The sequence below is a fragment of the Rhamphochromis sp. 'chilingali' genome, assembly GCF_963969265.1.
Source record: "Rhamphochromis sp. 'chilingali' genome assembly, chromosome: 12".
In the NCBI taxonomy this organism is placed as follows: Eukaryota; Metazoa; Chordata; class Actinopteri; order Cichliformes; family Cichlidae; genus Rhamphochromis; species Rhamphochromis sp. 'chilingali'.
In genome coordinates, this window is record NC_137939.1 from 4,050,114 (window position 1) to 4,188,576 (window position 138,463).

The 138,463-nt window shown below is 40.1% G+C and overlaps 8 protein-coding genes across 11 annotated transcripts; 4 read left to right on the forward strand and 4 right to left on the reverse strand.

Annotated features, from left to right (window-relative positions):
- Positions 1-7,791: 7,791 nt before the first annotated feature.
- On the forward strand, positions 7,792-8,843 carry LOC308406591 (uncharacterized protein; the record flags this gene model as incomplete). The annotated part of the gene is made up of 5 exons (XM_080897671.1): positions 7,792-7,807; positions 7,997-8,123; positions 8,231-8,349; positions 8,480-8,526; positions 8,647-8,843. 5 exons carry the CDS (start codon positions 7,792-7,794, stop codon positions 8,803-8,805), a joined length of 468 nt encoding a protein of 155 aa, XP_080753797.1. The 3' UTR covers positions 8,806-8,843.
- Positions 8,844-9,619: 776 nt separating this feature from the next.
- Positions 9,620-12,332, reverse strand: LOC308407463 (pepsin A-like; the record flags this gene model as incomplete). Its single annotated transcript, XM_080899113.1, has 9 exons — positions 9,620-9,757; positions 9,854-9,952; positions 10,151-10,295; positions 10,428-10,544; positions 10,737-10,933; positions 11,038-11,156; positions 11,672-11,789; positions 11,926-12,067; positions 12,274-12,332. 9 exons carry the CDS (start codon positions 12,330-12,332, stop codon positions 9,620-9,622), a joined length of 1,134 nt encoding a protein of 377 aa, XP_080755239.1.
- A 1,553-nt stretch (positions 12,333-13,885) lies between these two features.
- On the reverse strand, positions 13,886-17,344 carry prok1 (prokineticin 1). 2 transcript variants are annotated; one of them, XM_080898916.1, is made up of 4 exons: positions 16,696-17,344; positions 15,583-16,026; positions 14,733-14,858; positions 13,886-14,357 (listed from the first exon to the last, which is right to left on the reverse strand). In XM_080898916.1, exons 2-4 carry the CDS (start codon positions 15,658-15,660, stop codon positions 14,238-14,240), a joined length of 324 nt encoding a protein of 107 aa, XP_080755042.1. In that variant the 5' UTR covers positions 15,661-16,026; positions 16,696-17,344; the 3' UTR covers positions 13,886-14,237. The 2 variants fall into 2 exon arrangements, with proteins under 2 accessions (XP_080755042.1, XP_080755041.1); XM_080898915.1 differs by having other exon boundaries at positions 15,583-17,344.
- A 6,122-nt stretch (positions 17,345-23,466) lies between these two features.
- Positions 23,467-28,962, forward strand: lamtor5 (late endosomal/lysosomal adaptor, MAPK and MTOR activator 5). Its single transcript, XM_080900058.1, has 4 exons — positions 23,467-23,624; positions 23,719-23,780; positions 26,993-27,110; positions 28,590-28,962. Exons 1-4 carry the CDS (start codon positions 23,590-23,592, stop codon positions 28,648-28,650), a joined length of 276 nt encoding a protein of 91 aa, XP_080756184.1. The 5' UTR covers positions 23,467-23,589; the 3' UTR covers positions 28,651-28,962.
- Positions 28,963-29,186: 224 nt separating this feature from the next.
- On the forward strand, positions 29,187-64,481 carry slc16a4 (solute carrier family 16 member 4). 3 transcript variants are annotated; one of them, XM_080898801.1, is made up of 12 exons: positions 29,187-29,699; positions 30,061-30,138; positions 33,145-33,194; positions 35,973-36,110; positions 44,362-44,494; positions 44,631-44,763; positions 44,947-45,090; positions 45,257-45,418; positions 45,517-46,167; positions 52,793-53,004; positions 55,470-55,563; positions 56,915-64,481. In XM_080898801.1, exons 5-12 carry the CDS (start codon positions 44,378-44,380, stop codon positions 57,121-57,123), a joined length of 1,722 nt encoding a protein of 573 aa, XP_080754927.1. In that variant the 5' UTR covers positions 29,187-29,699; positions 30,061-30,138; positions 33,145-33,194; positions 35,973-36,110; positions 44,362-44,377; the 3' UTR covers positions 57,124-64,481. The 3 variants fall into 3 exon arrangements, with proteins under 3 accessions (XP_080754927.1, XP_080754925.1, XP_080754926.1); XM_080898799.1 differs by lacking the exon at positions 33,145-33,194; XM_080898800.1 differs by lacking the exons at positions 29,187-29,699; positions 30,061-30,138; positions 33,145-33,194 and adding an exon at positions 35,572-35,705.
- A 136-nt stretch (positions 64,482-64,617) lies between these two features.
- rbm15 (RNA binding motif protein 15) lies at positions 64,618-68,666 on the reverse strand. Its single transcript, XM_080898798.1, has one exon. The coding sequence runs from the start codon at positions 68,456-68,458 to the stop codon at positions 65,888-65,890; it is 2,571 nt and encodes an 856-aa protein (XP_080754924.1). The 5' UTR covers positions 68,459-68,666; the 3' UTR covers positions 64,618-65,887.
- Positions 68,667-71,140: 2,474 nt separating this feature from the next.
- alx3 (ALX homeobox 3) lies at positions 71,141-78,994 on the reverse strand. Its single transcript, XM_080899761.1, is given in 6 exon segments — positions 71,141-72,028; positions 72,181-72,306; positions 72,453-72,727; positions 76,126-76,441; positions 78,291-78,324; positions 78,326-78,994. Coding segments are annotated over 6 exon segments (1,167 nt in total). The 5' UTR covers positions 78,391-78,994; the 3' UTR covers positions 71,141-71,677.
- A 22,833-nt stretch (positions 78,995-101,827) lies between these two features.
- Positions 101,828-125,517, forward strand: slc6a17 (solute carrier family 6 member 17). Its single transcript, XM_080897861.1, has 12 exons — positions 101,828-101,964; positions 105,734-106,140; positions 112,722-112,879; positions 114,655-114,781; positions 116,356-116,537; positions 117,318-117,428; positions 118,614-118,855; positions 118,949-119,141; positions 120,349-120,541; positions 120,619-120,778; positions 120,931-121,093; positions 121,253-125,517. Exons 2-12 carry the CDS (start codon positions 105,840-105,842, stop codon positions 121,613-121,615), a joined length of 2,193 nt encoding a protein of 730 aa, XP_080753987.1. The 5' UTR covers positions 101,828-101,964; positions 105,734-105,839; the 3' UTR covers positions 121,616-125,517.
- The last annotated feature ends 12,946 nt before the right edge of the window (positions 125,518-138,463 follow it).

A 138,463-nucleotide genomic window follows, 5' to 3' on the forward strand; every position in this document is an offset into this window, starting at 1 on the left:
CAAAACTGATTGAATTGGAGATCTCAGAAAAGGTCGACTCAGCTGTGACTCTACTCTTGAACAACCCGGATTTACGGTCAGATCCTGCCGTTTATGTCAGTGGAAAAATGACAACCACAAAAAACCTTCGACGCATGGTCTCTCACGCAGCCTCGTGTTTGGAAAAATGTGCAGGTAAGCTAAGCAGCCAGTGCATGTCAAAGGGCGGCGCAGCTAGTTCCCCTAGCCCGTCTAATTCAGAGAGTACTGAATCAAAGATCTCTGAGAAGGCAATGGTTGTTGAGGAGGTGAGCAGCGCTCTCACCAAATGGAGCACAGACACAGGAATCACAGAGGACAATAAGGATGAAAATGACATGACGCCTGTAGAGATAAAAGAAAGTGAAACTGGAGAGATGGCGGAAAGTCGTTCCAGCACCACAGGTGAAGTGATCGTGGCTGATGTTGTCAGTGCAATACTTGACACTCTGAAGTATTCGAATGCCGAAGATGACACAGAAATAGAGAAGTGCACAGATGCTGAGACAGCTGAAAGTCTCCAGCGTCCCAGCACGCCAGCAGAAATAGCTGCAGCTGACATTGTAATCACAATAATTGATAATCTGCAGTCTTTTGATGGTGAAGATGTCACATCTAGTGAGAAATGTGACTCACGCGAATCTGCTTTTAATGTGCAGTTAAATATCCAAAAGGTGAAAAACTTTTTCACGTCATGCATCCCATCCAGAAAAAGCAATGACCAAAAGCTGCACAAAGACCACTTCTGCGCTTTTGCCAAAAAGCAGTTTTACAAAATGATCAGAGAGATAAAACACCTGGTGAAGAAAAACAAAAGGTTCTTCATCTGTCTCCACGAACCGGTCAAGTCTCTTGATGATCAGAGAGCAGATTGTATGGACAGCTACAGTTCTTTTTGTAGCTATGTAAACACACCAGTGATGGATAGCATGTTTAAGAGTTCTTCCCCAGTTGATTATAACACCATCAAACCTGTTCTTGAACAAATGTTTAATAAATTAAACGGGCCAGAACATTTGAACCGTATCTGGAACCCCCTGGAAAAGATAAAGGAAATTGAGATGTTTTCCAGGGAGTTGACAGATAAAGTGTATGACCATCTCCAGTCAACTGAAAGATATGTACTCCCTGTGATGCTATCAGGAAAATGTCTTTCAGACTCTGTCATCTCTAGGTCTGCAGAGCCAACAGATGAGTTACCCTTTTCGCCCGAGGTCCTCTATGTGACTGTAGAAGACTCAGTGCAAAAGTTTTTGCAAAACACTCTTCTGTGGTTAGAGAATGATGCTTTGGATCAAACTGTTCAAAGTGACAAGATTTCTGGTGCCGTGGGAGACATCCAGGATGTGATTTTAAGAGCACTGACTCCAACAGAGCAAAAAGAAAATGACAGACTGTCTGAACCAGAGTCACGTCCAGATTGTCCTCCCAAAAATGAAACAGTCTCCTGCGTGAGTGTACTAGAGCAGGGCCCACCCCCAGAAAACAGCCCTGAGCCTGAACCAATCACTGAAGCTGGGCTTACAGAAGCTCAAAGTCAGCCATCAACCTCTGAAAACTTACAGGAGGAGTCTGAGAAAATTGTCAGAGACTTCAGTAACTGTCTGTTAGATGAGCTCCTGGAGAAATGTCTTTTCGACACAAACTATCTGAATATAGAAAATTACGAAGCGATCACCAGGCGTCTTACAGATCTGCTTCTAGATAAGGTCAGAATCCCAGGATATCTGAGTGCTCTTAAAAATAACAAACGGCGGATGCTAAAGAAAATGAGTAAGGCCCTTATAAAGGAGCTTGACTCTGCAGATCAGTTTGTACATTCGGCTCTTACACCAGATGATTACACTTTTGATGAACTTTTTCTGGATCTCCTGGACATGATTATTGAGGTTGTACTCAATCCCCCACTGAAGTCTAAAATTACAAGGTTCTTTCGAGCAGTGGGAAAAGCTTTAATGAAGCCGTTTAGGAGCTGCTGTAGGGGCAGCAGCGATGACTAAAAGACCAGCTGCACCCCCCCCCCCCCCCCCCCCCCCCCACACACACACACACACTACAATGCTTCTTTAAAGATCTCGAAGCATTTAATAATTTATTCAAAAACAATGTAATTGGCCAACAGAAGTATATTTCATCTTGTCTCCCTATATTGTCTCTCCATCACCCCCAACCAGTCGCAGCAGATGGCCGCCCCCTCTTGAGCCTGGTTCTGCTGGAGGTTTCTTCCTGTTAAAAGGGAGTTTTTTCTCCCCACTGTCGCCTAGTGCTTGCTCAAAGGGGATCTTTTGATTGTTGGGTATTTTCCTGCTAATACTGTAGGGTTTTCACCTTACATTATAAAGCACCTTGAGGAGACTCTTGTTTTGCTGCGATGCTATATAATCTTAGATTTAACTGAATTTTAAAATCATCCATTATAGCATCAAAGTAAAACAAAATGAAATTTTAAGAAAATTGATTTACCATCAAATAAAAATCCTAATCTCAAACATATTCTGATTTTTCTTGTGTTTTATTGTGTTGTCAAGTATGAAAAAACAATGTTGCATTTGTGCACTCTGGTCATGAGTACTGGTATTGTATTAGAGCAGAATTTAGAGTAGAATTTGATAAAGGTGGTTTGGGTATGAGATGAACACAATTCATGAAACTATTAAATGTTGTTATTATAGACACTAAGTGAATATCTGTGGTAAGTTTAACAGTTTTCAGGGTTTTAGGCACATTTCTGCACATAGATTGGTCCAGAATGGAAAGTCTAAAGCAAAAAGCCTGAGTGAGGTGGACATTTTCATCATGGTCTCCAAGGCCTCCTTTGCGACTTGCCATTTTCTGTCCCTCTCCTCCTTGTTGCGGTTTCCTGGGTCCTCACCCTCCAAACTCCATGGACCTTTCAATTAATCTTTAGGAAATGAAAAATAATAGCAATTAAACAAAAAACACTTGGGAGGTTTAATGTGTTTATTTTAATTTGTTTTTCACCTGTTGTACATGTAGTGGAAAATGATTCTTTGCACAAACTGACAATGCTGAAAAAGCCTGGAGGTTGTGTTCTTTTGCAGGAAAAAATTAATGCTTTCTGAATTAGGGTCATGATCAACTTGTAATGCTTTTTAAATCTTGCTTGAGTCAATACCTACTAGACTGCAGCACTCTAAACCTTCATTTGTGTAATTTAAAGTACCACATGGGTTGACACACTGAATCAAAACATTGATTTGAGGAGAAATGTACAGCTTTCACACACATACAATTCCACCTGACATAACTCTCACGTTATTTAATTTTTTTAAATCGCCTTTTAAAGTATTAACCTAAAACAACAAAAGGAACGGGAGGCAAATGTATATGCAATGAAGTGTCAATTCCATGTGCACGTAGCAGAAATACAGCTGGCCTGTAAACCTGGACCTGCATTTTAGCTGAGCCATATGTTCCAGTAACAGTTGAGGTCTTTCTTGAATGCAAGGTACATTTGGGGTGGTATGCACGCACAAATTAACTGATCCGCTGTACAAAAACCACTAAAAGATCCCGCCACATATCATTTTGGGGTGCAATAAGACACCACATGCACGTCTTTGTACCAGATCTCTTGATTCTACAAATGCTATGTGATCTGCTCTGTGATCTTTGAGAGTGACATCATAATGAAATGGCTGCAACCCTGCTTCTTAAACAAACTGACATAATGTGCTTTAAGTGACACAAATAGTAATACTGGGAAAATGTTGGTAGCTGTGATCATATGCTTGTCCATACCTGCTGTGAAAACATCCATTCTACACTCATCATAATGTGAGTACGCAGGGGGCTTCTTTCGTTCTAAATTGTTTAGTTAGTAGGGAAGTTACGTCTGTGTCGAGGCCTTTGTCGTTCTTCAGAATGTCATTTAACCAAGTACAACCGAAGCCCCCTTTCTCTTAAACAACGTTACTCCCTCGTTATGTCATTCAAGCTTTTGAAAACACATTACAGAATTCCAGGCAGTGTTTTATGTGATCTGGGTCTGAGGTGATTCCGAGGAGAATGCAAGCACATTATGGAGCCACTAAAAATGTTAAAATTATCAGCATTTTGTGAGCATGTGACATCTTCGCAAAACAATCGTAGAGTGGATGGGTTGTTTCATAAACACACACACACACACACACACACACACACACACACACACACACACACACACACACACACACACACACACACACTGGACCTCATACTCATACGGGTATTCTGCAATTGATACATGATTAACGTTCACATACTCACTGATATATCACAGCAGGGCTGTTGTAGAGTGAATGACCAGCAGATGTCAGTATTTCCAAATGAGCTGTTGAATGGGGCTTTGTGTGATCTGTGTTTTGGCGAAGCAATTGGCCGGACAGATTCGACATATTCACAGGGTTTTATCACAGCATCACTAGTACTGTAGTTAGTGTAATGACACCCGATTACAGAAAAAGCAATGTGAATGAATGTGAAACACATAGTCACATCAGACTACAGCAAAACAAATGCAAAAACAAAACAAAACAAAAGATCACGTGAATGTTTCCACGATGAAAAGAAGAAAAGCTTGTTCAGTGATCACTCGGGAGATCCGGGAGTGCTTTACTACTATTGTTTAGTTCATAACAGATTTGGTAAATCAAACTTTGTTACATTTTTTCTCTCTAGGAGTTTATTCATCTCATATACCTGTTTTTAAGAAACTCTCATGTAGCTTTGGGTTTATGTCCAGGCTCAGTGGGTTTTATAAAAGATCCTTTTCTTGTATTTAAAGTGATTTCATGTTTGTATGCCAGCTTTACTCACAGGAGTGTTCCAAGATTAATTTATCAAACCAACAAATTGTGCAAAAAATTGTATAAATAGTTTTGTGTATTAGAATGAATACAAATCATACTGATACAATGCTTAAAACATTTATTAGACCAGCAGTCATTAATAACAGGAAAGCACAAATATTGTTTTTAAATCTGGCAAAAACTTGTTAAAAACTAAAAGTCAAAGCCATGGAACTGAATTCATCTTTTTATACCCATATTTTGGCCTGCACACCGGACCAGTCTGAGAATTCAGAAATTAATCAGACATAACATTCAATCATTAAAACAATTTTTTTCCAAAGCAAAATAAATAACTTCCTTAATATTTTTTCCTTTTTTTGTCAAATAGTAAATGTGAAAATTTGTACATTGTATGAGGAGCTTATGGATGCCAGTAGATGAAATAGATACTGTACACTTTTTTTTTGCTGTGAATAAAATCTTGATAGAGTTTCTACCAAATCTGAAAATGTCCACAGTGTGTCAGAGAATAGAACTGAACTGAGATGTTTTGTTTAAAGTAAAAGAAGGAAAAGCATCATCCTCTTTCCTTGTAAACGTGCAGCTCAAGACCAAATAAGGCTGCAGCATTGTCCCCTGTAGTGATAGCACTAATCTAATGCATTTGAAAAAGAATCATAATATGACAAGATTTAGCATCTCTTTTTTCTAATTCATAAAGAGGTTAATGGTTGTGTGTCTCTGTCATGGTTAATCTATACCATAAATGAACTGCTCTGAAATTCATTTGTAACTGCACCAAGACCACTGTCTCAAAAAGCCCCTTTTACATTAGTAATTAATCAGATCGACTCGCCACAGTTTGCCACAGTTTTCAGGGTTTTCCATTATGTCACAGTACCTGGTACTTGGTACTAAATGGTGCCTGCTTGGCCGGGCTTCGAAGAGATCTGAGCAGGTACTAAAATGTGATGAAGTCAGACTGCATGCCACCAACTGATATGTGTATATATATATATGTATATGTATGTGTATATACACATACATATGTATATATAGCTTGGGAGTCATTTGCAGTGACTCCCAAGCTAGGCTAGTGGCTCCAGCAGATCCTGGGAACAACATCAGAGATCTCTGTCCAGAAGAGCGCAGTCCTAGGAACAGCTAAGATCCCCTCAAGCTCCCAGGCCTCTGGTAAAGGACCCGAGCTTGAAGGATTGACCGCCCGCAGGGGCGAGCGGGGAATAATATATGTATATATATACTTCAGTTAATAGAAGTTGCCTCCGATGTGGTTTCCTTCTTGGAGTTACTGTTGCTTTCTTTTCACCTTGAAGCAGTCTGGCCTTCTTCCTCTGACCTTTGATATCAGCAACACATTTTCTTCTGAAGAACCTCCGTTTACTGGATATTTTCTCTTACAGATGACTGTGTGGGAAATGCCAGTGGATCAGTGCTTTCTGAAATACTGAAACCAAAACCAACAACCACGCCACATTCAAAGTAAATGCTTGGTTTAAACTTAAGCAAGTATCCTTAAATTTTGACTGTACCATCCAAATGTCTCAGCAGAAATATGTTTTCTCAATACTCTGTTTTCCAGCTTTGGTAAATATTTGTTTTAATGTGCAATATTTTTGGCTCATGTGCAATTATTTTGGTCCCAGTCTGTTTCAATGTTTCCTACACATACACCATGTATATAGTTCCACTCACATATGTATACATATACACTGTTTTTTATTTTATTATATTTATTTAATTATTTATTTATTTATTTATTTTCCGCCTTCGTTGTATATTGGTTTCTCTTCTTCTTACTTTACCTTTGTGGTCCAGCTACCCAAGAAAATGCACAATGAGAATAAAAAGCTCTAAGTAAGTCTAATGACCTCACAAAGTCACTGGCAGGCATAGTTGTAGTTTATGACAGTATAACTTGTTAATGGAAATCACAGTATATGGTAAAATCTTTTAATAGTATTGGAGGCTGAATCACTCACACACACACACACACACACACACACACACACACACACACACACACACACACACACACACACACACACACACACACACACACACGATGTAATAAACACAAATGTTGCATCAGAAGTGAACTAGTTCGGTTAATCTCCTTGTGTCTTTGTCTGTGCAGTAAAATAAAATAAAGCTACCAGCATATGTTTCATGTAGTTGGTTTTATTTTATTATTGTAACCATATAAAAAAGCAATAGTACATTTTGTGTTTTGCAAGATTTTAGTCATGCAACTTAATGAGCTGCTAAAGCGATCACATTCTTGTGTAAATGCAAAACTATGAGACAAATGTTCGCTGTTGGATATGAGGTGAAAGCATTTTCATATTTCTTTTCCAGTGATATTGACTCTCCATTGTCCATTTCCATTTGTGTCCATTTCCAATATGCAGACACATAACACAGTCAAAAAAAGAATCAGCCACAGAACTGTTGTGCCACAGACGTGTCCAGCAACAGTTCCCAAAGCCTCGTGAGGAGCACGTCTTTGACAACTTCCTCTTCTTTCCTCTTTAGGAGGAGCCTTCAATCCTGCAGCAAGAATTCAAAACTAAAACTGTCCCAAAGTGCTGAGAATTAGCGAGCATCACAATGAAGATGAAGTTTTCCATTGTTTTTATTCTTTTAATAGGTATGAAAAAAAAAGGCTATTCCACTTTTTCCAGTATTTGAGAAGTTGTATTGACAGCTGTTTGTTTTCCAGATATCTGTCATCTAAAAGGCCAGGAGAGGATTAAAGAGTTCGAGCACATTTTCCTGAGACTCTCCTTTCCTTCATTTTACAACAGTTACAACAAGGCTTGCTGTAAACTGTATCCGGGAGGCTGCTACAGGCTGATGGACAGTTCAGGATATACCTGTGAACTTTTGAAAGGAAGAGTGACCAAAATAGAAAATGATGGCTGGATTGAATTTAGAATAGCAAATGTGCAATTTGTAGATGGAGGCTTTTACAGGTGTGTCGTGCTGGGAGCCCCAAATCACATCTACAGGGACTATTATGTAGAAGTGTCTGGTGAGTATTCTTATAAAACTTTTGACAGGATGCTCTAAATGCATTTCATGCAACAGTTGTTACTGTCATTGTTTATTAGCTGTATTTAAGCATGATTTTTATTTGACTTTGTTATATCTGAAATTTGCAGAAGTTTCAGATCACTTCAGCCATTCACAGCCTCCAATCACAGGGACCACCAAAGCCCCCGGCACATCCACAGCACTCCCAGAGTCCACTAGACCTGCTTTAGCAGAGGACCACGGTGACAGCAACAGGTGGTCACTCTGCACATTGCTCGTTTTTGTTGTTGCTCACTGGTCAAATTGTTCCTGTGTCTGAAACATGAATAGTTTTTTCATTTTTGTGCTCTGCTCCTCTTCAGAGTCTCCTGGAGTTTTAGTTTGCCGCTGGCTGTCATTGTGGCAATTACAGTGATGATGTTCATCAGTTCAGTGATTGGTGTTGTTTGCTGCAGAGTCAGGAGAAAATCCAAACTGCTAGGTAAGCAGTTCCCTGAAAACTGCTGTCGCAGAGCTCAGACTGTCTGCCAAAGTTTATGATAAAATATATTCTTTTTTTTCCTCTTATAGAATGGGTAAATGATGTGAAGTTCTGTTGTTTTTCTTTGTAGACAAATATGGACAAACTCACCGTGACTCACTGAACCAAGAAGCTTCGGTACGTGCTAAACAGGGAACAAGCAGTCGCTGTGACTCACTATCATGTTAAATTGGAGACATGTTTATACTTTAAACTTCCTCTAAAATACTGTCTCTTGGCAAAATGTGTCTCTACTAGGAAACGAGCAGCGTAGTTTACACAATGGTGGACTTCAGGGCTCTGCAGAAGCCCGAAGAAGTGTATGCAAATGTGAGGATGCACAACGCACCAACAGGAGCTGCCGACGAAGAGCATGCTGGGATGGTGGAATACTCCATACTGGCAATCCAACCGTGAATTTGAGTTACAGATTTTAATGTCTGATCCACTTTAATTCTTTTGTCAGTGTTTTGTTGGAAAGTTTTTATGTATATGTCAGTTAACTGCTTAAATACTAAAAGATGTTTAATGATCAAGCAGAGACTGATCACTTCTACTTTGTTTTGATTATTTTGTATCCCAAACCTTGAATGGACTGTAAAATCTGAAATCTGATGATGTTTATAATAATGAGCTATTAATGGAGAAATGTTGACAGCATAAGAAATGAAATTAAAACAGTTAACTCTGTCTCTGCAGTAAATGTGTGCTTTGTCTGTGTTTGAGACTTCCCCATTCTCATGTTCACAGGTTGAGATAGCAGCAGAGTTGTGAAATCATGTCATCAGGTTATCATCTGTTCTATCAATGTTTGTCCTTATCAGCTTCTTCGATGTCAGTGGCAACCTGCCCTTTTTTCTTCTGAGAGCAGTTGGGTCATTTTTTTCTTAGCCTGTTGTCCTTACCATAAAAAAGTGAAAACTTTCAGATCCTTTGTAAAAGGTCGAGTGTATAAAAGAACACACTGGACTGATTCTTGTTCCTGTGACATTTCAGCACAACACAGAAACACTTTATTCTACTGATGTGCGATAATAGTAGATAGCCATGCAAGTCCAGTCGACACAGATACACACACACACAGAGAAATGCTATGCGTTGCTATAATCTGTTTAATGTAAAGGCAGCTACAACATGTTCACATGCACGTTTTCCACAAACTCCTGTTTGCATAAACTCTCCCATTCCATTAAAATACATGCTTGGAGTATTTATGAGATTACTGATGTCATTAAGCTGACTTGGCCAGACCAATGTTCTGGGACTGGGCATTAAAGACGGCATAGTATTCCCGGATGAAAACATCTCCCAAGATCCAGAGCTGCATGGTGCCACCCTGACCAAAGCCAGTCATACAACCAGAGGAGCTCTGTGGACAGGGGAGAAAGAAAAGATATATTTCTTCAAATCTTCATTATTGTATTGTATTATTTGGTGCTGTGGTTGGCAGGATGGTCTTACTGACCTGAGAAACATAGGCAGATGCAGGGACTGTGAAGGCGTTTCCATTGAGAGTGAAGGTGACATCGGGCATGCTCGGGATGTTCTGGCAGTTCACTATAGCCTGTCAGCAGAACAAAGTCAGAGGCCATGAGGCAGAAGAAAATCTGTTTATTGGTATTTTACAGTTTTCCAACTGAAGCAGCTATCCGAATCCCACTTAATTATTTTTATTTCAAAGTTCTGACGTCAGGGTCTTAAATGTCTGTTTACTCTGGGTTCAGAAAAAGGGGAAAATTTGTGTCACGATGGTATGACTCACATCTCCTGACTGGTCGGTTGAGGCTCCAACCCAGCTATTCAGATTGTTGATGTCAGTGGTTGGACCAACAATCTGGGAGGTGCCAGTGTCGATGATGGCCTGGCACCCGCCAGAGCAGGCTACAGTCTGCCCGTTGATGGTAACACTGTGAAGTGGAAAGTTGAATTACAGTCAAGCCAAGAAGTTTTATAACCTTGTGATTTTTTGTGTCTGATATGAAGCTGTAAGCAAAGATGTTGGCTATGAAGAAAACAGCTTTTGGATGACTTATTGGCACCTGTCCATGTTGATCTGCCAGTAGGTGGCAGAAGACAGGGGGATCCAGGTGATTGTTCCAGTGTAGTGGGTGCTGTCAGTACCACCAAAGACCACCTCGCTGCCCTGTTCACTATTGCTAAGATATTACACACACACACACACACACACACACACACACACACACACACACACACACACACACACACACACACACACACACACACAGAGAGAGAGAGAGAGAATCATATCATAAATTCACAAAATATACTCAAAAAGAAAAACCCAATAAAGATTTTCCAGCCAACTGAATTCCATTTCATTTCAGTACCCGCTCAGGTAGACTGAGAAAATGGGCTCTGACACCAGCCCCTGAGTGATCATGTTGTTAAAAACTGGTACAACATTGTCAGAGGCGATGCTCTGGAAGGCCAGTCCTAAGATCCCATCAGCCTGCATGTAAGTCATGAAAGAAGCCTCTGTCTCACTCAATCCAAACACCTGCTTGGCCACAGAGATGCCGCCCACCTGGACATGCAAAACAGCTGTCACTCACAGTTCAGCAAACCACAAAGAGATGCCCATCTGAAGTCTAAATAGACTAAGTTTTTTGTTCCACGGGTTTTGGTTACCTCAACAGTGTCGCTGCCCAGTAACCCAGTCATGCTGCCAGTCCCGTACTGGATGGACAGAGACTGGTCACCCCACTGGAAGGTGGATGACTGTGATGGGTTGAATTGATTGTGGTTCTCTGCAGAGGAATGCATTTTTAAGTTTTGCAATTTTATACAACTTGGATGTCTAGCATTTCAGTGATGGCAATGAGTGTTGTTCTGCTGGTAAAGTTACAACTAGAACAAGCTAGAAAGAATGTGCTACCAAAGTAAACCAATTCATTATGTGGAGAATCAGAGTTGCAAGTGCAAATACTGCAGAAATCTCAAGTCACTGTGATAATCAAACTGTGCTGCTCTGTTATTATTGCTAAATGACTTCTACTAATGCTCGAAGGATTCCAGTGTTGCTAGCGGTCAAGTTCATCTAGGCTTGTATATTGATTTCGCCTCACGAGTTAAGAGCATATTTTCTGCTGGAAAAAAGTTACATTATGGATAAAATTCATGAATGAAAAAGAGCCTAAAATGAAAAAGGGATATTTTTGAACAGTATCTAATAACAGAAGTACACATTTCTGTATGTTCCAACCATACTGGCCAGGTTGTACCATGTTGTCTGAGCTTCGGCAGTCATCATAGAGGCACTCACCACAGGCTGAACTGTTGCAATACACTGAAGGGACCCACAAGTTGGAGGAGCCAGTGTCAAAAATGACAGAGAAGGACTGAGGAGGGGTTCCAATGGAGATCGTACCATAGTAGGACAACTAGAGGGACAGATAAAGAAGGAACAAGTACACAGATGCAGATTCAGATTTAAAAAGACAATTTTGAAAAAGTAAAGCAAGGTATGTTTTCAACGACATGAACAAAATCTAAAGCTTTTTACTAATCTGGGCTTACGTCAGCGTCATTGGTCATGGACTCGGTGCCACTGCTGTAGAACTTGGCTGCTGGGTTGTATGGGTGACTCTTCCTGTACTCCTCCCACAACCCTTTCTCTTTGAGGGTTTGCCTGGCAGATTTTCCCTTAATCAGGGGCATCCTACATGTAGCAATGTGAGCAGAAAGTCATGCAATGAGCAAGGCAGGCCTGAACTTTACAGCTGGAGAAATGTCTGTGCGATATTCAGGTGAGCAGGAGGACCTTTAGATCTCCTCATAGGAACACGGAGAGTTTCACAATTTTTTATGTATTTAATGTCAAATACATAAAACAAATAAAGAAACAACCAATCAAGTCAGACTTACTTATGGAGACATTCAGCGAAAGCCACGAGGGCAGCCAAAACGACCAGCCACTTCATCATGTTGCTGTCTCTACAGGTAGACTCAGATGAGTGAACGTCCAGTTGCTGAGGCCAGCCCTTATATACAACTAATCAAGGTTGTTTTTCCGAAATGCCCTTTCCTATAAGCTGATATGAAAGATGGTGATAAGAAGCATATGATTTAGAAAACAGACTCTTATCTGGGGACAAATATCCCATTAAGCTTGTGAACACTGAAAGTGTTCAGGAAGATTGTAAAAAAAATGTTTTGTATGAACTTAAAAGTTGCAACTCTAAAAGTCAAACTTGTATTTACAGGGTATCTACTGAAAATGACAACTAACTTCCAAAGGATTGACTTTATTATTCGTCACATCATTTAAATACACTGTAAGTGCTAAACAGGTACACCAATGTGTTGGTGTGCAGTTCAGGAGATATGATGTCCAGACCTTCTACTTAATACCAGTATGCAAACTTTCCTCAAGGTTTCCAAAGATGTGAGCTTGAATTACTTGGAAAGGTTTATCTGATAACAATAAAACAAAGGTAGGACAAGCAAAGATGTAATCATGTGAAAGTGTGAGCCGTAAATTACAGAAACTTGTTTCCACCACTGTATTTATTTGCTTATTTTGCCATCCATAAGTCAAAATTTCTCATTATTATCTCAAAGTTTTGACTTAATAAACTGAAATTAGGGTTAGGTTTAAGATTTAGACAAACACTTTTTCTCAATTTTCATAAGTTCACTGAAAAACAATAGCTGTTTTTCTGTACTACGCTGCAGTAACATTTAACAAATTGGTAGCATAAAGTATTCACACCCAATAGAAGTAGCAATTATAGTACTCCAATCAAAACATACTCAATTACAGTTAGCAAAATGTAATCCTACATTAAACAAATGATGTAAGTGGCTAGTCTTTGAATTTATTCTGGTTTATTATTATTTGCTGTGCATTTATGTATAAGTGGTGTTTTATGCTGTAGCTAAGGCTGCAGCTCTTTATATACTGTAACGGTGAGCTGTATTTGATGAGCATTATAAATGTTTTCTATGTGGTAACTCGACCTAAAAAGTAAGTAGTTACTGCAGATGTCAAATAAATATAAGTACAAAGGACAATATTTTACACAGATGCAGTGGAGTATAAATATAAAGACCAAGTAGAGTAAGTAAAGGACAGCACAAGTACCTCACAGCTGCAGGGTAATACTCCCAGTTCATAACATCTCTGGTGATCTATACTACTTTTTCCCTTAATGTTTTCCTGTTATTAATTTTTTATTAGTTAAAGCTTTTGAAGTCCACGTGTCAGGTCATGATTTCACACTGGACACGGTACATTTCAATTTAAGACAGAAGAAACAAAGAACTACTAACGATTTAACATGAGGGAATTTCACCTTGACTCACGTATGCACTAATCAAATATATTATACAAGGTCAGTTTGCGTGTGAAAGTATTTGCACTAAGATTCTGTTTATGACCGTTATCACACCGTGATTAAAACCAGTTGACATTTCCATTCCATACTGAACATAATGTTTTATGCAACAATATTAACTGAGCCCTCTATAAAACACAACTTTATGTATATGTTTATTGACAGTAATACTCGAACACGTCTCATGATAAATTAATATAAAATGAGCATGAAAGAAACAGCAGATGTGCTAAAGGTTCACAAATAACTCTCGGGGTAACATTTGGCTTGTTAAATTAAAGCTGTCTCATGTTTATTGTAGATCTTGTTGGTTACACTTCCCTGTTTCTTTTTATGTGCTTGTTGTGTGCATCAGTAGAACCTATACATTTTAGTGCATAGAGTACACAAATGAAGAATAAAGTCACTGAAGAAGATTTTGATCCGCAGGCCGTTCAGATTTCCACTCTGTTTGCTGTTGTGCTTGCATCATTCTGGGTGTTCTCTCGTCCGTTAAAAGTCCATGTTTTTGAAGTCCTCAGTACACCTGTACTTGCTGTCAGCATACCTGGTGCACACCAAGTGGGGGAGACAGGGGCAGGTGTGATGTTGCCTTTTCCCTGGATAGGGTACCTGGAAGCGTGAAAAAGGGGAAAGGGAATGTAGCTTTGGGGTAATCTGACAGCTTAAATCCTTTATGAGCTGACAACTGGAACTGCAGGCCCTAAAGCTTCTCTTAATCGGTCTGAGTTTCAGAGATGGATGTGGTGTTAGTAGAAGTAATCGTCGCCTGTTCCAGATAATCAAAGAGATATATGGCTCAGATCTGCTGAGTAGAATCAATACCCCCTGCACTTATCAGCAGCTTTTCTAAGGCTTCAGCCAGCTTGACAGCAATCAGAATTTCTTAAAACAGGAAAGAAGGATAAACGTGTGTGTGTGCCTATGTGCGCGTATGTGTGTGTAACACTGGAAGATTATTATAACTGACATCACATTTATCCCCACCTTGTGGCTAAAGGGGTGGCACTCATCCCCTTCCACACCTCTTGGGACACACATCCTCAGACCCCTCAGCCATAGACTGACAGCACAGCAAAGGCCAAAACCACACTGCACATCTCTCTCACAAGCCTGCAAGAAAGATAGAAGGACAAGGTGGCAGAGGTCTAGACAAAAAGTAATAAAAGCAATTCTATTGTTGCCAGTAAATCAGTTTCATCTTCATATATGGTAATAGATATAGAGTTTATCTTTTCATATATATAACTTTTACTTATTGTAATAGAGATACCCTCCCATGTTTGGCGAGTGAAATCCATTTGATTTATTCCCTGTCCTCTCCCTAACCCATTTACAAATGAATAGCATTCAGGGGGCTGAGATAATTTCCTCTGATTTTTCCAGTTAACTTCAAGCGGGGGAGGATATGATCTGTCATTAGTCATTTGTAATGAAATTTAACAATATTATCCAGAGAAGTGATGTGTTCAGTTTTCATCCACACACAAAAATGTAAGTTAAAATAATTTAAAATAAAACTAAAAATTTATATATATATATATATATATATATATATATATAAAAGGATTTTGTGATGATGAAAATATAATGATAGAAACAGACATTTTAAATATTTTTCTTGATTTTTTAAAAAATTATTTGAATATACTAGTGCCCCATTCCACTTGGAATGGGGCACTGAACTGAAGCAACAGTTACAGTTATGATAGACACAATGTAAAATGCACTTTCAATATGACAACACACAGATTGATGAGTTGATTAAAATATTGCTTTAGTCTGATAAATCAAAAACCTTAACATTGAGTTGCTCCATTAGAAATTTCCATCTTACCCCTGTGATAACAGCTCCTCTGCACCAGCTCCCAACAGACAACAGGAGGAAGGACAGCAGCACCTCCCTGAAACCCATGACAGCAACAAGAGAACTAGACTCTCTCAGCACCCCCAGCACCACACAACAACTGTGAACTGTCTCTGTGGCACGTCAAGCTGGTTCCCCGACTCTTCAGCCACTCCTCAACGTTTACTCAACTCCTTAGAGAAGGCAGCCTCCCTTTCTCCTTCTCTTTATCCACCTGTGACCCCCCCACCCAACACTCTCCCCTCCCTCTCTTCTTTCCTCCCTCCTCATGCCAGAAAAATCCCCCTTACACCCCTTCTGCCTGTCCACTCAGAAGCTCTGTCATCTCACCTATCCAGATGATGGCTTACGAAGACTCACTTTAGGGTTCGACTACATCGTCTCTGGACCGGAGCTGTAAGAGTTTCCACCAAGCTAGCAAAAACAAAAGAACCAATTCAGGAGTTGACAAACTAAAATAAATCTGACATGTCTGTGGAAGAAAGGGCACAAGTCCTGAGCTATTTGTCAATCAGAAGTGATCAAGACAAAACAAATAAAAATCAAAGCCATCTAATGAGTTTACTGACATTACCACATTACTGACTTGTGGGTTGGTCTTCTGGTAAAACAGAAACAAGAACGCAATATTTCTTATTTATCACATTACTGTATGGCAGGGGTAGGCAACCTTTCTGATGACGAGTGCCATTTAAAATTTCCTCAGAAGTCAGTGTGCCATATGATTGCATTAGCAATAAATTTAATAACGCTCTATATGAACAGTTACGCACTATATAGAACCACTTTATAGAATTATATTTGTTCGCAGATGTTGGCAGCTATCAGTGAATAGTTATCAGCTATTTTGAAACAAAAAAAGACTTTTTATCCATGACAGCAAATGAACTGTACAACAGAAAATGCAAATGCTATTTATGGTCTCCTCACAACAATGATAAGAACAATAAACTGGGCCAATATGGCATGTCTGTTAATACAGGGAAAATGTGATCTCTGGTCTCCCACTCAGAGACACAGGTCTCCGAGTGTCCAGCATTCAGACGGCTGCCTGAGGACTCATGTGAGAGAAAATCCGCTCACACAGATATGTAGAGTCAAATACTGTCAATAAGGCCTCTGCAATGTTCTGAAGACAGTTAAACTTGTCAGGTAGTGATGTCCAGCAGGTGAAAATGCAGCTCCATGAACACGCACAGCTGTGGATTCCAGCTGCTTCGATGTTGCATTAACTGGCATTAACTCAGCCAGTTAATGTGAGACAAATCCAGCTGCTCATTAAAGATTTCTGGTTTGATCAGAAAAAAAAAATTGGTCCATACACCTGAAAGTCCCAAAAACGCCTTGTGTCTCAAGCCTACGGATGTATCCGTGTATTTCCGTGGTGCTGATGCTGTGCTGAGCGGACAGCTCCTGAAGCTTTTGAAATGTCGGAATATGGAAAGCTAACAACGACCCTCTCACCAGTAGGCTAAGTTGGGGTTGTTAGCTAAGATTAGGGTTGCCAACCGTCCCTTAAAAAACGGAATCGTCCCGTATTTAGAAACAAAAGTACACGTCCCGTATTGAGCTAATAAGGGACGCACTTTGTCCCGTAATACAGTGAGAATCAAAAGTAGTCTATAAATGTTAATGGAATTAACGCTTTGTTTGAAAACATAATTCCCAGCCCCTCTCCTGCTTTGTGACCAATGAGCTGACAGCACACTTATGACAATTCGAGTATGACAATTCAGATTATCTCATTGGTCGAGGAAAGGTCGCTTGCGGAGAAAATACCGGAAGACAACAGATGACCACAACAACAAGCATGGCCAACAGGGAAACAAACGCCGACACTGCGGTGCACGTCTCGGATGACAGTACACCTAAAGCTGGGCAGACACTGCGATTTTTTTCAGTCACGTTATTCAGCTCCTGCTCAAACTGCACGATTGACTCGCAGGGATTAGAAGTTTGCAGGTCACGATGCAGGGTCTCACACTATACGGCCCGATGCTCTGATGCGACCTGAGTGCTCACACTGTGCCAACATAACATGAAGGTTATAACAGAAAATCTGTCGCTCGCTCTCTCTGTCTTTCACTCACACAGACACACCACCATCAACTTTGCTAAATTGCTAATGAAAAACATGATCAGGCAGCTGTGATTGAGCAGCAGTGTAAATCCAACTATTTTCACGGTTGTTGTGGTCGTGATAATTTTGTGATGCCACATCGAAAAGGCTCGGATGAGCTTTCCAAAGTTCTACAAGTGCCTCCATCACTTGTGTCCAGATCACACGCTGCACAGCCGTGCTGCGCCGTCTTTTTCACCGATGTTTACGTGTTTGCGCATGAGCAGTGTGAGCGGCTGTGGTGACACCCTCACGAGCGATTGATGATCGGGAGCTGGTCGTGAGGTGTTAATCGCTTCTCGTTACCCCACGTATACTACACGATGCACGATGAAGGCCAAAATCGGGCCGATCACCAAATCGGTCGCACGACTCAAAAATCGGCTCAAAATGGGCCAAAAATCGCACAGTGTAAGCCCAGCATTAGAGCAGCAATGTTTGTTCCCCTCAGAGAAAGAAAAGAAAAAAGGCTGCAAAAGTACAGGGAGGACTGGGAAAAGGAAAACACCTGGCTGGGAAAGTGCACGATAACACCTATAAAGCGCACTGCACTGTGTGCCGGCGCACTTTTTCCATAGGCATGCTTCTAGTGGTGGGCACAAGAAGAACATGAGGGGCGTGAAAGCTCGGGGAACCCTTAACCAATTTTTTGTCCACCAGGCCACGGCAGAAGCAGATATGGTATGTAAACACTGGTTTGTTGTTTAAACCCTCTGGTTAAGGTTAATATGGGCATGTGCGGTGAATATCAGCGCTATGTGGCCAGAAGTGTGATAATATCATTTATTTTGTGTAATAAACAACTGCAAGGATGGATGATTACAACAAATAGATGAATAATACATAAAAGTAATACATAGATGAATAATGATGATGAGTTAAGGTGCGTAATCATGGGAACAAGCGGGTTTACAAACAGGAGCAGCTGATTAGCATTAGAAAAGCTGAAATAATACCTCAACTGTTACAAGAATATTTTTCGTTCTATTGCTTTCTATTAATTTATATAATTTTAAGTTAAGCAGGACAGAGTTCTTTTAAAGAAAGATTTACTTATATTCTCAAAAGTTAAGCATGACAGGCTTCTGTTTAAGAAAGAGACCTGTTTTACTGTGTTAATGTTGTCATTGTGAGCTAAAAATAAATGGCTAAATGATCATTTGTTTCCCATATGGTCATATCACAAAGAATATACATCTGCTTAAATCAAATTCAAGTCAAATGGTTAAAAAATAATTTCACACACACAAAAAAAGAGCTACCACACTGAGAAGGGTGAAGACAACTGGGTTGCCCGGCCCTGGCCACGAGGTGTCCCTTATTTATTTTTCAGGGAGTTGGCAACCCTAGCTAAGATACCGTCATGAAGAAGCAGCACAACTAATGTGTCTATGAGAGCTAATTTGCGATGTGCACCGCTGACGCGGCCATTTATTTTTTAATGCACCTTCTCATATTAATTCACTGCGTGTCGTGCCCAGGGCTGGACTGGGACAAAAATCGTCCCGGGCATTTTGACTAGAGACCGGCCCACCAGGTATTAAAGCCATTAAGCCTTTAAATGAAAACAAACGCTGTTGTGACAGTGATGTACAGTCTTGTTGGTATATATATGATTTCTATATATTTTACGTCAGATAAAAACTTTGGTTGTAAGATTCAGATAATTATTTAATAACAGACATTTTAAATGAGAATAAGAAAGTATTTCTTTGTGCCCCCCTCTCCCTGTTAATGCCCTACCTGCCCCCCTGGCAAAACTTTGCTAAACCCGCCCCTGCACAGTTACCAGCTGTCAGCTAAGTAAAAAAAGGATCCTGGTGTTATTTGTCTCTCAGAAACAGTTCATAACTTCCCTTCAACTCAGTCATGTCACCTAAAAGTTAAACCTGTGTCTCCATCACAGCCCTGATGATTCAGTAAGGACATCTCCTGGTTTCCTCTTCATGTTTCCCTCTCACCAGATAACCAAACCGACATCCGGCGGTTTCCTCTTTCTGGCACAAAGTGGGCGATAAACAAACAAGAGAGAAAAGCCGATCAGCTGATCATTGATCAGTTTCATAATTGAAGTAGCAACAGGAGAGGGAGGGGCAGAGAATGAGAGGAGAAGAGGCAGCTGTGCAGCGTAAAGACACAGAATAACTCCAGCTTTGTGTCTTTTTCATTGTAGCTGAAGTCCGGGACAAACTGCATCCCTTCTCAGCTCAATACGAAACACGTAATAATTTCTCTGAATACGGACGATTCGTCTTTTTACTGGACAGTTGGCAACTCTACTAGCTGACCTTATGAATAAAATAAAGTTCAACATCAGTAACATCATAGCACCCACCCAGCTGTATAGAAACTCCGTCATGCTAGCTAGTACGCAGTACGAGTTACTGTAACTGATTGTAAAAAGTCAGCACAATGAGAATACTCGTGCCATCAGTTAACCCTTTCGCGTGCCAACTGTGGCACGCGTGCCTAGGGTTGCCGACCCCTGCTGTATGGTGTGTGTCATGATGCTATGTGTTTTAAAGAGGTTTAAATGAATGATTAAAACCTCGCACCACTCCTCACTGAGACGTCGAAGCTACAGTGCCACTAAAGTGATACGAGAATAGGAATAATGAGTCTTAATGTCTCTGAATTATGGTAGTGAGGATCGCAGTGATACATCGACTCTGAGTCAGGTCTCTATTTCAGATCCAGCTCATTTGCAGATTTACTGCAGCTCTAATGTATAGGTCACGAATAACTGGATTTATACCAACCTCTGGTTGTACAAGATTAAAGATTTCCTGTGTGTGTGTGTGTGTGTGTGTGTGTGTGTGTGTGTGTGTGTGTGTGTGTGTGTGTGTGTGTGTGTGTGTGTGTGTGTCAGGTCTCTATTTCAGATCCAGCTCATTTGCAGATTTACTGCAGCTCTAATGTATAGGTCACGAATAACTGGATTTATACCAACCTCTGGTTGTACAAGATTAAAGATTTCCTGTGTGTGTGTGTGTGTGTGTGTGTGTGTGTGTGTGTGTGTGTGTGTGTGTGTGTGTGTGTGTGTGTAGGCCTGTTCTACTATCTTTGGAGGACAAATTTTAATTTGAAATTAGGGAAAAGACTTAGATTTAGGGTTTCATTGAGAATTCAGTAAGGTTAGAGTGACTGGCTTTGCTGTGACGGCTAAGGTTACAGCAATGGGCTTATGGATTTAGTATTTTATTGGCTGTCCTCATGAAGATAGCAGGAGTTACTGTGTGTATGTGATGTGTACGTGATACATGAGCATGCATGTATGGCATAAAAAGCAGGCTGAAAATTGTTCCTTATGCACAGACTTATACTTTTACATGCGTCTGTGAGTACGTGACTGCTTGGACAGTGATGAGCAGCTGGTTGTCAGAGAAAACGGGCAGACTGTGATTTAAGTTGCGAAAAGAGAAATATGAGCGAGAGAAGATGAGAGCCAAAGACAGAAAAAAATTAGAGGGAAGGAGGGAGGGGGAGAGCACCCCTTGGGTTACTCAGCAGGACATTACCCTGCTGCTGCACAGGTGATGGATTCCTCCAATGCAGTGGCCATATAATTACATTCACCCATTTTTGCCCTGTCAGCAGGAGCACTGAAGCCAAGCCATCCTGGGACAGGCAGCAGAAATCATGTGGAGGTGTGCCCAGAGGCCTCACACTAACTTCTAAAGAAATTGCATTAACAAAATCTGCCATCAAGAGGGTACAAGAAACAAGATTTCTGTTTTAAACCCAAAGTATTATTGCTATATTTTACATGCAATAAAAGCCATTGTTACCGTCCTTGTATTTATTATGCTGAGTCATTCTGTTATGTTACATGGATGGTGAAGATTGTGTTTGAAGGGGTGATTTTGCTTCTCAGTACCGAGGAGCACCTTCGACATTGGAGTTGTTTTAGGCAACCTCAGCTTATTTGTGGGTGTCGAGTGACTGCTCCATAGGAATACATTGGGAAGTGAATAATCAATAAATATATTCAGAAGAAAAACTAAACTAATCTGATTTTATATTTATACACCTCTGAGTACCAAAATCAATTTCTAGTGGAGGTGGGTATGAAGAGAGTAACAGATCAATGATGAAATATAGAGGAGCAAGGTTTCATTACATAACCTATCTAGTGTAGACAGTTACTTCAGTGAATGAGGACCTCGGGACACGGAAAACTGTACTGAATATTATACTCATGAATCAAACACTTTTCGCAGAGTGGGGAATATGAAATCTCATCATGATGTAAATGTTACGGTCCTGTGTTTTGTCCACTGTTTGTTTTTTGTTCAGTGTTTGGGTTTTGAATTTTTCCTTTTTATATTTGAGTCTATTTGGGTTTTTGTTTGTTTGTTTATTCATGTTATGCAAAGTTGTTGTTTTGTTTTTTTTAATTTTTTTAGTTCTGGCTACTGTTTAGTTTTCATGGTGTTTTGGATGCCTTTTCAGATGGGTAACAAACCTACTGCTTGTTTTGGATCCATGATCTTTATTTAGCTTCAGTTCCTAGTTTGAGTTATTTCTCATGCGTTAACTTCCTTCTGTGCTTGCCTCTGTTATTCCCTTCATCTTATCTTTCTGTGTCCTCCAGTGTTCCCTTCTCCAGTGTTCCCTTCATTTTTAATATGAGCTTTCCTGTCTCTGTGTTTATTTGTAGCTTTTGGATTGTTTCCTGCTTTAGTGTGATTTATTTCTCTCTGATTTCCTGTTTTTGAATCGTATTTTCTGTCTGTTGAATTGTCTTGATTACTTTCATCTTTGTCATGTTGGTGTTTTGTTCCCTGTGCATGTGCTTTTGTTGTCTTCAGGTCTCCTTGTATTCTTTGTACTTTGTGCTTTTGGACTTATTATCAGCTTTCTATTGACTCCTCTGTGTTGTGTCCTGCATTCTGGCTTCATTGCACACAAAACTGTGACATATACTCACTGGCCACTTCATTAAATATGCAAGTTTGATGACTCTTTATTTAGGCATTGAGATAGTCGAGATGACATTTTGAAATTCAAACTGAGTATCAGAATGGAGAACAAAGGTGAGCTGTTCTGAGTTTTTCAGAAACTGCTGATCTACGGGGATTTTCCTGCACAATTAATTCTCTAGGGTGTAAATATGGAAGTTACAAAAGTGTATTAGCAAATATCGATCTATCTAGTCACAAACTCTGTGCTTTATATGAACGTAAGAACGGCCAATATATTATGAATTAGATAATATGGAAGTTAACCCCATAGAAAACAGAAAAGGCGAATGCAAGCAGGCAATAGATTTTAAACTGGGGAGTGTGAATCATCATTTTAAATGTCAGAAATACATTTGTATTTGTAATTGATTTTTTAAATCCATTTAGTGATGTCTCTTTTAAAAATTGCATTTTTTTCAAAAGGGTTTTGAAAAAATAGTTTTTAAATTTGGCATTAAAAAACGTTTTTTTATTAAGTTTTTATTTGTTAGTTTAATGCCATTTTATTTTAAATATTTATTAAATTAATGGATTTATAGTTCATTTAGAAATATTTATTTATGATCAGTCCTTTTATTTTCGATTGAATTATCAAATAATTATTGACTTTATTAATGCCTGAATGTCCAATAAATGAATGAATGAGGGAATGTATTTTGATGCATCATTCATCATTAAATCGAAAACGAAACGCTTTATTTCAATGCGCATGACTCACTTGGTCCTACAATACTATTGTATATTTCCGCGCTTGGCATATTTTGGTCCTCATATGGACCCTTAGTTCATGTGACAGTCAGCTGACTCTACCCGGAAACGTTGAGGTAGCAGACAACAACAAAAATACAGCTTCATTGAGCAAACTTCGATTTAAGTTATTCCCGATTGATAAGAATGGAGTCGACCCTCGAACAGCATCTCGATGATACGTAAGTTAAAACCACTCTAGCACTGAGTATATGTTTTACGTTTTTGTGACCTTTAAAGCGACTTTCGCTCCTTCTGTGTGTTTGTTTGTGGCAGCATGAAGAATCCAGCAGTGGTTGGTGTGCTCTGCACGGATCAACAAGGACACAACCTGGGCTGTAAGTGAGGAAACCCCAAACTAGTTCACGTTAACTGGCCTTTTACTTGTCAAAGTGCACTGGTGTCACTGCTCAGATGCTCAAAGTTATGGGTTATTTAGCCATAAGTCATTACGCTTTGGATGGGAGAGAGAGTACCGAGTGGTGTTGTTTTCACGAAAACATTAAGTTCTTATTGATCAATACTGGTCTACAAATAAGCATTTAAAGTAATACATAAGACAATATAAAACAGATTCAAGAGCAAAAGAATAATTCAAATAAACAAAGTAAAAACACAAGTATTAATTAAAAAAAATCCACGTTAAGCTCCTTCATAATAAAAAGGTTGTGGGCATTTCTTTGGAAATGTGGGGATTTTTTTTTTACCTGCAATCTGTTAATTGTTGAAGCTCAACGGCCATACTAAAATTTCTACCTAAAGCATTGATCATAATGGGTTAGTGACGTTTGTCACTGCATGAAACAGAAAGACGCACTTACATCATTATGAAGGGAAAAAATATTCAAAAAGAATAGAAGCTTCTCAACTTAAAATTGTAGTAAAACTATATTGTATACTGATCTGAGTATTAGCATTGTACATACTGTATTTGTAGTCAAATGTAATCATTAGTTTTAGAATAATAAGTTCTAAGTTGTTTTTAAACCATCCACTACTAATACATTATTCTAATACAATAATAAAATACAATAATTAAAAAACTTTAACTATGTTGATGGAGAATTAATTTTCATTCTGCATATAAGAATCAGAATCAGAATCAGAATACTTTATTGATCCCTGGGGGAAATTATTTTTTGTTACAGTGCTCCATTTTAAACCAACATTAAGACAAGACAGACAATATGCTAACTAAGAATAGTACAATATATACATATATATACATACATACATACATAAGTCACTTATAAATAAATATTTGGAAAAGAAACGTGTAGTTGTAGCAGCAAACAGTGTGTTAAGTGGATGCGTTGTACAGGGAGATGGCCACAGGCAGGAATGATTTCCTGTGTCGTTCAGTGGTGCTTTTCGGTAATCTCAGTCTCTCACTGAACGAGCTCCTGTGACTGACCAACATGTCATGGAGTGGGTGGGAGGTGTTATCCAACATTGTCTTTATCTTGGACAGCATCCGCCTCTCCGACACCACCTTGAGGGAGTCCAGCTCCATCCCCACAACATTGCTGGCCTTACGGATCAGTTTATTAAGTCTGTTGGCATCTGCGACCCTCAGCCTGCTCCCCCAGCATGCAACAGCATAGAGGATCGCACTGGCCACCACAGACTCATAGAAAATCCTCAGCATTTTCTGGCAGATGTTGAAGGACCTCAGTCGCCTCAAAAAATAGAGACGACTCTGGCCCTTCCTGTAAAGTGCTGTGGTGTTTTTAGCCCAGTCCAGTTTATTGTCAATGTGTACTCCAAGGTATTTATAGTCCTCCACAATGTCAACACTGACCCCCTGGATTGAAACAGGGGTCAAGTGTTTCCTGGTCTTCCTGAAGTCCACGATCAGTTCCTTAGTCTTTGCCACGTTGAGCTGCAGATGATTATGAAAGCTGAAATTTTGGGAATTTGGTGGTCTGCAGGATTCAGGTGTGTGTTAACACACAATGCCACAATCTTCCCATGAGTGGATGTCTCATGGTAAATGTGTTAAATGTTAAACATCATGAACAAGATGGCTGCAGTGTGCTCCACCGAGTCCCGTGAAAACATTCTTTTTTTACATGACTGAGAGTCAGCAGCCTGCTCCTATGCTTGCTCTATCAAGGATTAATAAATGTTTTAGTGATCCCTTGATTAACTTTGATGTAGTTCCTGTAAAAATCATCCAAACATGGGTATAAATGTTACAGATGGTATTTTTCAAATGTACAGTGGTCCCTCGTTTATCATGGGGGTTACGTTCTAAAAATAACACGCGATAGGTTAAATCCGCGAAGTAGCCAACTTCATCTATAATAATTATAAAAATAATCTCCAGTATTATAGAATGAAACCAAAGGCACCCGCGGTCGCCCTTGACGGTGCAAAACGTTTCGTTGACATTGTTGTGTTTGTTGGGGAGAAAACATACAAACATACAGTACAGCACTTCAGAGTCACACTGCTAGCGATTGAAGATTTATGTAAATTTGACAAGCTGAACGATTGATTGACAATGGTCTACAGCCAATCAGGACGCAGAACACAACGCGCTGTAAAAATAAATAAATAAAATAAAAACCATGCAAAATTGCACAAAAAAAATCTGCGAAACAGCAAAGCTGCAAAAGGTGAACCGCGTTATAGCGAGGGACCACTGTAAATGTAAACGTTTTACTAGATTTTCTCTGATACAAAAAATTGCTGCTCTTTAATAACAAATTGTGTGTCGTGTATCTTTCATTCAAAAACATAATTAGCATATTGATAGTGGTATAACTCAGCTGGAAGGGTTATCACTTACACCAGATTATGTGCTGCTTTATCAGCATTTGCGGATTTTATTACATTTGACCAACAGACTTTCATATCATTGAAATACAAGTAGACTCTCTACTCACAGGCTCACTTTTCACTGCGATGGAATGTCCACTGTGTGATAGTTGTGTGTATTTGAAGTATATGCTTCAAAAGAAGTTCATTAAAATATTATGAATAAAATCTTACTGGCCAAACAATTTTGCTGTCTGACTCTCTGACAGCTTTCTGTATTGATTTGACTTCTTCCTACATTTTAGTTCAGTAGATTCACAGCACTCTCATGTCTGCGTAGTAAAGTAGCAGCCACTCAACTTACATACAGACTGTCTGTCCTAACGTAACAAAATCTACAGACAAATCCAACTAATTATCCACATAATGCTGTAAAATGTTCATTTTTGTTCATCTTACAAAAACTGAAGTGCAGAAACAGCAAATTGTGTTTTCCAGGGTTTTCTTGACCAGGTGCAGAAACTTTCTGGATTGTTGCTAAGAGTAGGCCTGGAAACGCAGTGAAGTTAGTGTGCTTGTCCAAAACCGTGGATTTGTTCCTTCAGGTGTAGCCTGGTTTTCCTTATCAACAAAGAAATGTGTTAAAATCAAAAAATGTTGGTTTGGCTCCTCAGCTAGAAGCTAGACAACATGAGTTTGTTAGATGCACGATGACCTTAAAGAGAAATTAATCAACACTGGTTTGAGTGTTTTTTTTTTCTTCTAAAAAAAAGTCTTTTATTTCCAGGCCGCGGGTCCCTGTCTGATGAACATGGCGGTGTTGTGTCCGTTTTGGCCAAACAAGCTGCAGCTCTCACAAAAGACCCAACAGACACTCCAACCGTATGCCTGGAGTCCGAGTCGGGGTGAGCACTGACACGACTTTTGTCTTTTTGGTTTTTGTTTGACTGACTTTCATCTCTCCTTTTTTTCTCCATCTCAGTGAATTCAAGCATTGCACTGATTAATATGCAGGGAGATGAGTACTGTTACGAAATCAGTTTCACCCCAGTTCTTTTTATTCCTCGGGCATCCAGAGACGGCACCGGAACTCAGTAGTCATTTTCACAAAACCTTTATTCATCTTCATTCATCTTCAGTTAAGCATGCATCTTCTAGAAGGGAGGACGTGCAAGGCCGGTGTCCCTCTGCAGATCTTCACTCCTTTGTCTGTGAAACACAGTTTTGTAGAAGCGACTCCATCATAAAACCACCATGGTGTGCTGCAAACTCTGTGTCTGTGTGTGTATGCACGAGCATGTGAGTGCCTGTGTGCCCGCGTACCTGTGTGTCTATGTGAGTGCACGTGAGTGACTGTGCATGTAGGTGTGGGTGCGTCATAACAGTCAAAGCACTGTGTGTGTGTGTGTGTGTATTTGTGTACGTGACTTCCTGCCGGTCATAAAAGTAATCTCCTCACCTAAGCTACACCAAATTCCTCTACACAACAGAGAACACAGAGTTAACATATTACAAACACTGAGACCGCCACCCAGGTCTCACCTGGGGAATTTCCACTCAACATTAACTTCTCTTTGTCTTACTTTCACAGCTCAAGTGGGGGAAAGTCTCCTAGAAATCTACTCCTAAGTTTATGACACACTCAGGCCTTTATTACATCGAGGGCAGTGTTAGTGTCTCTACAATAATTCTACATTTCTGAACTCTAAAGTAGGCTAAACATATCTTCAGTACCTCCAAAAAACATCTGAAAACAGGCCAAAATCAAATGATTAATTTCTCTAACTGATCACAGGCTTGACAAAAAGACTTTATTTTTGCAGCTCTGCTGCCCCCTTCTGGTGTACCATTAACATCAGCTCTCAAAATACTTGTGACCATAAAGGAGAAGTTATTAAAAATAAAATTAAGACTTTAAAGTGATAGGATAGAGACAATGGATGAGCCTGTTTTTTGTTGTTATTGTTTTTTAACTGTTTCCTTTTTAAAGGTGGTTATTTATTTTGTTCTGATTATTTCTAGAGTTTGATCATTTGTAACCACTTGATAAGAACAAATTTGTGGTTTTGTGATGAAATCTAGGAAGTGGTGCTTTCTTTCTGTGCTAGTTTACCTCGTTTACTGAAATTTGTGGTAATGATGATGACAAAAAAATTTTTTTGAGTAATAATCATTGATTGATTGCTCATACTGATCATCAGATTAGCAGTGTACGACTGACAGGTTGAAAAAGATTTATCAGTCAAAGGTGAAAACATGTCATAGAGAAAAACAGAGCATTTCCTGAACTTTGTCACCTTTGACTAATCCCTGTTTGTCAGTACAGTTTTTGTTTATCAGCTCAGAGTTTCTACATTTTTTTTTTATCTTTATTTGTTCTTTAGGAACATTCTGGTGAGGAGTCACGGGACCATCACAGTAGCAGTTCATAAGATTGCATCTTGAAGACAACCGACTCGCTGAGGATTTTTTTTCTCTCTTTTTGTAAAGAAGTGTATGCACATTAAGTTTATTCACGCAATCCAAAAACTGATTTGCTGCTTCTGTATATTCAGACTCCATATTTCAATAAGAAGATGCTTGTTCTTTAAATTGAATGGTAAATGCTGATCTGAAAGTAATACTGTTACTTTGATATCGTTTCCAAAACCAGCTCCGTGCTTTGTTATATCAACGCTCTCTGTTCCTGTGTCTTTTTGATTTCAAGGCTGTCGTACACAGAGTAACAACCCCTAATAAACTTTAACTTGACTTTGAGATTGCCTAATGTGTGTTAAGTATTCATTGTTTTCTCCTTTGCTCAGTCTTACATGGTTGAGCCATTTTCTTGGAAGCTGGATGATATTTGCTGCAGAGGTGAGAACAAACTGGTTTCAGTGTTTGCAATCATTAAACGGAGCTGCTATAAAGCCCCAGTCGTTTTGAGAGTAGGTGCAGGTGGGAACAGGTATCATCTGGGTGCTCTCCTCTCTGTAAGAACTTGCACTGATTTTGTAATATTGCTTGCAGATGGCCTATTTTTAGATATAGTTCCCGCCTATCCTGCTTTCTATAGCACATGGTCTCCTATTCACATACTAGACCGTGTAATGTGAGTAAAGTCTGCCTCGCTCTAAGGTTCTGACCGCAGAGGGAATTTTTTTTTCCTTCCTAGTCTCCGAGCTTTCAGATTGGGGCTCATTGGTGCTACAGTCACGTGGTTCTCCTCCGCGAAGGCTTTGCCCTCTGCAGCTCCTCGGCACAGAGAGCGATGCTGAGGCTGAGATGTGAGATGCAACTTAGAGGGTCCCGCGCATAGAGGCAAAGTTATGGCACGATCATCCCCGGAGAAAAACGTCCCGCAGCAGTCTCTCTGTGCCGAGAAGTCCCTCAATGGTGACGCGCACGTCTTTCATGGGCGCAGAAGCTCTGAGCGAGAAAACCCCAAATTACGCGTCAAAACAAACTAGTTCAAAGCGGGACAGAAGCAAGTCGACGGCAGGGGGAAATCAAAGGTACGAGCAGCTTTTTCTTTAACTGCAAACACGTTTCAACTTACTTATTCCTCAGATGAGTAAACGAAATGTTCGGATTACATTTTAACCGGATTTTTCTTTTATTGGTAAAGATCTATGTTCTCCCACACACAAAGCTCAGACACGGACAGAAATATAACTGTCCAAAAACAGACCGGTATCCTCGTTGACCCATGAAAGTTATTTCGGGGTTAAGAGAGTTTCACCTAGATTGCGTCAGTCCAGGTTCGGGCCTCTTTTTTTGGTCTGGTGGATAAGAGATATAATCTCGTGTCAGTGCCATCCCATGTCTGCCTGAATTTTCACATCTGTTTGAGCGACCCTTCTCTTCACTTCGCAGCGGTGCTGAGTTGAAGTGAGCGGCGCAATGCAACCGGCCTGCGAAGTGAAGATAAGGACTGGCTTGCAGCTACACAAGGTAAGACCACCCTGTTTTTTCCTCACTATAATACGACTGCAAGTCAAAGGCTTGCTCCATAATCTCACTATTCCTGATGTAGAAGCAAGACTGCTGGATGATATGGGTTATTTTGATTGATGGGACCAAAAGTCATAAAGACAGTGTCACCAAGCAATAATAAACGAAGTATAATTAAATTAACTTTTTTGTGAGTTTTAGCAAAGTCGTAGTTTATGTAATCTCCTAGGAGATGTAAACTCCCATTTAATCTCCCAGGAGAAAAAAAAGTTCAGCTATCGATGCATAATCCACACAAAAGTATGTCACTGGCAGTGAACAGGCCTAATTACTAATACTTGTGCTTTGTTAACACTTTATGTTGACTGGAGTACTCCAAATAAAACATGTTATGATGAAGTGGTTGACTTGTTCCTCTGCTGATCACCTGGAGACTATGAATAGGACTTTGCATCTCCGGTCCAGGGGCGATTCCGGTGTGGTTCCAAAGCCCTGTGTGCATATGAAAAGTAGCACAGGTGACCACAACTATGTCCATCACTATTTTTTATTTTCACAGGTTTTTCATACAAGGGCATGCCTTTTACTTTTAAGTGGAATTATAAACAAGCAAGTCTCAGGTCCCAAGCTGCACACGAGGTGATAAATCTATAAGAAGAAACTTAATGCGAGATAATTAATAGGGAACAAGGTTAAAGGTTGATCTAGCATGTTTAAGGGTTTTAAATAATCTGAGTTGTCTTTCTCACTAATGCAGCTATAGAACACTTTTGGACCGGATGACTGTTTTTCACTAACCTAGTACTTTTAGGTCTTCTATAACTAAATATTGTTATTTACTAAGTCTGCATTCACAGAACAGTGTTCTCTTAGTTACTGATGGTGACTGTAGCTAGGATCATTGGAGTGAAAGATCAGATGCCGAGGCTCACTAATCGCAGGTTTGACATTATGCTGTGCGCAAAGATCACTAATTTAATCATTCATTCATTTAATCTTGAGTCTATAACATCATTAATCTAGTAAATACCTCATCCATACCTGAAAAAAACTGAAATAATTCTTGACTTTTTATGTGACCTCCGCCTGGAAAATGCATCTTTTCCAGCCTGAGGAAACACAAATAATGAACAATCAAATCTATGCAGTGCGTGTTGGATAAGCCTGTTAATGACAGAAGGGAAACTGTGAAACTTAAAGTGCAGGACACAGAAAGTCAAATCAGGTATGTTACTTATCAACTAAAAGCAAAACGTCTGCTCTTGCCACACCTCTGTGTGCCACACCTCTGTGTGCCACACCTCTGTGTGCCACACCTCTGTGTGCCACACAGAATCTTGGTCGGATAGGACGCCCATCATAACAGACACATTCACAGGATGTTCTTACTGAGGTTAGCGCTGTGTTCTTGTTACCTATTTTCCATCAAATAGGTTGCAAGCGAAGAAGGCAAACATCTGTGTAAAAGCAATGTATTGATGAGTGCATCTTTCACATTGAATTGGTCAAATGCACTCTATCTTTGCTACAAACAGCATTTCCAGTGAGGGTGCAGTGGACTTTTGACTTTTGGCTTTACAGTGTTGGCCTGTAAAGCTAAAAAGTCCACTGCACCCCACTGCACAAAGCGTCCCTTTCCATTATGAAAATGCTTTCAATCCCCAACGAGAGCATGCTGTTCCCTGCCGAGTTAGAGGGACACGTCTTCCGTCAAATTGAACCCACCTATGCCCTATTCACTCCACCTCTAAAGAACTGCCCCAAAATTCATTGGGTTCTCATTTGCTCATGTCCCCTCTCCCCTTTATCCCCCCCCCCCTCCCCCCCCCCCCCCCCCCACCCCTCCAGTTTCATGAAATTGGATGCAGGGGTGGTTGCATAATGCTGCAAGCAAAGAAATGGCAGCCCAGCTTTTCTCATTGGCTGAAACAACTTTAAATTACCCATTTTTTTGTATGTATGGTTAGTCTACAATGTTACTAAAGCATGTAATGCTGTATTAGTGACACTACAAAGACTGTCATCTATTTTTCTATTGTTGTGATAGTGCAAACAGACCTGCTAGTCTGGATACTGTTTTAGTGACTTCACCTTAAACAAATATGGATATGAACCTGCTGCAAGCCACTTGTGACTGCTTGGAATAGGTTGTGATTCTGCCATGGACATGACAGTTTATAATTACTTTGATAACTGTGTTGTCTTACTGTGAGCATTTTACACTTATAGACCTGGTTTAAAGACTTAATGTATATAATTAGATGCGTTTTTCTTATTATGAACAGGCCCCGAATTAATGTAAGCTTAACGTTAGTCTGATGTATACAGTTATACAGTATCCAACCAGCTACATTTGTTGTGCCTGCCAGCAACTTATTCTTGTCCTGTTTTTTTTCCTTTTACATATAGCTTTTTGTGCATCATAATGAAGACTGTCCTACTTTTTTATATGGATTGGCTGCTGTCTAGAATCACTTAAAACGATACTACAAAGGAAAAGGAATGCGCGTGACTACTTGATGCCACCTAGTAAAATAGCTATTAAAGTTATACTGTATACATTATTGTATGGACCCTCAGTAGTTTTCCTACCTGTTGCTATAGAAGTTGAATAGCCCTGCTGTCAGTCAGCACTGATAACGGATATCTCGATTGTGCCCCTGTTTTCTGTAAACAGGTCCTTAGAGAACTGTACAACCGAAGGTTTGAACATACGTCATGCATACATAGGTTGCATCCTCGTGAGTTTTGGGTAAACCTAATGGAAAAATAATGAAAAAAGATCAATTTCATTAGTCAATGCTAAAATAAATACAGGTTGACCTTTTTTGATCAAGTATCGCTTTTTATTAGGGGCCACAATTAATGGCATTTGGGCAAGGTAATTACCCAGCTAAGGGTGGAAGAAGGCAAAGTCACACAGGTAGGGGACGAGGAGTAGGTGTCAGGCAGGCACCCACTATAATGAGGGGCACAGAGATCACGTGGGCATTTCTTTGTGCACAGAGACACCTGACACAGCAGCTGAGGCCAGCCGTGGCTGGGAATTTGAATCGGTAGGCTCTCAATTTAAAATATTTTTAAAAGCATGGCATTAACATTGAAACTGTAGAACCATTCAATAATTATTTAAGTGCATAACTTTAAATGATAAAAGTGTTAAAAATGTGGTTAAAAAGTGTGTTTGGTGAAGGAACTTTAGAACCTTGGTCAAGAATGAAAAGTTTGGTTAAGTTTTTTGAGAAACAGGTTTTTAGTTTTTTGATGTATTATCAAAACAATTCCTCTCGTCTCTGACAGAAGAGAGGAAAGCGCTCCAGTTCAGCAAGTTTTAAATGAAGGCACTATTAAAGAAGCCAGTTGTTGTTTTTCCCACACTTGATGTGCCTTTAACTGATTAATAAATGGTAGTTTATGTGTAGTTATAAGTAACATACCTCCTCCTTTTAAGACATTTGCCCTTTTTAACATGAATTCTGCGCTAACCTGCTTTTCATTTATACTCCATCCCTCTTTCTAGAGCTGGGCGATAGAACGATAACGATATGTATCGCGATATAACTTTTACTCGATAGAGAAATTAAGCTATCGCGATAGACCTCGCCGCTCTTGTCCTCAAAAAAAAAAAAAAAAAAAAAGGTCAGCCAATCCAAATTAAGTAGCGCAGAGCCGAACCAATCACAGCCGCAGCGTCACGTCGCGTGACTTGTTACGTACAGCACAAGTGCCAAGCCGCACGTGTGTTTGTTTGGGAAGCAGCCAGCGGGTAATGGAGCCAGCGCGTAATGGAGGAAATGAGTGTGCCGACTAGAAAAATCAACCGAGCGTGACCGAAGAGAAAACAGATGATGGTTCCAATGCCGGAGAGATTGTCGAACGGAAGAGCCAAAGAAGGTCCGTAGTGTGAAGGTATTTCGGCTATTTCAAGTCTGACAAAAAACAGAGTAGCGTGCACTGTAAATTGTGCCGAAAGCAAGTCTGGAAATACAATAAACCGGTGCATGCGTCACACTGCGCCACGTTATTGTTTCGGTGAAATTAACTTCTACAATACTGTTAATTCTACTCTCTGCAGTGTTTAAATGCTTACATATACACACAGTTACTGTCCCTCCACACATACGACTCGGTTCTGCTTCTATGCCCCAGCTTTGTTTACGTTTTCCCACCGAGGCTTCTAGACTTCTGATTGGCCAATATTTCTGCACGGTTAGGAATCTAGCGCCACCTGCTGCTTTGGCATGTTCATAGCAGCGTTTTCCTTCATTTCTCCCTTTGTGTGTGGACGGGATTATTTTTTAAAACGAAAACGGAAAATCTCCGTTTTCAAAAATACCCGTGTACGTGTGGACGTAGCCTCAGTCTCTGACTGGAAGCGCTAATTCGTCATTCGGCTTTTGTCAGACTAAAGTAACTGTTAAAACTGTTTGAAAAGCTCAGCTATACAACAAGGAGAGATTGAGAATTTCCTTTTAGTTCTCAGTTTATTTGATATTGACAAAAGTTAGTCAGTTTTGTCTGTTCTTCTGTAAAACAAACTAAGATTTATTTTTAGAATTAATATTTTGTTTCTAAGTGGAATTGACAATTTAGTCTGTTTCGTTTGTTCTATTTTGAAACTTAAACGCTTTAGTGGCTGCCTTTTGTGTAGTTTGCAATATTTGCCTTTATTTATCTGAAAAAGTCTCATGTTCCTTAAGTACATCTACCCTGTTGAACTTATTATGGGAAATAAATATTTAAATAAAAACAAGCTGCTGATTATTTCACATTTTACTTGTGAGCAACGGCACATTTAAATCTTACAAATATAGTTATTTGGCTTATATCGTGATAGATATCGTTATCGCCTGAAATGAAAAAAACATATCGTGATATGAAAAAATCTCATATCGCCCAGCTCTACCTCTTTCATTATGGCCTACATATGGAGCTCAGTGCTACCCAGTTCAATAGAAACATCCTTTGATTTTTTTTTTTAATCAAAATCTTTATTTTTTTAGAGTACTTTTTGGATTCAGTTGATTTTGGATCTTGTGGTCAAATGAAACCCATTTTACAGGCTCTATCTGACAGTAGGAATGCAGCACAGGGAGATCATTTCACCAATTTCAAATCATGGTACTATAAATATTACAGTGATAGAGTATGTTCTCAAACTATCCTGTTTTTCAGACTCCTACCCAATCAAATGTTTTGCCATATGTGAGTAAAGTGTGTTACTATTTTGGAAGTGTGATCTTTGTTTGACCCACTTTTTGTACAATTGCTGCACCGTGAAGCTGATTTTCCTGTATTAGCCCTAAGCCTTTAGACACAGCCCACTTAAGTAAGAAAGTTATTATTCGCTGTTTAGCCTGTAGCTATTCACCACAAACTACACAGAGTTAACTCTAGTCTAGTAAAAACCTGTTAAACAAGATAGGCTACCTGTTTTGTTTTGTTTTTTAAGCACAAACTCCTCTGTAGGTGTTTACACTTCTCTCAAAGTCATAGTTTAGAATTCAACAGCACAGGAACACATGGATAACTTGATTTAGACTTTTTTGTAGCTCGGGATGAGAAAGGTAAGACACTTCTCTGGGTGAAATAGACACATTTATTTATTTATTTTACCTTGTTCTAGATCTATCACTACATCTTGATGGGTCTTCTTTACGACTGATGAACAATAATGCAACTAGTTTGCTTGTATTCTAATGTAATGGATTTCCCTACAGGCTCTGTGGTTTTATTTATCTTTCTTCTTTCTAAATGGTGCCTCATTGACAGGTGCTAAAACATATGCTTCAACACAATGATTTCTTCTGTTTTTATTTCACTTATATTTGTAGGTTATGAAGCTGATCTTGGTGCAGCTGTAGTTCCAAGTGCCCTTCAATCATTCTGAGGGTGGTACTCAGAAACTAGGACTTCTGAGATTTATCTTCACCTACAGTGCCTTCAGGGCTTCTACCTACAAAACATAACAGGTAAGCTCTACTAAAGGAAGATTTTCATCTGAATAAGAAATCGATTTAAACATCTTAAAATGTAATTCGAATTAAATAGTCATTCACAGCAGGTGAAAAGAGAACTGTTACTCTGCAGGATGGTGGAACAATAATGGAATAATAATTATATTCTGTCTCCATTTCAGTTATTATGCATATATAATTAGTGGAGCTTTGATTTTTTTTTCTTTTTTGTATAACGTTGATGCTTTTTGAATATTCTTTTTCTGCAACCTCTGAATATAAGACCTCACTGAAGAGATCTGATATCTGCAAAGGTTTCCTTGATCTCTTTAGTGCCATGTGTTTCTAGAACTAGTGTGTGTGAGTGTGTGTGTGTGTGTGTGTGTGTGGGGGGGGGGGGGGGGCAGTATTGGGGTCACAGAAAATGCTATTAAGAGGATACACAACTTTCTGTTAGAGTCTGACATAATTTCTAGAGACAGACAGTCTTTGAGTTTACTGTGCACAAGTCCAAAAGACAAGAACTTGTATGAGTTGGGAGTTTGAAAACCACGGTGCCTGGTTTTTTTTGGTGCCATCAGAACTTCAGCTCAAGCTGGAAGAAATTTATACTGTTATGCTATAGGAACCTCCTGATTCGAACCCTCCAGCTGCTAAAGTCTCATATTACTCTTAGCACGTGGTTCTAAAACCATGAGCCGGGCCCCATAAGTGGGGTGCAGAGCTACATCAATTGGGACACAAATAACCAGGTGAAAGATTTTGTGGGTGTTATTCTAATGATATTTTTAACACTAATAATTTTTTTTAAGTGTGTTAATGGAGCACTTTTTTTTTTGTTATTTTTTAAAATTTGACACAACATTTTTGGGAAACTCTACCTGAAGCAGAAAACTCAAGCCTCTGTGGGCAAGAACTTCCAACCAGAGCAGAATAAACCTGCATGTATGATTCTAAAATAATGAAACATATCACATTTTAAGATGTGTACTTAATTAATCTGTTTCTCACCTCTCCTTCAAACTGTATTTGGCTTTCCTCGGGTTTGGATCCAGTAGCGGCCAAACCAGGCTGCTTTTATAATCAAGATCCCGAAGTAATGTGCCAACTGCAGTACAAAGGAGGGGCACATTTGGGAAAGTGTTGGGTGATGTGTTGATTTTAAACAGTCTGAGATTATGTTCATTAATATGCTTTTTGTTAAACACTGTTTACCTATTTACAGTTTTCTTTTGGATAACAGATGAAACACAGTTATGAAATATTTCCTGGAGTGAACTTGAGGATACATAGAGACGAGTTTAGCTTCTTGTAAGGGTCAGACAATGGTGTCAAACAGTGGCTGTACTTCAGGGGCCGCCCTGAAATGAAGTTGTTTTTGTCTTTTGTTATATTTAGTTGGCAATTTGTCATATTTAACTTCATAAGTTATTTTCTTTTTTCTCTAGTTTGGGTTGTTTTTCTTAGCCTGAGTTTATCTGCAGGTTTCGACAAACTGACCTGCAGGCTGCACTAGTCCACTTCTGTAAAGGAAAAGGAGAAATAAATAGAAACTTAGAATGCTGAAGAGTTAAAAGACCTTTTATTTTTGCCGTCATTTCTAAGCAAGGTATTAATAGAGAAAAAAATGTCAATACTCAAAATCAAGTGCTGTCTAGATTGCAAATTGGAAATGCAAACTCTTGAATGCGATTGCCTTTTTTGCATTTTCATCTCAAATAAGGTTAGTCCAGTCACCAGTGATTGCCATTGTCCTGTTCACAGTATAAAAAAATTTAGTCCAATTCATAAACCAGAAATATTATCCCACAGATCAGGTTGCCATAGATACTGCATAGTGGAGAAAAGAAACTGTTGAAATGAGTTAATTGAGCACAAAAGGGGGTTAAGTGTCTCCCCTGTACTCCAAAACATTTGTCTTTAGAATCAGGTGAATTAAAGTTGACACATTCTTCCATTAGATCCCTGAAGACCCCATACCTCTTCTCAGAAGTTCATCCTGGTAGTAAAGGAAATAAAGCACGTCATTTTATTTATTCAATTAGCTCTCCCTTCAGAATGAACAAAATGTGTCTCTAGTGAGCACTAAACTGGTCTAATAGGTGTACTGTCATGGTTGGATAATTTGCATAAAGGCCTTTGGATATTTTTAATATTCTATACTTCAGAGTTTGAATTATCTCACTGGTTTAGACCCCTGTTTAGGCTAATTGTAACCAGCTAAACTTAAAGCAGAGTGCTTGAGTGTGTTCAAGACACGGTGACTTAACATTAATGTTGGATCTTTGAATTTTGATTTTATAGCTCCAGTTTGCTCTCAGGTTAGAGAGAGGCTTGCATGCTGAGTTAGCATGAAAACTTTGTTATTGCCTCACAACAACAATAGCTGGCTGATAATAAGTGGGTTTATTTTGAATAGTACAAAGCCAGGCTAGGTGTGTCTGCCTGATTTGACCTTAAAAGGTGCTCTAGGACTCGACTCAGCTGTTACTCTGTGAAAGGTTTCACAAACAAGGTCATGTTATGCAATGTGGAGGTTACATGCAAATATTTATGGTGATTTGCCAGTCAGGAAGCGGGAGACTGTAATTCGGTATATATGAATGTGCTGAATTGTTAGATGGATGTCATAAATACTGGATTTGCCATACTTAAAAAATATAATTGCAATATAATTGCAAGTGTTTCATGGGAAAGTGCACAAGTTTGCTCAGTGTGGATGTCATGTAAAGTCTTGCACTCAGTGGGTGGAGCTGCAAAATATTTGTTCTCATTGTGTTTTGGTGGGCAGTAGTTTCATTGATAGCAGTATGAAGGAAATGTAGGTGCGGAACAGGTTTTGGAGAACATTACACACACAGTAACCTCAATGAAATGCAGTATTAGACCAGATGCACATATGAAGTCTTGCAAAGAGAAGGTTTGCATGAAAGATCTGCGGTAACACAGTGTGAACACCACACTACAAAGTGCTGGACTCCAGTCCCCTGTCGCTCAAACCCTGAAACTCGGCACATTCACAAACATGCGCTCAAGCACTCTCTAAGGACAACTTGTTAACCGCACATAGGGGGAAATACTTTTCTTGCACTACACTGGCCCAATTCATTCCCATTTAATCCGCTCTGTGTGCTCTCTCTCTCTAGTTTGGGCCTGGCTTTTTATACATTTCTAAGTCAGACTGAGTTAGCAATGCTGGCTACAAAAGACTTAGGGTAAACAGGTGGTTAGGACTGCTCTCTGACAGCAAACAGTTTCGAATAACTGCCTTTATGTCAGTAGTAACCGATAGTTATAGACTGCTGTTGTGCCATTTGTTTAAATGCAGCAAAGGTTTAAAGTTGTTGTGATGCTCATATGGTTCAACTGGTTTTGGGTGGTCCTTTGAAGCTGTTGGTTTTTAGTAAACCAAGCGGGGAACAGCTGTGAACACCAAACACAGCTTCACCTACTGTTAACTTTAAAAAAAAAAAAAGTCAAACATGGATTTTGTTCATTAGTTGTTCATAACATTATTAATCTCATATGCTTCTTTACCATATAAACTTGTGTGCTCTGTAGGTTTTATCCAGCAATGCAGTGTTAAATGACAGGTTTACAGATGAGGTCAGACAGAAGTCTACATGGGCTAAGATGTTCAGACACAACATCGTGTTTTGTAGTGAGAGTAGGGAACAGGTGGAAGAGAGTGTTGAGAGGTGGAGGTATGCAATGGAGAGAAGAGGAATGAAGGTCAGTAGAAGCAAAACAGCTGTGTGTGACTGAGAGAGAAGGGTGTAACAGGAAAACTGCAAGGAGTGGGGGTAGTGAGGGTAGATACCTTTAAATACCTGGGTTCAACCATTCAAAACAATAGACAGTTCAGAAGGGAGCACAGGCAGGGTAGAGTGGCTGGAGACGAATATCAAGACTTTTTACAGAAGTGACTAGAATGGACAGGGTAAACATGAGTATGTCAGAGGGACAGCTCAGTTTGGAGACAAAGTTAGAGAAGCAAGGCTGAAATGGTTTGGACATGTGTCGAGCAGAGGTAGCGGATATATCAGTCACAGGATGCTGAAAATGGAGCCTGATTAAAGAAGAGGATCTCAAAGAGGATTGGTGGATACTTGACTCCCACAATAAAAAGTTTGGAAACTTGAAATACGAGTGTTAGGTCCCCTTTGACTCAGCTGCTACATCCATCCATCCGTTTTCTTAAGCCAGTGTAATTTAGGGTTACCCGCTACATGACAAAACTTGATGGAACATCTGTGTCAATACAATATAATTCATATTAGAATTCATCATATTGTAGTTATCATAGAAACATCAGTAACTTGGTTACTCACTAGCAAACGAATCATCTGAACAGCTTTAAAAAAAAAAGTAAGGTTATTGGAGAGTCAGCTGCATGTGCGGTGCCCTATCTGTCTGTAGTCACCACTCAACATCAGCTCTTTACTGCAGTGTGAGAAATGCTCATTAAGAATGTATGGGATGCATCAGGCAACAGTGGCAGTGTTGAGGAGCAATGACTTTGGCTTCCGTCCAGCCGGTGCAGCTGCCTTGTTAGCCTGAGCCAAAACCCATCTGTGGTCAGTATGGAATCACTTTAGAGTTGCATTGTTTAGACTTTAGGATAGCTCTGTTCAAATATTGTCTTTACATTGCACACTGGAATCCTGCTTTCACGTCCTCTTTTTCAGAGCTACGTGAAAGACAGTTCTGCCCTGTGTTAGACTGTCCGGTACCCCTGGCACAGGACAGGCAGTTACAGCTAATACTTTGGTAAACTTGGAGTTTGCCCCGTGGTTTTACAGCTTTGCTCGTTTCTTGAAGTACCGTCTTCTTATACACATATTATCTCTTTCTGCAGAACTTACGATTAATATTTAAAGTCACAATCCTTTATTCTGCAGATACAGCAGAACCGAATGGCTTACTTATTTATTAAACCTTCATCGACAGCGTATATATCTCTGGTCACAAATACGAGGCAATCTTATGTAACTGACTGTCAAACACTGAGTAGGGACGCGTTAGTATTTTATTGGGATAATTTACCATCATGTATTCTGCTGCAATCACAATGGACAGGGGGCTTTATAGTGTAAAACTTGCAACAGTTGCTGAGATATAATAACAGTTATGTTAACGAATGAATATTGATTTATTGTAACACACAGTTATTATAACTTTCTGAAGATAGCGCTTTTCAAGGCACCCAAAGCACTTTACAATGCCACTATTCATTCACTCTCACACACTGGTGAAGGCAGCTACAGTTGTAGCCCTGGGGCAGACTGACAGAAGTGAGGCTGCCATATTGCACCTACTGGCCAACACCAGTAGGCGGGAGGGTAAAGTGTCTTGCCCAAGAACACAACAACCAGGACAGAGAGCCCGGGGATCGAACTGGCGACCTTCCGGTTACAGATCCGCTTCCCAACCCCCTGAGCCACTGTCGCCCCAAGATGAGGTAAATTGTGATTTAACCCTTCAGTAAGATCCTAAATGCATGTCTTTGCCAACTTATGAGGTAGTTGTTTGGCACCTCGCTGCACGTTTCCATTGGCTGTGATGATTCAAAGCTTTTAAAAATGAACACGCCATATGATACATTTGGTGAGGTCTAAAAGGTCTTCGTGTAAAGGATAGCTTTGCCGATTATGGTAAGGACTGCAAAAAATAAAGGAGCTTTTGAACAAACATGTAAAACTTTTCAAAAAATCCAATTTGCTTGAGAATCATGGATTGCTTTGAATCCAGGCTGATCCAAGAGATCACCGCAACTCTTGTTTGAAAATTGGGCATATCGTTCAGAAGTTAGGCGCAAATCCAACTTCAGCCCATTAGTGGTGCTAGAGTGCCCAAGGCCCAGACATGAAACTTTGTAAAAACAATCAAGGGACTGACCCCAGTCAGCTCCAGCTGCTGCCATATTCTTCCATGGCAGAAGAAAAACAGAAGAAACATTTTGGGGGTACCTAAGCGCTTTTATTGTTTGGTTGCTAAATAACATGTGTGGCTGTCAAAGCTATGGGTGGATCTATGGGTGGAGATGGCAACTGTAAAGATATGAAGTTTATCAGTCAAGGAGTGTCTAGAGCGCAGTTTGGAGAGGAAGCTATCACAGTTTCTCCACACCAGTAAAACAACAGTTACAGGTAAAAGAGGATGTTAAGGATAAACCATCACTACGAAAGCTAAAATGCACATCCTTCTGTGTCTTGGATCTCAACACAGATGCTTAACTTTAAACGAGTTTCTAAACTTACAGCTGAGTTTGTTTACTGCTGTCTGCATTGTTGTTGAGATGCATTAATCTGTGCTGCTGTTTGCCCTTGTGTTTTATCGCTGACCCTGGCACAGCCTGCATTCAGCTGCTGACTCAGTTTGTCATTATTCCTTATTGTGAGAAAGTTTTCATTTGGTTTATTTAAACTTAACTCTATCTAGCTGTTACCTTTTCACCTAAAATCACTTTTGCCTTTTTTTGCCTCCATGGATGAATTTTTTTGTCTTGTATTTTCAAATAAGGGTGATTATATATATATATATATGTTTGCTAATACAAGTCAGCGTATTTGAAAACATGTTCCAACAAGGGCCCGAAGTAATTCAAGGTCACATGTTGCCCGTTGGGAGTCAAACTGCAGTGAAGCTGGCTCACAAAAGAGCAAGTCATTTCTGAATCTGTTAACAACAGAGGCATGGGTTCATTTGAAATAAGCCAAAGTCTTACAGCTTAAGTCTTAACTTGTTTAGTTACACATAGACCACATAGACACACACACAATACGTGTGTGTGTCTATGTGTCTATTGTGCTACACGTATTGTGCTACACGTAGCACAATACGTTAAAAATCATTTCATTATTAAACCACTCACTAATCCATTATTATCCTCTTTCACCTCTTCTGGTATCGGCCAGTGAGGACATCACTACTAGTATAAGTTCATTTTATTTTAATGCTGCATTTCTGTTTTACATTTCTACTTAATTACCAGGTTATCATGTGCATCCCTTTGAATTCAAACAGGGAAGAAAAGTCAGTTCTGTTTAAGCTACAAGCCAAAAACGATAGTTTGACAAATGTTTTTTTTAACAAATAACTCTCTCACTGAGCTAACATAGCCAATCCCTCCACATGTTTGTACTCTCTGCTCATATTACCTTTATATTAAATCATTTTTTGCTTTTTAAAGAACTTATTTTAACAGTGCATGCAACAACAAACAAATCCTCCCCAACAAAAAAGCCAAATTGCATTATCTTTCTTCATGTCAATATACGGGCCGCAAGTAGGGGTGATGTGGTCCACAAGTGGCCCCCAGGCCAAGTTTGAGACCCCTGCTTTAGAATGTGTAGTTTAAAATTGTTGAAATGTTGCTTTGTAGCTGTAGGTTTACTTTGCTGCTGGTTTAAGACAACTACTTCTCTTTTAGCTGCCCAACCCAACGAACCATTTTTTATTACATAACAAAGACAAGAAATCATCTACCAGGTACACACAGGACACAGTGTTAGTTCTAACAGGGACTTAGAAGATGCTGCAGTCAATAATCAACACTTACACATTACACATTGGTAGAGACAATATCTCAGCAGTGTTAGCATTATATCCAGTCCAATAGCTGAATAGGGTGCAAAAGAGATGTTACCAGGTCTAGTAGTACTGAGGTCACCCCACTTCACAGCTCAATGAAATGAAAAAGTAATAGAGTATTACTCTTGAATATATCTGTCTGTGTGGGTTCTCTCTGTGTACTCCCGTTTCCTCCCACAGTCCAAAGACATGCAGTTAGTGGGGTTATGTTAAATGGTAATTCTAAATGTGAAATTGCCCATAAGTGTGAATGGTTGTCTGTCTCTCTATGGTAGCCCTGTGACAGACTGGAGACCTGTCCTGGGTGTACCACGCCTCTCGCCCTATGGTACCTGGGATGGGCTCCATCCCTCCCATGATGCTGAATTGGATAAGCAGAAGGAAATGGATGGATGTTTTATGTCAGTATCATATATAATATCAGACTTTACTTTTATTGATTCGAAATGATTTAACGTTTTGGCTTGTGGGTTTCTGTAAAGTTAAATCAAAAAGCAGAAAGTCACAGTTTTATTTCGAACATTGTTGTTCTATTGTTTTATTTTTTCATGTCTGTTTGTCTTTACTTGAAAAAACTCTGAAAGGCTTCTTGGTCTTATGCTGAATATAACTTCTGATATGATATCCTTTTTCTGCAGCTTTGAGGTGATTTATTTTATCTTTCTTCTCCAAGTGAAACCAGGGCCATAATGAACCTGTTCAGGAAGGATGCCATGACCTCGAAGAAGGACAAAGAGAAAGAGATCCAGTATGAGGACCCTCCAGATGGGGGCTGGGGCTGGATGGTCGTGCTACATTGCTTCCTGGTATGCGTACCTCTGTTCTCTATAATCCCCTTTTTGTCCCCACTGAACCATTTATTTATATATAATTAACTGGAAAGTTTCTCTCAGAGAAAATATATCTGTCATTATCTGTATATTCTCATTCGTGTCTGTGCAGGTAAATGTCCTCGTTATGGGCACCCTAAAGAGCTTTGGGATCTTCTTTGTGGCGTTCCAAGATGAGTTTGGTGGCTCAGCAGAAAGTATCAGCTGGATCGGTTCCATCATGTCAAGTCTGCGTCTGTCTGGAGGTTCAAACTAAAAAAAAAATCTTTTCCTTCTATTGCATCACATCTTTATCGTCATTTTCCACAGTTTTATTTTCTTGTGACTTACTGTCTCTCCTTCACAAAATGTATTTAATAGCCTTTTGTGGTCTGTATGTCTGCATTTAGCTTTTTGTCGTTGTGTTTCGTCTCCTCTCACTTCTGTAGCGCCCCTCGCCTCTGTGGCATGTGCCAAGGTGGGAGCCAGAGTGACCTCGATCACCGGTGCAGTGCTGGTTAGCGGAGGCTTCCTGTTGAGTATATTCGCCAACAGCGTGGTATTCCTCTACATCAGCATGGGCGTGATAGTTGGTGAGTTTAACTAATTGCTAAACAGTAAAGTACCTTAATGTTGCTGTTTCCACACGAACTCTAGTAACAAGACGACTTCTGTGTCGTGTTATTAATTCGTAAAACCAACCTGTGTGTCCCCGTGACTGACGCAATGTCAGATAATTACATTGTTTGCTCCTCTCAGGAATGGGGTTTGCACTACTGTATCAGGCCTTCTCAGTGGTCACAGCACTGTACTTCAGAAAAAGGTTAGCAACAGCATATGCTATTGGACGCTCTGGTATGGGTTTGACCTTTGCTCTCGCTCCCTTCACTCAGCTGCTTCTGGACCGGTATGCTTGGCAAGGTAAGAAGGAGAAATTTTGTGCCTAAGTGTAGAAATACAGGCCATGGAGTGATCTAAAAGTGATGTTTTAGATCCTAAACTCTCACTGTCATGTTTAGGAGCCATGTTGATTCTCAGTGGTCTCATGCTGAATCTGGTGGCCTCTGGCATGCTGCTGCGACCCATCAATGTAAAGCCACCTGTTTCAAACCCTACCTCCTCTGCCATCCAAAAGAGTCCTGCTGTTTCTCTCAAGAGCTCCTCAGAGAAGGAGTACTCCAAGAACTGTTTGAATGGGTCCACTCACGTTTCCAATGGCGTCTCCAAATCAGACTGTCTTCAATCCCCTCCTCCCTCTCATAGGGACACCGTGAACGTGGGGGGGCAATGTACTCAGGGACTCCAGGACCAGTCAGTGAACCCTGAACTGACCAGACTGGTCCTGAATGGAGTAAATGGCCATGAGCCCCATCATGACCTGGGTCAGTGTAAACCCACAACTCCAGATTGCTCAGCGGAGCTCAATGGCAGTATGAATGGGTCCACGATTGTTGGATTTTCCTCACATGCAAGCTCGCCAAGTGAGGTGACTGTCACAAAAGCCAAAGTACTGGATTTCTCTTTGCTGAAGGACCCTTTCTTTTGCATATACACTTGGTCTTTGGTCTTCAGTCAGCTTGCCTACTTTATTCCCTATTTCCACCTGTCTGCCCGAGCCAGAACCCTGGACATTGATGCCATGGATGCTTCCTTTATCATCTCTGTCGCAGGTAAGGTTTATGTTGGCTAATAGATTCTCTGTGTTACTCCAAGCGTTTAATGAGCAGTGTGATATGTTGGAAAATAGAACTCTCTTGTTTTTTTTTCATCTGTGCTGTAAATAATTAGCTAGAGCAATACAGCTTATGGCCTTCATGTGGTCTGCAGTCATGGTGAGAAGTTTGGGCAGTGGGACAAATTTTGTTTTTATACACTTTTCTGCTTCCTTTGTTTTTGCTTCCTTACATGTTTCTGTGATGTAGTGATGAACAATTACAAAGATTTGATAAGTTTCAAAAACATTTATTTGAAAATACATTTTTAAAAATATTTTAGCAATAGTATATAATATAAAATTAATATAAAATTAAATTAAATTATTATGAAAACACAATTTAAATAAATACAAGCCATCTAAAGTCATCTATAAAGTTTATCAAAAGCTAAAAATATTATAGGGTTTCTGGGGTCCAAGCCTTTTTAACATCACTGTTGAATTAAAGATACTTGCAGATTACAAGATCACATCTGTAATCTACAGCCAGTGGCCCCCCTTTTTAAAGAAGAGTCATCAATATCAAGCTTGTTTCCAACTTAATGATAAATATTCATGTGTAACTTTTTACCAAAAATGACTGTTTCTAATCCACTTAACTCTTGTGCCAATGAGAGAAACATTTGCAAGCGTCAGTTAATTTGCAACACTGTTGCACTGTTGCATGACTTCTAACTCGTTTAAGCTGGATCAATGTGGAAACTTATTGTCTGGTTGTCTTCTGGAAACAACTGGCAGTATTTCAGGGCGTTCCAGAGTGTAGTTACAATATCTAAGCTACGCTGGCCATGTTTCAAAAGCATTTAAAACAAAACAAATAAAATTGCTGATAGTTTTGAGGTGGCTTTTCGGGAAAGGTTTCCCTTCTGTTGTTATCCACATGGATTTTAACGTACATGTGACCAGTGCCAGCTCAGCTGCTCTGTAGTACTCTGACTACAAAAAGAACTAAGAAAGCTTTGGTTTCCAAAAATGTTGCTATTTGCTTACAGGTTGTGCATGTTCATATGCAGAATCTCTGTATGTAGATTAAAGTAGAAGTGAATTTTTGGCTTGATTCTGCATCACTAGAGTGCTCAGACATCCTTAAGTTTATGACAGTAAGAGTTGAAGTAGTTTCACAGATGTGACAAATTTAGAATTAAACAGCTATGTCTTATAAAAAATAACCTTTAGTAGTGACCTTGAAGTATAAAGATGAAGTTCCAGTTTAGTTTAGTTTTTTCAGACTGAGTCTGAGGAGGGATGCAAAAAAGTGTTCAGTCAACCTCTAGCCATTAATTATTTGTGAGCTGCTCAGACTCTGCAGTCTTATGTAATGGATGTTCTTACATAAAAGCTGAACTTTGGTCTACTGGCCAGGGTGGGTGGGTTCAGCAGTGTGCCACTGATGAGGCCACTCCATATGAACAGAGAACAGCATTAACATTATGCACACCATGCATGTAATTCTGTAGATTTATGAATAACTGAAAAGCTCCATGTGTGGTTGTTTTTAACCACTTTGTTTTATAATCTGTCCACTGATAATCAATAACTGTTACCCGATAGAGACTGTATTAATATTAATGAAAGGCATACTTTAGCTATAAATAATGACACATAGGTACATCTATTATTGATTGGTGTAGTAGTGATAAGGGGTTTGAGAGGAAAAGGGGGTATCAATAAATCAAACTTCTATTATATCACAGCTCTTATGTGATAGCACAACAAAAGTGCATTTGTTTGTTTGAATTAAAGCAAAACTTTTTGTGTACAATTTTTTTATTAGTGTCAAAATCATGCATTTTGTGCGTTCAGAAAAAAAGCCCATCTTTTTGGTTTTAAAATTGCCTGTAGCCAATCTGTGTCAGCATTAGTGGGTGGGAGAAAGGATCTCAGAATTAAATCACAGGACATCTAGAAAATGTGATGCTTGCAGCTTGCAGGCAATCACATTAAATGTAAATTTTCCATCCTTAATCAGTGAGCTGCTGTCACTGATAACCTAATTCGAAGTGTGACTATACTATAACAATAATGCAACAGCAGCATGTAGCCCAATAACAGTCACTCAGCTTTAATGAAATATCAGTGTTGTGTTTTTCCTGGATATTTTAAGTAAAAGTATAAATAATAATTGCTGAGCACATAGTTTAACAATAACTAAAGTGATGTAGCTTTGTGACTCATAAGGAGCTGCATAATATTATCACAGAACATTTTCTATCTAAAAGTTTTTTATCTTGGCTCAAACTTTTTCACCATCTGCTTAAAGCCCTGCTCTTCCACCAGGTAACCACATCTGTAATTTCCATCTACTGTTTGCTCTTCGTGTCATATGGAGTGCAGCTAGCAAGTGGTCCAGTGACACTCACTAGTGCTGAGTGATACTGCAAATTTTGGTATTGATCCAGTATCAAGTAAATACAGGGTCAGTATTGCCAATATCGACACCGATTCTGATACTTTTAACCTATAAAGGCAGCTTATGTATGGGCTAGCAGTTCATAACTTCCCTTCAACTCAGTCATGTCACCTAAAAGGTAAACCTGTTTCTCCATCACCTGTTCAGCTCTGATGATTCAGTAAGGACATCTCCTGGTTTCATCTTCATGTTTCCCTCTCCCCAGATAACCAAACTGACATCATGACCAGCAGCTTTTACAGCTGTGGCTCCAGCAAACATCAGCTGATACTAGAAAGTAATATTAAATCAATTCTAACAACAGCTGATCAAGCTTAAACGTGCTGCTGTTGTTTAGCTCAACATCCGCTGGTTTCCTCTTTCTGGCCCAAAGTGGGCGATAAACAAACACGAGAGAAAAGCCGATCAGCTGATCATTGATCAGTTTCACGATTGAATGAGAGAAGAAGAGACAGTTGCAGCGTAAAGACAGAGAAAAACTCCAGCTTTGTGTCTTTTTCCATCCTAGCTGAAGTCCGGGACAAACTGTGTTCCTTTTCACCTCAATACGAAACGTGTAATATTTTCTCTGAATGCGGGACAATTCAGTTTTTTAGGGGACGGTTGGCAACTCTACTAACTAACCTTGTGAATAAAATAAAGTTCACTATCAGTAACATCATAGCACCCACCCAGCTGTAGAAACTCCGTCATGCTAGCTAGTACACAGTACAAGTTATTGTAACTGACGGTAAAAACTCAGCACAACAGAAATAAACTCCACCTAAACTTGGTTTATATCTGACCCAGATAGACTGCAGGTCATAACTTCTTACCTGAAGTTCAGTTCACCTGACACTCGGACCAGCGGCCGCTTCGGATCTCTGCTCCTCCTGCCTCCCCTCTCCCTCATCCACCTGGCCTCTTGTGGCAGCTCCGCCATAGCCACCACCAAACAACTGAGTTATTTTTACACATCTGCCAGCTTCTGGCCAATCCATCACCTTTCATTGTTTATACTGTTATAAAAAAAAAAAAGTCATCGGCCCATAAAAATGAAAAATCACCATCAGCCCACTGGACAAATGTCCGGTATGCCCGATGGCCAGTTACTATAGTAACGTGGCGTTACTATAGTATTGTTCTCCTCATATAACTTTTAAGTCTTGTCGCAATTTATATGGCGATCATTGTGGACGATATGATGTGGCACAGACCGAGGCAGTATTTGTATGGAACAGCAGCATTTGAACTGGAGTCAGACTCATGCAATTACAGAATATATGAAGATTAACTGTCTGTTGTTTCTTAAAGCTGTAAAGCCAGAGTATAATAGTCTGTGGGTTTACTCAGAAGAGCTTCCAGAAAGCAGCAAGACAGGTTCTTTTTTGTCAGCCACGTTTTTTCTGTCACTTTCTCTGCTCATGTGCTGTAATGGTGGAGAAAGCGAGACAAAGTTAAAGAGATGGGGTGCTGCTCACACCACAAAGCCACCATCCCAATGTCCCGCTGTCCCTCTTTCTCTGACCCAGTGCTTGTCATTGAGGCCCATTAACTTGGCTCGGTTAGAGAGGCCACTATCGTCCGGGTCAGTCTTTTCGTCAACCCTCAGTCACCAGCACTGGAACAAACCGGAGTCGCTAAGCAACAGCTAATGGAGTAAAGTTGTTGGCGTGTTGACAAGTGGGGCTCCCAGTTTTTTGTTGTTGTTGTTTTGTTTGTTTGTTTTTTAATTTTGGAGCCCAGTCCTGAAGTAGCTGATACTTTGCAGAGGAGCTCTGAGGCAGAAGTGTGTGCAGAAGAAGAGACGAGACGAGAAGGAAGCAGTTTCATAGAAACTGGGAAAACCAACATGCCCCTCCCCCCCTCATGATCTGTTAATTCTCAGAGGCATTCACAAATGTCTGTACCTGGTAGTACTACTAACAGAACTGGTCAAAACCAGTGTACCACATGAACTTGGCATAAGGTGCTACTTGGTGAAGCCTAATTTAAATAGCAATGTGCTGAGTTTGAACAAGGACAGCTGCAAAGCTGAATCGACCTGCTGAGGCTAAAACACACAAACAAACTCACAACTTGTCAGTATGCAAGCAGGAGACACTGCAGGATATGTCTTGGATCACAAGAGGAGGACACATAAACAGTGAACAGCTGCCTCATGTCAATTTTCTAACCTCCATGGAGAATGCTGTCATATAAAGAAAGCACAGATGTTCGATGATGAAGCATTTTATAGTCTATTCTTTTACTAATTTACTGTTGTTACTTGACATCTGCATGTTAATGTAGATTAATGTAAGATTTATTCAAATTTGCTATGAAGAGCGACACTGTAAAACATAAAGTGGGAATTTAGACTACGTAAGCTCATATTCAGCAGGATTTTTATATCATGCATTGAAGTTGAGAGTTGCCTACAGCCTGCGGAGTTGTGCTGCAGAGGCTGTGCAAAGGATGGATAATTCTGAATCCGTACCGCACCAGTTTGTTTCATTGATTAATTGCTCAGCACTGCCTGCTTGTAGCTATTCCTGTGACGCTCAATACACCACTGCAGTTTCCACATCACCTATCGCATTCCAGTTGACCTCAGCAGAGCGCAGTCCATATCTGCCCAGTCATCATACCCAAGTAGAGCAAACAATCAGTCAGATGAGAAGAAATGCTTAATAGGTAGTTTGCTTATTGTTGCTGGTGTAATGCAGATGTTAACAGGTCGGTGTGTTGCCACCCACTGTGCCAGTTACACAGTATTCTTGTGTCAAGAGAACAGGAGCAACAGGGAAGTTAGGTTGGATAATAGTGACCTATTTTATTTAGTTCAGTTTCCTTCTCCTCACAGGCTTTCTTTACCCTTTCCTTACACATCATTTATCTGCACAGACACCCTTCACATTGAGAAATGTACTCACAGTTCCTCCTGGCGTTGTTTTCGTTAAGCACATAATAACTGCATCAACCTGTAATCCTAATTCTCAACACCAGAGTTAGCCTCGAACCAAGTTCTAAAGTAGTAGTTGATGGATTTAAATTTGAAATGTGAGATCTCAATTTCATGTTAATCCATCTAGTTGTTGTCAAGGTATTTTACTAAAAACACAACAACCTTATTGTGGGAATAGAAGAAAGATCAGGAGATACAGGGCTGTTCAAAACGTCATTTATTTATCTGAAAAAGTGTTGATAATGACCGATCATTAAATGGCTCAAAGTGTCAGTGTAACAGACTCGAGGATCATCTAGTTCTGCCTGGGCCCCTTCCTTTCGAAAGCTGAGCTTGTAGATGATTTAACACTAAAATGTTTCATAGATGTCGAAACAAACACACTTGAGGAATGCAGTCCAACATGAAGCTGCTTCTTATAGCGTTAATACTGAAATTGCAATGAAATGTTGCATCATTTTTATGCAGCTGTTATGCATGTAAGTAACAGCTAGTGGAATATTTTTCATGTCTTTGTGCACTAGCCTGTATATAAAACTGGTGATCATTTGGTTTGTGGACTGTTACAATCCTGGTTTTTGGTCATGATCTTTTTGGTTTTTTTGTGGGATTTTTTGGCATCTTTGTTTTAAACTGAACATAATCATTTTAGAGAAGAATGTAGAGCTAGGAAGTTCCATCAGCTCACAGTCCTGCAAAACTAGCTAGATTAGTGCTTCACCTTGATATAAAATGAATTGAAAGCTTATTTAATTAGCAAGACAGGAAGTAATGCACTTACAAAAAAACCTTAAAGGTTTTATTAGAACATTGGAAAAAAAAACATTAGTTACCTGAGAAGTGGCCACACCCGTATGTATGCAAGATTTGCATACTAGTTAAATGTGTAAATTGGCTGGAATTTTAATAAGGGTGCCTTGAGACTGAGTTGCTTTTAAAACTATCTTCAGCTGGATCTTTGTGAACCAGAGAAACTTCAATTCAATTCAATTTTATTTATATAGCGCCAAATCACAACAACAGTCGCCTCAAGGCGCGGTGAACTTCTGTGTTACCTTTATTTTACAACCACAACATTCTAAAATGTGAATCGTTTTATTCATCGTAACACTCTCTGCTGTAATGAATTCATCAGTATAAATGCACAGATCAAAAATGGCCCTACACACATTTATATCAAAATTTAAAGTCATATAAATATATATCTTTCTCATCCAGTTGTCTGTCCACCTTTGCCTGTTACAGGTATCACAGAGACCATCGCCCAGTTGGCCTCGGGCTGGGTGACAGACAGGAATCTTTTCCACAAGTACCATTTCCACAAAGCCTACCTGATCCTGTGTGGCTTGGTCAACCTGCTTTCCCCACTGGCAACTTCTTACATGCTGCTGATGGTCTACGCAGTCTTTTTCGCCATCTTCTGTGGTGGCTACATGGCTCTGCTGCTGCCTGTTTTGGTAAGTGGGATGCATGCATCTCTTTGGAAACAAACAACCTCAATTATCTGTTCCCCATGGTTTCAACACTTTATAAGTTTTTTTTGTAAATATATACAGTGTATATAATAAAATGAAATATATAAATACATAATTCAAAATACCATCCCTGGAATAGACGTGTCATTTAATATATGTTTAAGATGAAAAGGTTCAGTTGGTGCATGTGCAAATAATCAATTCTAGTGTCCTTTAGTCAGTGAACAACAGGTCAGTCTGCAAGGCTGTGCAGGTATACCATTTAAACACTAATGTCAGCATGCTGATATGACCACGGTGATAACAGCAATGCTAACAAGTGTATGTTTTTAAGTCTTGAGTATGAACAGAGCAAAATTCTCCAAAATACTCCAAAAACACTTGGAAATGACAGAACCAGAAAACTAAAATGTTAGTCAACCTCGATGAACAAGTCACGAGGTTTAGACAATGTTTCATCCATGCAATAGGATTAAAATTGTTGCTTTGTTACACCATGCAGGAAAAGATTTCTCAGTGTTTTTCTTTTTAAAAGAAAATGCATGAAAACTAATAATGGTGGTTAAATGCTACATATTCAGTGGTATCTTTGGAATGAAACGCAGGGTGCTCTCTTAATGTTGTTTGACTTTTTACCAAACTTGCCGCTATCACCCTCACTATACTGTTAGTCTGTAGTTCATTCACCTTGCAAAGTCAGCAATATCAGATTTGTCTGGCAGTTTAAGGGCCATGTAAAGGTGAACTGGCTTAGTAATTAGATTATATCCCACATGGAAAGAAAAACTTTGAAGCAGGTGGTATGAGATGTTTCCTAACTGCTATTATGGGTGGATCAACACATTAAGTCAGTGGGTATCCAGTGTCTTGTAGATATATCACCCCTCAAAACAAAAGCATGAGGACACACGTTTGACCTCACTTGCCAATGGTATGGTCTCAAAGGTCAGGATATATCTATGGGCTGAAGGGATGACGTCCGATTCGTCTTTTTTTTTTAGAAAATCTGACTGGAAGAACCAACAGACAGTGACAAACAGATAAAACCAGCCTGCTGATGGAAATTACTTATTTTCCAGGCAAAGGTTTTCTAAGAAAGGAAGATCATAGCAGTAATCTGTAATTTATTGATTTATGAACTAAGAGTCTCTCCAACATAAAGTGCTTATGTGAAGAATGCTGTCACTATTAAACTGAGTGGTTTATCAGCGCAGCGGCGGGGACTATACAACAACTAAATGCAGCTAAAGCTTTTTTTTTTTTTTAAGATCAATAATGTTTGAGGAGCAGAATCATGCTGGGTTATTACAGATATAAAGGCACAATGCGGGTTTATCTTTATACATCTACAGTAGAGTGCAAAAGTCTTCAAACAGCATTTATTTCTGTGTCTTGAGCAAGTTTTCCATTCTTTCTGAAGGTCTTTCAAAGTTTTTCGTGGACATTGGCTGTTTTTAACTAATTTTCAGTCCATTTTGATCTTTTTTTTATTTCTTTTAGTAACAAAAAAGAAAACAAAATTATCTACAGCAGATAAACAGTAACTGATAGTCATGTCCTTAAGAAATAAGAAAGAAAAACGGGAAAGACCTGACACACAGCCAGAGAGATGCATCTAGCTCTTCTGTTCACTGAGGCCTCATCAGGAATGATCTCTATGGCATGGTGCCTATCAAGAAGCCATTCTTAAGGAAGTGAAAGAGGGAGGAAAGGCTGAAATATGACTAAATACGCAAGAACTGTACTGAAAATCAATGTCATGAGGTCTTATAGAGTGATCAATCCAAATTTGAAATTTCTGGTGCAGAACATCACCAGTTTGAGGTCAGGAGAGAGGTACAACAGTGAAACATGGTGGAGGCTCTGTCAGCAAAACTTTATCTTGATAGAAAACGATAAAGTCAGAGTTTGGACTCCCAGATCTCAACATTATTAAAGTAGTGTGGGATCATCTTGTCAAATAACAGAACCAAAGGCATCCAAAATCCAAAGAGGAGCTTTGAATATCCTTTAGGAAGCCTGGAGAACTATTCCTGAAGAATACTAAAGAAATTACAAGAAAGCTTATGCAAGCGTATACATAACCTTATGTACTGTATTTGCATTTATGTTTTATGTTTTTTCATATAAAGAAAAGATGGGGGCTCAAGACTTTTGCACAACACTGAAGGTCATGTTTGCTGTACATGGAAATTAGGGACTGCAGAAATAAAAGTGAAGCATTTTTTAAACACATTTAACACATATTCCATTATTTTGAACTGGCTTTTGTATCGTTATCGGGCTAAATTTTTCCAGTTTCTCGCTTTATTTAAAATTGTTGTGCTCTCAAATGTTTGTTGGAAAACCTGTAGTAATGTTCATGGTTTGTAGTGCTGCAGAATGGGCTGTTTAAAATGCAAATAGATGGCAGTGACAAGTGCTTGGTATGTTGTTTTGCCCCGCAGGTAGATCTCGTGGGGTCGGAGAAGCTCAATAACTCCATGGGCTTCTCAATGTTCTTTGTCGGCCTGGGCTGCCTCACAGGGCCTCCTTTGGCAGGTGAGTGATTCACATCTTGGAAAACATTCAAGCATATGTGTGTGTGTGTATGTATGTATATATATATATATATATATATATATATATATATATATATATATATATATATATATATATATATATATATATATATATATATATATATATATATATATATATATATATATATATATATATATATATATATATATATATATATATATATAGTGTATATATATGTATGTATATATATATATATAGTGTATATATATATATATATATATATAGTGTATATATATATATATATATATAGTGTATATATATGTATGTATATATATATATATATAGTGTATATATATGTATATGTGTGTGTGTGTGTGTGTGTGTACATATTTTCCTGGGGCCCTGAATTCCTTGTGGTGCTTCCCAAATGTGTGTCAGCCTGTCTGGGTGTATGCAGTCACTGTGGAGTGTGAAAACTGAAACACAGGAGAAAAACAACCTACAGTCAGAGCTCGCCTGGAGACATCGAGACTAACTGGAATTTCAGTTTAAGGAAATGTATACAAAGGTTACAGGGTCAGATTGCATTCTTCATGTCAAACCCTTAGAATAACAGCGATGTATCCATGGTAGGTTTGAGAGAGCTGCTTTGTAAACGGTATTATTGTTACACTGATTTTGCAGCGTAAGATTGTTGCAGAAGTAACATCTGCCTGTGTGCTCAACTGGCAGGCTGTCTCCTTAAATATACAAAATGCTGAATCATAATACAGATATAGTGCCCTAGATTTTTTTCGTCTTCATATGTGTGAGCTACTTCTAGGAAAAATAAATGTATCTGGTAACATTTGGCCCACATTAAAGTGAGAGGCTTTGAACCCACTCACACTGTGTTGAGCAATCCCCACAGAGGAGCTTATGGATTTCGGGAGTTTTAAACGTGAGTAATGGCCCCCTTTATGGCCGTATGGAAATAACGTGTGGCTCTGTTTACTATCCCTTCTGTTTAAACGTTTGGCAAGCCATGGCCCCTGCCTCGGGCTGTAGGGCATTAAAAAAATGTTTTCAAATATTACAGTCAGGATAAACGCTCAAACTTCAGATGGCTGTGTAATGTGTTTACACCTGCCTTTCTGCTCCGTCTCATCTGCATTCGCATGCTTGTATCAACACGGCTTGTGTAAAGGAAATAAATAGAAATACAGGAATGAAGAAAGTAACAGTTGAGTTGCTTTGTAGTTTATCGTGAAGTCATGACCCTGTTTTTAAAAAGGGAGTGGGGGTGGCCAGAAGAAGAAAACATAATAACTGTATTCACAGATGAACACACAGGCTCTTAACGCATCCTTGTGATCTTTGTGCTTTCTAGGGTTCTTATATGATTACACTCAGACCTACGACTGTTCCTTCTACCTGGCGGGGCTCTGCTATCTACTCTCCTCCCTCTCTCTGTTTATGGAGCCGCTGGCTCAGCGCTGGAAGGCCAAGAGGAAACTGTCCCAGGCCAAAAGAGCAGAAAGCAGCTGTAAGACCAATGGCTGTTTCACCCCTGAGCGCCTGCAGAACGGCGCTGTGTAGGAATTAACTCCAGGGTTCAATCTGGAACCAACGCGCTCACGATGACAGACCTGCCCACTGTTCACCTTGGACTCCAGCTTGAAGTCGGGACCTTGTCCGTTCATTTCAGCGGGAGCATAACGCGGGCTGCACAGCAACACGATGTTTAAGAACTTACAGTAGTCGGGATGTCGATGAGGAAAAAAAATGACTTTTCTGAACCATCAAAGCCAAAATGTTAGTGCTCTTCAAAATACTTTATCCCCCGGTGTTCTGATGAGAGGCACACCGATTCAAAACTGGAGAAAATCCTTGCGTACAACACCTGCCACAATTTATTATACGCACATATGCAAGCATAACTTATTGGGAGAGAAACATAAAACTGCACTGACTGTGCAGAAATGTTTTGTTGCTTATTACACTGCTCGGAAAGAAGCTCTGCAGTTGAACTCGAAATCCTGTCTTCTGTTGAGTTTCCTTTCTTTTCTTTTTTTTTTGTTATGATCCATGGAAGCACGCATCCATGATAAAGTACTTTTCACCTGATGTCTTTGGGAAGCTTTTACCTGTATCTGGTAAACATTACTCACTGATATGCACTTTGGGCCAGCTTGTGATTATGCTGCATGACATTCTCTCAAGATAGCCGAGATACCGAGCTGCCGTATTATTTCAGCCTGCGCCTGTGAAACAATACATAATCTGTAATACAAAGCCAAAAAGCCTGCATTGCTTCTGCAGTTTAACCGAGAAAATGTATCTCTTTGCTAAGTTGATTATTGTAGGCGTGTGGTTTACTGGTGTACTCACTTTGAGACTCGCAGTGGCATTCTTCATTTTTCCAAACACTTTTTTTGTCCGTTGAGTATTTCAGCATCTTTTTATGATGACACAAAATTCAGTCTTGTTGACCTTTTTCTCAGATGTTTGAGCATCATGCTTTCAGGTTTTTTCCCCCCACAGAAATTGTTCTGCTGTGCCTGTCACCTCTGGATTATTTTTTTTTTTACCACATTCATACTTATTTTCAGTTGTGCACAGATGCTAATGGTGGCATTAGCTCAGTTTTTCATACCTTTCATGGCTTTCCTGGAGTCACATGAGAAGTTTTATGCTTTTTAGAGCCCAGGAGTTTTCATGGGTGTGCATTGTGCCGTGGGAGGGTCTTCAGACAGCTTGAGCAGGGCTGCAGGACGTTTGCATGAAACGCAAGCTGCTTGTGGGGCGTTCACTTACCCCAGCTCTTTCACTCTTGTCATGCAAAGTAGCCCTTTTAAAGCTTTTACACATCGGCTCCTTTTAGCAGTAAATGCATCTGCTGAAATGTTTGTCCCTTATTTTTAACTGACATTTAGGCTGCTTTCAGCACTGCAGGCTGACACTTTAACTGATTCTACTCAAATGTCTATTGAACTATTTTAACCGACATTCAGCTGCTGACATTACTCACCTAATACTTTCACACCGTACTCTTCAGCTATCTTTAGTGCCTCAATTTATTTTATTTTTTACCGCTTTAATCACTCACTATTTGCTTATAACTTTCTTATGTAACACTGCAAATTATTATTCAGTTGCTTTCTCCTGTGAAGTAACTTGTTTTACTGGTCAGTAAACTGAGAATTCAGTTGCAACACTTTGAGTTCGCCTAACCTCCTTTCGGTGCTTCAAATACAGTTCAGACTTACTTCATCTTTTTTGATCACATAGGATATTTTAATCTTTTACACAGTGATTACAGCTGCAATCTTCTGAAGTATTTTCTTCAGATTTTTTTAAAAATGTATTAAATTAGAACCTTAGGTAGTTTATAATTATATAAGGAAACAACTTTCTCCTTTTCTAGGTCACTGATGATGACAAACATTCAGATGTCAGTTATCTTTAACTTGTCAGCACACGCTCATGAGCTGTTCTATGCAAATGCACAGAGAGAGAGATTTTCCTTTGGTAAATGCGCACATAAACACGTTTCCTTCTCTGCAACTATCACCAGCTCCCGAAAGCCTGTTGTTCAGTTAAGGTTTCAGTGTTTTCTATGTCGCAGTTAGACTGAGGAGTGATGGAGCCGACGAGCTCCCCTGAACAGCAGCATTTTGTTCTTGTTTTGTTTGTTATTTTGTCATCCTTGTACGTCCTTGTATGTCTCTGACCAACTGTGTTGATAGTGTAATGTTGACCATGTAAATGCACAGTGCCACAAGTGGACTGTTTAAAACTGTTGCCCAGTCTTTAAAGTGCCTGCAGGCAGCCAGTGAATGGCAATGCAACTTCTAATGATATTGTATTTGTACATGGGAGTCTTAAATCTTTTTTTTTTTTTTTTTTTATTGTAGAGAGGGTTTTGTTTTGTTCTTTGTTTTCAGTGGATTCCTTGTTTTTCACCACTGTTTGCCTTACAAGGTAATGTATCTTTTACTAACTTCCTCTGATATCAGCCAAAGATCACATTAGAAAAAACCTTCAACTTGAAGCTTATTGCTGGTTAAAAATGTACGTATTTTAAACCACTATGACCACCCACTATTCAGTTATTTTTAATGTCTTAATTGAATCGTGCGCTTTGTTTTGCTGCCCTCGTGTGGCTGAATGAGGCTTTTGCTCAAAGAATGCTGTCTCAATTAGTACCAAATTATTCCCCCTCAACTCTTTTTCACAATACTGAGCGAGGTTCTTTGTATTGTTTCTATAACAGCAGTCATGCACAAAGGCTCTTTTGGCTCACGAGTTGCATTCACCATCAGTATGCTTTTGTGATTTAGTTCCACTGACTATTTTGTACTATAATGCATCTTTTATGAAAAGTATTTGATGCTTTAAAGGTAGATTTGGGTTAGGGATCATTTTACTTGCTAGTTATCTGGATATGTTAAGAAGCTGTACGCTTAAACAATATCCATGTGCCGTTTGATGACATTTGATTGGATGCTTTTGTTGCAGCAAACACATTATTCGGTAAGGTACTTATTTTAAATTCCTGACTCTCACTCCTGGATTTTTTTTTTAACTGATTGACTTTAGGAGATATGGTTAACCAATCATAGATTTCTGGTTCTAAGCCAGTAGAGTTCATTTTTAAGCGCTGTAACAGTGTGCAGGTCAGCTGTAATAAACTGATGTGTACCTCAGTCTGTTATTGTGTGATTCAGATGACAAACTAACACCAGGCCAAGAAACACAAGTTTTAACAAATAAACTTGTTTTATTGACACATTATCAGGACGTGCTAAATAAGAATTACACTCATTTTCCTAAATACCAGATATTCATCTACAGCTGTCACAGATTTCATGCTACAGCTACTCACAACATACGGGGTACTTACTGCAGATGACACCTGGTGGTGTGTCAAGTATCCTGGGAACAAAGAGCTGTCCAGCTGAACCCTGAGAGGAAAAAAAAAAAATACAAACATGGTTTCACTCATAAAAGGTGCAAAATGATTGCAAACTTTAACACTTTAAAGTGTGTCAGGTGAAAAAAAGAAAAGAAAAAAGTTATATTAGAAACACTTATCAAGAAATAGGAAATCTCACCAGCATAAAATGCTAATATACAAATTGGTGCTTAACACTACAACGAACTACACTGCAGTCAGCATGGATACTACAAGCAAGTATGAATATGTGGTTTTTGTGGCCATAACAGCAAATCAGATCATCTTTTAACAATAATGTATTAACAAGGATATCATATCGTACCTCGGTCTTAGAGATTTATTTCACAGTGTTATACTTCGCTTCAGATTATTTGCAAAAATACTTATGTACAAAAAAGGTGTTTGCAAACATTGATTGCACAAAATCATGTAAGTAGTGACACTATAACCAGAGTCAGTATAGTTGGATGATATGCAGTGCTTAACAGAGTTTTGACTGCACGTGATAAAAAATGAGAAAACAAATATTTTAGAAATCTGTCTAAAAAACGTTTTTTAAAAATTATGTCTTGTTTGTTTTTGTTAACAAACTGAATTCATGTTTTTATGTCCAAATTTGAGAAGTCAGAAATTAATCAAGTATAACATTCAACCACTAAAACTAATTTTTCTTAATCAAAAGTTAAAAAATAACATGTGCTTAATTTTTTGAATTCATGGATAAAAATAACAGGTACATTTTAACTATTAAAATATTTTGTGCATACTGCTGGATTAACCATTACAGAAACATTTAAAAAAATATTATGTTAATTACCAAAACTGTTAATTTAGTTGTGGCATGAACCTTACACTGGGTGGTGGTCTAATAAGCTGCATCGGTTTCAGCAAATAATCTTGGAAATGTGTGAATCTGCAGAATTCCTTCTCTCAAAAAGTTAAAAACTTTATACAGCTGTGATTTAAATAATCTTTCTATTTGTGTAGATTTTTCTATAATTGGGAACATTTAAAAAACAACAACAACAGAAGAAAACATTACCAGCTATGATCTTGCTGCTGACCTGTAAGATACATTAGTGTACAGTGATACCTAATAACACTACTGCACTCTGCTTTCCATTAAACAGTGTCCTATTTGACAGTATCTGAGCTCACTGTTTCCGTTTCTATTTACACAGCCTCAAAAAAACACGCACTGAAGTTCTGACCACAGATTGGACTTTTTATTTTTACTAGCTTCAGCTGCTCTATGTTGGATTTAGAGGATCTGGGACTAGATCTCTGCAATCAATCAATTAATTTTGCTTGTTTTTATTAACTGGAGACTATAATAAATTAAAGGTTTCTGCATGCATAATCATTAATATTATCTATGACAGAAAGTACTCTTAAAAGGAACTACAGTGATTTGAAACAATTTTGGAAGAAGTATTTAACAACAAGTATTATAAAATACAGATTATAATTACTCATTCACTAGTGTCTGCATCTCACTGGTAAAGGTGGGGCTTACATTTAGTTATTTTATATTCCTATACATCAATAAAGTGTTGTTTCACTTGTAATTTAGTCAGAGTAATTAAGATCTGCACAGGAATCTGCAACTACAGGTTACAAATGCAGTCGAGTGAAAAAAAAAAAGGTCTCTAAATCTCGTATGAGCATACTGATACATACTCAAAGCACCTCAAATTTCATACTAAAGGATTTGTTCAATAATGCATTCATTTATCACCAATGCTTAAAACCATCTTTTGCCACACAATAAAAGAATGAGATCCTTATAACTGAATTTATACCAGTAACTTCACAGAGCACAATATTAGTGTTGCCTTTAGTGCCTGACAATCAGTGACATGATTGATCTCTGAAAGAATGATATTGACCTGAAAGCTGCAGAAACAATACCCAGGATTTTGTACGTGATCTAGAGGTGTGGCAGTTGCAGTAGCCTAACAAGCAAATGTTTCCACATAATTTATTAAATTTTAATTTGCAATTGTTGATCATTTGGGACAGTTTATCTTTTTATTTAGCTTAATCTTAAAACTGGCGACGGTCAGCGCAGCACTGTATTCTCATTCTGTCCTACATGCCCTTTGGGATTCATGCCAATTGTCATTAAAGAAAAATAACCCCAGTAATGAAAATCACCGTGCTGCTGTCCATTTGTTATTGGAAAACGTGAGGTGTTGACACTCAATACTCACCACTGCTGCCAAAGCCAACGATACAGACCTGGCAGGCAGCGCTCGGTCACCTTACTCACCATCGTGCTGTCTCTGTACAGCAGTTTTAGTGATAGCAGCTCTGTATGGTGTCAGGTAGATGGTGAGAGAGGAAAGCAGGTGCTCCGTGGTCCTCAAGATGGCAATGTTTCTCTAGTGAAGCAAGGGCTCATCCTCAGCACAGAACACAGCATTTGCTTTCACACTAACATGACTATAACAGGTTGTTGGGGGAAATGGAAGCTTTCTTTCCTCTTTTTTTGTCTACAGCGGTCTTAAACTTATAAAAGGGAATTGTCAAAATAAACAAGTCTCCTAGATGAATTTGGGGAAGTGGTGAGGTGCATCGTAGATTCCTTCCAGCGATGCAAAAAAAGGGTAAAGGATTAGGCCTGCTTGTGTTTCAGCTCCATGCAGCAGCAGCAGACCTCGGGTGACGACTTCAGAAAAGCAAACGAGCTTCCTCACTTGTCTCCTCGGAGAGAGTTCAATCAGAGGAGAACACAAACAATATTCCTAGCTGAGGTTTGGCCCAATCCTCTTCCCTGATACAAACATTTAGTCAAATCAACTCATATAACTGGGCAAAGTGTAATAAAGACAATCAGCCCAGTGGTTCAGCTTGGCCTCTGCAGTGAGAGTGACAGCATGAACTGTAGATGCTATGGAAATTTCAGAGCGGCGTCGCCCACAATCTCCCGAGTGGAGTGTGCGACGGAGGTGATGAGCTTCCCTCGCCTCGTATTCAGACCCAGGAACACTGCACATGAAACCTTTAGAGTAACGACCACAGGAGACAACAGGATACTGGCACGTGCCGCCACTGCAAACTGGACTCTGGCTCCTCGATCCTGATCAGTCATTCGCATGCCAACAGGAACAGTTGAGGACATAAGCAGGAATCGTGAGGGAGGAAGTAATTTAGGCAACTGAGGAGGTCAGAACTGGCCTGCAAGTAAGCAGCAATCCTCACTCGAAATGGGGGTCTCTCTTCACTGGTGCTAAAACTGCAAATCGTCTCCCCTCTCGTGTGCAGAAACAAAATTTCAAGTGACAACTCCTTTTTCGAAACACAATAAGGTACGGGCAGCTCGTTTCTTCAATTCACTTCCATCGAAGAAACATGTTTCCCTTCAAATGAACAATTTATTGATAATCGGTCACATTAAGTGCCCAAATGCACTTGCAGGTATGTGAACAGCTTCGCATGGGCTCTACGGATTTTCCTTCCCCATGACATCAAAGTGTACATTGCTCAATTTTTCCATTTTAAACAGAAGTCATCACAGGTGCAGATGGGCTACACAACTTAAAAGCTGCCTCATCAGTGAGGACTCACAACCACCAGGGTGCCTTCTCTGCAGAGGTTTTCAGCTCTGTGCTCGTCTCCTCAAGAGTCCAAAGCCGCAGTGGGTGTGATGTTCACATATACAACAATTTTCTTTTCTTTTTTTCCCCCCCCACATATAAATGTTTTCAATACATATTAAACCAAATTCAGCAAATTATAGTGCATGGCAGGTTACTACTACATGGCAAAACTACACTGGCAAAACAAAACAGGGTAGGCCTTGGGGAAAAATAAATAAATGTTGGCAAGCGTGAGTGAAATACTGTCAAATTTAGACTGCTAAAATAAAATCAACATTAACTGTTAAGATACCTCTAAAACTATAAAATTGCACAGACCTACTTACTGTACAAATATTAGGTTTGTACTGGCATATTTAATATTATTATTATTGAAGGACCTACTGGTTTTAGGGTAAATAAATGAAGCAGTCTGTCAAATCAACACAAAATCCTCTAAGCTTTTTATCCATTACTATTATACTTTTTCATAGTTCACATTTTCACAACCATTTCTAAAGACAGGGATGCACAAAATAAAATATTTTGTGAAAAAAAAAAAAAAAATGTTAGTAGCTGTTTTTTTGTTTTGTTTTTTAAACTACGCTATGTGTAATGGGCTGTTCCCTTGAAAATAAATTCTGTTAGTATTCAGCATTTCATACAGAGTTGACATGACCATTTAGCTTTACCAGTGGACTCACACTGAGTTCATTGTCTATCTTGCAATTTTGGCGTTCCAATTCAGAGGAGTACAAGACAAATACACCTAAACCCAAACAACAAGCCTGAACATAATCTGTACTTTTGTTCCAAACTGAATTTCTAATGCAATTAAACTGAGCTGTATCTAGGAAAGTTGAATCTGCTGACCTTCACAATGTTTTCCAGTTTTCAAAATCCACAGCGACAGACAAGCATGAGCATCGTAACACTTAAAAGGCATTGCACAACTCTTCCTCAGTGAACCACACTTCATTTGCCTGACTTTTTGTTAAGGATAAAAATAAATGAGAGATGGGACAACGCTGTAATGTGGTGGGTGAGAGAAAAATTGTGCAACATGTTTTGACCTTGAAATGTAACCAGAGATAGTTCACCGACCCTCTAACACAAAAAAAGAAAAGAAAAACAATTCAAATCGCGTTTGTCTCCCTTCATCAAAAAGTGGTAATAGTAGACATATTATTGCACTGTAATTCAAAGCTTTGAAAAAAAAAAATTGTATTTTCTGAAAGCCTGGTGCAAATATCAGGACACAATAACAGCACCTGTTTGTCTAATGCATGACATTATAATAGAAACATGTCTTCTTCTGTTACTGTTAGCGCCCTGTGGAAGGTGAGGTTTCAACACAGAGTTTCTGGTTCGATTTTAAATGGAGCTGTTATTGTGTCCCCTTCTTAAACTTCTAACGCTCCTGCTTTTTCTTTTTTCCTTTTTTCTGTTGCAGACCTGGATGGCTAACATTTTAAATCTGCAAATGAACTACAAAGAAAAATATAGTCTGCATGACTTCTCTGTTCATAAATTAAGCTTACTAAACTTTAACCGCTTTACAGAATTTTGGCTAAATTACTGCAGATTGATGATTGTGACTGACACCTCTGAAAAGTAACTTCAGAAACACACATACTTTTAGCTTTGCAGGGGGGCACTGTTTGTCCTTTAAGTGGTTTACATGGTAACATAACACTCAATAACCATACTAGTGTACTCCATGATGCAGAACACACAGCATGCAATAGTTACTGACATACAGCAGATCCTTTTTTTTTTTTTTTTTTTTTAATTCCATTTGAATTTAGTGTGTTTTGTTTCTTTAAGATGCTCCGCGGACCACAATCATGACTAGATAGTCCTCTTCACTTTTTGCCAGAGCTTTGGCAGAGGAATCCAGGAACTGCTGGGAGAAATCACAGGGAGGGAAAGCATGAAGAACCCCTGTGTTGTCTTTATCTCTGCTTCCTCCCACAGGCAAGCTGATGACTCCAGCCGCTTGTTTTTGGTTGAGGTAGGACACCAGGTTGCGAAGCGGCCGCTGAGTTGAAGCTGCAGGGTCAGATGAAGATGCATCCTCTGTGGTGCCGGGAACCGCCAACAGGATTGCGTAGCCGCCCGGACCTGCCACCTTGATGCGCCGAGACACCTCGTCGAGCTTGGGCTGGTCCAGCCGGAGTCGCTGCGTGATCTTTAGCTCGCTCACTCGCCTTCCTGTAGCGCTGTCGACAAGCAGGTCGCTGGCGACGTTGTGGTCTCCCTCTAACAGGTGCATGTTGGCTGGAAAGTTGCTGTTCTTCAACAATAGCATACCATGCCAGGCCAAACTGAGTTTGGTGCCATCCAGCTTGGATGGCTGGCCTCCCTTTGAGCTGCTCTCAGAACGTTCTCTCTTGGCTGGTCCTTTGCCACCATCGATTGCCTTGCGCTTGCGCTCTCCAACTGCTGAAATAATGTTGCTTGAAAGTCCCTTATCAGACAGACTCTGGCTTTTGGGCCTTCGGTCTGACACGCTTCTTTCAAGGCTGCTGTGGCGTTCTGTCGCAGGAGAGGCTCTCTCGCCCCGCAGGGGGCGTTCTGAGTCACTAAAGCGCCCCCCATCTCTGCTGCTGCCTCCAGGACTGGCATCTGGAGAAGCACGTCTGCGTCTTACTGTCCTCTCAGTGCTGTCAGGGGAGTGGTCTATGTGGCGTCCGTCCTCCAATATGCGCCGCTTTCGAGCAGGCTCTCGCCCCTGCAGCTCTCTTTCCAAAGACCAGGGCTCACGAGTTCGCCTCTCACGGTCCAAATGCTCCAGAGGCTCAAAAGGTGAGGCACGTACTCGCTCGCGAATAGCAGGATTGGGCCAGTCAGTTCCAGGAAACAGCTCTCTCTCCCTGAAGTGAAGCGGCGGTGGAGTTCGTTCCCTGACCCTCAGTGGTTCAGGTGTGGCACGGTGGACAAATGACTCAGCCACCATGTCAAATGGTGGTATTGGGAGAGGCTGCAGGAACTGCTGCTGATAACGATGTTCAGTGTCTGCAAAGTCCACTCTAAGTCTTCTCTCTGGACCTCCCAGTGGGAAGCCTCTCATGTGTGTGCATGCTGCTTGTGCAGCATCTAAACTTTCATACTGAATATAGGCCCAAGTGTCCCCTTTTCTGTAGTCAATGGTCCTTATAGTGCCAAAGCGATCAAACTCTCTTGCCAAGGCAGCTAAGGGAACCCAAGGTCCAAGACCACCCACCCACAGGCGCGTGGTTGGTGTTGCTTTCCCATAGCCTATTTTTATGGGATTGCGGCCCACTATTTTACCAGACATGCTAAGCTTAGCACGATGAGCCATGTCAAGATTCTCAAATTTCAGAAATCCATACGTGCTGGTTTGCCCCCGTGTTGGTCTCTTAATGTCCACTTCTGTTATGACTCCAAACCTGTCAAAGGCCCTCCTGAGGTCTGCTTCTGTGACAGTTATATCCAGATTGCCTAAAAACAACGTCCTGTTAGCTCTTTGGTCATCTTCTGGAGAAATAAAATCCTCTTCTCGGAAAGCTGCCCGTTCTGCAATGAAGGCTGGGCGTGCTCTGGCTTCAAACAGAGCGAACTCCCTATCCCGCTCCAGTTCTCTCGGCAAAGGTGGGGGTGGGGGTGGAGGAAGCCGTCCCAAGGCTAGCTGCTGCAGCCGGTAGTCTCTATATCCCAGCCCGGTGGGCGAGAGGGGTCTCTGCAAATGTCTGTGGCTTTGAGCCGCACCGTACACGTCTCTCTCCACCGGAGACCGACTTCTCCTCCGGTTGATGTAGACCGCCTCGATTTTCAGCGGCCGGTCGTACAGCACCAGCCGTCCCCTGGCGTGCTTAGCCGCTCTGGCGTCCTCCGGCTTCCTAAAATTTACGAAGGCTATCCGCTCGTCGTTGCTACGACCTATCTTGACGCTCACATCGCCAAATTTTTTAAATTCGTGAAAGAGTCCGTCCTCGATGTCCTCGTCGCTAAGCTGAGTGCCGAGGTCGCTGATTTTGAGCGTTTTGTACTCACTCTCTGTGCTGGGTGGCTGCAACCGCGGCTCACCCCGAGAGGTGGTCCTTGGTGAGGCTAAATCCAGCGTCAGGCTCAGGTTGTGGTTTTTGCCCACGGAGCTCGCTGCAGCGGCGGCGGCAGCAGCTGCAGACTGACAACTGTGATTATTTCCAGTCCGGCTGTGACCGTCGAAATCTCGGTCTCTTTTTTCCCCGAGGAGACTCCGTCTTGTCGAGCCGCCGTCGCCTTTGGACGAACTGTTTCCATTATTACTCCCACTGGAAACGGACAGAGCCCCCATTTTCTTGCTGGTCGGATGGCATCCTCCCCTGTCTCGAATATCGTCCAGGGCCCGGGAGCGTTTTTTAATCGGCGACCGCTCTTTACCTTTCATTTCGGCCCACTTGGTGTCGACCGTCGGGACACTTGCTCTTCCTTGGTGCGATTTTTTCTGCAATTTAATGCAGAAATTTACTGAAGTGAAAAACAGGTTTATTCACTGACCCTGCGGCAAAACAACAACAGTCGCCATTTTGTAAAGATTAGCTCGAAGACCCACCCCTTCGTTCTGATTGGTTAGAAAGTGGGTGGGAAGCTTTAAAGCGCACGTCAATCACCCAGCGGCAGGCACTATATTTTTTATATTTTCTTAATAAATTGAGTATAAAATAAAAAAACTAATAAATAAGTTATCGAAATTGTTTGTGTTTGTTTAAATATAAACGTACATTTTACTTTATTTGTATTTTGTATTCCTTTGAAATTTCAGAAAAGCTTTTACCTTATTAAGACACTTGCATTGTCATATTATATTTTTATTTTGTTGAGCTGTATGCTATTCTACTTATTTAAATAAAAGTGGCCTATTTGTTAGGTCTAAATGGTTGCACCTTAAGACTTAAGATAAATCTTATTGCTTATATCACAACGCCAGTTTCTGCTGTCCATTCACTGTTAACTGTAGCATAATACTGTGGGCAGGTTTTGTAAGAATATTATTCATTTCGTTTTTCCCGGGAGGTGAGACTTAATTATGGTGTCGGGGCCAGCAGATAATCCTTTTATCTTCAATTAGATCCAGTACCACAAGATGGCAGTATTGAACAGAAAGTGCAGCAGCCCACTCCCCTTAGCGTTGAGCGGAAAGGGCCTTTCCTGGCAACTATATGAGCAAATCAAGCTGCTGATATTGACTAATATCTGCTACAGTGTAGGCCACATGTAGCAGTAGATATTACAGCCTTTTCATGGAGACGATTAAAACACTTTAGTTTTTAAGTTGAAAGCATCACAACCTACTAATGTCTGCTCTTTAATGTCTCACAGTATTTCCCCATTTTTTACAAGTCATGCTTTGGCTCAAATCAAGCACTGCTGTTTGCACTTCGGCACAAACATTTTATATTCTGAATATTTGATTTTCTCGAATGAACTGCCAAAACATTTTTCCTAGCGATAAAATTTTGGAAGCAGCCTTGACAAACTGCTGAAACCGAGTCAATCACACAGTGCACTACTTTGTTTACCTTAGTGGGATATGTTAAATAAAAGTAGCTTATCTGTTGTGTCTCAATAGCTGCACCTTGAAGCCAAGATCAATCTTGTTGAGATCAAAGCTCAGAGCAGTGGCCAGCAGTCAGCTTTACAGACTTTAATGAGCCTTAAATCATATTTTTTTAGTCAAATAATGAGGCCGAGGGTATACTAGCTTCCAGGCTCTTGTGACAGTCTACAGCTAGCAACCCTGACATACTGAGTGATGATTAGCTCTAGCATTGTGCAGCGATGACTCATCATTTTTCATTTCTTTCTGAAAAACTCATAGAGGCTCTTTGGATCCTGATACATTGATTTAACACAGATCAAAGCCAATGCAACAGCATGATAACTTTAATGAGAGCTTGATGAAAACCTATGGCCCCCTATAGTGAAATGACATCACCGTGTGTTCACTCTGAGACATTTTTGAAGTAGAATAAGCCAAATTATGATCATGAGCCCCTGAGTTAATCTATTACAGCTGTTCTGACTGTTTTAAGGAATAAAAATATCAAAATCAGTAAACCACCAAGCTTCCTCTTTTGTTTACGGGTGGATTTGATTAACCTGCTCACACTGTAAAAATAAATATCAAAATTAAGCTCTGATCCACCATCTGCTATTTCTCTAGCTTTCCTAAACACAGCAATCTCCTCAATCCCTTCTGACAGGTCTTCTTATCTTCTCCTCTTAATCTGGGAATTAATCAGGGGGACTATGTGACTGCAGTGAGAGCTGCCGTCTCCCAGGGACTGGCTGGAATTTGAAGCTGTGGGTGTGGAAAGTGTTTCTGATGGCTTTCTGCATTCTTCTATTGGAACCACATGTTAGTGGCTCTCAGGAAACTCCGGCACAGACTTAGGGGAAGGCAGCTAATCCGCCCCTGCATCGCTGTCAAACCGAAGCAGGCAAAGACAAAGGGGAGCCAATATATTCCCCTGAAAGCCATGCACACTCCCGGGGAGTGAGTTCAGCTTGGCGGGGCTTTGTCCCGCAGTGAAACTCTTTTTCTCAATTCACATCAGTCTCACAGATTGAAATGTTTGCCAGTTTGACATGAATGCACTGGCATTTAGTAATTCACACCATATGGGATGTACCGTGCAATTCAATGTTTCCTTGACAATAACATAAATTGTTTGGGGAGATTTTTCTGAAAACGATTATTAGGACAGCATTCAGGATAATGTGAGTATATTCTGTTCTATTCTGCTTGTACACATGGATGCAGAAGACATTTGACCTTGACCTGGCCTCAGCATACAAAATATGCTGCGAGCCACAGTAATCGATTAAACACCTCACATGGTAGGACATGCATGACAAATACATAACCATCTGTGGTTATCTACTTTATTATCAGTAGTGAAGTGTGGTCACCAGGTTAGTTTTTCCATTATGAACCTGCCACTTTCCCCTGATGCATGGAGTGCAACTTGAAGTGAAGCCTAGCGGGCTGCACATTCACTCTGTACACTTTCCGCACAGCAGAAACCTTTTTTTTCTCCACAGTCTGTAAAGTATTTTTACCTCATAACCACATTGCCAGTTATATTTGCATCGCAAACATGGCTATTATTTTGCAAAAGAGTCATGGCTAAAATAATTATAACTGAGATGGTTTTTGTTCATTTTGAAAAAAGAAAGAAAAAGAAAATCCATCTTCCCCAAAATAGTTTGCTGCTGAATAAGACAGTTAAATTTACATGGAGCCCTTTATTACTCACGCACAACACAACAGACATTAAAAGGGATTAATATGATACATTTTTTACATGCTTAAATAATTCTCCTCTTTGGTCTCAGCACTGTGATACAAAATAAGAACTGGAAACAAGAATGTTTGTATTAATAAGTTGGGTTTTGTGCAAGATTCTCAAGTTGGCCTTATTGTTTGCAAAATGCCTGTTCCAACAGTTCTGAATAGCAACACGTCTCTAAGTTGATTTATATAAATGTTTGGAGGAAATATTCGAGTCAAATCCACAAATGTACATCTGGGATCGTGTATGGGTGACGACTGTAATATGCTGCGGCTCAGTCAGTGCATAATGGGGAGCTGGCATTATTATGGTCATGTTGGCCAGGAGAGAATGCTGCCTGGTTCTTTGGCTTTCATCCTCAGCGCCACCAGGCCTGTTGGCTTGTATTCGGTCTCGGGGCCCTCGATGGAAGGCGACCCGAGGCCTCCTGGGAAGCCGTGGAGAGAATAGAGACTGTTGATGCCTGGATGGTGAGGCGGGTGATGGTGATGGTGCGGGTGGCTGGAGGATGTGGGCATGCCCATGAAGCCCTGCAGATTACTGTGGGGGTGAGGGTACGGACTCATGCAGGATGAGGAGATAGAGTCAGCCCCTAGGACACAGCCTGCACCTGAACCACCGCCTCCTCCTGAAGCTGCCCCCGGCCACAGATTGCTCTGCATCTGGATAGGAAGAGATTTAGAATGATATCAGCAAAAGTTTTAATATTGTTCAGTCCTGTACAGTGAAAACAAAAAGCAATCTCTCAGCAGGTTTTATGATGTTAAGTTTACGACTACAACATGCATGCCATGTGAGAGCTACATTGGCCTACCTGGTATGCGTCATGGCGAGGAAGAAGAGAAATGTCATATGTAGCAGCAAAATGGTTGCGAACCTCCTGGATCTTCCCATAGCGTTCTCGTTTCCTCCATTTGGCTCTGCGATTTTGGAACCAAACCTTTTAAAAATAAAATATATTATAACACAAAATAGTATAACAGTAAATTTCCAGAAGACAACTTTTTGTTAGGGCATCATACTTTCTTCTGATTACATTTAGAAAATAAAAAAGGTGTCAACTGTGATGGAGTTGCCCTGGCATACCTGAACCCGAGCCTCAGTGAGCTCCGTCCGCAGCGCCAGCTGCTCCCGGGCGTACACGTCGGGGTAGTGTGTCTTTTGAAACACTTTCTCCAGCTCCTCCAGTTGAAATGTGCTGAAGGTCGTGCGATTACGTCGCTTCTTGTTTTTGCCAGATAAGTCAATGGAGTCAGCGATAGAATCTCCTTGTAAACCACTGCCTGGCTCTTTGAGCTTGCCACAACAGTCCGTGACAATCCCAGGATAGCCCATGGTTTTTGGAGTGTCTTTGTCCCGAACTGAAGCAAGGCAGGAAAACGCAAAGGAAAAGTTACACATCCACTAAAAAAATATAAAATCATATACAAATTCTAACAGTTTTTTCTAAGTCCATCTGCATCAATATATACACTGAAATTTAATCATTTGAGACTATCATTGCCTGAAGATACAGCTTAAATGACTTTTTATGGAACGCCAAATTTTATTTAGATTTTACAATTGTTTAAGTACAAATCTCTGCAAACATAATGAATGATCTGGTTTGTTTGTCTTGCTGCTGCTCATTTTGGCCTTTATGACCTGTTGGTCAGAAAGAGTTGATTTTGTGTACTTTCCTTTTTCTTTTCACATAGTTTATACAAAGTTGCTGAAAGCTTTTTCAGGCCCTTGTGCAAAGAAATAGAGATGAGCAGTCCTTTTTAAACCAGCACAGCTCACCTGGAAACAGCTTTGGCCCACATGGACACATTTTAAAACCAACACACTGCAGTTAAAATAAACACAAATTGTGTATCACATCAAAAGTTTTGTCTGTGATGTATGTGACTATTTTCTCAGTTTGAGAAAATAGTCCCAAATTATACTAAAAACTGTGAGCCGCCAGAGAAAATGCACAAGCAACACAAATTCAGATTTACTCCGATTAGCCAGACGAGCCATATTTAGGTAGAAAATACTCAAAAAGCTGGCTAAACTTTAACCTGCTGATTAAAATATGCAGAACAAAGGGCATTTTCAGGGTCACCTACACTTGATAGGAACTTGTTGAAATATGTCACAAATATCTGAAGAGAGGAATTAACTGTTATTTATACAGCAGCAATACACAGCAACAGTCCCGCCCAGGCTCTTTACATTGCATGTAGAGAAAGTCTAAGAGAAACACAATTTTTTTTATCTGTTAAAGCACATGATTGTTTTGGACTAATTCTATATATTCTGCCATTTACATTCAGGAGTGAGGGAAAATCTCAAAGCGTTACTTTCCTTCCTGTTAACAGACCATGGAAAGGGCTCCTCCTGCAGTGTTTGGATGTTGTTGTCCAAGTTCATTATGTTTAACCCTGAGCTACGAAACAAAACCACTTTCCATCTTTCAGGAGGCACTCACTCACTCTGGGCAGCTGAAACACTACTTTGCTGTGCTCTTAATTCAATATAGGGCCCAACAGAGAACACTCTTTATTGCAACATTAATTTCCTCAAGTCCATTAGTTCCAACCTTACACCACATGCTGAAAATATACTCAACTGCAGGAAAAAAAAGGGGGCATTGAGCTTTTACCTTGTCAAGCACCCATATCCGCTATGACTATACTCAAGTGTAATTGGAGATCTATATGAAATGCAGGAAAAGGCAAAAAGGAGATAAGTTCAAAATGAAAAGGCAGGAATATCATGCTGCGAGCACGATGAGCTATTGTTTTGCGACTGTGGAAATTTAAATGGCATTGTTCCAGGCATTTTGCTATGGATTTTAATGTTTTAAATTTGTCTTAAATTTGGACAAAATGTTACTCCGAGGTTTTAAAATATTCTGAATTTGTTCAGTTCTGAATAAAGAATATTTATTAGCCGTGATTGGTGTAGTAAGTTATTAAGTTGCACAGTTAAAATATTAAGTTATTATAGCACATGGTATCTGTGGAGTATAAGAAGGTTAAACATGATTGGAAAAAAATGAAGGTATGTGTGGCATATTTCTGAGGAGTAAAATAGGAATAATAAAAGAAATATTAAGCCTGTGCATGCAGTTTATCTAAAAAAAACTCAACTGTGGCAGCTACGCCACAGTCACAAACACAAACAAACAGACGTAAAGAAAATGAGTGTCAACGAAGATGAGTCTAATAAATACAAAAACAACGTGCAATCATTAAAACTGAATTTTTCTCTTTTCACCAAAAGAATTTACATCTTCCCAAATAACAAATGAAAGAAAGAAAAGCAAAAATAAAGGACTGCTTTTGCATTTCAGAATCGTTGGGTTTTTTCTATATAGTATTTTTAAAATTTTAATCTTTTAGTGCCCGACGATAAAGCCACAGATCGGCTAATCACCATAACTGAGTTAAAATCTGACCGTTCTAATTTTTTTCAACTTTTATAGTAGAATATAGCTGATTGCGAAAAACTAGAAAATATTACAAACCAATGTAAAAAAGTTTTGGGGTTTTTTACGTTAAACTTTCCTCTCACTGCAGACGAAACAGGAAGACGCGTCTGCTTTTGAAAGTTTAAAAGAGAAAACGTAAGAACACACACGCGCGCGCACGTGTTCTGCACGTACATGCGCTGGTTTACACACTCGCACCAATAAGCATTAAACTGCAAAATAAATCAAACTACTTAAGTAGTTATGAGTGGAAATCTTGCGCATGTCTGTGTGCGCGCACGAGATAAAGACAGAAAAGGAAAAGGGGAAGCACGCACACCTCATTTTCCTTGAGCAAGAATTAAAATAAAAGTTAATTTCGAAAGAAGCCGGCTGATATTATCGTGTTATCATAAGTAATTGTGCAAAAGAAAATTTAATGAATGTGTTCGCTGTCGTTGGCATTAACTTGAATGAAACTAATGTATATTATTCTGGACACTGATATACCGAGAAGCTTATCGGGGCTGATATCCTCTGCTGCTTTGCAGAATCATCAGCACCAATAAACAAGTGAAAGACCACATAATTTCTTCAGGCTTCAGTTCAACATATACAGCGGTTGCTTTCCTTCCCAAGATGGACATTTGTGGGCGATCGTGTCTGACATTTGTGCAACTCCGTGCTTGCAAAACAAAGTCAGTTCTGTTTTGTGTGACCAAAAAGTCTGCAAAAGAAGGAGAAACTGAAAGCGTGAGCGTCTGCAAAAACACAGAGATACCAAGCTGAGTGCTGGCCTGAAAAGAAGAGTAGTAGTCTAATGACACACCCAACTTGCTGTTAGGCTGACCTTTAACCTCTGTAACTTCACATCAAGGACTGTTAAGTGAAAAAAGAAAACTTGGTGACATTTTTATTGCAACCACACTTTTCTTTGCATAAATGCACTTTTGTTTTATTTTTATTACTATATGAAAAGTACACAAAATGCAGCATACTAAAAATTATTTGTAAAAAGGATCCACTGAATTGAATAACCAGAAAAAAAAGTGTAAAATGATTTCCATATTTGATTTTCCCATTTACTTATTTTTTTCAACCAGTTGCCAAGTGAATGATGGCGAGCATTTTCTTTAGAAAAACCTAAGTTACAAAAAATTTAAAAAGGGGGTGGGGCAAATCAAACGTAAAGTACTTTTAATGATTCTTATTTGATCCAAAGCCCGCTATCAAGCTACTGCACTTTGTTTTAGTTAAAACTGAGATAGTTAAGACGCGGCTAATTCCAGTAAATGTTCACTCAAAAACTCTTTAACTCACCGTCCGTGTTGTTCTCATAAAACGACGGTTTGCCGCTTATTGCCACCCCTTTCTGGTCCTGGTTGATACTGTCCAAGAACTTGCTGTGTTTGGACGGTGAACCGGTCGGGTTCGCTGGAGAAGCGCCGTGCGTAAAGTCCACCACAGCATCACCAAACCTCCCCATTGCGGTCGCGTAGAGATCCCCTCTCAGGCTGAGACGGTGTGGAAGAGAAGGCGGAGGAAGGTGCGATTTCTGGAGCTCATCGCAGGGGAGAAAGGAGCTGGAGCCGCCGTGCTCGAGTCCCGGAGAGTTTGTTGGCGTCCTCCTGCTGGTCTGCGAAGAGAAAGGCAAACAGCTCTCCGTCTCCATCTTACAGGTCCAGCAGGCTGTGTCGACAACAGCAACTGGGTGCCGTTAACGTGGGCGCCCGAGTGAGAGATTTTTTTTCTCCTCTATGTTCATGTCAAGTGGGTGGGATTTAACAGATCAGAAACAAAGACCCGTGAAACCGGGACTGATCGCGCGCTCGCGCACATGTGTGTGTGTGTGTGTGTGTGTGTGTGTGTGTGTGTGTGTGTGTGTGTGTGTGTGTGTGTGTGTGTGCGAGAGACAAACAGACAGACAGAGAGAGAGAGCAAGACAGAGAGAGAGAAAAGGAGCGAGGTAGGGGGAGAGAGAGAACGTTTCTCCACAAGTCTGACATAATCCGCCAAAAATTCAATCACGTGTGGTTTCTGTCCTTCCAATTAAGCATTTAATTTCTGTTTCATATGCTGTTACGATCCTAATCACGAAATCAAGCGAGACAGGAGAGGCAGGCATCAGACGGTGCAGTTTACGCACAGAAAAGTGACAAGATAAAATAATAATAATAATAATAATAATAATAATAATAATAATAATAATAATAACGATAAAAAATGGCGGATACCATAACTCTGCCCGTTAGTGTTTTATTTCATTGAACTTTTTTTTTCATTCTAATATATATGTTATATGCATTAAAATTATATATATTATAATTCTGATCTATATGAAAAACAGGTATGAAGTATTGAATACGTAGCAACGTTATTTTCTTTCTTTATTTATTTTTTTTGTACATCCTATTGATGATACATATACAAACTTGTCCTGTGACCAGAAAAGGTGACATATATATCTTTTTAGATAAAAGAAAACAATAGTATTCGCTGTTTTGTGACTTTTATTTGTGATATTAAAATGACTTTTAACAAATGGGACAAAGCCCTAGTGTTGCTTTTGGTGTCTGCGGTGTCCATTCAAATGAATTCCGACGTCGCTGGGACGATAAAATTGTTATAAATGATCAAATAAGGTAATTACTGATAAAAACATTAAAAGTGGGGGTTTTTCCACTGTGATAACCTTTTTTTGTTTGGTTTTGTTTTGTTTGTTTTCTTTTGATTTCTTTTGTTTTTGCTTTTTTTTAATAGATCATGAAAATTATAAAATTGTGTTCGTTAAAAATACGCTGTCGGTGACAAAAAAATGTTATAAATATATATTAAAGAGTACATATCCTTTCCAGGAGCTCGTTTGTAAAGGACGAGATTTTAGAGGCGGTATGAAATGCTTTTTTTAACCGCAAGAACATTTCTAATCCACTTACAAAATGGGAGTAAGAAAAAAAAACACCTCAATAAGCAGCCATCTCTGAAACAGTAATCGGCCGAAATATCGGTAATTGTTACCGTAGAAGTCAGACAGATTAAATGCAAAATACCAACTTTGTTGCATGTGTGTGTGCATGAGTCTTCAGTGTGTCGTTCTCCTCTAAACTATGAAGCCGAGTTCATGCGGCTGTGCTAAATAATAGTGAAAGAAATAATAAAAACAAAACAATAGTTATGAGGCTCATAACATTTCCCTGCTGATACACAGTTTTAATTATGCCATTTTATTCTTAGATTGTGCGTTTTTTTCTTCTTTTTGTCCTGTTAACTACGTGACATCGGCTTTAATAAGAGTCTTCTACTATAAAACAGCGATATCAAAAATAAGGTCATAAAATTATATTTTGTGCACTAGATCAATGTTTCATTTTTGCCCTTTAGATGAAAACATCCTCAGAAACAGACTCAGCATTAACTGAAAAGGCTTTTTGATTAACACCTTATCTCTGATCTAGACAAACCTCATGTAAACACTGTGCACTTACCAGGTTCTGCCATGGTGCTGTTGGGTTTGGGGACATCTCTCTGGATACCTGAGGCCTCACACGGCTCCAGTGATGGACAAGTGCGTAAACAAGGGTCCATTTGGCCAGAGAGGCCACATGAGCTTCCTACAATTCCAGTTTATGCTCTTCAGTATCAGCGTATCCACCTTTCGGCTGAGTGTGGGGAATTCTCTGCAGAAAGAAATTTGCTCACAAAGTGAGCTACAAAAAAATTAAAGAAATCTGAGAAAACTTGCAATTCTTTCTGTAAAAAGAAATAAAACAAAAAACAAATCCGCCAAATGAATCAATGAGAAATATATTAATAACAATCACTGTCCATTAAGGAGTGAGCAGATGATAAAAAAAAATAACCTCCCTCTTTTACCCATTCTCTCACAAAAAGTGTGTTTCTGGAATAAAACAAAACTTTTTCTGGACTCGAATCTCAAAGACAATGCTGCTTGTATTAAAGAGAAGAGCCCCTTAAAGTTTAAAATGATTAGTGACCTTAGATATAAGGCATAATGACATTTATGAGTAACATGACTTAGATTAACATGTGTGGGTCAGTCGAGTTGTCATGTTAATCACAACCACAGTGCCACCTTTTATCCTCCCACACTCTAAGTGTGTTCCTCCTCATAAATTTAAGCTTAGGTGTAGTTGTCTGGCTGACCACCATTAAAAACCTCTTAACACCGTTAGAGGTGTACAAGTTTTAAGATGTACACATTGCAGCCACGTATATATGCTCCTCAAATCTCATGATAAGCATGCCCTCAGTGGCCCGAGGCAGCAGAGCTCTCTTTCACAGACCCAGCTGAGTAAATGCATTCCAGAAATGTGGGCAAGAGGAAGAAGGACCATGCTATGATCTCTGAGCTGCCCCAGGTTACAGTGTTTATATGAATATTGCATCAAGAGAGCACAAGATGCAGTGGATTGTGTGGGTATGTTAGATTTGTTGAGGAATCAAGGTCTTCTTTAGGTCTATATAGAAATTCATGTGTGCTGTGGCTTGGCTAATCAATCTTGGTGTTGTGGAGGATCCATTCATTCAAGAACTTAAAGCTCCTACTTTTAGACTAAAATAGATGTTGAAATTCCAGCCTTAAACCAAGTACTGTACTTTTCCATTATTAAACGAGCACATTATGTGCAAATCTGAGTAAATCAGACAGATATGTATGTATGTAAGTATGTGTTGGTTAAAAACACTGAAATAGCAGAAAATAGCATCAACTCTCCTGGTATGTGTCATGACCAGTGCCGCTTGCTACTCCCTGCGGTCTTAAACCCTTGTCCTCCAAGTCTGTCCTGGGCATGACCCTGTACAGGAAATCAGTTCAGCCTGTTGGGAGTCCTACAACTCCCCACCACCACCCCAACCTCCTTCCACTGCCTTCCCTGCTCTGGGCACAGACAGATAGGATAAAGGTGACCCTGCACTCTCACTGCACACTGTGCAGCCCTCAAGCTAAAGTCACTTCCACGTCTACAGGGCGACCTGTGAAACCTTACATCCTCTCACTTACACACACACACACACACACACACACACACACACACACACACACACACACACACACACACTTTAATAGTCTGCTGAGTAAAATATTCAGGCTCTAATGCCTTTAAGACGTACATGCAATAATTTATCAGTGCAATATGAAGGTGAATACAGTTTGTCACATGTGACCTAGTCTTTCTCAGTAACCCCCCCCCCCCCCCCCCCCCCCCCGCCCGCCCCCCAACACCCAGACACACACAAACACACCCCATCCCACCCCAAAAGCAAGCAAGAAGATGGAGGGGTTGCTACGATCCACCTGCCACATGGATACCATCACAGACTGCCAGCTAGAATGAAGTACAACTTTGGCTGTCTTTGTCCGGGTATCAGTGCCTGGGGCCTTTCCTCTCACGTTCAGGGTGGCAATTCAACCTGAGGTTTGCATTAGAATAGGAGAAGGATTGCTAATTTAATTAGGCACCATGAATGCACAGAGATGATCCCATATGCAGAGCCGGGGCTCCTCTCAGAGGCCTCCCTCACATCCTCCAGTCAATGTCCAGAAGCTGTAGAGCCAGCTGAGGCTAAGATTGACAGCTGCCGACCTTGGGGTCAGTTGGCTAGAGAGGTGCATTATGGGAAGCTAAAGCTTAAGTTGGTCTGCTGTAGTGGTGCTTGTTTGGGGAGTGGGGGGGTGAAGGAAAATGGGAAGTAGGACTGCTGTCCTCTCTCTGACCTCATACGAGGCGTCATAGTGCACACTGGAACCCAGTGAGTGTTAGCAGCAAAAAGGACCCACAGCCACAACACACAGTAGAAGACCTGTCCACATCAGTGATGAAGGGACACAGACTTACGCAGACAAATAAACTATAAATGTTTTGTTTTTTGTTTTTCTGATGAATTTGATTGCATGAAACAAAACTATTTTCCATAGAACTTTGCAGGAGCATAAATCGCTGAACAGAAACATTTTTCCATACTTCTCCGCTACAAAGATCACCTCATACTAAACTGCTCAGTCAGCCCCCTGATGATTTTCAAACCAGAAGACACCGTGTGACAGTCTGCACTGACAAATAGTGCAATATTTCAGAACTAATTAGAATGGAAATTGGCATTAATATGACTAATATATCAATCAATCAATACATAAATAAACAAAATAAAAAGACTTGTTGCAATATCTGCTCAGTGTAGTTCTCTCTGTGTTTTAGAAATGAGGGATTTTTTGATTAAAATTCAAGGCAGAACTACCATAAAGGTGCATATAGGCCACAGCAATACTAAAGTTTATGAAAATTGTCAGTTCTGTCAGTTTAAAATAAAAATAATCACAATGAGAACTTTTATGTTATACATTTTTAGCTTTTTGGCGCAAATGCACAAAGGAACCAGTCTCTAACAGGCCTAGTTTAACCAAAAATCATTGATGTTATCTGAAACATTTGCAGCTGAAGGGTGCAGTCATACAACAAGCTAAAGGCCCCTTGCAGGCGTTATCTTCAACTCTAACGTCTCAGCACTTTAAAAGGAGCATTTAACATCCTCTCTATCGGCCATGAATGAGGAGGCTCGCTCTGCACAGTAGCGCAGACACAGAAACGCTGTGTGTCCGGCAACATGTCGTTATGAAAGCGCAGTCTGTCGTGATAAAAGCCTCCATGCTCTGAGTGGCTTAATGAAGGACAGACCGGTGCAGCCTCACTCCGCACAATCTCCAGGAATCCGTAAACATACACTTCAGCAAAACCATCTGGATGTATCGGCAAGGCCTCGATACAGCGGACACACGCCAGAGCCAAAAATAAATAATCCCTAAATGCGTTTAAAAGCAGGCTGGGGACTGTTGGCAAAGCGGCTCTGATAGGCGGTGACGCATGCGTAACGGAGACTGAAAAATAGCCTGCAATTTCCCGTAAAACAAATCTGGGTCGTTTGTCAAGTGTCAATTTATGTAGCCGCATATCAATTCTTATTTTTATGATTTAAATGGATACTTTGCTACTCTCAGCTGGTCCATTTCCCCCGAATGAAGTCAAACATAAACTAGCAGACAATCAACGTCGCAGGTTTAAATAAGCATTGGATTAGAAATGGTCAATAAGGCTGTTTCCTTGATGTCGATGGATTTTTTTCTGTAGGAGATTTGCGTCTGATATTTGTTTGCTTTAACCACTGGACAAGTTTTTTTGAGTTAGCATTTTTTTTTTGAGGTAATGGTTTATTTCTGGGGGAAATATATAATATAGGCCCAACATTGGACAAATTGCTCCTAAGCGCTGGCTCTTGAGGTGAGTAGCCCAAATTTGATTGATGCTGGTTTAAATCTACCCACGACCAGAGTCTCGGAATTGAATTAGATGTGGTGACCAGCAATGAACCGCACGGACCGGAGATCATGGGATTTTCATTATCCAGTGCTAGAAAACAGGAACCTCCCCAGGTTCTCCTGTTCTGCAGACACTGCGGGTTTCCGGTGAGATGATTAATAAAAAGGTCCAGATAACCGGTGCTGCTAAGTCTGGAAATGGATAAACAGCACGCAGAAAGCAATGTCAAGTTGGCTCTGACATGAGTTTCAAAAATATGTAGGTCTAAATAAAATAGTTTTTAAAATGCATATGCAAAACCTGACGATGACAAACGGAAGCATAAAGCCGATTGGTTTATCGCCACTTCTGTGACATTGAAATAAAATCGCTGCTTTAATACAGAACTCCAAAATAGATTTTTAGAGACGTTTTTTATATTAATCATTTCTTTGAAGAAGCCATTAAAACGTATTTTCTCACGTGTACGAACGTCTGCTTTAGATATTTAAAAAATATTTATGGTAAGTTGTATTTTTAAAAGAAAATCGGTAAAAGAAAGAAGAAAAAGGTTTATTTTGTTTTCCTTTTTAAAAAACACATTTTCGTTGCGCGATAATGAATTGTAACATAATCAAAGAAATACAATTTATTTCTATTTGTTTATTGAGTTCGATTTTTGTAAAGAAGTAGAATAATATATATGTAAAAAATGCCAAATACATTTCAACGAACGAAATGAGATATTTACCCTGGAGTGACGCTGAAATTTAGTGACATTAATTATGAACTACACGAAAAGAAAATAGAAGTTATACTGCAACCACTTGATGGTCAAGTCTGTGCAGATTAAAACATCGAAAACATATCTTATTATTTATTACATCATTATTATTTTTTAATTTAAATCAATATAACAGATTTGCAGCTCTATTTGACGGAGAACGTCAAATAGCTGTGTTGTTGAGTTAATGTTCCTCGTCTCATCTTCTTCTTCTTTTTCAAGATCGCAGCTTCCATTTTACCGTGTGACAGTCTGTATGATTTGTCTGGCACTGGCACAGATAAACAGACGCACACAGGTCTGTAATCCTGAGGCTCCAGACAGGACCTGCGGGTTTGGCAGCGGCTTCCGTCTCCAACGCATCAAATGAGAAAACTGACGCACAGGAGGTCTCCGGTAGCCCAAAATCTTTCAGCTATATATTCTGGACAAATACTTGTAAAAGCCTCCAGAAGAAGAACACGAATTTTTTTGTTTTGTACTTTTTTTCACGGAGTGTCTCGCAATAAATCAGCCTGTTTGGGGAGTTCAGGGAAGGGAAGGGTTGACAGCTGCAAAAATGATAACCAATTAAACGTGATAATATTTCTCTGTTGCTGTAATAGACTATAATAGCATACTTAAAGAGGTTTTACCAAGCTAGATAGATAGATAGATAGATAGATAGATAGATAGATAGATAGATAGATAGATAGATAGATAGATAGATAGATAGATAGATAGATAGATAGATAGATAGATAGATAGATAGATAGATAGATAGATAGATAGATAGATAGATAGATAGATAGATAGATAGGAAATGTTGCCTGATAATAAACATTCAAGTGAACAATTCAAAGTAATGAAAAATTTAAAAAATTACATTTTTTATCAATTTTTCCATGTAACCTTTTTTTAAATCAATTCATAATAATCAGATTAGAGAGCAGAGATCACTGCCTGATGAAATATATATATTATACTGATGAAATATTGATGAAAATATAGTTCTGATTCAAATCAGAAAACAATCAGTTCCTATATCTGCTGAATTCCAAACCCCCTGCTGCAGCACATCCCTTTGTTCCTGTCCAATCAGATACAGCTGTACAAGCCAAACTCCACAGGGATAGCGGAGGTCAACCTCCCAGCGGATGCTCTGGCCCATCCTGCTACTGGTGCCCCGAGGGCCTGGGCACAGTGCACGACCCCCAAGACAGCCACCCAGACACACCATTCAACCACTGAGTTCATTGAAGCCAACATGGTGGCTCTAGCTTTTTGTGTCAGCTCTGACTCAAACACTTCACATTTGCTTTTATTGTGTGTCAGAAGATGCTGCCGATCAACATACATGACATGCAGTGGACACAGAGATTCACACTTTTACATTTTCCCTTCTCCAACCTGGAAAAGATTACTTAAGAAGGGATCTTTTTCCATCAATGCACAAAGTCATCACTGTGTGACCTGAGCGAAAGGCTTCATGCCGGTGAAAGTGGTCCTGTTTTTTTCTCAACAGATGGCTTCCAGAGAAGGATGAGTCTGTAAATGAAAAGAACTGTGACACATCTGAATCAGACAGTCACAGCTCTGCTGGGGAAGAACAGACCAGCGTGGCAAATTAGACTGAGTGGAGTTCCACCAAAAAGGACATCTGAGAATTCTGCCTGTTTATAAAGAGAAAACGCAAATGACCTTGGGGGCTGAAGTGGCTGGATAGAAAATAAACTGTTTGGAATTACTCTGCACATTGAGGAATAGAAAGCAGCTGCAAAAATCTGAACTTACTCACTTGATTTCTCAGTGATTTGGAAAAGCTTTCAGCGGGCATATTACACTAGCCTCTAGGCTTAAAGTGCAAAAGCATGAATCGTAATGTTTTCAACATGTTCTCCACATTCTTAAAGCATATAAATTGTGCTGCTGGTGTTCCGAGGTATGCTCAAATAGGGTTTTTTTGGCATTGAAATGTAGGGAAACAGCCCTGCTACAGACAAAAAGAAAATAAAACTAGCTGGTTGCAAACTCAGATAAGTTGAGTTACGTGACAATGGAGCAGCAAAGTTTAAGGGGTTTAGGTAATGATAATGAAAGCTGCCGTGGGTGAGTGGTGCTCGAGCAGTCCAGTGAATGACACACTGGAGGCTTCGCTTGCACCAAGTTTCAGAAAATCTAATTTATGGCCACTTCGCAGCAGCTGGATTTGCACTTCCGACCAGGGGATACTATTACCAAACACCACGGAGAAGGCTGATGGATATGCAGAGCGTAGGAGTCTTGGTCTTGTTATTTTGCCTTTTTCTGACACACAAATACACTGTATATTTACAGAGACGTTCACTCAAGCAGATATGTGCTCACAAAAGTGCATGCTTGTCTAAAGGTTATGACACCTCAACATATTGTGTGATCTTGATTTGAATTTTTCCCATTAAATATCCTTGCTCTTACTTTCCCCACTATGTGTAACTAAATTCTCAGTAAGTGGGTGGCACTGAAAAGGAAATAGCACATATTTATATGCAACGTGTCTCACTGAGTAATTTAGAACTAAGTAACCTAGAAAGACTTAGTAACACTTAGATCTGTGTTCTGGGGATACCCTAATGTCTATAAATTGAAGACTGACTTTGAAGTCTGAAACGTACTAAAAACTATCACTGTTTAGTGCTATTTGGTGAAGAATCTGACCTTTTTCCCTTCCTCCATTCATTATTCAGGGGAATTTGACAGTGCTGATTATAGGTATGAGTACTTTTTAGTCCAGTCCATAAAATATTGACTCAATGGTGTATCACAGTAAGGATTTTAAGCCCTGCCATGGAAAGTCTAGTCAGCTGTGACCATAATTTGTTCCCCAAGAACCACCGGTCACTGCCTCTGTGAGAGTGTAATCTTACAATAGACCTTTCTACGTTTGACAGTGTTGTTCTCCAAGAATAATATGTATCACCGGCGCTAAATTTATTATCCGATGTGCTGAGGTTTATAAGTTTGTTGATCAGATAATCCCCAAAAAGACATGTACAGTCATCATTTAGTCTCAAATTTCAAATGTTCAAAACATTTCACTCCTCAAAGCAACAGTTGTTGCAGTTTTGGACTGGTTAATCCTCAGTGTCTTCAGTGGTACTTTTAGTCTGATGGTTTGTTGGTGTAGTGTGGAAAACAAACCCGCTACACTACATATTTGTCAAAGGTCATTTGACGAATGCTAGGCTAGTGGAAATGGCCACTATGCTCTCGGTTTGGAGACCTGACAATGAACTCGGAAAGGTCAACCACCCCCCAGACTGCTTCCCCTCTGGCCTCCAGTCTCCACTATCCAGTCATTGCCTGGGGACCAATCACCCCGGCTGCCCTCTCTGTCTCTCTTTCCCCCTTTTCCTTCTTGTTCGCTATCTGTCTCCCTCACTCTCACTCTTGCAGTCCCTCTTTCTCTCATTTTCTCTCTCTCCAGGCTCTCTTCACTTAGTCCTTTCAAGAGCTCCCTGTGTCACCAGACTGATTAAAACAAACACTGACCCTATTTTGCTATCTAATCCAATTGTGCTCTTTTTCTTCTCACCGGCCCTGGAGCACGCAGAGTATTAGGTGTCCTGGGAGCCACAGGGCCCCCTTCTGTGACTGATCTTAGATTTCAAACACTCAGGAACATCACATATGGTGGGCAAAGAGTAAATAAAGTCTTATTAAAATCAATTTTAGCACTCGTGCAAACAGGATTTTGCGTGTATCTTGAGTACAATTCTTTAATTGTTGTAGTTGGTGAAACTGTGTCTGACTGTATACATTTGCATAGTTAGTTGCAACTGAGGTAAAAGTAATGAGATTCAAGCCTTGGTTTGAGCCCTGCTGGTGAGGTTTGTTGAGAAAAGACTGCTGCTTATTGTTTTATTAATAAGGGCATGTTGGTCTCAGGTCAGGGCTTTACCTTTGACCCTAAGGAAAAGACTACAGAGAACCAGCTTTTGAGAGTCAAACAGGCCACTGTGCTTACTGAAGTCTGTGTGTGTCCACGAGCTTTAACAAACCATTACATTTTTAGGACACTATTAATTCTTATTGCTTTACTTTTAGGACTTCATGTATAAGTTTGCTACTTGTTCTGTCGAGTTCCTCGCTCTTTCACTGTGGTGTCAGAAAATATTTCTTGCACATGAAAGCCATTTGACTTTTTTTTATTTAAATTAACTTTATGCTATCTATAGAGACAGCCTAGGAGTGTTGTTTGTTTTGTTTGGCTAGCTTCAGCGCTATTGTAGATATTAGATATCTCTGTGGATTTTAATCATCATGCTCTGAAACACAAAATGAGTCTTCGCAGTCAGCCTGAGCGTTAAGAGCCACGTCACAGTAAAGTAAAACAGGGTTTATGTGCATGGAAATACTGCAGGATCACGGTAGTCCATCTCACGGAGCAGCATACAGCTTGTGTCTCCAACTGTTGGGAGCCCGCAGCAACATGCTGACACTTGAAAATGGGTGGACTCTCAAGCTTCAATTTCATTACATCAGATCATCATCCACAGTGACATTATTGATACCATCTAGTGGCGATCAACAGTTATGTCAACTATAATTTAATGTCTTTTCATTTCACCATTCATTCTGTGCTTGAGGGCTAACATAAGGTACTGCACTTTACCTTAGTTTAAAATATAAACATTGAACTTTTGAGTTTATTGCATTGATTCAGGAGCTTTACTTAGAGATTACATTACATATTAAGAGGTTACATGGCTTAATGCTTCACAAGGACTCTTTTCTGAAATGTGTTTAGTTTCACTGGTAATACCGTTTTATTACGTTTTCAGATCAGCCCTGTTACTAGTAATGAAGTGATTTTTTTTTTTTTAAATCACTCTACTGTATCTTTATTTTGTGTCTTTAACACATTCGTATCCAGTAAATATGTATAACATAGTTGTGTTAAATGTTAAACACAGAATGTGCCTTTACACTCTTAAGTAACGATGAAATTATATCATCAAAATTCTGCAACTCCAAATTATTTTGCTCTTAAGGTCGGCTCATATATCGAGAGCTGAGAGTGTAACAAGCATGCAGCCAGACAAATGGCCTGTCAAACAGGCACCTTCACTGTATGGAAACCAGCTTTGATTATGGCCAGAAAGTCTTTCGTGGGCTTTGTGAATTATGGCCAATTACCTTTACTCTCTTATAATAATCATTTGTTTTCCCTACTGTCACAAGCAGGACCTTGGAGTTGCTATTACCTAAAGCTTCAGTAGGCGACTACAGGTTGAAATATATGGCCATAATCATTCCCACTAATGGTCGTGCAGCTCAAAGCAAAGGCAGTATTTTTTTTTCTTACAGAACCCAGAACTGTACATCAAACTCAGAGACCAGCAGGATTTTATGGCCAGGTCATTTCTCCCTTTACTCTGTTGTTTATGGTTTTAATGGCAGACTGTTGCCAGCTTTCATGGCTGCAGTGGGTGATTTTAACTCAAAGGCAAAGTGCTGCTGACCCCAAAGTTAAGCATCTTTACAGCAGGAATGACACTCTTGCTTAATCACTTGAATCATTCTGTCAAAGCAGCAGCTTGTGGATATAACAGAGTTATAACCAGCATTCAGCTTGGTAAATGAACTGGTACTTATTTGGTGCCTTTCTACTCAATTTGAGCACTCTAACCTCATTTACCCAATCACACACATTCATACAGTGCTTTTATCTTTATCTAAGCACTTTTATCGAGCATTCACACATGCATCAGGGGCAACATGGGGCTCAGGTTCCTGCTCAAGGATGAAAGGAGGAACTGGAGAATGATCCACTGACCCTCTGATTGGTAGACAAGCTGCTCTACTGCCTGAGCCACATCCACCTTCTTGTTTATTGCTGGTCAAGATGCTAAATAGGGGGAACACTTATCAGTGAGTACTGGTATTCTAATCTATTTCTTCTTTACGATCATATCCATTATGTTATTTAACATTTGCTATTGAGATCACTATTTGTCTTCATTTTATAACAGTGTGCATATGTGTGTGCTTGTGTGTGTGTGTGTCTTCATGTCAAAATGGGCTGCTAGAGACACCTACTGTGGCAGAAAATTACTGCAAATATGGTTTTAATTAATTTGTCAGGTGTTAATATGTGTGTCTGAGACTTTGTCAATTTCATGGTGCAGCAACCATGCAGCATCAGCAGCAACAGTCACAACGATTTTCAGGTCTGTAGTTGAGATCACAATAAACACTGAGTTTCAAGGTAAGAGTGGTCTGACCTGTGAAAACGGAGTGAACGTTAAAGTGAACTCACCCCCACCTTATGAAATTCTCAGCACACCAGCTTTCTTTAAAAAGCATAGATTACGTTTATAGACTCTGTAAAGAAAACTGGTGAGAGAGATATATATCTAAAGACCCCGGAACAACTGCTAAGACACTCATGAATGACAAACGAAGAAAAACAGTTCTGCTGAAGAGACACCTTATAACCAAGCTGAAGCATGCTAAAGTTAAAGAGAAAGATTATGCATACTGGAAGCATGTCCTTTGGTGAGTAAACTAAACTAAAACTCGAGCTCTTTTGCCACAGAAACATTGCTTGTGTTTAGAAAAGGATGGGAGAGGCATACAACAGCGTCCCCACAGTGAAGAACAGCGGTACACTGTAATGTAATGTAATATAAAAGTATTTTACTGTGTATTTTACAGTTTTGTACTATTCTTCTAGAATATTATTAAATTTACATAAATAGACTGTGATTTTACATTTCAAATGTAAATTAACGTAAGATCACTGTAAATGTAACAAAACATAATTTTCTTGTTTGTTAAATGTATTTGTCTGTACATATGCATATTGAGATTGTTAAAATACATTCACAAATGTATCATAATTTCACAAATATTTGTCCATTATTTGAAATTGAACTGTTAAATTCAAATGTAATGCTATGGATGTCAGGGTCCTGGGACTGGGCGACCCAGGATCCCTGAGCAGTTATGAATTATATTATTATTATTATATGTATTTTGGTGTTGCTGCTGCTCTTCTCCATGCTTGTAGATGTGAGTGTGTGTGTGTGTGTGTGTGTGTGTGTGTGTGTGTGTGTGTGTGTGTGTGTGTGTGTGTGTGTCTGCGGGTATGCTTGGAGGATGGAGCTCAGCCACCTGCAGGCCTGAGGGGTGTGGCCCTGCGGAAGGACTGGCCACACCCGAAGTCACACACCTGCTGCTGATCAGGCCTCGTCGGGGGAGCTACTTAGGAGAGAGTTGGAGCTCCCACCGACGCGGGATCATTTCCTTGAGACTCCACGTTAGTCGTCCCATTGAATTGAGTTAATGTGTGTAAGTGTATGCCCGCGGTTATTTGTGTCCTGACGGCTGCGTCTATTGTTTCCCGCAGGAGGAGCGTGGAAGGCACGAAGAGCAGCGAGCACCGGGGGGTGCGGACACGGGAGCGGAGAGCACAGAGACACGAACTATTCACGCAGAGACACGACACGGGAGTCTGGGAAGAACACGGGGATTTATTGTTGTTTTTGTTCCACTCTGTAAATAAACACACTGTTTATACATAGAGCACCGCGCCTGGGTCCTCCTTTCCCCACATCCCCACGGTCTGCCAGCCAGACCGTGACAATGGAAAAATATATAAAATGATTCTTATAAATTTTTTTACATCAAATAATAATAATAATTATGGTTATTTAGGGCGATCGCGGCTCAAGAGTTGGGAGTTCGCTTTGTAATCAGAAGGTTGTCGGTTCGAGCCCCGGCTCGGACACTCTCGGTCGTTGTGTCCTTGGGCAAGACACTTCACCTACTGGTGATGGCCAGAGGGGAATTGTAAAGCGCTATATGAATGCAATCCATTATTATTTAAACTAACTGTATATTTAAGTATTATTATTCATATTGCCGCATTCATTGACCTTATTTATAGGTAATTTCATTGTTTAATCACATTAAAATGTTCCTAATTTAATGTTTAAAAGCACTTGAAAAAGGCAAAATCCCATGTAAATTAGGGCAACAAACTGTATTGTCATTACTGAAAATAACCGTATTTTCATGGGAAAGTTATTTTCTGTTATTTTATGGTATTATTTTGGCGCCCCAGCTGTTTTTTTAGGATTTTCTTTTTTTTACGGTGTAGGAGTATTATACTATGGGGCTGAAACTGGGAATCTCATCAGTGTGGAAGGAATGATGAAGAAAAAAGGTAGGTGAAGATTTTGAAAGAAAACTTCAAGCAGGCAACAGCAAAACTGGGTCTGGATTATCCCTTTGACCCAAAACATACTTTGCTTCTTGTCAAGAACTACCTGCGGAGGACCAAAGTGAACATTGTTGACCAGCCTGCACAAAGCCCTGACTTGAATCACATTAAAAATCTGTGGTGTGAACTGCAGACCAAATTTCATGCCAGAAGACCCTCAGATCTGGAGCAGCTTGCTCACTAAAGAAGAATGCACCTGAACTGCCCAGGATGTGTGAAAGACTTCATAAGAAAGTACAACTGCTACAAGTGTAGCCTGTTACCAGGAAAAAGGGTACACAATTGGTGATTAGCGTCAGGGTGGCTAATATATTCTGAACCTGGCAGTTTTTGGCTTTTGTGCAACGTTTTTGTTTCTGTGAGCAAAATAAAATAATGTAAGCATAAAAACAAACAAACAAACAAACAAACAAACTCAGATGTTTGGAATTTGAAAATACTTTTTAAAAATGAAAATTTCATGTCTGCCTAATAATTATGTTCTCATTTGTAACTTGTAACTCTTCATGTGAAGCATCTTAACCTGGCACAGACTAGTGTGTGTGGTCTGTGAGCTCACTGACTTCTCATTGCTCCATTATCTTTGCTTTTAACCTTTGCAATGACTTTAAGGTCCAACTACAAAAGAAACACCAGACTGCAGTAGAGACATCAAGATTTTGCCACCCTGCATTCCAATCAATAAGGCAACGAGGGGTGAAGAAAACAAATTAAATGAGGTATAAGAAGAGGGTGGGGTGAAGGGAGAGTGAGACAGGAGCAGTCATAATCGATGGCGGCCGCGGTGGGATGACAGCGATGAGGTCGTTTATCTTTGTGAGAGGGAGAGAGAGCGACACACAGAGAAGGAGGGGCTAATAGACAAACCTGTCTGCTGAGAGAGCCGGCAGCTGGCCAAGCTTTGTATGAGGGCATCTGAACAACTGCGGTATTTGTCACAGTGACTGTTGGCCTTGTTACTGATGAAGACATGCATCTGAACAAGGACAGCGAATCAAGCCGAAGAGGCGGGTACATCAGACATATTCTTGGCTAAATATTCAGACGAAGCACCCAAAAAAAAAAACAACCCAAAAAACATTTGTTCATTTCCTATTGCAAGTGTATATGCCTCGTTTGTGTGGCACAATGTGCACACAGATTTGCTCATTAGTGTCATAGCAGATCATGGAACAATGCTCTGCTGTAGCCTTCTCTCCTATTTGAGAATCACTGGTTTTGGTTCTTGTTTTCTGATTATATTACCATATTAATTCCCCTCTAATCCAAGCTTTTTCAGATGCACTGTTTTTGGTCACTATGTGCAGTAAACACATCCCTGATTTGAGCTGTAACATGCTATAATCCCAGAACAGTTTGCAAAAAGGCCTTGAAGCTGGATACTCTGCAAAGCCTGGCATCTAAAGCCAGGCTTTGTAACTGCAAATGGTTTTAGAGATGATGTCTTTGATTTATGCTATGGCCATACCTACATGCCATCTTGGTTATTTTGATGGCTTTAGTTTTTTTTTCTTTGTCCTTTCCGATTATCCTCAGTTCTAAGCTCTGCAGAAAAACAGGCTTTTATTCACCCATATCTGGGGTACATTTGCTGGTGCTGTCTCGGTTGCCACTCCCTGCTGCAGCCCAGATGGCAGTGAAGCCCTCCCTCCACAGCAGAGGTCTCACCAGCCTGCCTCGACAGCCGGAGAGGAGAGGGAGGGAGGAGCGAGGATTACGATGGTAATCGTTCTGAGACAAGAGGAGAATTGCGCAAACCTGTGGAAAAACACCAATCAATATTTAAACATTTCTGATGTTGTTAAACAGCAGACTCAATAAAACACTTTAAATCAAACAGTGTTAAAATCATCTCTTGATGATATTGCATTAATATGTGTAATATTTTCTCAATTCACCCTCCCATTTATTCAACAATGCAGACATAACAGGACACTAGCTGTATTGTAGTTATTTAATTACCTAGTTTATCTTTTCACATTGCATGGTGCTTTCACAATTTTAACCAACAGAGGGCACAACAATATCACAGTGGCTCTCCCAGAATCATGGAGAACACACTGGTCACTGGTCACTTAATTAAGTAAAACGTCTCAACTGTGTGTTAAGGCAAATATCTAATCAGCCAATCACATGGCAGCAATTCAGTGCATTTAGGTATGTAGACATTGTCAAGACAGATAGCCAAAGTTCAAACCGAGCAGTTGGGGAGAAAGGTGATTTTGGTGGCTTGTTTGTTGGTGCCAGATGTGCTGGTCGGAGTATTTCAGAAACTGCTGATCTGCTCTACTGGGATTGTTCACGCACAGCAATCTCAAGAATTTATAGAGGATGAAAGGAAGAAAATATCCAGGCAAAAATGAAAATCCTTGTTAATGTCAGGTGTCAGGAGGAGTATGATCAAACTGCTTCGAGCTGATAGGAAGTCAACACAAGAACATATCTCAATACACAACATGTCAAATCTTGAAGTAGATGGACTACAGCAGGGGAAGATTACACCTGGTGCAACTTTTGTCAGCTAAGAACAGAAAACTGAGGCTCCAATTTACCAAGGCTCAACAATCTTTTGACGGAAGTCTGGAAAAACATTAGATGGGCTGATGACCCTTGAATTCTGCAGCAACATTCAGGTAACAAGTAAAATGTTGATGTAAAGAACATGAAAGTATAGCTCCATCCTGTAATGTGTGGAGGATATTTTCAGGGCAGAGAATCAGCTAGTCATAGTATCATTTATATGTCACATCCTAGCTTAGTATTTTTACTAACCATATCTATTCCTTTGTGACCAGAGTGTACCCATCTGATGACAACTGCTTCCAAAAGGATAGTGCACCATGTAACAAAGCTCAAAATTATCATTACACAACTAAAATCAAGGAGAGCAGAATGATGGCACAAAAACTATGACTTAATTGATAAGAGACAATACTGCACAATGTATTTTAATAATTTAAGGTATTGCCCATTGAGTAAATATTGCACTTGGCTGGAACATTACACCGGAGAGAAATTATTGCAGGAAGAGGAAGTGGAGGTAGTGGTGATGGGGAGGAAGAAGTGAGGGTTTCATTGTTGTTATGGCACTTGAGAACAGCCTGTTTCTTAGTCTGCTGTCCTTTATTTTAGGAGCCTGTAGTGCAACAAGGGGGCAGCAAGTTGAGCAGGTGAGAGCCATGCTTTCTATGGAGGAGTGGAGAAAGGTGACCAGCAGCTTTTCGCTCAGGTTATTCTTCCTGACCTCTCAGGAAGTGAAGTCACTGCTGAGCTTTTTCAGTTACTGCTAAGGTGTTTGCAGTCCAGCAGAGATGAAGATAGCCCAGAATTTGTTGGTTGGGTCCCAGTCTGCAGCATTCTTCCTTAACTTTGCTTTCCTGATGTTCAGTGTCAGGTTGTTCTCTGAACACCAAGCTGACAATTTTAGGATCTCTGTGAGCAATCTCGCATTCTAAGTCACTCAGTGCATTGGAGAGTTATGGCAATGGCATCCTCAGGAATATGTGTTGAATGTGCATGTTGAACATAGGAGGTTTGATATGATGTGAAACCAGCCTTTCAAAGCACTTCAGCACCAGAGATGTAAGTGCTATTGGGGTATAGTCACTGACATTGTCATTTTTTTTATTTTACAGAAATGATTTTTGCAGTCTTTTGTTGGTGAAGACGTGATAGTTGGTCAGCACACACTTTTAGCACCTTCTCGGTAATCCTGTCAGGACCAGTCTTCTTTGTGTTCCCTAACCTGAGGACCTGGCTCATTTACTGTTGTAATTGTATAGAGAGTCTGGGCTCTGGAGTGTGGAAGTGGCTGAAGGAACGAGACTGGGTGCTGCTGTGATTCTCTCAGTGTCTAGTTCAGTTCCTCTGTCAGTGGGGTTGCTGAATCCACGGATGTTGTGTTGCAGCCACTGTGCGATATCCTCCCTTCCCTCCCACAATCACCTCCATTCAAATTGCCTCCACAGGACCAGATCTCAGTCCAACAGAGTGTGTTTGGGATGTGATGGAATGGAGATTTACATATCATCTGACATATGTGCATTTTTAAGCATTACTCTGAAACAGCACTGGCTTTACATAAGCTTAGAGTATTACCCACCACAGTTGACGCAAATAAGAGCCTGGACTGTGAAGCTGAGGAGGAAAATAAGGATTTCTTATATTGACCGAATCCAAAAATCCTTTAGGACTTTGAAGAATAATGTCTGATGGATTTAAAAGAAACACACTATTATCTGTAATAATAGTAAAACAACTTCCTGTTTTTGTGACATCTTTACTTGACAGCTCATTTAAAGCACTGTCGGCCATGCAGACCAGAGGCAGCGAATCATGAATCACCCGGTGATCTGTTTGTAAGCAGTGACCTTTACAACAGGTCCATTAGGTGTTCGTTCATGAACAAAATAAGCCATAGGTTTTGATGCTAGAATTGAGTAAATTAATGCCATGAAAAGCTGAATTCATATTACTGATGTGACATATTGACAGCACAGGAAGTTGATTATGAAACCTTGATAGAATAAACAGTTGGTATGACATGAATCCATTTGGGTATATCACTGAAAAAATGACAAAAAAAGAGCTTCCTGCAGCTTACATTCTTAATTGTCCTACAGCATTGACTGTGGTTTAGGCTGGTTAACCAAGACAGACATTAGCAGCACGGGGAGTTTAGTTAATACAGCTGTACAAAGCATCTCCAACAGTATCCAGACACACTGCACACTCACAACACAGTGCACGTACATACACTCACAATCTCCCCAGGGAGTATAGTTTTTTGACATGAATGCAGTGGACACGGTGCCAACATTTTCTCCAGTCTTTTTTGTTACAAAAAACAAAAACGATGCATTTTCTGCTTCTTTAAGTACTGCAGTGCCCTCCTGGCACACATCACCATGGATTAATCATTGTGAGGTGGCATAGAAGTGTCAGTACAGTCAGAGGTGGACTTTTCACAGGCCACTGACTGGGTCAAGATGGTTTTCATATCATAGTCCCTGTTTACAGTGATCCTCTGGTTAAAATGGTTAATATAATAGTGCTGCAGCTGTAGTAATGGTTCTGTATTATGTGATGTTGCATAATAAAGCAATAGGCAACCATCACAAAAGTAACATGGGTTAAAATTTTGCCTTTTAGTAAGACTGTTCTGTTTGTAGTCTTTTTTTTATAAACTTAGGAGGAACAACCCTGGACCAAAAGTTTTGTTGTTTCTATCCAGGCATCTTAAAATCAACAAGGGCCAATCCGGTTGTTCAGTGATGACGCGACGAATCCTACTTCCGGGCCTAAAGTAGTCTGCGTTTAATATGGCTTTTGTGTTGTTAACATGTTTGATGTTATGCATTTTCTTCTATTTGATCTCAAAAATCTCCTAAAACAGTCAGTGATCACTGTTGACCTCCCTCGGCTTTTATTACCGCTAATCATTTATTTAAGCTCAGTTTTTAAAACCTTACGATGTAACTACAGCCCAGCCCATGCAGCAGTATATGAATGACTAACCTCGTATTGTGGATGGATTATCTCAGTTGTTCTCCTGGCTGAAGTTTGGTCCTTTTACAGCATCCTGCCATGCGATTACATTTGTTCCTGACCACCGAGAACACTCACGTTAACTTTTATCGAGTGGAAAAAAGTTAGCTTGTTTATATTATTGCTAACATAGCTGTGTCGCTAGCGGTCACGTAGCACATCATTATATACCAGCTAGCCAAACTTCAGTAACCCTACAAACGTCACTGCTGTTTAGTTTTCTGTCTTCATTTATGTTGGAAGTGATAACAGAGCTGTACGTTTTAATTTGTTTCCAAAACCCCGCAGTCAGGACATGCTATATTGTATTTAGATAGAAGCTGGCGAGCTAACTCCCTGCTAACTTCTAACTCCGTTAAATGTCATAAATTCCGTTTTCGTGGATGCCTGGATGTTAAACTCAATTGTTACACCTGGTAGAGCAGAACGCTGATCATTTTATTAAAGATGAAAGACTTTAGACAGTTTTTCAACTCTCAGTAATGCCATAGTGATCGTTTGATATATGGACCTGCAGCGGAGTTTAGACCCAGACACGGCTAGTGACGTCAGACTGAACAATCGGATAGGTTTCCTGATGATAAGGCTCAGTGTACAAGTTGGATGTTCTCCCTGTTTTTATATTTCTTTTAGTGTAAAGTCTGAAACAGTGAGGCTAACTGTCTATTGGAGAGCCAAACAAGGAGGATAAGTGTTTACATAAAATTGTTGCTGTGAGCGCGTTATGCTGCTGAAAGAGGCCACAGCTATCAGAGAATACTGTTTCCATTAAAGGGTGTACATGGTTTGCAACAATGCTTAGCTTGGCGGTACATTGCAATAATAATAATAATGGATTGCATTTATATAGAGCTTTTCGGGTCCCCTCAAAGCACTTTTACAATTCCACTATTCATTCACTCTCACATTCACACACTGATGGAGGCAGCTACAGTTGTAGCCACAGCTGCCCTGGGGCAGACTGACAGAGGCGAAGCTGCCATATCGCGCCATCGGCCCCTCTGGCCATCACCAGTAGGCGGTAGGTGAAGTGTCTTGCCCAAGGACACAACGACCGAGACTGTCTGAGCCGGGGCTCAAACTGGCAACCTTCCGATTACAAGACGAACACCCAACTCTTGAGCCACAATCGCAAAGTAATATCCACCTGGATGTTGCTGTCCCAGGTGAACATAGGTGAAAGCTGCATCTTTGGAGATGCTCTGAGTCATCTAGCTGTCACAGTCAGGCCCTTGCAAAACTCATTCAGATCCTTGGGCCTTTTTTCGTGCTTGAAGCAATTGTTGAGCTGTGATGTTGTTTTCTGTTTGACAGCTTTGCCAGTGATCTCAGTAGGTCTAAAGATTACCTTTGGTGGAAGTTTGTATGGTGTAAAAAATATGGAATCTATATTAAAAAGGTTGAGTTCCACTTAATTTATGGAATCCACTGGAACATCCTTTTTCAAAATTACATGTATGTTGTAAAAGTTTAGTGTATCAATGAAGAACAAGTTTGGCCCACTGCTGGAGCTTAAATGCTGAAGCAGCTTACATGAAACTTGTGAAAAGACTTAGGGGACTTGTCTCAGTCGGTGTGCCATGTTCTGCGTTTTTTTTGTATTACTGTTCTTGGTATAGCCATTGGCACCAATAGAAGACTAAAGTGATGTATGAAAAGGTAGAAACATTAGATGCCCATACAGCTTCACTGCTTGGCTCCTAATTAGGCCATAATACTATACTGCTGATTGGCTCAAACACCCTACACACAACTTGCATAACATATTCGACAGAGAATACAAGGGTTGATGCAGTAATCCTGCTGACATGATAAGCTGTTTGATCTATTTTCAGCAACCCCTGCTTTCCACACACCCACAGACATGCTATGTTATAGGATACCACAGAGAATAAGGCATGCATGGTAGATGCACTAGAGCCATAATCTATGAAGTAACTGTTGTGAGCGAGTGCAGTTCTTATGATTGAAGGGGAAAAAAATCACAAAAGAACTCAAGCAATATGAAACTATCGCCGCATTTTAAACAAGCAAAGGGCAGCACATAAGGACCTGCAATCATCAACAGCATGAAGCAGTGGAAAAATGAACAGGCGTGATTTTTCCTTACAGCTGAAGGTTTCTCTTGACAAGAGGTTGTTTTCATTGTCTATTTATATTATGTATTCTTCTGGGAAGCAGCAAGGCTTCTTCATATACGCGAAAGAAAAAGAGCCTCAAATCCAAGCTTCTATTTAAGCAAACATAAATTGTCAAATGATCATGCACCATCATGAAACATCAGAATGAATCAGTCTCACAGCTAAATCACTGCAATTGATTTTACCTCCCCACATTCATCACAAGTATCAATACTCATGCCTGTCCTCTTGTGGTCATGACTTTGGTGTATTTTTCTTTATCTCAGGAAGAGCAGTGAAGCTTTAGCAGAGTGCTAATGAGCCTCTTGTCACCTGAATAACACGGACAGGTAATTAAAGGGAAGTAGGCAGAGGCAGGTGAGGAATACAAATGAGTTATTTCTCCTCAACAACAGTGTACTGCCCTCTTGGTGATGTTGCACGAAAAAGGCTTTACTGCAGAGTACAGTTGCCCTGCAGCACACTTCTTTCCCCTTATTCACAGACAGAAAGGCAGCAGTTCAGTCAGACTGGCTGCATTATCCATCCCTCCTCATTTGCTCACCTCTTTCCAGTGTCTGCACTCTCACACCCAAAGGGGAGTAGGAAAGGTGTCAGCACACTAGCAGAGTTGAGACTGCACCATCAATAGCAAAAAAAAAAAGGGGGGGGGGGGGGGAGCAAAGAGACAAAATTGAATCGTAAGTCCCGACGAGGCTGAGCTACACAGAAACACCCCCGGAGATGTGGATCACATTTTACCCGCTGGTGCTCGTCAGCATGTTTAATTCGTGACCTGGCAACTTGGTTCTCCTGAGGGTGGAGGAAAGGAAAGGGCTGGTGCTCCACTCACAATACTATCTATTATATAAACATCACCTTCATTCACAATTATCATTCAAGCTGAACAAAACCATTACACCTAATTGAGCAGTGAAGTGGGTAAGCGGGTTATCCATCACTTGCTCAATCCTATATTCACATTCAGAATAAAATCTATATTTGATGGGGCGCTCTTTGTAATTTAGTACAAGAGCACTGAGATGAAATTGCAGTCGGTCTCCGCTTCAGTGTGTCTCAATTTTCTGGGTGTTTAGCAGTTCATCTCCACAGAACTAAACCCTTACAAATGATCTTAAAAGGCTCAGTAAATCACAGTCCAATCAAGTGGCTCATTACCCCTCTGTTCTGTGCTCTAACTTAACAACATGTGAAATATTAAGGCCGTATCCATCGGTCTCGCCGCAGCTTGTCCCTCACCTACTGTCTGTGCTGTACATAAAAATAACCCGGCACAGGGTTGAGATGTTTGAGATCAGAGCTGTAGTGATGGCGAGTCATGTTCATGCCCATAACATAAATTTCTCCTTTGCCACTATTTGTCACATATGAAATGTGATTTTCATCTAGTTATTTAAAGCCATCACTGAGAATTATAGCTTGTGGTTATTCATGAAGCTTTAGGTGATTAATGCTGCACTAGAATTGCGGCTACGACAGGATGTGGGAGGACACTGTGTCTTCTGTTGCATAATTTAAAGGTGTGATAAACTCTATATTTACGAGTCGAGTCACACATCAGAAGCAATGAACCACAAGCAGGAAAATCAGTCCTGCAATAAGTTTTTATTTTGTAAAGTGGAGGGATGTTATACTATACTTTAGCAGGTCATTCACTGCCGTGGTGCAGAATGCCAGTAGGTACTCGAGAGGAGGAGGAGGAGGCTGGAAAAAAAAGAGAAAAGAAATGAAAATGCTCACAGGGTGAGTAACCATCATATGATCAGTTGTTGCTATGGCAACTGATCCCAGCAGCCAGCCCTTGGAAAGTGAGTCACATGAGTGAATTGAAGGAGACAGGAAGCATACTGTGCATACATGTTGCCAGTTAGATGCGGTATACTTGTGAGTGAGAGAGGGAGGAGAGGGAAGTGTGTGTTTTGTGTGAGTCTTGTGATGGAAGCAGAGATTATCCTGAGGTTAGCACGTACAGAAGGGTTAGACTGTCCTCCACATTTATTCCTTTTAAGGTTTCTAATCATAGGGTGGACTATGGTGCAAAGTAGTAGCTGAGAATAAACACCTGAACTGTGAAGACCCAACATATATCTGGCTCTATGGGCATATTTTGGGTTTGTGATAGTTAATAAACTGTGACTGTATCCTTGTTTAACTCACAACTCCCAGGCACAGGCAGACGATGTTACCAAGAGCATCTACCATGTTGTCATCCGTGTTGTGTCATCATCCAGCAAACTACTGGAATGAAAACTACAAGGTTGTGCAGCAGACCTGTCTACTGTATATGTGGTGGTGGGGGGCGAGCCACCCAGTGAGGCAGGAGAGCCACACGCAGAATAAATTACTAGTGTCAGAGAGAAAAATGACTCTGCCATCGTTTCACACCTATTTTAATTGTGGGTACACATCGACACGCCTGTTAGGTAAGGACCAAAGACAACTGAGCAGTGAACTGTGAACTTTAAAGAGTGTGGGGAAAAATCTGGCCCAATGCATTAATAATAATAATAATAATAATAATAATAATAATAATAATAATAATAATAATAATAAGAAGAAGAAGAAGAAGAAGAAGAAGAAGAAGAAGAAGAAGACGAATGCAATTTGCACATTAGCATATTCAGTCAGTTCCTTTGATCCATCTGATTAAAGGCTACCTGTGTGACGCCCATATTATCTTAACATCCTGGGACCACTGCAGATGTTCGGATCAACTGCTGACGTGCGCACGAGCGGATGAGTCAAACCTGCGTCAGACACCGTCGTGACTTACCATAGTAATTTCTCCATCCTATTGGGGGGTGATTTATTCCACAACACAGCCATAACCACGTGGAAACCAGAAGCGTGAGCGGGTGTGTTTTTCAGATCTAGAGAACATTACATAGAGAGACAAACGGTTGCAATAAATTGTTACCTGCTCAAGTTAATGTGATTATAGGAGCCCAAACTTGTGGCAGGCGCCGAGCTCCTGCGTCCCTATGTGACTGGAAGCTGTGATTTTGCATCTCTTTACGCGCAGAGATGGTGCATACGGAGACCGTGCCTGAATGAAGCTAGTTTATCGTACGTTGGATGTATGTTATCACAGTGAGTCGTTCTAACCGATTCTACACACAGCAAAAGGTAAGAAACGCAGTCCGGTAACAATTTTTGTGTTATTTATTAATGCATTCGTGGTGTCGCTCTGAGACGAGTAAATTGTTTTGTATTGTCGCGATGCACTTGCACAGTTGCAAAAACATCCTACTTGAAGTCATTTAACAGAGAAGAGCGACAGCTTTCAACACATCACCTGACAAATGGTGGCTTCGCCGCGCCATTCACGGTGTGCGTCGTTTATTAATCCCTTGCTTGACGCTGTCGCGCCATGTGTGTCCAAATTTGACTCAAATATAACAAATTCTGCGGGGAGGCGGATCATCTGCTGACTTACATCGGTGCCTTTTGCAATTCCGCATTTTTATTATAAGGTGGTTGGTTTGACCTTGACAATGTATCAGAGGTTATACACACGTATAGAGTTACTTCTCGTGCTTATGACCACGGGCCTGTGTAAAACATGCCTGAAGGATGCTTGAACATGGCCACACAGGTGATGTTCTGATCCCACCTTCTGCCTCTTTGTTGTTCAGGAGCGAATCAGTTTCGTGGTCCCTGCATGGCATCGTGCCATCTAACCAAATGCAACAGTGACACCATCTTCTATCCAGAAATGAGTCAAATCTAAGATCTGCAAGTGAGACAGTTTGTGATTGCTGCCTGATTGACAGTGCAACAGATCCCACAACAAACTGTCACCTTCAGTATTCCCACTCTCTCCTTCCCACTGTTCTGTCACATTAGCTCTGTGTTATTTGCAGCCGTCCTTCAGGGCATATTATGTCTGTCCATTTGAGATGGTGAGAGGAGAGGCAGGCGACCACTGATGCTGCAGGGATGGGATTTCAATTTTGCAGGAAGAGCCATTGCTTAGCAACCACACTAGATAAAAGTGGAGCATATCTTTGTAGAGAACCTGCGCTGTTACATCATCAACACAAAACTGTCTGAGGAGAGTTGGGAATACAGTTCCAGGAAGAAGAAGCAGGAACAAGCATCTGCCTCTGAGGAGGCAGCCACACACACGAGCCACAGGGGTCTATTGCCATCACTCCTTTGGAAAGCAAACGCTTTAAAGTCTGCAGCACATTATCCTTTGCATGAATGTTCTGTTTTCTGTGCAAGCACAATCATTTTTCAAAGTATTCTGAAAGAAACAAAAACACTTCTTGTCACTTTGTTTCCCTCAGATGGTGATTGACAACTGAGTCATAATCTGTAACAGTGTCTTGCACTGTATGTGAAGTCCTGCTGTCTCTGTAATGCACCATCTGTGTCAGCACATACTGTGAAACCCAGAAAATTGCTGTGTACTGCTACAACAACATCGAAAACTTTCACCACACGCTATTAGTAGGTCACAGTGGCAATCCTATCTGCCATTTGTGTCTAACAGACCACCATCATCCCAACCCATAAGTAGAAATTAGGCCAGTTTGTTACTAACTATACCAATATTTCCATTCGTTTGGAAAATAGGGCAAAAACATCATGTGGACATTCTTGCAGGGCTCAGGGTTGCAAGTGCCAAAACTGCAGCTGAGTCAAAAAATAATTTTGTTTTGCAAACATGCACACTGTTGTTTCACACCTCATTCAGAGAGTGTGTGATGATGAGTCAGTATTGTGCAGTTGTAGACCGCTGTGGGAAAGGTCACCGCTGTTCTGGGATCTGTTTCGAGCACTCAGCTTCCGAGCTGCTGCGTGTCGTGACTGCAGTTGAGGAATTTGATGTGCGTGCTACTGGTTCAGACTTTGGATGGGCTTAAGAGTCTGGCCGGCTGGCAACTATTCTTTGAGAAGTCGCTGTGAGTACAGGACCGGCTCTGATTTCAGTCGAGTGCATCTGTTTTTTAAGATTAGAAGTTTTGTCTTCAGATCAAACACCTCTGGCTTCTATTCTCTGTTCTTGAACTGCCAGAGTGAAAAGTCAGATCAAACTCCTCCCACACAGCGAAACAACAGCAAAAGAGGGGGTAGGAGACAGGGCGGGTTGAGGGGGTCTGCCTTCAAGGTCTGTTTTCATTCATCCACTACTCCTTTAGCAGCTCTTTTGACATTTACAGCAAAGAGTAACTTTCTCACAGTGTTTTCACGTGATTTTCACACCAGTCTTTGAAGGTCAAGCATGTCAGTTTGAGCTTTCATGCTTGCAACCACAAATTTACATTTTAATTTAAAAAGAATTAGGTTGCTGGTGTTTACTGGGTTTCCTACTGTGTTTTATTGCAGGAGTAGATCACCGACACAAAGACCACCCCTCGTCATGTGCAGTGCAGCTATTTCACTCAACACATTCGGTATAGTTTAAGGCAGATCTTCACTTATTTTACTCCCTTTTTTTAATTTTCATGATTTTTAGTCATTTTTCCGATTGAATATCTGACTAAACTGCGGTCAATTTAGGAACGGAGGTGAAGGTAAACAAATTTTTGTGGGCAAGACCAGACTAACACCGGTACCATACCACTAATACTCAGATTCTTGAATCATCGGTGACTTATTATAACATACATACAAGCTGTTTTTTTTTGTTTGTTTTTTACTTTAGCCGCAGTTGATTACAAATGCAGCTGAGTTGCTTGAGCTGAGTTTTTCATTGTCAAAAAAGCTCGGGACATAATTACAGTAAAACAAGTGCTTGCCCTGTTACACCATGTCTTTGTGGGGCTAACTGTGGAAAGATGACCCCACTAGATTTCAGACTAGTTCTGCTGCAAGCAAAGGTGTTGCAGGAATATGCAACAGTGGGCAAGTATTCCTGCTCTTGTTTGGTGGATGTGTCTGAAGTGTTAATGATCCTGTGCTGTGTTTCTATACTGCTTCTGCTTCCATAGAAAACCAAAACATGAAGTAAACAGGATGTTTAGTGCATAAATGTCCATCGTTGCATATGAGAGTGTAATGCTAAATTTGAGTTTTGTTATTAAATTACTTAATATTTATAATAATATGACAGCTGGGATAGGCTAGGACCCTTGTATGAATGGATGGATAGGCTAATATTAGCGCAATTCCAAGAGACTCACATCTTCTGGACAAAAAGTAACGGGCCTCTGAAAAATTAACACAAGAAGTTATTACTGTGCTCGATCAGCATCAAAAATGTTAAAATAACATGTAGACAAGATTTTGAAGTTGTGCAATAAGAAGAAAAGTATACAGACACTAATAACTGATGAAATCTGCTCAGAGGCCTTAGTTTTACTGCTTTTTCTTGAAACCAGTAGTCACACAGACAGGCTTTATGCTGCTGGTCATCCTATTCACATGACCCAACTTTAGTAAAATGGGCCCTGCTGTGAAATGGATTGTGTTTCAATCTTTGTACCTCATTCACCACAATGAATTGGATTACTGAAATGCCTCATGGCTCTGAAGTGCTGCTGTTTTTAGAAACGTTTTGAGTTCTGGAAACTAGTTGAAGCAACATGCTCTATATCATGTTCCATTAGTGTGGCTCCTGAATTGGGCTTGTGATGCTTTATAGGCCTGAAACTAGCTATTTTTTAACAGTAATTTTTCTTCTTTATATTCTTGAATTAATTGCATTTTTTAAAGAAAACCCTGGTGCCACTTTTAGCTTGATTCTGGCTGCAGTTCTGTACTGTATGATTTTCCTTCTGTAAAATCTTCATTGTGCAAAATTCACAAAAAACATTGCTTTAAAAAAAAAGAAGAAATAATGATGGATGAACAATTACCAGAAGGAGTTTTGTACATAAAATATCATTATATCAATCATAATGAAAGGTTAGATTAAAACTTTGGGGGGTTTTTTTTCTCTTTGCAGACCTACTAAACCACAAAGTTCATCCCCTGGAAACTTGCCAGCCTCCATCCATTCTCTCTCCTGGCTCTCATCTTCTTGCTTCTGTCAACGCCCCGGTCTCGCAGCCATGCCAAAGAATACCAAGGTGACTCAGCGGGAGCACAGCAATGAGCCGGTCACTGAGTCAGTGGCTGACCTGCTGTCTCTGGAGCACCCCATGGACTATAAGAGCAGTCAGATGAGTATGGGTCTAAGTCCTGGCTCTACTGCGCCAGTAAAGGCCCTGCTGCCTTCTCCTGACCCAGATGCAGAGGATGGCCGACCAGCATGGAACAACAAGTTGGAGTACATCCTGGCCCAGGTGGGCTTCTCTGTGGGTCTGGGGAACGTCTGGAGGTTTCCCTACTTGTGCCAGAAAAATGGTGGAGGTAAGTGGATGAATACATGAATTTGTAACTACAGGGTGGGCCATTTATATGGATACACCGTAATAACATGGGAATAGCTGGTGATATTAAAGTCCTGTTTGTGGCACATTAGTATATGTGAGGGGGCAAACTCCTCAAGATGGGTGGTGACCATGGTGGCCATTTAGAAGTCGGCCATCTTGGATACAACTTTTGTTTTTTCAATAGGAAGAGGGCCATGTGACACATCAAACTTATTGGTAATGTCACAAGAAAAACAATGGTGTGCTTGGTTTCAATGTAACTTTATTCTTTCATGAGTTATTTACAAGTTTCTGACCACTTATAAAATGTGTTCAATGTGCTGCCCATTGTGTTGGATTGTCAATGCAACCCTCTTCTCCCATTCTTCACACACTGATAGCAACACCGCAGGAGAAATGCCAGCACAGGCATCCAGTATCCGTAGTTTCAGGTGCTGCACATCTCATATCTTCACACCATGGACAATTGCTTTCAGATGACCCCAAAGATAAAAGCCTAGGGGGGTCAGATCGGGAGACCTTGGGGACCATTCAACTGGCCCACGATGACCAATCCACTTTCCAGGAAACTGTTGAGCTAGGAATGCTCGGACCTGGCACCCATAATGTGGTGGTGCACCATCTTGTTGGAAAAACTGAGGGAACGTGCCAGCTTCAGTGCATAAAGAGGGAAACACATCATCATGTAGCAATTTCAAATATCCAGTGGCCTTGAGGTTTCCATTGATGAAGAATGGACCCACTATCGTTGTACCCCATATACCACACCATGGGGTATATGCCGGACACCGGTGGCGCCAGTGTCCGGCAGCCTCGCCTCTGTCGGTGCGCCCCAGGGTGGCTGTGGCTACAATGTAGCTTGCCATCACCAGTGTGTGAATGTGTGTGTGAATGGGTGGATGACTGGATATGTAAAGCGCTTTGGGGTCCTTAGGGACTAGTAAAAGCGCTGTATAAATACAGGCCATTTACCATTTTTACCATTTACACCAAACCATCACTTTTGTTGTTCCAACAGTCTTGGAGGGATCCATCCAATGTGGGTTAGTGTCAGACCAATAGCGGTGGTTTTGTTTGTTAACTTCACCATTCACATAAAAGTTTGCCTCATCACTGAACAAAATCTTCTGCGTGAACTGAGGGTCCTGTTCCAATTCTTGTATTCTGCAAATTCTGTGCGCCGATCTGGGTCATCCTCGTTGAGATGCTGCAGGAGCTGGAGTTTGTAAGGGTGCCGTTTGTGAGTAGCTAATATCCGCCGAAGGGATGTTCGACTAATGCCACTCTCCAGTGACATGCGGCGAGTGCTACACTGTGGGCTCTTGCTGAATGAAGCTAGGACAGCCACTGATGTTTCTTCATTAGTGACAGTTTTCATGCGTCCACATTTTGGCAAATCCAACACTGAACCAGTTTCACGAAACTTAGCACGCAGTTTGCTGACTGTAGCATGGGAGATGGGTGGTCTCGTAGGGTGTCTTGCATTGAAATCTGCTGCAATGACCCGGTTACTGCGTTCACCAGATATCAACACGATTTCGATCCGCTCCTCACGTGTTAACCTCTTCGACATGTCAATGGCTGTGAACAAAGAGAAACTTGTAAATAACTCATGAAAGAATAAAGTTACGTTGAAACCAAGCACACCATTGTTTTTCTTGTGACATTACCAATAAGTTTGATGTGTCACATGGCCCTCTTCCTATTGAAAAAACAAAAGTTGTATCCAAGATGGCCGACTTCTAAATGGCCACCATGGTCACCACCCGTCTTGAGGAGTTTGCCCCCTCACATATACTAATGTGCCACAAACAGGACTTTAATATCACCAACCATTCCCATGTTATTACGGTGTATCCATATAAATGGCCCACCCTGTAGTTTGCTGTCTCATAGAACTGGAATAAGTGGCCAGATGGGAGCAGTTAACAGCACTCACTGTTTTTATATTTTGTCCTTTCCTTAAGCATGGTATTTGTTTCCTCTCCACAGTCCTGCCTGGAAACTATTTGCTCAAATATGAGTTGAGTAACAATGTTCACATTTAGTGATTGCCATAAAAGTTAATTTCCATCACATCACAGTCAGAAAAATGTGAGTGATTTCAGCTAATTTAAGTCCCACCTAGTTAGGTAAGTTTATTTATTCAAGAAGTCTCATTAAGGTTAAGCTCTCTATTACAAGAGAGCTAAGAATAAATTACATGTACACAAGATCACAGTAATAAATCCCGTCACTCAAAACAGTCTCCACATTCAGATGCACGAACACAACAATCAAAACTCTCGTAAATATTGTTGAAGCTTTGAAGTCCCTATAGATATGTCTCTATCTTTCGGGTGTGTTGTAGCTTAATCCTGCGTACTCAGCACTAGAAAAAAGTGTGGGTAGGTGGATGAATATGTGTGCATGAATTTGGTTTGGCTGTCTGATAGAAGCAGAAAAACCTGAACATTTTTTGTGACCAAAGTTGGAGTAAATAATATTTGCTGGGTTTGGGTTTCGCTTCCTATAAACAGGCCACCCATGGTGAACATGTATCCTTCAGGGTGCTGAGTAATGTTAACAGGAGGTGCCAAGCCAAGGCAGTTAAAGTGATTTTTTTTATTAGTTCTGTAAAATATTTCATTAAATAAGTGGCCAGATGGGAGTAGTTAACTTAACAGCACTCACTGATTTTCTTTAACCTTTAAGCATTTGTTTGCTCTCCTCACTCCTGTCCGTAACCCTGTGTGTGCCTGGAAACTATTTGCTCAAATATGCTCACTTTTGATGATTGACATAAATAATAATTCTACATTATTTGCTGTCATAAATCCCTCATTTCCATCACATCACAGAACGAAATATGTGAGTAATTTCAACTAATTTATCTCCTGTTTTTTCACTTAATTGGTTGCGTTTGTTCATTCAATAAATATCATTGAGTCTAAGATAAAGAGCGCTGAGAAAAATTACACAAGATCGCAACAATAAAATTCATCCACATAACCACAATAATTAAAACTGTTATAAATGTTATTAATGCTTTAATGTGTCTCTGAGTAGCGAGTGTCTCTAACTTCAAGGTTTGCTGCAGCTCAGGCCTGCAATAAGGTACAAGAAATAGTACAAGTACAAGAATTCAGTCCAGAGCAGAAGGTGTCAGAGTCATTTGCTGTGGTTGCCTTGTTTTGGTATAACTGCCTAGTTAGAAATTACCATTGCTGAGCAAGATATTCAGCATAAAGTGATGTAGGTCAAGCCACAGCTCTTCAGCAGATTTTAAGATTTTAATGCTGAGTGACAACTTAGCACATGGATATATATATATATATATATATATATATATATATATATATATATATATATATATATATATATATATATATATATATATATAATCATTATTGAATTCAATTGAATTCACTGTTATTTCTATAGCAGTGATTCACAACAGTCACCGTATGACACTTTATGTTGTAGGGTTAAGACCCTAAAAAGCCAAAATGTAAAAGAAAACTAGTGGTTGGATGTGGTGGTGGTGCATATGCACACAGAGAGTGAAAAGGTGAAGAAGACATGCTCAGTGCATCCTGGGCAGCCTAAGCCTATCACAGCATAACTAGGGGAAGGTTCAGGGTCACCTGATACAGTCAAAACTATAAACTTTATCAAAAAGGAAAGTAAGCTTAAAAGTAGAGAGGGTGTCTGTCTCTTGAATCCAAACTGGGAGATGAGGGGCCTGAAAGTCAAATGCTCTGTTTCCCATTCTTCTTTTAGAAACTCGAGGAAAAACCTACAGTGTAAAAACAAGGTGCTCTATTAGGATAATTATGGTATTGTGAGGTCTTTAACATATGATGATTCCTGATTATTCAAAAGTTTGTATGTGAGGAGATGGATTTTAAAAGACTGTCTGGATTGGGAGAAATACACTCACTCTCTCTGGTCCCAGTTACTACTCTCGCTGCAGTGTTCTGGATCAACAGAAGACTTTTCAGAGAGCTTTTAGAGCAAGAATTGTAATAGTCCAGCCTAAAAAGTATTGACTAAATGAAGGATAGACGTTTATTGGTCAGGACGTGCTTGTAATGTCGAGCTGAGCTGGACAGTAAAAATATTGATGCACAGAGTAAATAGTGTGCCTAATATTGAGCTTTGAGGGACACCATGTAAGTCATCTGGGGAAGTGATTAAAAACAATTAGCAGCAAGAGTTTGAACACACAGACGAATGTGATTTTAATGAGCCGTTTGCTGTGACGATTGAAGCACAGTGTTGCTTTTCATCTCGTGAACAGCAGCAGTTGTAACAGTTATTGTGTAAAGCTTTGCTGCTCTGACTGATGCATCTTATTATCTTATTATAGGTTAGCTTCCAGGACTTGGGACAGACAAGACAGCAGCAGTGTTTGCTGTTGCATCTGACACACACACAGACGACATTAACCCAGTTCCTCTGCTGTAGTCAGAGGGACAGTCTCTTCAGTGTTTCTCAGATTTAGCCAATCCGTGCTGTCAGCAGCTACAAGACGAGGTCGTCTCCTCACCGAGACGAGGGAGCTCCGAGAGGTCTGGCATAATGTTGCGAGATCCTCCACTTTAGGCTTTGTTTGCTTTTGTAGCAGATTTCTCAGCCTTGTCTCTCAGGTAGCGTGATTTACTGGTATTATGATGAGATGAGATGGTGGCGATGACTGAAATGGAGGAAGTCGAAGAGTAAATATTAATTTCCTTGGCTTTCAGGCATCGTGAGTGCTTTGTGTGGGAGGTGTGTGTAGAGAGGGTATTTGAAACGTGTGATAACAAAGCGAAATCTGAGTGTGCGTGCATTTGCTCATATTAATCAGAGTGTGTGCATATTTGTGCACATTAATAAGTGTCCCCGCTGACGCTTGACTTGGTGGGAGGTGCTGCATTGTCTTGTCTGGGCTTGTTCCCATGATAATGACAAGCTGTCTCTAATTCTTTTCCTTTATCAAGTTTTCCATCACTTTCTTAATATTTTGAGTCAAGCCTTTCATGACAAACACACATTTTAGGCTTACGCATTTCACCTAGAACTAAATAATATTCATAATTAATTTGTGTTGTTGAGCTCATGCCTCATGGTGAAACCTACTATTCGCAATATGCTTGAGTTTGTCTTTACAGAAAAAAATAATAAAACAACTCAAGTTTTAAATAATCTTTTGAATGTAGTCATACTTGGATTCATTTCAACACAATTTAACTGTTTTCTCTTATAATCAAATGCAGGATAAACTCATGTCATCACCGCAGTGTTCAGCAAATATCACTCAGTTCTTTAAATTTGCAAATAGGGACTACCATTTGCCAACACACTTAAATATATACGAGACACAGGAAAATACATTTGTAACAAATTTAAAAAAGGTTCAGTAAAGCATAAGTTTTACTGCTAGAGTATTAAAACTTATGCTTTAGTGTACCTTGGCACTGATTCTCAGAGTCTCTTGAACTCTACAGGAGGCGTGAAACACTTCCGAAAGACATTTCCTCCTTTGGCGTTGTGATGATGTGGAGCAAAGTGCTGGCTGGCAAGTCGGTTTAAAGTCTCCCACAGGTGGTCAGACAAAACCAGCACGAATGAATGTTAAGTGTTTAACTGTGTGGAAGCATTTACATTCATTGTGTTTGTGGATGTTTATATTTAGCTTTTACTTCAAACAGTTTCTCTTTTTAAATTAAGAAAGAAATCGATACCATATTATCTGCCCCAGAAACCTGCTCATGAAGACCCATATCCCTAAATATGGGGTTTCTAGTGTGTTCTTCATATATAGTGGTTTGATATCTTGTCAAAAGCATATAAATAGTGTGGACTATCACTGTTTTGGCTCAGGTGAAATGTATGTAAGGAAAAACAAAAACTAAAGCAGTCATCTCGGCTGTTTTTTTTTTTTTTTTTATCTCGCCACATTTTCCTTGTTCCGTGTGTCTGCTGCCCGACGTAGACATCAAAAAGAGCTCAGCACATTAGCCACTTCTCCACACCACTGTGTAACACGACACTGTGTTCTTGTCTTTGTTCTCTTTGTCTGCTGCTACCTCTAATAGCCACTTCCGATGTTATCAGAAATTTTATTTGAGTCAAACGTCACCGGCGTTTGTTTTTAGTCTGAAAACAGGCTGCTCTCTCTAGCTTTCCATCGCTGACCCATCCCCTACGGCATTGAATGGTTTTGTCACCATGGTGCCCCTTCATTTCTTGACGTAAGCATGACTGGACGTGACTTGTTTTCTGTGAGTGCCTGCTGCTCTCCCCGCATCGCTCCCCCTTTGTGAAAATGGAAATGGAGATATCAGACAGAATGAATGGAAGTTAAAAATGAGGAGTGAGAGGAAGAAAAAGAAATTGTGAGGGGCATTGAAGACGAAAAGAATAGATTCCAAAAATAGGATCCAAGAAAAGAAGAGAGAAAAATTTAACAACATCCCCTCTGCTGCTTTGAGCTTTTGTCCTTCGCTGTGCATAGATTTAAAAAAGCACACAAAAGAATCTGTGATGTTGCAGCCAATTATCCTCCCCCTGCTCTTTCTCTGTCTCTCTCAGGTGCATACCTGGTGCCATACTTGATTCTTCTCATCCTCATTGGCATCCCACTGTTCTTCCTTGAGCTGGCGGTGGGTCAGAGGATCAGGCGTGGCAGCATTGGTGTGTGGAACTACGTCTACCCAAGGCTGGGCGGCATCGGGGTTTCCAGCCTGATGGTAAGTGGGTTATGTCGCTTAACATGACCTCCGATTCACACTCAGTTTACATGTGATAAGTAATGACTTCACTGATGCCTGACACTTTTAACTTGCAACCATGTTAGTGGCTCTGTGAGGACATATTGACGTCAACAACACCTCCCTAGAAATGTTACTGCATGTAGGGTTGACGCAGGGCACAAATATTGTGATTGGTGTGTTGGCAATTCCTTCTGTGCATTTACCCTTTCACTGGAGTTTTTGAATTTATCAGTGAGAGACTAACAACCAAAGCCTCATTACAAAGATTAATAATCATAGTAGCAAAATAAAGACTCACAAATGTCAGCACATTCCTGGAGAAAGGTTGCTGAAACAGAATGGATGTGTGCAAAAACATTCCAGCGTTTTATTTGTTTCATGTCTGGCACTGCAAATAAAACATGACCACAGACTAATTAACATATAATGCACAGGGGCAATGACGTCGGCCACTGAAATCGGTTACGCTGTAGGCTTTACAAAGATACCCCGCAGAAGTCAAAATCGGGACTTAGTGGTGACCCATCCAGTAATTATGTGGACATTTCAGGTCAAACCACAAATGTCTCTGTCACGGTGGCAATAAAAGAAAAATCAGAGGGGCCATTCTGGTGAGTTCATGAATGCCTGTATGAAATTTCATGAATTATTCATTTTTATTAAATTCACAAGGTCATGATTTTCTCAGTTTTTCTGCCATGAAAGATTTACTCTTGTATCCAGCATGAAGTCCACTCTATTAAAATAAATAAATATAAATAGATAATACTTGTGCTTCTCTCTCTAAATTAACCCAGTTAAATAAACATTTCGCTGCCTAACCACTGGACCAATGCAAATTTATTTATGAGCGACTAAGATTTGACGTTTTACTGTTAGTGGAAAATTTGGTGACATATTTTTTCCACCTCGTAGTGAATCACCGGACTGTAAAACAATAAATAACAGATGATATTCCAATCTAATGGTCATTTTATGATATCTGAGTTGATCTTTTTTTTAAATTATTATTAATTTTACTCAATTATACATCCATAAAAAACAATGATTAATAAAGGCAGTGAGCCTTATTTATGGCTGCTTTATTTAAATGCAATTGAGTATTGTGCTGCTTTTGCATCGTGATTGAAACAGCCTGTGAAGACATACAAATGCGTTTAAGACCAAGATCCACTTTACACAACTGTGTTAAAGAATGATTTTCATCACTTTAAATGCTCATTGTTCTCTAAGACTACAGACATGCTGTGCCGGACTCCCTCTGCCTGCTCATATTACTTCCTTTTGTTGCATTAAAGAGAGCAACATGCAAAGATCAGCGCCGATCGCTGTCACAAACTATTCCCATCAGCAGCAGCAGAAGTAGTGACCCATCAGTGCTACCAGCTTAAAATATAGCCAGTCAGCAAATGAGTCTGTCGGCCTTTCTGTTTGACTCTCTTCCTGATAGTGGTTTCATCCATCCAGTGCAAAGGCGGAGATGGAAAGACCTGGCCCGGGGCAATGAGGCGTGTGGCAGCTCGGATATGGCAGAGGGAGATCAGGAGCTATAAATACCTCCTCATAGAGGACCCGAGCTTTAGCTGCTGAGAGCAAACAGCTCAATAATTGATATGCACTCTAATTTAAGCTGTGTGCTTTGCATCTATGCCATGACTCAAGAAAAAGAGTCATGGCATAAACAATCTGGATTTGTGTGATTTGTTTTTCACAATGTTAAGTGTTGCTGTTTTCCTCTTATTTTTCTTCAGGTTTGCGGTTTTGTGGGCCTCTATTATAACGTGATTATTGGCTGGAGTATCTTCTACTTCTTCCAGTCTTTTCAGTATCCACTGCCTTGGGCTGAATGCCCCATCCACAGAAATGGAACTCAAGCCGGTGAGTGAACAGTACAGTCCACTAAATCACTAAACAGCTGCAAACGGTTGAACATAAACGCAGAGCAGAAAACACATGTCCACATGAATGCTATTTTGTTTTATGCCCCATGACACCGAGTACAGAAAAATAAATAAATACTACAGTTTCCAACGAGGTAATTTCATATTCAGTAATTATGGCAGGAGATGCAGACGCGGCACTTAGCAGGATGCCTTTGCATTGAAGCAGCTTTCTGCTGTGGCTCTGTGGTCAAGCAGGAGTGTTTCGGCAGACATCTAGCAAATAAGTGTTTGCGCTGTCTCTATTGCTGGGCCGGCCCTGCGCTTCATGCTACATGGCAGCTCTGTTGCGGCACTTGTCAGACCGCATGACCCGTCTGAGGGTCAGTAGCTCTAATGGCTGGCAGCTGGTAGTCTTTGGGGCACACGCAGGTTCTGGCAGAAGAAAAGGCATCAACTTTCATTAGCATGAGAGGGCAGGATCCTGACTCTGCTCATGGTTGTAAAATCAGTGGGCATGTAGTGATGTTAACTATTTCCAAAGGTGGAAAGCATTGTAATTAAGCAGGTTTACATAATTAAATGCGATTTAACTTATTTCTACTTTATTTTCCATTTTACTGCAACAGAGTATCAACATAGCTATATTTGTATGTTTTTTTAAAATATTCTGTAAAAAAGGAAAATTATAAACATATAGTGATGATTTTCACTGTCAAATAATCTCCTGATTATTATTTTCTAAATGACCCATTTTGTTCTCAAAGTGTGAAGAAAGAAGTTTTAATAGGATTTCATAGTTTTGAACAGCTGGAACCTGTAAATGTTTTCTGTTCTTTAAGCAGTTGCTAATTAATTTATGCCAGCTGACTAATCATTACCTTACAGGGTTTTTTTTTCACTTCTGTTCCTAATTAACAGGCCATTTTAAAGCACTTTTTGCATGTACTTGAGAACGTGAGATGTGTGTGTGTGTGTGTGTGTGTGTGTGTGTGTGTGTGTGTGTGTGTGTGTGTGTGTGTGTGTGTGTGTGTGTGTGTGTGTGTGGGGTTTGCGGGGTGGGGGGATGAAACAAAGGTCAGCTGGCCAGGAATCAAACTGCAGACACCACAGTTATGTGGCGTGTGCACATAAACCATTAGGCTATCGGCATCTTCAATCTATTTTTTTTGAGTTGTTTTCATTCATTAAAAGAGTTTTACAATGAAATAAAACCAAAAACTTGAAATATTTGGCTGTAAATTATGAAGAAATCACTTATTTTGTAAAATTCATGCAAAAGCCAACTGCATTTTCTCCTCAAGGAAGTAAGGAATTACATTCAAAGTAATTATAAAAATCATGAAAATACTTCTTATGTAAATGCATTATTTATAGATTAAGACTAACAATAATTTTCATACTGTGCTATTTTTTGTAGCTGCTGCTACTAAATTTCCATTTCTGGCCTTTTACAAATGATTTTATTTAAGATAAAACATCTGTCAGGTTTTCTATTTTAAAAGTACACTGGATGCATTTAATTATCGGTGTGCTTTTCCCTCCCCGTCTTCCCGTTTGTTGCTGTTACAGTTGTGGAGCCAGAATGTGAGAAGAGCTCAGCCACCACTTACTTCTGGTACCGCCAGGCTCTTAACATCACCAGTAGCATCGACGACACTGGAGGTCTGAATTGGAAAATGACCCTGTCCCTGCTGGTGGCCTGGATCATGGTCTGCCTGGCTGTCATTAAGGGCATCCAGTCCTCTGGAAAGGTACAGGGTTCCACTGAGTTAACAAAACAAGGCTTAAACCTGCTAACTATTGAAATTAGGATTCTGAATTCATTCATACACAACACAGACCCAGAATAAAAACCAAAAATAATTTGAAAAAAACAACAACTTGAAATTTCTATTTTTATTCAGTGATTCATCCTCGTCAGAGAATGTTTGGGGTTGTTTTTTAGGCGAAGGTACGATGCTAAGCCTCTTGTCGGCACTTGTCTATTTTGGGATCTCATCCACATTATGGAAGAAAGGAACATGCAACATTAATAAACTTAAACTGAACCAAACAGAAAGTGTTTCAGGATGCAGATGGAAAATTCTTAGTTTGGCAACAACTGCAACAACATCCTGTAATCGTGATCCAGCGAATGAGTCATACGCAACAGCAGCATCCAGCCCAGCGTCTCAGTAGGAAAAAGCACAACAAAGAGCCGATCGCCAAGTTCTGACACACTATTTTAAACCCTAAACTTGATGATCTAATTATCATAGCCAGTTCTGTAGCGATTCCCTGAAATGCTGCAGGGAGAAATATTTTACTTCACGAATTCATCTTCATGTTTCAGTCCACAGATTCAGTGCCAAGCAAACACAAAACACTGTGTGTGTGTGTGTGTGTGTGTGTGTGTGTGTGTGTGTGTGTGTGTGTGTGTGTGTGTGTGTGTGTGTGTGTGTGTGTGTGTCTTTGCACATCCTCTATGTGTAAGACCTCTTAATGCATATCCATGGAAACACAGTGTTAATATACTTGACTTTCTCTCTTAGGTGATGTACTTCAGCTCTCTTTTCCCGTATGTGGTGCTGTTCTGTTTTCTGGTGCGAGGTTTGATGCTGAAGGGAGCAGTGGATGGCATCGCTCACATGTTCACCCCTAAGGTGAGGGACAGTCAGAGTTCATTTGACCACAGAAAAAAAGGGAACATTTTCAGAATGTTTTTATGTTGGACTACAGACTAAAATCTGAAGCTTTCTCCTCTCACGCTGCTGACAAGTGACACTCTAAGTGACATTTGGTCCACCAGGCTGTTCAGCCATGTGTGGCTGATGGTTTTAGCATCACGTACTCAGATCCTCTCACAGGAAAATGTCACGAATGCCCATCACTTGTTCTGTGTTGGGTTGATGGCTCCCTCTAGTGGTGAAGGTTTATGACAGCAAAGTGCTTTGTAGTACAGGCAGTTTGGTGTTGATAAAATTATTCAAAAATAGCCAGAATAGGTAGTGGAAATGGAAAAGTGAAAAGTAAGATCAGCATCCTTACTTATTGTGGAAGAAAATGCATTTACATTATTATGTCCTTTGTATGATCACGTAATGTGCATTAATTTGGGGACTGATTAGCTCCAAAATGAATATTATAGTAGAGCTCAGATGAAGTTTAAGTTTTCCACTTACAGTGAACAGGACTAAATGGTAAATCAACTGGTTCTTATATGGCACTTTTCTACTAAAGCACTCAAAGAGCTGTATGCAGCATTCACCCATTCATACACGTACATTCACTGCTTTCTATCTGACATTCACACACGTTCATACTCCAATCAACAAATAAGTATCATTCCCAAGGACGCTTATTCGTTCACTGGAGGACATGCAGCAGGGATCAAACCACTAACCTTCAATTAGTAGATGACCTGCTTCTGATTTATAGCCGCCTCATACATAAGCACATCCACTTTTCTCAGATACGTACAACTGATTTAAGAAAACTCTCTGTAGAGGTTTCATATTTCCCTTAGTGTTCAAGTACAGTGTGGCTGCTGTGTTAACTTTTTGAGTGGCCAATTTAGACCTAAATCCACATAACATGGTCAAAAATCTGGGATAAAAAATTCCAAGCAGACTTCATATTCGTCATTACAGGGTAACCACATGCACCGGGAAAAGATAGTGTAGTCAGTTCATGTATTTAGCTTATGGTGCTGGATATGTTAATTTAAATCATCCAATGAAAACACGTGATATGTTAAATATATGAAATAATAATATTCTGGAGATTTTTAGAATAAATATGAAACATTATCTAAACTTTACAATCTTTTCCTCTTTTTGTCTCTCCAGCTGGAGAAGATGTTGGAACCACAGGTGTGGAGAGAAGCAGCTACGCAGGTCTTCTTTGCGCTCGGACTGGGCTTTGGCGGCGTCATCGCTTTCTCCAGTTACAACAAGCGAGACAATAACTGTCACTTTGATGCAGCACTGGTTTCCATCATCAACTTTCTTACCTCCATCCTGGCCACTTTGGTAGTGTTCGCTGTGCTGGGGTTCAAGGCCAATGTCATGAACGAGAAGTGTGTCGTCGAGTAAGTGCGTCGCACTGAAGCAAATGCAACCTCAGCAATCTCAGATAGAAAACTAACATGTTTTTCTTCTATACATCTCCAACCCATGTGCAGGAATGCAGAGAAGATCCTGGGCTACTTAAACACAGGTGTGCTGAGCAGAGAGCTCATCCCTCCTCACATCAACTTCTCCCACCTGTCTTCCCAGGACTACGCAGAAATGTACGCAGTTATAAAGACAGTGAAGGAGGAAAACTTTGCCCAGCTGGGCCTGGATCCCTGTATCCTGGAGGATGAACTGAACAAGGTCAGGGGGAATAAATCTTCGAGGCAGAGATGATCATCTGATTATATATCTAAATGAAATACACGAAGGATAGTTTCGAGATTAGAGAAAGGTGGCTGCAGGTAAAGGTAAATTATTATTAAGGAGACCAAATGATCCTTTTATGTTGTTAGCCAGAGACAAATTTGGGTTAGCGTTACCATTGAGAGTAAATGTACTTTATTATGTTATTATATAATGAGTATAAAGTAGCTGGGTTGTTATGAGCTGCTTAATAACCTTCAGGTTGTGATTTTATTTCATGATCAGTGACTGTTGTAATTAACTCTCTTTTTGGTGCCAAACCCATTTTACAAGCACTTTTAAAGTGACCATAACTCCGTTGCCATTTGTGCTAGAGACAAAATGCAGCAATATTCAATGTATCATCGTAGCTCAAAGCATTCACAAGGTACTGCTGTCTTCAAATGGTTCCCTAAATATGAGAATTGTTTTGTAATTTTACAGCCAAAAATGACAAAATGAGTCCAGGTAGTCTGTATGATACTTGGGTGATAAAGCGTACAGAATACAGCAGATTATTTAGTTTTGTTGGATCATTGTGGGTTTTCAGGTCTCTACGGGCATTTATTTGGTGTAAGTGGATACAAATTATTATTGCTATGCAGTTAGTTTAGGCTATGAGTTGCACTCTGGAGAGTACCCTGATGCCACTACATGGTTACCTGTGAATCACTGGATTTGAGCATGTTTAGCCTGATCCCCTGAGCTCAAACCAGTATGTTACCTTGCCTCCCCAGCTCCATCGGTTTAATTTAAACCCTCAAATTCATCTTGCTACTCCTTACTTTACAGATGATTTCCGCGCTAGCTTGAAAATGACCTTGTTAGATTGAGTCCAGAGGCTATAACTTTCTCAGAGAGACGATAACTCATCTCTGTGTTATGCTAATATGCTCATAACCTGCCTGGCCACCCCTGTGTAGTCTCTAATTTTGTTAAAGCTTTTCAGTGTGCCTCTTACTAGTTAAGATCACTGAGAGGCCCCTGGAAATATTTTCAAGAGCAATTGGCTTGCATAATTTGATTGTTGGTCTCTGTTATGTTGTAATTTTAAGCTTAATGCACTATCCCGCTCAAAGTGCATCTTTATGAACTCTTTATAAATCGCCTTCAAGGCTACACTGCATAAATAATGTTAAGTGGGCGATATCTCTCCATCTTCTAGGCAGTTCAGGGCACCGGTCTGGCGTTCATCGCCTTCACAGAGGCCATGACTCACTTCCCTGCCAGTCCCTTTTGGTCCGTCATGTTCTTTTTCATGCTGATCAACTTGGGCCTGGGAAGCATGATCGGCACCATGACCGGCATCACCACACCCATACTGGATGCCTTCAAGATCCGCAAAGAGATTCTGTGTGGTAGGTGCTGATTCTGCTTATATTCTTCTTCTATTCTTTGATGATTCTAACTCAATATTTCCTCTTGCCTCCCTCAGTGGTTTGTTGTATCATAGCCTTCCTGTTGGGGTTACTGTTCGTGCTGCGTTCAGGGAATTACTTTGTGGCAATGTTTGATGACTACTCTGCTGGTTTGCCCCTCATTGTGGTGGTGATCCTGGAGAACATCTCTGTAGCCTGGATCTATGGAACTAAGAGGTAATTTGCAGATATGCAAAATTAAGACTAGGCCCTCATACTACAGCACAGTCATTCTTTCATTCACAAGAAAACATTCACCAAAAAACTCAATATTTTCCCCGTTTTACTCAGAGTATATTTGTTGAGACATCTTTTCTACCTTGTTACAGGTTTATGCAGGACCTGGAGGACATGCTTGGGTTCAGGCCATATTCCTTCTACTTCTACATGTGGAAGTTTGTGTCCCCTGCTGTCTTGGTGTTGCTCATCTGTGCCACTGTTATCGAGATGGCCATTAGTCCTGCAGGATACAATGCCTGGGTAGAAGCTGAGGTCAGTAATCAGAAGCACTGAAGTTGCTTGACTGAGAAACATTTGACCAAATCCTCCCTTCTTGCAATTCATCTAATTTTCTCTCCTCACCTCTTCTCATCTCTCCCTTCGTTTCATTTGATTTTGTCGGCCATCCTCATTGAATTCTTTTGGTTTCAGGGCTCGGACCGTTTCCAAAGTTATCCTCCTTGGGCTTTAGCCATGGCCTATGCCCTCATTGTCGTTGCCATGCTGCCTTTACCCATCGTCTTCATCGCCCGCCACTTCAGCCTAATCTCAGATGGCTCCAACAAGCTCTCCGTCTCCTACCGTAAAGGTATGATGAAGGACATCTCCAACCTGGAAGAGCAGGACGAACAGCGTTTCATCCTCAGCAAGAACCCCAGCGAGGCTCCCTCTCCCATGCCTGCCCACCGCGCTTACCTGGGCCCCGGTGGCACCCAAGAGATGACCAACACCAACTACGGCACCAGCACCAAGACGGGCTACCAAAACATCGGCTCGCCCGAGTCTGAGCTATGATCCACTGACGTAAAAAGTCCCGCCATTAAACCCCTGCCCTGCTTACAGAGAGGGAGGCAGTGGGAGTGAAAAAGGGAGAGAAAATTCACTTGCAGCATTCATCACACCTTAACCCCCAGAGCAAAATCCCTCTATTCCCCTCATTCTGCTCCATTACCCTTCACCTATGTTTCTCATCGTCTTGTGCCGCTAATTGCATGTCAGTCTCAGACATGATGAAGAGCTCATGAGAACGTGAGACCAAACAGATATGTCAACCATCTCCATCTGCCAGGAGATGGGGCGGAAAAAGAGCCAAATGAAATATAGAAGAGTCCAAAAGCTCTGGTTGAGGTTAAGGTTTTTTGTAATGCTAACATAATTTACATTGTAGTGAACTGTAATATGTGTTCATCAGCTCGTGCTTCTTTTAGTTCACCTGGAAAGGATTGTTATTTGTGGGGATAGGATGGAAGGAGATGGAAGAAAAGCACTCATCTTGTCCTGATCTGCATCACGGTATGAGAAGATTTCTTATCTAGAAAATGTGTCAATAAAAAAATAGTATCTAACAATTGATTCCAATAGCGTAAACAGTGTTACAAGCACATTATATCTTTAAGTTTATTGTGCCTATCACACATCAGCAATAATAACCAGTCACAATAGTGTCTTCATTCAAATGTGGATCTCCTTCTATCTTGTTTTTCCCCCACTGATGTAGAATACTGTACATATATGTCGTGCAATAGTTTGAGATGTCACCGTAAATTGTGCATATACACTGCAATAGTGCAAGTCAAGGGGCGGCGTTTTGCCTCTTCATGCCATGAACACAGAAGCACAGGCACCTGCTATCGTTAGAGCATCTCTGAGCCTTAACACAGAGCAGCACTTTCCTTTCAAAGGATCCTTCCCCTCAGCAAGCACTTCCCACTGTCTCTGTGCAGCTCCAGACCTAGATGGCAAAGACAAAGCTTTTCCATTTTAATCAATTGTTTTAATCATGCTGTTTTAATTAAAGCCTTAGAAGGGCAGCAGCGGCAATGCACGAGCAAGAACAAGCACGGCGACGTGTGTTTGATCAGAGGGCAGCTTCGTGCTTGTCTGTCTCATTGTCAGAAAAGCGAATGCAGAGGAGGAATTGGAAATGTGAGTTTCGTCTTCGTGTACACGTCCAGATGCGCATGTGTAATTGTGCATGCACAAATGTGTTGTCTGCCACTGAATGAGAGCTGCTGGTGACCCTGCCTGTTTAAAAATAGAGCTGCGTTGCCCAAGGGAAGCCGTGGCAACACACCATAGATACAGATCCTCTTGTGATGTGGAGGAGGAAGAGGAGAGCAGACACCTCGCTCTGTCTGCTCCACCTGCACGGCTGTTTGCTCGGTTAAACAGACGAGACATTTTACGGTTGATGCCCTTCAAGAATATGTTTCTTATGTTATACCTGTACATTGAATAACAGGTTCACTGCCATGCTGTGCTGTGGATTAATCATATGTCATCCCTGAGTGGATGGTATTTTATGTTCCAACTGAATTGTACATTCCTCGAATTGTGACCACTCCATAGAGATATAATTTCACAAGCACCGCAAACTACACCTCTATGTCTTTTTCTGTGATCTGAGGTGTGAAAGTGAAACCTTTTTTTAATTTATTTTATTGTGTAATCTCAAATCATAGCACATTTTTAGAATTATAATGTGGATATGTACTCTGATATAAGTGTTTGCAGTGAGTGGTAATACATGGTTTTCACCACTGGGTGACTCTGCTGGCCAGCAGAGGAGCCAATGACACTGTCCTGTGGCCCCTCCCTGAAACAACACCAGTACTTGAGACTGAACAGATGTAGTGTGAAGCACAGTCAGCCACATTGTTCGGTGCCTGAACAGATTCTGTGTTGTCTGTTTGCCTTAGGCTTTATGGGGTTTTTTCCCCCCTTGATTATTTTATTATTTTATTATGTAGAGTTTTCACCAATGTTCCATCATATTAATTTGCACTTTAATTAGGGGGAGACCCTGGAGTTGTTTGTTAAGCACACATGTAAAAAAGAAAAGAGCGCAAAGTAAATATAGGGGCCAAATAGTTTAAGATGACAAGGCTCAACAGAAATGCATGACAAGGCAAAAACATCTAGTCCGCTGTATCGTCTAAAAGACATTTATCTTTGAGTGCAAAATGATAGTATTTTAAATCTCATCATCTGGCATCTTGTCAGAAGTACTATGTAAAATTTTGCCCTGTCATCCCTTTGTGGTAGCCAGTAGCAGAGAGCTCTTATTACCCTGCATCCTATTTTGCTAAGCAATCCCTATGATACGATGGCCAGTACCCCCTACAGCATGGCTCTTGCTTTTAGTTGATGACCTACAATGGCTGTGATGCATTGCTTGGGACTGACTGGTATTAAGACAATACAGCTCAAATCTATTGCCCTGTCTCTCAAATGATGCTTCGTCTTTCATTCATAGAAACCTCTGTCCATGATGGAAATGAAAGAGTTTAATGAGTGAAAGTCTGCATTAAAGGAAACATGATATAGGGGATAAAAAAAGATACAAGTTACAAAAGAGTAGTATTAACATCTGTAGATGCAACTTAACTTTGCAGCTGACAGGGCCTCCTGTAAAAACTGTGCATGAGAACTACATGTGATGGAAATGGCACTTAAGCTGAGGTAGACACTTAACCTGTATTTTAAAAAAAGCAGTTTTGGTTTGGATAAAGCACATTTTGGGTAAGCACAAAATAATTTTATGTCTAAATAAGCATCAAAATCATTGTGAATGAAAGGGGTGATGAAACTTAAACATCATGTCAGTAATATAGCTGTGATTGCTGCATCCTGCAAGACTCCACTAAAGCATAAAGCTGCACACTGAAATACATCCTCATAAAAAATTAGACTGCACCATAAGTCTACAAAAGCACCTGAAGCTACAAAGTGATATGCACAATACATAGATAACAATGTTGAACTAATGCTAATGCAGTGGGTCATATATGAAGAAAGCACAACAGCAGGCAGGCTTATATTTTTCTCTACAATTAGCAGCGATCGGCGCTACTGGCTGCAGAGTGGCCGTAATATGACAAAGCACAGCTGAGATTCCCTCTAACAATAAAAATCACTGAAACTCTGCAGCAAAGTGGGAAAATGTCTTCTCTGGTCCAAACCTAGCCTGGATACAGGTATCGATTTCTTACCGAAAACAAAGATTCCAACTCCAGGGTCTCTTTTGTCTACGTGTTAACGAGGTTAAGTCAGTTCAGTTACTAAGATGAACTTCCCAATAGCAACGTAAAAGTACATTTATTTAACCGTGCAGATAATCTTTATGTGACCAGCCATAGTTATATTTATAGTATTTAAGACAGTGTATTTACTCTGTACATATCGATGTACATTCTGATAAATTCACACTGATTATCTATAGTAAGAGTGACAGGGTGTATACTTGAGCTGTAAATAATAAATGTATATTTTGAGATATTTTTTGATTTTTTGTACTGTCAGTGGTGTTACTTTGGTGTCTGTTGGTTTCTGGTGTTTGTGTGTGGTCGTTCTCGAAACTTAGCCGAGTGACTGTGCATATGTGTATGTATATATCAGCGTGTGTATGTGAGTGTATGTGAGCGAGTGAGCGTGTTTAAAGTAAAGGTATATGTAGCTTTTTGGTGTTTAAATGTGTGTTTTTCGCCTCTCTCAGTGTTGTGTGCTGCTGACCTAATCCAGTAGATAAAATCCTGATGTTACAGTCAGCTGGGACCACTGATGTAAGCAATCTCTATTCTGTGTTTCTCACTGGAACTGCGGTGGCTTCCAGCACTAAACTGGCAAAACACAAATCAAGATGAAATGTCTGTCTACAAGAAAGAAGACAGAAACTTTCATTTGTTTGTTGAAAAGCATTCAGATCTGTACAAACATGATGGAGGGAACAGGAAATTAAAATAACCACTTTTATTAAACAGACCATGATGTGCGTCTCATTTGTTCTGTTGTTTATGCTGAAATGACTTAACACATTATGTTTATAATCTATAGATTCAATAACGGCAAAAGTTTTGTTCAGAATAAATTAGATTGTAGTGATGGGTGAAGGAAAAAACAATATTATAGACTTGTGAGGCTGCTATCTGTCGAAATGCACATCCTGTGTCATTGATCATCCCCACCACGCATTTAAAAGTTAATATCGCTCATATTTGGCTTTGCTGTATGCATATCGAGGTAGATTTTTTCCCATCCGTGTACAGTTACTGTGGCTTAAATGAGGACGTTAATGCCAAAACTGTGTGAGAATGAGGAGGAATGACGCTTTTACCGTGCTTTTAGGGGATGCACTTGTTTACTTGGTAGTAATGCCACAATATTAAGCAGTTTTAGAAATAATTATCCTTTAGGAAAGATGAATAACTTAGTAAAAATGTCAAAATCAAATGCATATGGCTTGTAGACTGTTCTTGTATCTGCCAAACCCATGATAAATAATCAGATTAGTTTTCTGTAACCTGTAATGTTTTATAGTTTATTGCCCTGGCTAACCTCCGAAAATTTAGAAGCTTTTCTCATGTGGCTTCATCTTCCTGCAACTAAACTCCTTGAAATGAACCCCAATCTGTGATTTCACACATACACGTGAAGAACGGTCTACCAGGCCAGGCTGTGCAAAGGAGTAATAAGCCAGCACTGACATAAGATTCTCCCTCTGCCATGATGAAGGCTGCTCCCACTTGTAAATCCATCATATGATAGACTTATAACAGCGTGTCAACAAGGACTTTTCACCTGCTGTGTCCTGCCGTCGCTTTACAGCTGCTCAAACAGATTCAGAGTTTATATAGCAGTGCAGTCAGATGGGACAGAGACACATCATCAAACCAGCAGGAGTCACACAGGTGTGAAAATATTCTTGCTCCTATTTCTAACACATGGCTCTTGATGCATTCTCATAAAGTCCTCACTGCTTGAAAAACAATCTAAAAGGGAGTATAGAGTCTAATTGTAGCTGCCATTCTGCTGAGTAGTGGATTCAATAATATGCCACTCCAAGCCCAGGGGCCACTTTGAAGTCTACAGAGAGACATTACTTTAATTGATATTGGCTAGCATGTACTTTGTGTCACGATAAAGCAGGGACTGATGTTTCTGCAGCTGTTATGGTTTTGGCCACAATCGCTGTGTGCGTAAAAGTCAAGCTGTTTGCCTTCCACACTCAGTCACACGCTTCCTTCCTTGGCTTTCCAGTGCACTTTGAAGAACGTCTTCCCATTCTGTCATGTCGTAAACAGATCATTTCCCGCCACAGTGTAACATGGGAGACCCACAGATAGGCTGTGATGACTTAATAATGCACATACAGAGAAACTGTACGTGCACGCGCATTGATGGGAATTACACCAGCAGAAGATGTTTATCTAAAATCAGCGCACAAAGCCAAGACGCTACTTCCCATTTTCCCACTGCCACGCCACCTGATCCGGGAAAAGACTGTGTCTACGGACATTTTTCACACTTTAACAGGCATTTTCCTGGCAGACTGAGTTTGCGTGGGCAGAGATCCATCAGTCATATTCTCACAGGCGCTTTCAGCTACTGTCAGCTTCCACAGCAGAGGCCAAATGGTCCTGTGCAAGGCCTGTTAAGAGGACCGGCCGAGGGGCCCTGACGGCTCATTAGTGTTTGACCAGCTCGTTGCAAACAACGCTGAGCTTCAGCAACACTGACAGTAAAGAAGGCTACACAGGCAGTATTTTCATCCAGTGAAGCTTTTTATTCGTTACTTTCTTTGAATTCAGCCTCTTAAGAGGTTTTTAGAGACCTCCAGCTTAGAACAATTGTATTATTTAAGCTACACATATTACTAGAATCTATTTCACTTTTTTCTTCTCTGTTGTAACAGAATCTTAAAATGATTTACAATTTGTTGTTACAATAACGTCAGTGAGAGATAAAGCCATATGTATTCTTCAATCTAACAGTAATGTTCAAAGCTGAAAAATTAAACCTGTAAGGTGTCATTTATAATTGGTGATGACCCCAACCCAAGCCCTAAGCCTTTGAAATCAGAATGTCATTTTTGCTATTTTTTAATTGTCTCAAATCTTGACAAACAGGAAGTAAAGGAAATAATCGTCGTTACCTGCACAAATCTAAAGCATTTACTGTTTTTCCAAAAAGAAAAGTCAGTTCTGCTTTTCTTGGCTTGGACATCATAGTAAGCCAATAAAAAAAGTGGTAGAATTTGCAGCTCCTTGATTGTCCACCTCAGACTGGGTTAAAAAATAAAATAAAATAAAATAAAATAAAATACTCACAAACAGTCACGTTAAAATGTCCAGCTCCACAGCAGCATAATCAGGTTTGCAAAGAACTGTTGGGTTTCCTTTGATAGTCCCACCCTTTGTAACAATTGTGATGGTGGCTTTTTTTCTCACTGTGAAAACTTTCTTAACGTTTGAATCATCATCATCACCACACCCATGCCCAATGGATTCTAAATTGGATGCCTGTTAGGCTTAGCCTCCATTAAATCAAATAATTTACCCTTTGATAGGGTTGATATACTTACACACACGTGTTTTGGTACTTTAGTTATTGTATCCCTATTATCAGCGCCTGTGTGACAGCCATAGTTTCTGAATTCACCTATCCAAGCTCCATAGTCAGCTAGTGACATGTTAATCCAGCCTTTCACCCAGTACTGTGTACCTTCAGGCTCTGCAGAGATCCAAAAACCAGTGGCTGATGTCCATCCTCTATATACAGGGTGTGGTTTTAATAGTCTCAAAACTGGAGTGCAGAATCAAAATAGCTCCAAAATGGGACTTTATAACTAATGTGACGGTAAGGAGAACGCAGAGTAGCACACACTCTCAAAATGTAATACTTTGATATATTTTATGCATCTCTCCTGCCAAATCGCTGTCATGTTTTCATACAACTGTGTTGGAAACAATTTGTTCTATAACCTTTTTTAAACTTGTCAGTCTAATTTCATCATATTTAGCTGACAGGCACAGTTAGCTTCAAGCCAACACTACACAGACTAATAACAACAACAACAACAACAACAACAATAATAATAATAATAATAATAGTAATAATGTATACTTTATTGATCCCTGTGGGGAAATTAGTCTCTCTGCATTTGACCCATTCACTCAGTGAAGCAGTGGGCAGCCACTAAGCAGGCGCACGGGGGAGCAGTGTGTAGGTAGCACTCTACCTACTGAGCTATCCCTGCCCCTTACTGAGGATATTTGGAAAATTCTGCCTTCTGGGTTGTTTATCTTTTAGCCAAACACATGATTGACAGTTTTTAAAAAAGCAGAGATTATACTGATGCTGAATTTAACCTCTTCGCACCTGCAGTGCTGTTTCAACAACTAAGTAGGAAACGTAGCCTCAGACAGAGATTAGGAGCAAGTTACAGAGTTCACTTCTTTCTGACATCTTTCACAAAGCATTCTTCAAGACCTGAAAAAAGACTTTTATGTTGGAAATCAATGGAATTTATTTATAGGGAATAAATAAATACAGTGTTACAAAGTCAGGAAATCAGTTTCAGTTACCGGTATGATGTCTGGAGAATTATAATGCTTTAACTGATGTCTACCAAGTAAATTGGTTTACAGCAACACTTAAAACTGATGTCTAAATATATGCATATATGTATATAAAGTGATGAAGGATAACAGTCATAATTAGCTGTGAGACTATTTGGACACAAAGAAACAGGTAGAGCAGGTCACAAGAGGCAGCTGTTTCCACTCCGTTTGTTTTTTCCTGTTGGATGAGCAGCAAGTTGAGTACAAGGCTTCATGCATTGGTGGGAGAGTTGGAGAGGTCAGTTATCTGACGCAGATAGAAGGGAAGCAGGAAGTAAGGGGAGAAGTTTAAGAAATACCCAAATTTAATGTGCATCACACCAAATAATTTAATGCGATAAAGGGAGACATATGGAGAGGGAGAAGGGTGAAATAAATAAAGACAGAAACCATGAAGAAATGTTAATGTAATGTTGTTAAGCAAAAGATCTCATAGATGATGCCTCTCAGAAAATCCTCAGAGCTGTGGGGACAGGAGCCGTTATCTCGATGCACACTCAATCCCTGCCGAACCACAATGCTTGAGACCTGGACACCAACTGAAAACCAACTTTCCTCAATAGCAGCATCATCAGCCCCAACTGTGAAGAGAAGAACAATTCATATTTACCTTTGCACAGAAGCCACAAATATCTCGAGATGAACAATCAGAGGGCTGTTTTTTCAACTACAGCATTGTAGCAACGCAAGGCAGAATGTCCTGCAAAAGCTGCGAGGTGCATATAGAAACCTTAACGTGTAAACACGGGAAGTTAAAAACAAAAACAACACTCCAGTACTGAGAAATTTCTCCCATACAGTTTCCTTTTTTAGCATTTATGCTCACATTCATCTTCGCATAAAAGCTATCTGTATCTGTGGGGTTGAAAGGTTAGAGGTAAACAGGAAGAGTCTTTGAATAGCACCAGGAAGCAAGAGCGAGTGTAGAGGTGCCAGGATCCATCAGAGGCATAAACAAACAAGCCCATAAACCAACACTGGTCAAATCAGGATTTCAGGAGTGATCAAATCAACAATCTGGTACATTTTGTAAAAAGAAGGAATGACACTGGTCAGCCCCACCACATCAAAAAGCTGGAAGACCACAGAAGACAGATCCGAGAATTATTTCCAGGTCAGGAAAAACAGCTTCACAACATCTGCACCAGGTAAACAACACTCTGGAGGTCAGTGTCAAAGTCTTAAATCAAGTAACACCTTTGTGAATAGAAATACAGCAATTTTACAACAAGGTAAAAAACACTGTTTACACTCAATTATAAAAAACCCAGATTAGACGTTGCCAGAAAACATCTAAAAGAGTTTGCACTGTTCTGGAAAACAATCTTTTTGAGGCTCATAAAATGGGAGACTTTGTGCAAAAATGGTTGTAAGTCATAAACATTTAATGTAACGCACTTATGATAAACCCTTTGATTTAAAGCTGAAAGTCTGAGCTTTAATCACATGTTAGTCGTTTGATTTAAAATCCACTGTAGTGGTGCAGAGAGGAAAAACTACAAAAATGTTGTTTTATTGTCAACAAAAACATATATTATATGATGCATACTTTAATTTCTTTGTGTCTATTTGTAGTCCTATTGGATTTTCTCTCAGGCAGCTTGATTTCTGTTTAACAGATAGCTGTGAATTTGATCAACATTTGAGATATTCCTCTCGAGGAACATTTCCCTGGTAAGTTATTTTTAGAAGCAGTATCCGGCTTTCGGTCTTTTTGTCTTTTTTTAAACGTTAAATAAATAAGATAATCTGTGGAGAGCACAGTTGAAATTGCATTAACAAAGACTGTATTCAGCTCTAGTCTAATGTATTCTACGAGGGCTCCAGTCCATGACCCTAACCGAATAAGCTGTTAAGAAAACGAATGGATGATATCTAAAATTGGTTGCAATTTGTGCAGACGTTTGTGGTTCTTAAACGATGCGTCCTAAAGGATTTTGATAAAGTTTTCTTCCACAACCAGCTGAAGGTTAGCGGAACCAATGATTTATATTCCTGAATCACTGGATTAAAATTCTAATTTCTCTAACACCTGAAAGCTAATCAGCCTCAGCTTTTCTTTGTGTTCACCAGACCGGTGACCAGAACATGATGACAATGTGAGCATCTAAAACCCCCTAGGTCTCTTCAAACACAGCTTCAAGTCACATAATCCACAATCAAAGCAGGACACCTGACATAACTACGATCAGAAAACTAACAATTCTTTGACAACTCGTTAAGAATTTGAAGGTAGCACAGCAGTTCATGAAAGGACGACGTTGGTGCCTCAATGATTCTCTAGCTACCTGTAAGTGGGTGGGGATGGGTGGGGTGGGGTAGGAGGTTATCACTAATGCATTAGGCATTTAATGGCCCCAGTCAAGAGGGATAATTGCACAGATTCAGCCATTGTGTTGGAGTGCAGCTCTGAAACACCCCGTCTTTAATGACAGCTGAAGAGCAGTGGGCACTGATTAGAGTGCCACGAGAGAAAGAGTGTATGTTCTCATTCTCTAACTCCTCATTGATTTCAGAATACAATAAAAGCTTCATTATGCATTCCTAATGATGTACTTTGTACTTTGAGGCTGAAAGTTTCAAATGCAGCGTCACTGTAAAGACAGCGTTTTAACAAAAATTTGCAATATGTGAAAAAGAAATATTTTCGAGGAGCGATAAATATTCATACGCTCCGAGTGTTTACTTCTATTATCCATTTGTTTAATTATTTCCTTTCAGAAATTCAGGAAGTATTTGCATGGGAATAAATCGATCCAGCATTTCAAACACTTGACAAGGCAAATGCACATGCTAATAGCAAAGTTATTTCCCGCCTGTCTTTAGACATAATAATGGTCGAGCTCTTATAGATGACATCCATCCTCTCTGAGAGGAATCTCATCTCCAGTGACGTGAATTTACTAATTGGCAGCATAGAGCTTTAAGCTGTCCAGCAAACACTCAAACTTCTAGAAACTTCCCACTTAGTTAAGCTGACTTAGATTCACAAGAAAAAGTCTTCTTGGAAACAAACTATTGTCAAACTGTTTACAAGGACAGTCCGACAGCTGAGACGAGGGTGGGCTTCTCAGAAAAGCATTAAGAAGAAGCAGGGTGTTTTTTTTTTGTTTCTGTTTGTTTTGTTTTGTGTTTTTTTTAAACCAGCTGGCGCAAATCCAACCAAGCCATTTGTTGAAGGCACATTATTGAGACGTCATTCTTTTCCAGGGCAGGAACATGACCAGCATGTTTGACTGTCAGGAAACGTGAGGGGTGAAAGGCTGAGTACACGTAGTGTGTTGTTTTCTCATGTAACAACTACTAATGTGTGCACTCTTTTTTGTACTTTATGTAGTGATTCTTTTTTCACAAATATCTAAAAGCTAAATATGGTAAGTCTATATTTTTAATATTCTAATATTTAATATAATATCTTTTAAAGAGACATCCTGTGTTTGATAACTATGCTTATTTCCATTCTTCCTGACAGTTGACACACTGTGTGCCACTCCCATTTACGAACACACATATCTAACACCATGCATCTAGCTCCTAATGCATGTAAACTGGCACCTTCATTATTCACCATTTATTTATTTTTCCATATAATGAATATGATCCTTGATGAGCTTGTAATGAATGCCCGGGCCTTGCTCTGGCTCAATGACTCATAAGCTGCAACTTGATCACTTATTAAGATGTGAATGCACAACATCTGAGCCTCGGGGGGAAATAGAAAATAGCAATTATTTATTCATTTACCTCTTTTTGGGGGAAAAAGAAGCAACAGATTTTATAATTTTATAACTTCTGTGATATAGTGGATGTACGAGGACACATACTAAGCAACAGCGATAAAACCACACTGATCAAACCTCTTGTTTTGGTATTATTTCAGTCACATGCTGTTAGCAACTAACTTAGCTGTTAGTCGCCCTTCCTTTTGAAGCTACATCCAGTAAACTTCATCTCTGTTAGTGCTCAGTCATAACACATTACATCCACCCCCAGCTGAGGATAAGTTGAGCCTTAATCAGGCTTGAAAGCCTGCCAGCTAGAATTCAAGTACCAATTTAAATCAAATACAATGCAGTTTCTGATTACAGAGGTCCGGGGTGTTCAGAGGGTTTGCTGCTGATGGTTTGAGCCATGTTTGTTGCGGTTAGAATAAGAAAAAGACATTTTAAAAAAAGAGCCGTGGCAAGAGTGGGAGTCTGATTTATAGTCCGCCAGGGTCAGCACTGATGGAGCTGTAGATTCAAAGGCCAATATAAATGTTCTTTCATTCCTGGTTCTACTTTTTACACTAACGCACACGCACGAACGCACGTGCGCACAAACACACACACACATAGACACAGGAGAGCAGGGAATGCTGTCCATTAGTGACCTACAAGTGGCCGGCCTTCTGCCAAACATAATGCTTCTGTTGTGGGGGTGAACTCACTTTAGGGTAGTTGACTGAGAAATAATTCTCCTGCTCTTCACAGATCATTACTTCTTCATCCCTGCTCACATGGTTGGACTGCTTTTACTTAATATTTAGCATTTTGTTCTTGTGGCTTTTCAGTTTAAGGCAATCATGATAGTAACACATATATTTGGTCTGTGAGGTTAGACTCCAACCACCTCGTGACCTGAAATATGATAAGTGGAAGAAAATAGATGGATGATTTGATGGCATCACAGCTGAAGACAGATCTGATCATCCTGATAATTGTGGTTTATTACAGTCTGGCTCATGTTTCTTACACCATCATCTCTATTCATCAACAGTCGAACACTAGTTTATCACGAGCTAGCTTTATAGCTTAAAAGTTATTTATTCCTTACTAGCCTAATTGGAGAGGATGTCTCAAAAAATACTCATTTTTAAAAGCGCTACAGAAAAATAAGGATATCTTTAAGTAACTGACATATGACACGCATCATTTCCTTTAGTATTTACTGTGCTACTATACACCCAAGACACCATTCTAAAAGCCATTTTATTCTTTCAAATATAAGATAATTTATAGGAAAAGACAGTGTGATAAGTTGTGTCTTTGTGTCCTCAGTGTCACAACCTTACTGTGACCTAAAATAAAGATGTTAGTAATTTTATTTCATTAAGATTTTAATTTCAAACCAAGTACTAAAGAAGCAGCAGATGATAATGATGATGGCGTCTCTTGGGCGGATGTGTAGCTTTACTGAGCATCTGCTCGAGCTCTGAAAGGCAATTTTGAGGTTGTTTTTAAAGTGGCATGATGCTTGAACTAAGAAAGTGAAGAGAGAAAAGTTGAAAAAAGAAAGCTGAGCCCCAAAGCGCCATCTGCATAGCAACCATAACCTCTCTACCAATCCTCTGAGTGTGGTGCAGCTGCTTTGGATTCTGATGTGTTTGATATGGCATCGTTGCAGACATTCAAAGCTGCTTCACTTGTGATCTTAAATTGCAGAGATAGGTAAAAGTATCTTCTGAATATCTTCTGAGCCTGGAAACATTTTGTCAATCAGAACAGAAAAGCAAACGGTGGATGTGAATAAATGCACAGACCGTCTCGTAACCTGAATAAATTCTGCAAAGGTCAGTTCAATGAATTGATCCAGTCCTAACTTTTCACATGCTTTAATCATGGTAAATGGCCTGTATTTGTATAGCGCTTTACTAGTCCCTAAGGATCCCAAAGCGCTTTACACATCCAGTCATCCACCCATTCACACACACATTCACACACCACAGAGCTTTTAGAATTGCTGGGCCACCGTATGCCAATAATGATGCACAATTTAAACATATGGCAAAAGAGCCTTCAAATAACATTAGTAGTCACCCTCTGCATTACATACACGTAAAGCCACATAAAAAAGAAGTGTATTATGCCACCAGGCAAAATAAGTCAGGATGGTTTCTTTTCCACGGTGTTGCACCAGTGAATCAAACTGTGAAATGGCTCAGGCTCAGCCTCTCTCCATGGAAACTGGGCTCAATATTGTCATGACAACCTTCAACAAAGGAGGAAAAAAATCATGGAAGTAACAAGGGGAAACAATAAAAAGGCCTAATCAAGGGTGACATCTCTGACTGGTTTTCCTCTACTGAGCTCATCTTATTTCATGAATCACATCCTGATACATGTCACTCATCTTTCTCCAAGCCCCCCTCCAAAGCTGCATCACTAACGTAGTTATTCAGGTACGGAAAAACGATCAATTACTAGCAGGTGACTGCTTTGTGTGAATATAGTCATTAAAATGCAGCATTCAGCAAATGTTCCAGCTGGGCAATAGTTACCCCAGAGCAGAGAGACATAAAACATAAATTTACAGAGGGCTGTTAAAGTGCTATTTCCCCATGGAGTAAGTGAGATCATTTGTGTTGTATGTTGTAAGCATGTGGCTTTTGCGCTGGTGCATTGACTCCAGTTGTAATATATGAACAGTACATTCTAATATGAAGCAAAAATTACCAGCTCTTACAGACAGAAACTAGAAACAAATAACATTCATGCATCAGTCACCCCATGCACCTCATTCGCCCACAATATAAAAAGCTTAACAGCATCTTAGAAATAAACTGAATTCTGGTGCTTCTTTAAATTGTGCAACTGGCAGCATGGATTTGCTTTGTTGCAAAAAGTGAAAAAAAAAATCTAAAATGTTTAAACAAGCAAAAATGCATCTAGTTGGCACAGAACCAGCCAATCTCTTCTCTTTAATATTTAAAATGTGGAGTCCATTAATAACTCCCATTTTCTCTTGGAGGCAGTGGTTTTAATAAATATAATGTAAAAGCCAGCCTCAATCCCACATAAACAGGAAATCAGGAAAATTGGTTGACTGGAATCTGCTGTATTTACTAAAACACAGTTTACAGGAAGGTATCTTCTCTAAGTGTTTTTGAACCTATTTCAGTTTCTTTTGTCTCTTCTATGTAACATATTAGCTACTGTTACCACTTCCTTACTTACCTGCACTGTATCACTGGCTTATTTGGCATTTTAACAGTCACTCCAAATCTGAGCACTGGCCAAAAGTGATTTCACCATCAGAAGGCTTACTTCAAGTTACGTTTGCAGTATAAATGTAAACAGCTCAGAAATGTTCTTTAGCTGAACTAAACTACTGGTTGGGTTTCCTGCCAGACTGGTTTGTCAGTCTGGTTATCTATTTTTTTCTGGTTGAGTGGTTGGTTGTTTTTATACTTGTTCTGCTTTAGTTATACTGTGCTTTTCTCTTCCTTTACTTGCTGAGTTGGCTGTGACTCAGGGAGTGGAGTAGGTTGTCTGCCAATCAGAACATTGGTTGTCCAACCCCCTATCCTCCAACCTGTACCTCAAAGTATCCTTGGGCAAGATTCCAAGTTGCCCCTCAATGCATCAATCCAAGTATGTGTGTGGGAACATTAAGTTTTTTGTTTTTTTTTTTTAAAGTGTTGTATGCATGGGGCTTGTAGTAAGAAACCACTTGCTCAAGTGAGCTCAAATTGAATAGAAAAGTATTTTAAAAGTAGTAGTCTATTTACTAGAGCAGGGCGATGTGACCAAAAATATTTATCACGATATACATTTGAAAATTTGCGATAACGATATAACTGACGATATAATTGACACTAGACAAAATGCTTTACAACTCCACAACTTTATTAGTGTAAAAAAAAAATCATCAATGTATTTTCACTTAAACAAGCAGCTGTTTTTTTATGTGCATTAAAGTTATATAAAAATTTAACAGTGCAAATGCAAATTCCTCGCTGACAGTTTAACCAAAAGGCATTTCCAGTGGAAACTGGCCGACATATCCTCAGCATAACCATGTATAATATCCACAAAACTTAAAAAGAGGTTATACACACACAATAAGGTAATATTATGTTGAAGCACGGTACGTATCACTCCGTGAAGCTCCTGCCAACGATAGCCGTAATGCTCCTACAATCCATCAAGCGGTGCGGCTTCGTAGCTCAGCAAAGTCGTACTAAAACATTTGACAGATTTTTGAGCGCCGTGTACCACAGAAAATTGTTTCGAGGTCAGTAAACACAACCAGAATTCACACATAAGGCACACGGGATTATAAGGGGCACTGTCGATTTTCAGAAAAATCAAAGGATTTACCTTTACAAAGCACTACCAAAAATAGTGCTTTGTTGTGTATCTGATGGACGAAAGCTAAACCAGTTTCACACCACTGGAGTTGCAGCATTTCTACAAACCAGTTCTGGTTCATCTGTTTCATTCTACGATAGGCTTTCGCCCTTCTCATTCTCCGTCGCCGGCACGCTTTTTCTGCCATGTGCGAAAACAAAGGCACTGCTCATGCGCGTTTTACCCATGTTCTATCGCGATATTTCATTTTCTTCTCGTTGCCCGACATTATACCGGTATTACCGTGAACGGTATGATATGGCCCAGCCCTACTATTTACCTTGCACTTTTAGAGTATCTTAGTCTCTCTCTTCTCACACAAAGCAGGAACACACACACGAACAACAGGAAGCACACTTGCAAGATAAGAAACATTCAACCACACTTTGCAGCTAAACACCACTATAAACAACTTTCTAACAAACAAGCAGACTCAAAAAAAAATTTCTTTGATTTCTCTTTCGATCTCGTTATCTCAGTCTCACCGTTTCATCTCTCATTTCTATGTCAGTTTTATTCAAAATAATTGATCGTTTTCGCAATAATTTTAACAAAATCCTCCAAACCACAGCAAATTGAAAATTGTTTATATGACTGCATGTTTCTAGTCACAAATGTTCCATGTTTTAAATAACTGGAACTCATTTCAGTCACATCCAGTAGTTGTGCAAGTGCACGTAACTTCCACACTTTTTAATTTCTGTAAAACTGAGATTAGGAAACATAATAAGAGCATCATCTTCATTTTGTCATGCTTCTTATCTCAGTCTAACCAGTCTCTCTCAGTCCTCAGAGCTTTTAGTAAAAGACGGTGTGTACCTTTTTTATGAATACATGCCTTCTTGTTTTACACTTACCCATGACAACTTGCCATCCTCCCTCCCTTTGTTGCCATAGTGCTTTGCATTGTATTGCCAAGCATCAGAATGTTTCCTGTGTGCAACGACAGTAATGACGATCATGCTGGGCTGAGGTGGATGCATGTGTGTCTGTGAGGATGTGTGTGATAGAAAGAGTGGCGCTTCTTGCATGTGGCACACAGAGAGAGTTGGAGACGGAGGCAGCCGAGCAGTAATTAGCGTTGCCTGTCATACCAAATCTCCATGGAGACGTGTTCTGTAAGTCATCTACAC

Excerpts from the sequence above, each read along its gene's own strand:
- prok1 (XM_080898916.1), bottom strand. The coding sequence starts at position 15,660 with ATGGGTTTCAGGGAGGTGCTGCTGTCCTTCCTCCTGTTGTCTGTTGGG. Across the intron at positions 14,859-15,582 it reads GAGGAGCTGTTATCACAGGG|GCTTGTGAGAGAGATGTGCA; the intron begins GTAAGATGGAAA and ends TCTTTCTTGCAG. Across the intron at positions 14,358-14,732 it reads GCCACCCCTTTAGCCACAAG|GTACCCTATCCAGGGAAAAG; the intron begins GTGGGGATAAAT and ends TCACGCTTCCAG.
- rbm15 (XM_080898798.1), bottom strand. The coding sequence starts at position 68,458 with ATGAAAGGTAAAGAGCGGTCGCCGATTAAAAAACGCTCCCGGGCCCTG.
- lamtor5 (XM_080900058.1), top strand. The coding sequence starts at position 23,590 with ATGGAGTCGACCCTCGAACAGCATCTCGATGATAC. Across the intron at positions 23,625-23,718 it reads GAACAGCATCTCGATGATAC|CATGAAGAATCCAGCAGTGG; the intron begins GTAAGTTAAAAC and ends TGTTTGTGGCAG. Across the intron at positions 23,781-26,992 it reads ACAAGGACACAACCTGGGCT|GCCGCGGGTCCCTGTCTGAT; the intron begins GTAAGTGAGGAA and ends TTTTATTTCCAG.
- slc16a4 (XM_080898801.1), top strand. The coding sequence starts at position 44,378 with ATGAACCTGTTCAGGAAGGATGCCATGACCTCGAAGAAGGACAAAGAG. Across the intron at positions 45,091-45,256 it reads CAGCATGGGCGTGATAGTTG|GAATGGGGTTTGCACTACTG; the intron begins GTGAGTTTAACT and ends TGCTCCTCTCAG. Across the intron at positions 53,005-55,469 it reads CTCTGCTGCTGCCTGTTTTG|GTAGATCTCGTGGGGTCGGA; the intron begins GTAAGTGGGATG and ends TTTGCCCCGCAG.
- slc6a17 (XM_080897861.1), top strand. The coding sequence starts at position 105,840 with ATGCCAAAGAATACCAAGGTGACTCAGCGGGAGCACAGCAATGAGCCG. Across the intron at positions 118,856-118,948 it reads AACGAGAAGTGTGTCGTCGA|GAATGCAGAGAAGATCCTGG; the intron begins GTAAGTGCGTCG and ends ACCCATGTGCAG. Across the intron at positions 119,142-120,348 it reads TGGAGGATGAACTGAACAAG|GCAGTTCAGGGCACCGGTCT; the intron begins GTCAGGGGGAAT and ends TCCATCTTCTAG.